Genomic DNA, 129,395 nt, shown 5'->3' on the forward strand with positions numbered 1-129,395 from the left:
GAAAAATGTTGCCTGGTCTGATGAGTCTCGATTTCTGTTGAGACATTCAGATGGTAGAGTCAGAATTTGGCGTAAACAGAATGAGAACATGGATCCATCATGCCTTGTTACCACTGTGCAGGCTGATGGTGGTGGGGTAATGGTGTGGGATGTTTTATTGGCACACTTTAGGCCCCTTAGTGCCAATTGGGCATCGTTTAAATGCCACGGCCTACCTGAACATTGTTTCTGACCATGTCCATCCCTTTATGACCACCATGTACTAGGGGTGTAACGGTACGTGTATTCGTACCGGACCGTTTCGGTACAGGGCTTTCAGTACGGTGCACGTGTGTACCGAATGACTGAATGCAATATTTTGTGTGTGGAACATAGGTACATTTTCGTGTTTCCACACGAACATATTAAGTGGCGGAAGTCTCCGCGTGCAGCGCAAATCCCGCCCTGCAGCTGATTCTAAAGTATTACCCGTCATCACTGTAACCTAAACCAATGAAATCGACTGCAGGGCAAAAAAATAAAAAATCACACACCGCGCACTGTACAACACAACATACACGGCACGCTTTAGCCCAGCCTCTCGCTAGCTAGCGTCATGGCCAATGCAGACAAGCCCATAGACCGAAAATATGGCGATCGGGTTTCATTCTCGCGCAGCTTTCATGAGCGGGGCTTTTCCGCTCCGTGTGCGCCGCCGCACTCTCCGTTCCGGGTGTGTGTGTGTGTGTCGGCGCGCTGCGCTCTCTGCTCAATGTTCAATGTTCGACTCCGTGTTTGCTCTGTCGTTAACGGCCCAAACACTCCAATCATGTACCGATCACGCACTGGAAAAGCAAAGTCCGCTCAAATAAGGTGAAATGTCTCAGTAGTAGACTTCTCTACTACTGAGCTGAGCTGGTATAGTCATGCTGGGCAACAATGGTAAAATTACCTGCTCTGATCACATGCTCTGGTAATAATAGCTTTGTAGGGCTATATTTTATTTTGATAATTAGTACAAAAAATGAAAAAAGAAAAAAAAAATCTTAAATTGATTATGTTGATTGATTATTGAAAAATAATAATACATTGATATATCTATGTTTAATATTATTTTAATATAGGGCTATTTTCTGTTCCTTTTTTTCCCGGTGTTTCATTTAATTAGGTGATTCTAAGTTTAATTACTGATGAAATAAGCTTGGAGGAAATGCAATTAATTACAGCAAATTGTGCAATTAATTAGTTCATTTTTTTTAATCGATTCCCAGCCTTAATTTTTAAATATGAGCAGGCCTACAAGCTGGGATTGGTAATGCTGCACTGTAATCATAGTTATTTATTTATATTTTTCATTATATTTTATTATGTGATATTGGTTTGAGACTGAGAGTATTTTATTTAGTGGAGAACTTTGCAGCAGTATTTTATTTCTTATTCTTTTTTTTATTTTATATATATTTTATTATATTTTATTAAAAAGTGTTTAAAAAAGTGTAAACAAAATGTTAAAAAAAAGTTTATAGTAATAAACAACCTGCAGTTTAATGTTTGCATTTCTTTCCCTTACTGTACCAGAAAATAAACCGAACCGTGACTTTAAAACCGAGGTACGTACCGAACCGTGATTTTTGCGTACCGTTACACCCCTACCATGTACCCATCCTCTGATGGCTACTTCCAGCAGGATAATGCACCATGTCACAAAGCTCGAATCATTTCAAATTGGTTTCTTGAACATGACAATGAGTTCACTGTACTAAAATGGCCCCCACAGTCACCAGATCTCAACCCAATAGAGTATCTTTGGGATGTTGTGGAACGGGAGCTTCATGCCCTGGATGTGCATCCCACAAATCTCCATCAACTGCAAGATGCTATCCTATCAATATGGGTCAACATTTCTAAAGAATGCTTTCAGCACCTTGTTGAATCAATGCCACGTAGAATTAAGGCAGTTCTGAAGGCGAAAGGGGGTCAAACACAGTATTAGGCTGAATCCCAATTCTCTGTCTTACCCCTTCCCCTACCCCTACCCCTTCGTCTTACCCCTAGCCCTTGTCCCTCGAAACTGAGTGGTAAGCGCTAGGGGTGAAAACATACCCCTATGAAATGAGACACCACTTGGTTACGTCATCATACATCATTACTAATATTTTTTATACACACTGCATGGTGTTTTGTATATCTGTTTCAGTTATCACTGTTTTGGATGTCACTGATGTCAACAAAAATCTGTCAAAAAATGTACACATAATGAATGGCGACTGTAGAAAGCAAAAGCCGAATCCCGGACATTTTGGGCTATCTCGAAATCCTGGCCAGACATGTCCGGGGAAAAGAAAATTCACTGCTTATAGTTTAGTTAAAACTGTAGACATGGAGTCCATTCAAGGCTAGTCAGAGAAATGCGGGACTGATTGTGCAAACCAGCAATGTATCGTTAGCATAGCCTAGCGTAGCAGACTAGCGATTTTTAAAAACGTTTAAAAACATTTCAATTAACAACATGGTTGCAAATATATATGTACATGACTGTGTGGAGCACAAAACAAGCCTGTCATAATTTTTCAATCTATCATTTAAGCCGAAAATACTTACATTTATGGGACTCTCTTGATGGCATGTCCGCCATTGTTGCCGGTTGCGCAGTGCATTCTGGGTACCCCTTGGTTTCAAGTAAGCTCGCGAAAATTCTTGGTTTTAAGGGGTATCTACCCCTTCCCCTTAGCCCTACCCCTAGATCAAAATGAGAATTGGGATAGCCCTTACTCTCACGTGAACATGCAAAACTAAGGGGAAGGGGTAAGGGGAAGGGGTAAGACAGAGAATTGGGATTCAGCCTTAGTATGGTGTTCCTAATAATCCTTTAGGTGAGTGTATATATATATCGTTTTCAGAAATTACTTCAATTTTGAATAATTTAGATTTTTGTCTTGTGTTGTATAAATTACTTTTTTTTGCCTTTATAATATGAAAAAGAGCTGCTCTGAGATATTGCAAAACATCTCTTTAAGGGTGTAATGACAGGACATTCATTTTGGGGTAAATGATAGCAAATAAAATATTCCTTTAAATCATTAAATAAAGATAAAGTTATGAAACAGGCATGATGTTAGACATTCAGTGAACCAGTTTGACCTCAGTACACAGAGCACATCGTAAACAGTGAAATACTGCCAACCAGAAACAGCATCTACATCCCTGTCCTTATGCTGTATATCTCTCTATATAACCAGTGATCCCCCACTGGATCTCAATGTGAGGGATTTGCCACAGACCAGTGACAGATGTGCTGTGCACTGTCCTCTCTTCCTCTCACTCTCTTCCCAGAGTCTATTTGTTTAGGTGGATTACATCCCGTCATCTTTGGGGACGGCAGCCGTGGCGCAAAGCGTTTGGCTCTTAAAGGGCTGGCGCCGAGCCGAGGGCCGTCTGAACGGACTCTCACTACGCTTGGCTCCGCGGGACCTCAATTCTCTCCCAGTCAGAGTGTTTCTCAACAGGCCTGAATGGAAAATGGATGTTGATTTGATCTAGAGCATGCAATGACACCTCTGACACAGTCCTTGTGGGCTCTGTGATAAATATTTAAAGAGCGGGAGAAAGAAATGTTTGATTGGAAAGAGAAAGAATTATGTAGAGAAACACTAACACTAAAACGGAGGGGGATCGTGAGTGGGTGTGCGAGGAGGAAAGATGGAAGGCAAATGGCAGTCTACATGCTGCGCTGATTAAATATTCCTTTTGAAGGTAGGTGTGGTGTCAGGTTTGCTTTGAGAGGCTTTTCCACTCTTGATGTTTCTGGGGTAACAAAGACGTGTCGAAGAAGCATTCGCTGATATGAAGATATTGTTATCTGCTTTCCTGTGGCACTTTGCAGGCAGCTGACTGCTAATTTATTGAGCGTTGATGTTTGGCATCTTGTGGGCAGACGTGTTTGACTAACATTATCTGCTGAGGAGGGTTCACGACATCTTTATTTTCACACAACACGTGCACAGGCGCTTTTGATGTGCTGTAAAGACAATAAAAGAATATGTAAGAACAACAACAAACAGAACATACAAATCACTCAAAAGATAAAAATGTTTAAAGAAAACTTTTCTCGAGCTATTTAATTAAAGAAATATTCACAGGAAAATGAAATTTCTTTCATTTTTTCTTACACGCATGCTCTTATTTTTCTGTGATCTATTCGGAGCTCTTTTGCACATAAGGGCACTTCATAGTGAACATGTCTTTCAACTTGTAATAAGGGGGGAAAAACATAATAAAACACCATAAAATACACTATAAATGTTGATACAACTCAAGTCATATGATAGATTTATGTGACGCACAGACCCATTTATTATTATATAGATGTGTCCTGAATGCCAATACCAAAATGCCATTATTCTATTCAAAATGTAGAATGAAATTGACTGATATTTACACCACTATACAAAAGTTTGGGGTTTGTAATATTTGTTTTATTGCTTTTGAATGAAGCCTCTAATGCTCACAAAGGCTGCATTTATTTCATCAAAAAGTAAAGGTAAATATATAGTAAATAGTAAAATTTATTTCTGTGATGTAAAGTTGAATTTTCAGCATCATTACTCCAGTCTTCAGTGTCACATGATCCTTCATAAATCATAATGTGTTGATTTGCTGCGCAATAAACATTTATTATTATTATCAATGTTGAAAACAGGATTTTTTGACGAAAATAAATGTATTTGAAAAAATAAAAGTTGATCTTTTAGATATTTTTTTTAAAGAAATGTGTTTACTCACTTTTGAACAATTGAATCTTTGCAGATTAAGAGTATTACAAAAAAAAAACATTTAAACAGAAGTGCAATGCACGATAATACAGTAAATGAACAAAACAGACAATTTACAGTAATGCACTTACAATGGAGGTTTAAACAACAACATGAGACATGAGTAAATAATGACAGAATAAATTCTGTTGAAGTAATTTTACAGCAAGGAAGTGATTTAGGGATTCCCATCATGGATTTAGTTAATAGTTTTAATTCATTTTTTATTTTAATTACATTTTATGAATTAAACAGCTCGTGAATATACTTTATCACTAGAAACAACTGAAATAACCCATTAAATCTGAAAGTATTATACAATCATTAAAGGCATTTCTCCTTATATATAACTTTTTGGCATAAAGGGTTCTTTAAAATGGAGTCAAGAGCCCCAGGGTTCTATGTAGAACTCAATTGATTTTTTTTTTTTTTTTTTTTTTTTTTTTTTAAGTGTACATAATGTACACCTCTCAATATGTTGAAGCATTACACTCATCTCAGTTTCCAACATATCTGGTCTCCACAAAGTAATTTCCAATAAAATTATTATTGTAGTCCCAATGCTCATGGAATAATTAAATTTACACTGATTGCATTCAATAAAATTAACTTATATTGAATTAGGCCTTTTTAATTGACCAAACTGACCAAGCAGCAAAAATCCATTGTTCCATTCAGTGTGGATAGAAGCATCTTTACACCCCACTCTAACTTCCAGTTTTGTACTTCATTGCTACTATTCAGAAATCGCACCACTGTCTCTCGCTTGGCTTTCGGGGAGAGAACTGACCGCATAACCATCTGCCATGGAGCATTCTGCTGCTTGTTTTGGCCCATCTAGATGCACGATGCTTTGAGACCACAAAGTTTCTCATAATGGACTGCATCTTCATATCCCATAACACCCATAAATTTCCATAATGTGCCTGCAGTTGGAGTCATTTGTGTTCATGCCTACCAATTAGAATGTATGGACATCTATATGTCTTAGAGCCATTTTCTTGATTATTTTTCAGTCTGTGCCAAAACTAAGTTGGGAGTTTTCATGCAAAACTAAATGAGTGAGTAGTAAAATAATAAATAATAATAATATTGAAATTTTGAAATAACAATAACTCATGGCGGCATACAGTAACTTTGCCTGTAAGCAGATTTGGGCTATTTATGTGTCTATCTATGCATTTTATAGTGTGTGTGTGTGTGTGTGTGTGTGTGTGTGTGTGTGTGTGTGTGTGTGTGTGTGTGTGTAAATAGGAATCAATGCTTGGTATGTAAGTACCAGTAATCACTGCGGGTGAATGTAAATGCTTCATATATTTTCCGACTGGGTCACCCGAGGCAGAAGAGAGTAGGTCATGAATGCATCTCTCTCTCTCTCTCTCTCTCTCTCTCTCTCTCTCTCTCTCTCGCTCTCTCTCTCTCTCTCTCACTCTCTCACTCTCTTTCTCTCTCTCTCTCCCTCTCTTTCTCTCTCTCTCTCTCTCAAACCGAAAGGGATATTGTAAATGTCAGTACACTGAGTTGGTAAAAGCCCTAAGCTTTACACAAAATTATTTTTGTTTTGAAATCTTACATAAATAGCCTGTGTGTGAAATCAGTTTATATACAATTATACCAAATTAGCCAGCACCATGACCATTCTGTTCACATTATACAAGTGGCAAAAAAACGTGATATTCTACAGGTGCAGACAGTATGTTAGAGTAGATATCATAAAATGCTGGCTGCAAGCGATTTGCTTCCACAATTGTTTTCTCTTTTCTCATCGTGTCTGAAACAGTTCAATAAAGGATTCTGTCTCTCTAAACCCCTCCTTTCTGAAAGCTTTCTCTGCTCTGATTGGTCAGATGGCCCAGTCTGTTGTGATTGGTCTACCAAATCACACATTAGTATAACTGAATTACAGCTCCAGAGGCTTCCTCAGCACTTGATACACACAGTAATGTTGGCGTTGTTGTTCTTGAGCAGCCAATGAAGAACGTATGCAAACATTATGCAAATATGTTACAAGCCTACTGTTGGTTTGTGCTGGAAATAAGAATGGAATCATTTCAGGCAGTTCAGAATTGGTTCTTTCTTTTGGGAGACAATAACGGCATTTATCGTGCACTTTGATTTTTGAAACTTTACAGACCTTTTACATTCACAAACAGCTATAGTGAACACTACATGAAAGGTAATAACCGAAAAAGCATAAAAGGGCACTTTAAAGATTTGTACTATATTGCATCCCTCAGTTACACACACACACATAATTTAATTGTTCATGCTTATTTTTATAATTAGATCAAATGCCTAAATTCACCAAGCATACTAATACTTTTAGTTTTTAGAGCTTCATTTTTAAGTTTAGACAAAATGTTATAGAATTTTTAACACAAGATATTTATCAGTCATTCAAATCAGCCAGAATTTTTATACCGGTCCATCCATAATATCAGCACATTGGCTTATTATAAAACAGCCCTCATGATCTTTTGGTGCTTTTCCACTACACAGTACCAGCTCGCCTCGAGTCGACTCGGCTCGAGCCCAGTTTACCGCTCTGCACGGACCCTACAGGGCCCTTTTCCTGTTTGCATGTCCATGCATGTATGCATGTTTGTTTCATTCATCCCTGTGAGTCTGCTTCCTTTTAAACCCCATGCATCTCCTTTGTGCATGTCGTCGCTCACGCTAGCTGCTCTCTGAAGCCACAGGAGTTCCCGTAGTTTCCAGGCTTTAATTAGCCTCGGAGGGTCAACACACCTTCAGGTGCTATATAGCACACTCACACGTACACGTGCACACATATGCACTTTTCTTCTCACAGAAATCAGCTTTATATGGAGTCCCAGGCTCTCTATTCCATACTTTAATGAATTAAGTTCAGAGGAATAGTGAATAAAAATAATGATCAAATGTGGCTTTCTCATCTCCACCATGTACATGTGCATCTGGGTTTATTGAAAGCCAGGGTGCTGGCAAAACCGACATTATAATGTGTCTGTTTTTTAATTGTGAGCATGCCCATATTTACTAGTTTTACTTTACTAGTACTAGAAAAGTAGTCGACAAGTCAATGTTTACCGTATATAAATGGCTCACAATACACTGATGCATCTGCTGTCTTTGCTGTTCCTGATAAATCCAATGCCTTGCTGACGGAGAGTGAGCAGGTCGAGAGACTGTCCATGCATCTGGGACGGAAGCGTGCTTATATCCATTATCAGATTCACACTGCCAAAAAATTAATAAATCAAATAAATATTGTATTAAGTTTATGTTTCTCTCCTCATTAGCACTGACAAACCTCATAATCTTGTTAGATATATGCATCAAAAATGTCAGTGGAGTAAGAAAAATAAGCTTACTTCATTCGATGAAATCTTTAATACCTGGAGAAAACTCACGTTAACATGCATCTCAAGGGCAGTTTGAAATCTGCCATTTTTGCTTTTTGCTCATGAACTTTCTGAGCCAATCACCTGGAATTAAGTATGGGGGAAATAAGACTTCATTAAAGCTAAAAAAAAAAAAAAAAAAATCAGGTACTGGTTAAACATACTGTAATGTAATATAGTATATACTGCATATTTAATATAATAAAAATACATGGCTAATTTTGAATCAATGGAGAGAAAAAAAAAGAAGCTTTTAGAACCAAATATGGTGTAGTTACAGCATCTACCAGCAGGGGCTATCATAAAAGTATCATACATGTTGTACATACGTATATAAATTTATGATACTTCTATGATACTTCTATTTGATCTTTTTCTGTCCTTTTTGGATGACATTCTCTGGTCCCTATCCACTTTCATTGTATGGATAAAAGTGCATTCTATAAAACCTCACTTTTAGTGCTTCACAGAAGAAAGATAGACACGATGAATCCTCCCCTAATAACACTCTTTCTGAAACGAATAAATCAACGGCGTCAAAGTATGATTTATGCATTTCTCTTTCCCTGAGCATCTTCCATGCCATCCATCATATTCGCCAAAATCCCAGAGAACACGGGTTAAATCATCTTCACCTCAACTCTCCTTATGCATCTGGACTGTGTTGAGGGGGTGGGACATCTCTGAAGTTGAATAATCTAAATGTCATTAATCATTAGTCCATAGTCCATCTCTTTCTCTGGCTGTCTCTCTCTCTATCTCACACACACACAAAAAGTCTCGAAAGGTGTGCCCTGTCTGTCTGGCGTGGATGTCGCTCTCTGCCATTTCCCAGTACACCCACATGTTTATCGTTGACTGCCTGTGTGTCTCCATTCGTGGCGGGAGCCTTGGTGACTGTGCACATGAGCGCTCTCTTGCACGTCACACGGAAATATCCATCCTTCCCAGGGGCTTCGGCAGCTTGAGAGTTTGACATCGAGATGTATGGGATGTTCATGGTCCACTTGGCCTGCTGTTCCCAAACTGTAGAAGTGAACAGCATGCAAGACGTCAGATGCAAAAGATTCATGTAGATTCAGCTAGATTTATGGCTCAGCTCCGAATTCTCATTGGATGAGACATATTTAAAGCCACTGTAAAAGAACAGATATACATTCAAACCAAAAATGATTCAGACACCAGATATAATTTTTGATATTTTTGTGGGTGCAGGACACCATAGTTCATTTATGTAAGTTAGGAGAACAAAATAAAGTAAACTGTGCCATATTATATGCAAACATTCTTCATACTGTGGACTACCAGTAAAATTTATACAAATTTGATACCAAAAATTATTCTCTTTGACCTGACCATGTTTTGCTTAAGTTATTTTTTTTAATTGCTAATGCGACCCTTTTACACCACAGACTGAACAAAATTAAGCATTGCTTGGTAATTTGTTGACCTAAATTGGTATTATTTAATTGTGTACTTAGGTTTAATAGCTGTCAGCTGTTAAATTTAATTCATTTGTGAGACAGTCTAACAGAATGATGGCCAAAACCAACTATAGCGAATAAACTGTGATAATGTGAGAAATGTTGAAGGTGTCTGAATACATTTTGGTTTGACTGTACGCAACTATGAGCATACAATTAAATTCTGAATGAATGTGGCAAAATATGGAATATATATAATTCATTATTTGAATTGATTAATATATATTATTCACTTATTATTATTCACAATTATTAAAATAAGAATATACGTAATTACCCATTGAAACTTGCCATTGCCCATCCCCAGAGTGTTGTGACTCCTGCCACCCATCAGATTCTCCAGGAAGTGCATTGTGAATATATGAGGTTCATCAGTTCCGAGAAATCCAGCAACCGGTGTGCTTGAGAAAAAAAGTGTGACCTTGATTCTATCAATACTTTTGAAAACAACCTCAGAAGGTTTTAAGCTGGAGTCTTCAGAGAGTCTCTCAGGGTGGCGTTACCTTATGATGACACAGTGCTGTGTGTAGCAGTCATCTAACCCTCTTTTTTTAGTTAGAGAAACCCAGGTGTGTGAAATTTAGCCCCGGTGCTGAACTGCTGCGACTGGGGTGGTGCACAGCATAAAGGAGCTTGCTTAGGGAAACCCAAAACTGCAGGACGCTCATGTTGTTCATATGCAGCATATTTACTGTGATAAGTTTAGATAATGCAACCTTTTGACATGAAGTGTCAAGTGTCAATATTATCCACACTGATAATATGCACATTGCAAAAAAATTGCTGCAACATGAAAAAGAACATAAAAATTAAACAGTGCATTCTTACAATATATATATATATATATATATATATATATATATATATATATATATATACACACACTATATTGCCAAAAGTTTTGGGACGTCTGCCTTTACATGCACATGAACTTTAATGACATCCCATTCTTAATCCGTAGGGTTTAATATGGAGTTGGTCCACCCTTTGCAGCTATAACAGCTTCAACTCTTCTGAGAAGGCTTTCCACAAGGTTTAGGAGTGTGTTGATGGGAATTTTTGACCATTCTTCTAGAAGTGCATTTGTGTGATCAGGCACTGATGTTGGATGAGAAGGCCTGGCTCGCAGTCTCTGCTCTAATTCATCCCAAAGGTGTTCAATCGGGTTAAGGTCAGGACTCTGTGCAGGCCAGTCAAGTTCCTCCACACCAAACTTGCTCATCCATGTCTTTATGGGCCTTGCTTTGTGCACTGGTACGCAGTCAGGAAGGGGCCATCCCCAAACTGTTCCCACAAAGCTGGGAGCATGAAATTGTCCAAAATGTCTTGGTATGCTGAAGCATTAAGAGTTCCTTACACTGGAACTAAGGGGCCAAGCCCAACCCCTGAAAAACACTTTACGCTTGGCACAATGCAGTCAGGCAAGTACCGTTCTCCTGGAAACCACCAAACCCAGACTCGTCCATCTGATTGCCAGACAGAGAAGCGTGATTCGTCACTCCAGAGAACACGTCTCCACTGCTCTAGAGTCCAGTGGCGGTGTGCTTTACATCACTGCATCCCACGCTTTGCATTGCACTTGGTGATGTAAGGCTTGGATGCAGCTGCTCTGCCATGAAAACCCATTCCATGAAGCTCTCTACGCACTGTTCTTTAGCTAATCTGAAGGCCACATGAAGTTTGGAGGTCTGTAGCTATTGACTACCGTATTTTCCGGACTATAAGTCGCTCCGGAGTATAAGTCGCATCAGTCAAAAAATGCGTCATGAAGAGGAAAAAAACATATATAAGTCGCACTGGAGTATAAGTCGCATTTATTTAGAAATTTATTTCACAAAATCCAAGACCAAGAACAGACATTTAATCTGGAAAGGCAAGTTATTTAACTACACAGTAGCACACAGAACAACAGGCTGAGTAGGTGTCCGGTATGTTAACGCAACACATTAACAGTTATTCAGCTACACAATAGCATAAAGAACATATACCTGGGAGGCTGAATAGGCTAAATTAACATAAGCCAGGGAGTCCAACAAGCAAGTTACCAGTAAACAAGTTCACCAAGCTCCTGCGATCTCATTCCACATCACTGAATCCATTGAATGTTCTTCATATGGTGCCGCTTCTGAATAACTCCGCCAACTAGAGTGCCCTCTCGCGGCTGTAGACGGTAATGTTTTCTCTTGGTTCATCTCAGTCTGAATTAATTTTGATATATAAGTCGCACCTGAATATAAGTCGCAGGACCAGCCAAACTATGAAAAAAAGTGTGACTTATAGTCCGGAAAATACGGTATGTAGCTATGTACACACACATCGCACAAGCAATAAACATGAGAAAATGAAATTATATTACTTACCGGTTTCCTCCTGTTTCTGCGCATGACTGTCCGATCACAACCAGGACATATGGTCAATTTCCTGAACCTTAATTTTCTCTGATCCTCTGTGGTGGTAAAATCGTCCGATCATTATCTGATGTGCCGAGACCATAAAAAGACATTTGATGCGTTTAAAACTAGCTACTTTTCATACAGGCAATCTTTATCAAACATATCAAATTTTCTTCAAGTTTTTGCACAATAAAAACATGAGATTTGTGCCACTAAACACTGAAGTATACTGTATTGATGCAACATTCATGCAAATATCAAACTAATCAGATGCTATTCAAGGAAAATGACTCAATCTAATCAATTTCAGACAAAAAAGCATTTTCTCTTCTGCCTACATGTTTTACATTTGCATTACATGTGAACTATAGATTATCATGGGCTCATTCTGACACATGAAGCGCAAACAGTACATGCTAATATTACTGTCAGTGTTTGTTGTTTTCTCACAGTTATATTAGATGATATGACAGAAGATATGACAGGAGATGCACCAAAACATGATTAGAAATATCAAAGGATCTTGTTATACCGTCTTAACATGGGGGAACACAAATAGATTTCTTTTTGGTCCAAAGCATATCGGAACACAATTTCAAATGAAGTGTTGTCACAGCATTTCCTTTGCCAGACAAATTGAACGGGGAGTTTGTGCCAGCACTTTGGGCTTTCACATTTTCACAGGCAGATTATTAGTGGTGTTTGCGAAGGCAAACATCACTAGTACTATTACTCATAACCAAGTAGTTTTGTCATGGTGCCAAATTATCAGCAGCCGATATTCTTGATACCCATTTCAATACCACAACAAAAACTAACTTGCTACCTTACACTTTTTTTTATTATTATTTAAAAAGTGAAAAATTAATGCAAAGTAATTGTGAGTAAAAAAAAATCATGTAGCCTTCAAACATTTTTCAGTTAAGTAAACATACTTGATTTTTAAAAGACAAGTAAACACCATAAAAAGAGCAAAGAAACATTAAGCAACTGAACAAAGACTGCTTGAATTTTTTTAAACTTTGAAAGTCTCTTGCTCACCAAGGCTGCATTTGTTAAATGTGAAATATTAATAATCAGTTTGTTTTTTATATAAATTTTAAAATACGATTCATTCCAGTGAAGCAGATCTGAATTTTCAGCATCATTACTCCAGTCTTCAGTGTCACACGATCTTTTAGATATCATTTTAATATAATGATTTTCTGCTCAAGAAACATTTCTTTTTATCAATATTGAAAACAGTTGTGCTGCTTAATATTTTTGTGGAAAATCATAACTTTAACTAATAACCAATTTTTATGATTCTTTGATGAGTAGAGTTCAAAATAACATCATTTATTTAAAATAAGATATATTTTGCAACATTATAAATGTATTTACTGACACTTTTGATCGGTTGAATGCATCCTTACTGAGTAAAAATAATTTCTTTCACAAAAAAGAAAATCTTAAAGACCCTTTTCAGAGGCAAATACCACTCATCACTGATGTAAAAATACATTGTATTTACATCAATGTGGTCTGTATGGTGGCCCAGTAGTGCACAACACAACGAAATTTAAAAAGCAAACATAAGTTCACAACACGACGAAATGAATCCACAACACAACGGAAATTCTCCCGACCACTAGAGGGCTCTCGGAGCACGAAAAAGTTAGTTTTCCATGCTACTGTTCTATAGAGTCAGCAATCTAAAAAAATATATCAACACCATGATTAGTTTTAACAGTATGTATTGTAACCATTGTATATCGACATTTATTCATTCAGAATCATGCATTATAGCTGCATTTATACAGGGCTGCCAACTCTCACGCAATTGACACTTTTCACACGCTCTCACGCCACACATCCATTTTCTCACGCACAGAAAAATTGCGGAGCAAAGAGGTACTTTTAATATTAAGCTAATTCTCAGCTCTTACATTCCGTCAATTTTATTACGAAATTCAGACAAGAATACGTTTGGCGCTTGTAAATGTGACGTGACAGATCGCTGAGTGCCTCAGTTCAAGTGCACGTGAACCGATCATCTGTTACTTTTTTATTTAAAGATGCAGTACAACTTACCGAAAGTATACATAATATCGACCAATTAGTGTTTTTCAACCACGGAAAGAGGTCAGTATAACAGCAGGAGAACAATTATGTCACATAACGTTACATTTACCTCAAGAAAGCCATTTAATGACCATAGCATGTTAATTGAATAGAAAAAATAGCTAGAGAGGAGATTTTGCTGAGCACTATATTACATATTTATTATATTTTTACTTATGTCATTAATAATAAAATTGTTATTATAACAAAAACTGCATTATATTTAATTTAATTTGTTATTTTTAACCTTTAATAATACCAGCAGATTGGGCCCTCTATGTTTACAGCATTAGGTGAGATTATTTTTTTAAATAAAATTTAAAATAAACATGTATCCAAATTAGTCAATATTGAATCAAAATCGGAATCAAATCACAAGAATGGAATTGAAATCTTGAAATTTTTGTCAAGCAATAATACAAACTGTATCCTACCAGTCATTGTACAATGTAAACATTGTAACATGTTGTCACTAAACTTCATAAAATTATATTTAGTTACCAAATGTTTTGACAATCACAATTACACTTATTGAGATGCAATATTTGTTTTTACATACCTACCCCCCCCACCCCACCCCCCACCCCCCAAAAAAAAATCTCACTCCAAGCTAAACTCAAAAGTTGGCAGCCCTGATTTATACTCTAGAACACTTTGACGCGATACCACAGCGCAAGATCCCTAAGGGAACGTCCGCCAATTCCTTCAAGTTGTTAAAATGTATAATTTGTATTAATTAAAATTACTTTTAACATTCAAAAACAGACATGTTCCAAATCCAAAGCTTGATTGTATTGGTAGTTCTGTTGTACATTTTCCGTTGTGTTGTGGATTCATTTCGTTGTGTTGTGGCTTAATTTTGTTGTGTTGTGAACTTATGTCTGCTTTTTAAATTTTGTTGTGTTGTGAACTACTGGGCCACCGTAGGTCTGGGCTTTTTGTAAATGATGATAGTTGTTTTTTAGCACTGTCAAGTAATGGAAGCATAAAAAGAAAAGTACAGCTAATTCAGCTTTTGTCAAAATACAGCAGTGAGGAAATTAGATTGATGAAAAGGGCATTCATTTTTTTTTTATGATTCGTTTCTGCGTGCAGCATCTGTTCCTCCATCTACTTTCAGTGTGTGCGCATGTGTTTAACACCACCTGATTTTAGCACATGTAAATAAATTCACACTCCAACATTTATTCACATCACTTTTACACCTCCAACTGCTGGTGTGTCCTAACAGAGATAATTTTAGCAATGCAACCATGCAAAACGACAGGAATAGAGGGGAACAAACACCCTGCCAGCGTATGTTTACATATCTCTTTCAAGAATTCAAATGTTTCCAGTTGCCAAATCGCTCTCAACTTCACTGTTGAGCATGCTAACAGATGGAATTATGTGCTCTATTATGCCAGCTGTCTCTCTTTTGTGTGTGTGTGTGTGTGTGTGTGTGTGTGTGTGTGTGTGTGTGTGTGTGTGTGTGTGTGTGTGTGTGTGTGTGTGTGTGTGTGTGTGTGTGTGTGTGTGTGTGTGTGTGTGTGTGTGTGTGTGTGTGTGTGTGTGTGTGTGTGGGGAAGTTTCTTTCAGGAATCAAAAAAAAGGGAGCCCACACATACGATCACATGGCTGAATAACTCTCCTCTGTTTTATAAAGTTTTACTGCCAGCAATCCGAAGCATCTCTCCTCCTCCAGTAAACAGCATGTGTGTGTTCTTACTCCCATCAATAACTTTGAGTTCGTAATCATATTTCACAGCATTGGCAGAGACTTTGTTGACACTCTCAGAGATTTTCTCTAATTCTGTCTGTTCACTCATCGCTCCTCCTGTTCGGAGAGGAAGGGAAGAGAGAGAAACGTCCTGAAACACAAAGTTCCGCCCACCCTCAGGATTCAGGCCCTCAGAAGTGTCTGCACATACTTTGCAAAATGCTTGTGTTTAACAGTAAAACTAAACAGCGTAGGTTTGGGGAACACGGTTTAAGCGCTGCCAAACCGACCACACGGAAGTGCCCACTTATAACACAGAGCCGTCCAAAAACACCCAAATATAAACTGCATATGAGTGAGTGAATGATTGCATGTGCACTTAAAGACCCCTCATGGAGAAAATCAAGTTTTTAATGTTGTTTATATGTCTATGTGGCATTTTTAATATGCTTTAAGACAAACCATGTGCAAATTAATTAGTCAACACCATTGCTGAGTATTTTTTCTTTAAAAGTGCAGTGAAAAAAGACACCGCTTGAAATCGACGGTGTTTCTTACATCACAAATGACCTTGTAACCAATCACGTCAATGTGCCGGCGAGCTTTAGCATATCATTAACTGCTGCGAAGAAGGGGAGTTTCAAGAGAAGCCAGGTTATCCCGGTATATTTTCTGTTGATATGAAAGGTACATCAGGTACATTTAGTAATATAACGGGTGAATTATGTATATGATCAATATTACGATGTTATTGTGAACTATATGCCTTTCTCCACTAACGTTCTATGATGTTCAAAGCGTTTCTAAGGATGCTGAGATGGTGAATATGAACATGGTGTGTGTAACAAAAAGCAACAAAATTTTAGCTGTGTGATAAGGTAGTCAAGCCAAATGCTAATCATAATAATTACAGTTATGTGTCCGACGTTGAAGAGAGTGATAGGCCTACATAAAACGCATTATCTTTATGATGCATCGACTTGTATACGAGCCTGTAATATTCACTCTTCCACTTCTTTGTTCAAACATATATGGCTGAATTAAACCAGTATTTCCACTTGCCATTGTGCAGCGTTTACTACAGTAAAGCTGGCAGAGTGGATCTCTGAGCTGGTGCGAGTGAGTGGAGGCGGGGCTAATTTCAAATTCATGAGTAGGTGTATACTAAATGAAGCAAGGCTGTAGAGTTACATTCAAGCTATTTTAAAGGCCCACTGAAGTGCCCTGGAACACGCAGCTTTGTATGATGCGTTGACGTAATTTCCACTGAAACAGGAAGCTAAGGCGGGACATATTGAATGGCTCCTCCCCCTTTTCAAATAGCCAATAGCGTTTAGTTTACCTTACAGACTGCACATCATACTTGACAGCCCCATGGAAGCGAATCCGAGCGCTGATGATATGTTGGATTCAATAGTAGAGGTGTGAATAAATTCTAGCCATTTCATTCTTAACTAACGTACAGTTGGAAAACGGAATAAGATTACAGCGTTTGAGCAACCGATCTCACATCTCCAACCCATATTGTTCCATGACGTGTCAACGGTCGCTTTGGCCAGGTGGTATTTATAGCATAGGGGGCGGGACGCTTTAGATTCTAGAGAGCATTTGATTGGACAGAAGTTGTGATGAGACGCTGAAGTCCGCGGTGATGTCATAAAAATCTGTGATCCATTTTAGCGGAAGTGAGGGACTGTACGTTTTGAATGCTTAAATCTCCGAAATTTTGTCATTGTTTTGGAACACACCAGCTTATTCATAACCTTAAGGCTAACATATTCATACTAAAGGCTAAAAAAAATGTACATTTTGATTTCAGGAAGCTTTAAGGCATGAATAATTTTTTTTCATGTCATTTTGGTGATCAAAAACGAGTTTTAAGGAATAAAATGATTGACTACAGGGGGACTTTAAGCAAGTCATACAATAATATTGTAAGAGGAACAATGCAATTTGGCGTGAATCCCATAGTCTCATTTACTTGTGTGAAAAGAATAGAGACGCTCCAAATTCCCTGAACTCATTGGTTGACATCATGATAAAAGTAGCAATGTTTTGGTGTCTTGCAGCTGTAAAAAAGAAACATAGATGGCAACAATTTAAAGGTGTCTATACACTAGAGAGAATGCTGCAAATTCAACTTTTTCATAGGGGATTATGCAACCAAAAGGTGAGAAAATGTTGCAACAACGGACTTCTGGAAAACCAAATAGCTACTTTCCTGCTTTATTTCCAACTGACTGCATCTTACACATTCCCATATATCAGAGCTTTATTTAGTGCATAATCACCCTATCCAAATGAATATTAGTACTCTGAAACATGTTGTTCAGCTTCTACTTTTTATGGAAGCGCACTTCTGCATCAGAATTAATAAACAATTAACTTATAACCTAAAAAGTAATTGTAACTTTATTTCTCACAATAGCAAATTTGCTATCTCATAACTCACATTAATTCATATTTTTGTGGAAACCATGATCCAATTTTTCAAGATTCCTTGATAAATAGAATATATATATATATATATATACAGTGCAATGCATAAGTGAATACACCCATGCTAAAGTTGACTAAAAAGAGGAATAAAAAATCATATTTTGGAAATTGAACTTAATGCCTTAATTTAAAAAATTAGGAAAAATCCAACCTTTTAGGACACCAATTTTCTTTGTGAATGAATAATGTATCGTAAATAAATAAATGTTCTTCCTTAAAATACATGGTGCATAAGTGAGTACACCCCTATGTTAAATTCCCATAGAGGCAGGCAGATTTTTTTTTTAAGTATTTTTTTTTTTTTTTTTTTAGGATACTATGCATCCTGATAAAGTTCCCTTGGCCTTTGGAATTAAAATAGCCCCACATCATCACATAGCCTTCACCATACCTAGAGATTGGCATGATTTTATTTCAGTTAGCCTAAAAGCTAGTTTGATTTGCATTGAGAGATGATCTTATGGAAAGTACCCCATGCCAATCTCTAGGTATGGTGAAGGCTATGTGATGATGTGGGGCTATTTTAATTCCAAAGGCCAAGGGAACTTTATCAGGATGCATAGTATCCTAAAAAAAAATACAAAAAAATACTTAAAAATAAAAATCTGCCTGCCTCTATGGGAATTTAACACTTATGCACCATGTATTTTAAGGAAGAACATTTATTTATTTACGATACATTATTCATTCACAAAGTGATTTTTCCTAATTTTTTAAATTAAGGCATTAAGTTCAATTTCCAAAATATGATTTTTTATTCCTCTTTTTAGTCAACTTTAGCATGGGTGTATTCACTTATGCATTGCACTGTATATATATATATATATATATATATATATATATATATATATATATATATATATATATATATATATATAGTAAAAATGTAAAGTATTTACTGCCACTTTTGATCAATTTAATGCATCCTTAACAAACAAGATAAATAGAATATATATATATATATATACTGTATATATATATATATATATATATATATATATATATATACATAGTAACAAATGTAAAGTATTTACTGCCACTTTTGATCATTTTAATGCATCCTTAACAAACAAAAGTATAAATTAAACGGAAAAATTATTTAAGCTTTTAAATTCTGCGTTCTCTCAAGAGTCAAGACTTTAATGATTCTGTTACTCAATCACAGGGTGGCTGGTGGGAATAACTAAATAAGTCAACACACATACCTCCATCTTTCCATCAAAAATATCATGCTATTGACATTAATTGACATGCTCTTGATGGCATGGGGCTGGATCACTACAGTTAGATCTCCTGTGCGACAGTTATTAGCTGCTACTGTACTTTTCCATTTGTCCATCACATATTCTCAGCATTGATCAGCTGTCCACTGTCAGACACCTGAGGCGTTTTTGTCAATTCATCAATGACGTGCTGATCGAAGAGAGGCCATCGCTATTCTGCTGTCCCTGAGCAGTCATCCGACTGGCCTTTTTCTCATGCCGTATTCAGCGGGAGAGGTCACAAAGGGCTTGTGGGATATGTTAAAGAGAGCTTCAACATGGACCGTCTTCAATATTAACACACTCCAGCAGCTCAGACGCTTTTGCCCTGCTTAACTAAAACAGCATGAATTCACATTCATTAATGCTAGTTTGGTGTTGGTCTAGATTGTGGAAGTGTGAACATGCTGTTCACCAGCAAAATCTAGCAAGTAAAGTTGTTTCAACCAGCATTGTCTTGCTGATGAAACTGCTAATGACCAAGGAAGCCTTGCTGGTTATGTTACACAACCAATCTTTGGCTTTTCAGCAGGATAGACATTCTGCCAAACCATCAAAACATCACTCTGCTCACATTCTGGGTAGCATTGGATATCCTTTGACCTTGATTCAGAGAATTCTGTAATTACATAAGCCTTAGTTATCATTGGAAGTCTTCGCCAGCTGAGGCTTTCCACATTATTTGGTTGAAGTTTTCATTAGAAATTCTGTGTATTTAACAAATACACATTATAAATGCATTTCATTGCATGTGATTTCCGTTGCACTTTTTTTCATGCACACGTGCATGTTCAATTATGTCTCTGTTTGCATGCTATATTTGGCCATGCAATGCATGAAAAAATCAGAGAGACATCATACAATACTGTAATGAAAAATATTGTCATATTAACATTTACTTCCATACTCTGGGTCACAAACACGTGATAACTATGGAAAGCATTTTCTGCCAAATTTAAATAAATAAATTAAATGATTAAAATGAAAATTAAAACCAGATTAACGATTTCATTACAGAAAACAGTATGCAAAATATGTGACAAAATTGAGAATGAAATTAAATGATTTCATTTTCACAGCATTATCCCTGTCAAATTGAAAAATAAAATGCAATTGGTGATTTCACATTTCATTTTCACTACAGTCTCGAGGCAAGACTGCCAATATTAAAATGAAAAGCCAAACGTGAAAAAGAAACTGCAAATACAGTTTTTACAATGCTCTTTAGTAACGCTCACGCAATAATAGTGACACAATTCAAATACAAATGTAAATTTTCGTTTTCATTTTAATTCCTCTTTTATTTCACAGTTTTCATTTTCGTTTTCATTTTCAAAGACAACCTGCATGCAAATTCTATGTTAATGAGTGGGTGTGGCTTATTCTAGTAACGGCGCTAGAGACACGCCTTCTGTAAAGCGAAGTTGTCGACGTCCCGGTGTGCATGAGTTGAATGTGTGAAACGAAATTATTTAAATGTGATTATATTGTAATCGAGACGACGAGATATGGCGAAATCTGTTAGTGAGCTTTTGCGGGAAGCTGCCGCAGCATTAGAACATGGAAACAACCAGCCTGACCATGTTAGTTATGATGTTAGACTCAGACTAGACCATAATCGATGATGAGGTTCATTCATGTATTAGGCTGTTTTGGAAATTCAACTATTTGGGTGTACAAAGGTCTTAGTAACACAGTTTCTACAACAATTATAGCCAGACATTAATACCCACTAGCTTTAACCGAGGACCTCGGCCAATGTTTCATATTCGCGTCGTGCCTAACAACGCCCTTCAGCCGTGACTTAATCAGATACAGCACTAGCCTGTATCTGTCCGGTGTTTAACTGTTACGTGTCTTTTGGTTATTTTAAGTTTGTGTACAAAAATAATCACAATGCTGATTTTCATTTCCAGTAACAACTTCTGGATGAGATCGAGAAAGCGAGTGTACCTGCATTTACAGTAGGCTAGATATAGCATTTTCCTTCAGGTCAGTCCTATATTCATAATAAAAAATCCGTTTGAATGTCTGGTGTGATATCTTGTACTTTTAACAGTTAATAGGGGTTGTCCGTGCCTATAGTCATGTCAGTTGCGTCTTTCTTCTCCGTGATCACAAGTTTGAGTCATTTCAAAAGTCTTCTCTACTGACTGACTAGTCTCAGCCTCAGACGTCACGCCCACGGAACGTTGGCTAAACGTCTGATGCATATGGTACACTTAACTGGAAACACTTCAGGAATGTCGAAGTCGTCATCTGATTGGTTGAATTTTATCGGATTTCCGGGGGGCGCGAGTGTCGCGTTTATTTTCGGTCAGCCGGGAAACAAAGCGCAGACGTGTGATTGCGGAAGAAAAACTGTTGTGTTTACATGAGTGACAATGAGCATTTATCAAGATCAGCTAAATGTAGGATTCTCAAAAGTACACGTGCACGAACAGATCAATGACTTACTGCTTGTTTTCTTCTCCTTCTTTGATTTTCTATCCTGACTGACTTGTTGCACGCCGGTCTGTTGTTGTGGGGACATTTCCACGCCCGAAACGTGACGCTGAACGAAACGAACTGTAATTGGTTGTTTGACATGTCGGTCAAACGGCCTTATGGGCGGGCCTTGGCCAAAGAAAGCTGCTATGAATTCCAGACCTTCAGCCGTCAGTCTGAAGGTCTGGCTATGCGAGACTACTGACTGACTGACTCACTCATTAAGACAGTCTTTGTCTCCATCTAATGGAGAAATAATGTAACTTCTTCTGTTGCTTTATGGTCAGGGACTATTTTTTTTCTCCAGTGGAAGGAATTGGCTTTTAGTGATTCATTTTACTTCATGAAAGTTGCATAGATACATATGTTTCGGGATTAATATTTGTATTGCGTGGTAACCGTTTTATAAAAGCAATAAGGTACTCTAGGCTAGTGCTGTATCTGAATAAGTCACGGCTGAAGGGCGTTGTTAGGCACGACGCGAATATGAAACATTGGCCGAGGTCCTCGGTTAAAGCTAGCGGGTATTAATGTCTGGCTATAATTGTTGTAGAAATTGTGTTACTAAGACTTCTGTACACCCAAATAGTTGAATTTCCAAAACAGCCTAATACATGAATGAACCTCATCGTCGATTATGGTCTAGTCTGAGTCTAACATCATAACCTAATTATGATGTTAGACTCAGACTAGACCATAATCGACGATGAGGTTCATTCATGTATTAGGCTGTTTTGGAAATTCAACTATTTGGGTGTACAGAAGTCTTAGTAACACAATTTCTTAGTAACACAATTTCAATCTCTAGCGCCGTTACTAGAATAAGCCACACCCACTCATTAGAATTTGCATGCAGGTTGTCTTTGAAAATGAAAACGAAAATGAAAACTGTGAAATAAAAGAGGAATTAAAATGAAAACGAAAATTTACATTTGTATTTGAATTGTGTCACTATTATTGCGTGAGCGTTACTAAAGAGCATTGTAAAAACTGTATTTGTAGTATCTTTTTCACGTTTGGCTTTTCATTTTAATATTGGCAGTCTTGCCTCGAGACTGTAGTGAAAATGAAATGTGAAATCACCAATTGCATTTTATTTTTCAATTTGACAGGGATAATGCTGTGAAAATGAAATCATTTAATTTCATTCTCAATTTTGTCACATTTTTTGCATACAGTTTTCTGTAATGAAATCGTTAATCTGGTTTTAATTTTCATTTTAATAATTTTTATTTATTTATTTAAATTTGGCAGAAAATGCCTTCCATAGATAACATGCGAAGATATCTTCTGAAATAAGCATCAGTCTGCTGCTGTGGGACATGACTGTCTGGAAATTTAGGCTCAAATCATGTATACAAGTATGTAAACAACAAATTATCTCACAAGCTCGATTTCATGCATCATCATTTCTCAAAATGTAATTCATAATGCAACTCGGAATTAGCATATGTGTCTTCTTCAAAACAACTTCTATGCAGATGAAACAGTTTGTAAACGGTTGAAATGTTTATATTTAGCATCCGAAACACTTACACATTTATTTCAAAAGCAAAGGCATTTGAGGGTAACACTAGTGGACCCTTACCTTGAGTATTGACATTTACAGGCATGTGACCAGTTGTATTTTTTTTTTTTTTCATATAAATACGGGAAAATCACATCCCGGATTTATTAACATAGTACCTCAAGAACACGTTGCATGTACAACAGAACCACACATTTGAAAAGAAACATCTACTCATCTACATTAATGATTAACTAGTTTTATTCAGCTTTTCAAGCGGGCCAATTTGAAAGACAATATACAGCATTACAGCTCTATGATACACCATGAGAGCACAGATTATTAATATTTCAAGTCTCTCCTCTAGTGAACCTATCCGACAAAACAAACCAGCTTGGTTAAACATTTTATTGAACAGTAAGACTAGTTGAAGAGCTACATAAACTGCCTGCAGATTCCTATCCTAAGCTTAGTCGCAGAATGGAAAAGTTGTGTTGTGCAGGCAGACCAGCATTTCATAGCTTAGGGATATATGGTGCACTTCAACCCGAGGTCTGACAACTCAGAGCAGAGACACAGATGAACTTTACCATCAGGACAGCCGAACTAAAGTCCGCAAGTCAGGCATACAAAAGCAGTTCTCTACATCTGCAGAGGAAGACAGAGATGGAGCGAGACAAACAGAGACTAAAATCCATAATTGATCAAATCTGTACAAATTATGGTCACTTTAGATTAGGGTCCAAATTCTCACTAACTAAGACTTTTGCCTCAATAAACTCATAATTACTGTTTATTAAGTTTAGTTATTATAGGATTAAGGGATGTAGAATATGATCATTTAGAATAATCCATTAATATGTGATTTATAAATATTAAACAGCCTATATCCTAGCAACTACTTCATAGTGAGAATTGGACCCTAAACTAAAGTGTTACCCTAATTAATAAATAAACAAAAACTAATAACGGCAAAAGCACATAACAAGATTAAACAAAAATTTAAACTGAAACTATACAAATAAAAGCAAAATCATAATTTTAATAAATACTATAATAGTATATATGTACAGTAATAAAGCACCACAAATTACTGCTATGACTATGCACTTTTTCAGAAACTGTAATAGCATCAAAGTAAGTTCAAAGTTGTATCTGTTAAATTAATAAACTACAGCTGCAGTACTTGTGGTCAGTGAAATGGACTAAAAATATGCCACGCTGCTACATTTAGCAGTAAACTTTAGTTGGCATCACTCTGGCATCTCCGGTGCATTTATGATTCAGCAGGACCGGATCGTGTGTCAGATGACCCATGGCAGAGAACAACAAGTCCCTGGATATGCCAAAGTTCATGGGTTTGGAATCTTAAAATATATTCATGAGTTTTAGATGTGGCCATTACATACTGTATAGATGTGTTATGAAAATGTATTCAGAAATACAAGTGGAACCACCATGAATTCTTTATCTGAATTTAATTAATGTAGTAGATTGTCAAATTGTTACTTAATTGTTAAGTATATTTTCAAAACCATGTTGCTGCTACACGTTCAATACAATGTATATTAACACTTATTCTGGTGCAGTGTCTTGCCCAATAGACTCAGGGGGTGTTTACACAACACTGTTTTTAACATTAACCCTAACCCTATCTCAAAAAGAACGAGCAAAGATGTTTCTAAGCAGGGATCTTTTAAGCCTCTATCAGTCACACCCCTCTTTGGTAAAGTAGCCAATATGAGGTGCGAATTTTGAGCCGGAGAAAGCCCCTTTTGTCTCGCTCCACACCTTTGCATGTTTATGGTGGTCTGGAGAGTTTGTGCAGAATCAAACAAAAGTATGGTAAAAATAATATGATGCAAATTATGGTAACTATACACAGTACTATACACCATTAATTAAGGCATGAGGAGAGGAGAATTTTATACCTGACATGCCTGGGTCGGGACAACATTAAAGCCATGATACATTGCTAAGCCTGGATATAAACATTTAAACTTTCACTAACCTGACTTCATAGGGATAACCAAGTTACTACAACATAGAGATATGCATACAACTCAAGAAAAAAACTGTTGGGACAGTTTAATTGTGAATAAAGTGGAGTCAATGTCCTTTCCTATGTGTATTGTGGGTTCGAAGTGTTCTCTGAGGACCTGTTTACACATGGTATTAAGATGCGTTTCGGTCGATTGAATCACAAGTGGCCGACGCTAAATACAGGTGTAAACAGGGTCTAAAACATTTTGAGTTTGTCCACTTTTGACCTCTTCCAGAGGTATTCAAAAACACATTCAACCAGCTGCTTTCGTAGTGTAAAAGCTCATGTGGTTGAATGTGTTTGAACAGCCATTAAAAAGACCCCTACTCTCCACCTACTAAACTAATGCATAAAACTTATGGGAAGTGCGCTAGCCAGACGGGTTTTAAACTTACCAGGCACAATGTTCTCTCACCATTCCTGATTTCTAACACACACTTACAGCATTCGCCGTGGTCTTGCAGCTGTCAGAGCAGAAACGAAAGCCGCTGCTCTCTGTGTTTTAAATAATGTGAATCATGTGAGCTTATTACGTCCATTTGATCGATAGATCTGAAAAAGCCCATACATTTACCCACCCATAGACCCTCCCCTCGAAGAAATCAGGAAAGAAGTGTTGAAAGTGGACAAAAGAGACAAATTAAAACACCAGTAAATGGGAATTTGTCTCCCTCGTCTACTTGTGATCTGATTGACAAAGACGCATCTTAATAACTGTAAACAGGGCCTTAAGATTCAGGCAGAGAGAGGTATCATATGTGCAGCTGTCACCTGTAAACAACTAAACTCAGCCCACCTGCGTAATACATCTGCATCTGAATTAACACCCTCTTCAAAGGGAGAAAGAAAAAGTGACAGTCTGACAGACGGAAAGAGAGTTAAGGTGAGGTAAATATGCATCACATCATCCTCACAGTGACATTTCTAAAAGTCTAACTATAAGTTCCTGTTATAATCAAGTCAAGTCAAGTCAAGTCATCTTCATTTATATAGCGCTTTTAACAATGTAGATTGTTCCAAAGCAGCTTTACATTGATAATAGGAAATTAAAGTAAAGTGTTTTGGCTTTATAGCAGCTCTAGAATAAAGTTATTGTCCAGCTAAAGTTAGTTTGATTGATTCACTTCCGTCGCAACGATCATTAGTTATTAACTTAGGGGCCGCTAACACGACACCGTTTTAACAGAAAACTCTTAAGTTCTCTCTGCGCAAACTTCAAAAACGCAAACCAGTGAGAACGCTGAGGGCGTGCACATGCATATTACGAGTTCAGTCTATAGGTATGTGCGTTTGAATATTTGTGCGCAGGCGTGTAGTCCTTCCCTACAAATCAACCCTCAACATACTGCTTGTCTGGCCTTAAAATTAATAATACAGAATTTTATCGCTTCCACGTAGCCACGCGAACCGGAATTATCCCGACAACGCTTTATCTGTAGATAGGTAAAGGGAGGGGAGGGAGGCCTTCACAGGGAAGAGCCTAGTTGACATTTCAGGACTGCGCTGTCGTCGCGTCCAGACGCAGGTCCTTTATCAGATCTGGATACAGCCTGGATCCGGCGGACTGCGGTAAACCTCGGGATAAACAGAGAGACTAATATTAGCGTAGACGCCATTCTTCTTGATGTAACGATGATGTAACGAGTACATCAGGATTTATGGGAAGTGTTCCCGGTTCTGGCTGACCTAATCTATGCAGCCTAACATTGAATTATAAAAGTCTATAATGTGTTATGTGTATGCTAGGTCAAAGAGATGTGATTTTAGTCTAGCTTTGAACTGACAGAGTGTGTCTGCTTCCCGGACAATGCTAGGAAGACTGTTCCAAAGTTTTGGTGCTAAATAGGAAAAGGATCTACCACCAGCAGTTGATTTTGATATTCTAGGCATTATCAACTGGCCAGAATTTTGAGATCGCAATAGACGTGAAGGACTATAATGCGTTAAGAGCTTGCTCAAGTACTGCGGAGCTAAACCATTTAGTGCTTTGTAAGTAATCAGCAATATTTTAAAATGTATACAATGTTTAATAGGGAGCCAATGCAGTGTTGACAGAACCGGACTGATATGTTCATACTTCCTGGTTCTGGTAAGAACTCGAGCTGCTGCATTTTGGACCAGCTGTAGTTTGTTTATTAAGCGTGCAGGGCAACCACCCATTATAGCATTACAATAATCTAGCCTTGATGTCATGAACGCATGGACTAATTGTTCTGCATTTGTCAAAGAGAGCATATGACGTAATTTAGATATATTTTTAAGATGGAAAAATGTGGTTTTACAGATACTAGACACGTGACTTTCAAATGAAAGATTGGTATCAAAGAGCACACCCAGGTTCCTAACCGACGACGAAGACTTGACAGAGCAGCCATCAAGTGCTAGACAGTATTCTAGATTATTACGTGAGGAAGTCTTTTGTCCAATAATTAGAATCTCTGTTTTTTCAGAATTAAGTAGTAGGAAATTACTAGTCATCCATTTTTTTTATATTACCTATACATTCCATTAATTTAGTGAATCTGTAAGTTTCGTCAGGGCGTGAAGAAATATAGAGCTGAGTATCATCGGCATAACAGTGAAAACTAATTCCATGCTTCCTAATGATATCTCCCAAGGGTAGCATGTACAGAGTGAAAAGCAACGGTCCTAGTACTGAGCCTTGTGGTACACCATACTGAACTTGTGATCGATAAGACATCTCTTAATTTACTGCTACAAACTGATAACGGTCAGATAAGTATGATTTAAACCATGTTAATGCAATTCCACTAATGCCAACATAATTTTTGAGTCCATTTAAAAGAATGTTGTGGTCAATAGTATCAAATGCAGCACTAAGATCGAGTAACACTAATAAAGAGATACAACCACGATCGGATGATAAGAGCAAATCATTTGTAACTCTAATGAGAGCAGTCTCAGTACTATTGTGGCATTACTCGAGCCGAGTGAAAAGTAAATCACTACTAGTTTTATCCGACTACGCCACCCTGGTGGGGCGCCAGGGAAATAACCCCCAATAAGGACACACAGGTAAGTGTTACCGTTTAGAAGGCAGAGAACTTGAGACGTAAGGGGCAGTACAAAAATACTTTTAATTTATTATAAAATCAATAAAATTCTCTCGCTTTCAGGACTCTCCGGGCATGACAAACTTCTCCCGAGCCAGGCTTAGCAGGAACAGGGCAGGCCGGCTACTACTCCAGGGGTCGTCCAGACCCACCTCAAGTCACATCAAATCAGACACCATGCACCCACACCATAAGGAAGTTTCGTCAGCACACAGTGAAGCGCACACAGCACACGGTGTAGCACACAAATCGAATGAAGCAGCTAGCCTCCCCCGTTCCACACCAAGTCCTCAATGGCTCCTGGAGAAAGAAGAAAGGGACACAACACAAAAGAAATTATTACCAAAAACAAAACGAATGAAACAAGACAATATTGCCAAACAACACAAACAAAAACTAATACAATGTTGGCAAAAACAGAACAAACAACAAAGTTGCCAGAAAGCAAAACAAACAACAAAAAAATATATTGTCAAAAGCAAAACAAACAAAACTAATACAAGAAAAATATTAAAGCAAAACAGCAGCGGCGTCACATATAGCGGTGTCACATGTATCGTCTTCAGTTAGGGCTTAGAGATAAAGATGTTCCATTCCCCATTTACCTTCAACAAAAAGGCACAAGTCAACTAAATGCACCAAACCCCAAATGTAAATGAGGGGGAGACGTACTTACGATTTAGGTAGAACCAAACGCAAAGCTGCGTGGTTACTCACAACAGGTGCTGCGGCTCTGTTTACCGGCCAGCATCCACACGCTCCCGCTAACATGCTGTTACTGCTGAACGTGACATAATAAATACCCAAAACGCAAGCGATCAAGATTTAGATGAAAAAATAGACATACCTGAAGCAACTCCGCCACGACTTGCTACAATGCCATCCCCACCAGCCCCTCTATAAGTAAACTATAAAATGGAGCACATTACTAAGGAAACCCACATCATTACACCGCCAGAGAGAGAGAGTGTCAACATACCTTAAAGAAACAGAGACCCGAAACAAAAAAATGCCCGGAAGGGAAGAACCCTGACTCAAAGGACCCGTACACCCGTCAAAATAAGGGTCCTTAAATATGATGGCCACCTCCACCTCATTGGTCTGTCAAAGCCCCACTTAACCAGAGCCAATAAGAGGGCAACATCACTTATCCTGCCACACTATGGTACGGTCTAAATCCTGACTGAAAATCCTCACAGATATAATTTCTTTCTAAAAAGGAACATAGTTGTGAGGATACCGCCTTTTCATCTTTGACAGAAAAGGTAGATTCGAGATCGGCCTGTAATTGACTAATTCTGTATGATCAAGTTGTGTTTTTTTAACAAGCAGTTTAATCATAGCCAGCTTAAAAGTTTTTGGTACATATCCTAATGACAAAGATGAATTAATGATATTAAGAAGAGGATCTATGACCTTTTATCTCTTTCGGTAGCATAATCACACATTTGCAGTGGAAAAAAGTTTTGTTGATTAGAACCAAAGCATTCTAGTTATTTGCTCACAATGCAGACGGGATGTTACACTGTGTATAGAGCTGTTCAGACGTGACGTCAATTTGTAGGCTGACATGGAAGGTTAGTTGACCATAGGTTCCCTCAGGAACTTCTAATGGGTTTTTAGAGTAGTGGTTTTGGACTTGTGAGTGAAATAAAGTTTGTGGTTAACACAACTTAAGAAGACTTTCCCATTTCGTACTAAAACATCAATTACACACAGACCTCAAGATGTGATTCTCAAAACCACTGTGTGTGCGCTTTAAAAACTGAAGTTCCTATAACAAGTGGCTAGTGCTACCTTACCTTGTGCAGAACAAATATATGAGGTACCGTGCTTGACCAAAGCATTTGTTTCATCTTGTTGTGTTTCAAACACAAGGGTTTTAAAATTCATTTTTGTGGTATGAGTGTAATTTTACAAGATTCACCACAACCTGAAACAATACAACACTCGCTCTCAACCATCAGCACAGCGACTAGCCAAAATGTATGAATTTAATCTAGTTGGAGAAGTGAGAACGTCTCGGATAACGTATGTAACCCTCGTTCCCTGAGTAGGAAACGGAGACGTTATGTCAGTGATGATGAATGGGGTTTCGCTTAGAAAGCCTATCACCTTCGAGAATTAGAAAACGAGCCAATGGCAAGGAAATGCCATGGGTCTGCGGAATTTGCATAGAGTAACTCCACCCGACCTCGTGGGTATATAAGGAAGTACGCTGGCAACATGCAGTTATGTTTTCTCGCTGAGGAGCCGAGACGTACTCAGGCATTCCAGTGGTACAGCGGAAGTGGCAGGGAGACGTAACGTCTCCGTTCCCTACTCAGGGAACGAGGGTTACATACGTAACCGAGACGTTCCCTTTCGTGGTCACTACGAGTTACGTCAGTGACGACGAATGGGATTCCCAGTCTAAACACGTCACCTCGGCTGTCTTCCAGTGCCCTGCGTAAGTCTGAGCTCCATGTCGTGAGACTAGCACGGACGAAGGACTCCTACTTAACCCAGGAATACCAAGGTACACTGGGGAGCATATCTCAGTGGAAATATGCAATTAGTGCCTGCCCGAAGGGGGGGGGGGGGGGGGGGGGTTGGGTACTTACACAATAAACATATGACCCACGAGCGGGCTGCATATGGAGAAACACTAGGGTGTCAAACCCGCAGGGTGGAATGTTTCAATCCCAGGGGGGCAAGGTGGCTTGCCAAGGGAAAGACACATGCTCAGAGAGGCTTACAGTGGAATACGCATGTGGGGGTCGCCCAAGAACCATGCACATGGAGGCACCTAGCCAACGCGAAAGCTGCCGGAGACATCACTCTGGCATCAACGTCAACGGCGCTTGAGGAACTCAAACCTGAGGGGAATATTGCACATATCCAGTCCGAGGAGTGGAATGGCGAGCAATCGAAGACACCTGAGCAGATCCTAGTACCGCCTAGTAACCTGATGACCAGATCGTGCTTCCCCACGGACTTACCTTCAACTGCGTCGTGATGTGCGGCGATAGCGGCAATATACACTTTGAGGGTGGAGGGAGACAGCCTTCGCTCCAACCCATCTTGCAGGAAGGAAAGCACGACACTGATCGGGCATTTTCTGGGGTCTTCTCGGTGAGAAGAGCACCAGGTGACGAAGAGGTTCCACTTCAATACATAGGTTGCCATAGGGTGCCCTGTCTCTGAGAAAGGAGGTCCTTCCTCAGAGGGATTGGCCAGGGAGGTGCTGTCGCGAGGAGTACCAGTTCGGAGAACCAGTTTGGAGAACCAGGTCCGAGGTGATGGGTCCCACAATGAGGCGCAACCAAAATGACCTGCTCCTCGTCCTCCCTGATCTTGCACAGGGTCTGTGCAAGAAGGCTCACTGGGGGAAACTGGCTGTACGCCAGTGCGTCCGTGCTGAGCATGCCCTCGGTCAGGGAGTAAAACAGGCTGCAATGGGAAGAGTCGTGGGAGGCAAACAGATCTACCTGTGCGTCCCCGAACTGTTCCCAAATCAACTGAACCGACTGGGGATGGAGTCTCCATTCTCCAGGAAGAGGCTGAAACTGTGAGAGCTCGTCGGCTGCATGGTTCAGGTCTTCCGGAATATAAATGGCTCGAAGAGACCTCAGATGCTTCTGACTCCATAGGAGGAGGTGGCGGGCGAGTTGTAGTACCACTAGTACGTGGTGGTTTTTGAGCAATGCACAGAAGCAGTGTAGAGCCAGACGTACCGCCAGCAACTCGAGGCAATTGACATGCCAAAGGCCTGGGGTCCTGTCCATTGCACATGGCACCCCAGCCCGTGGTGGAGGTACCTGTTGAGACAACAACATGCCTGGAAACTCGTTCTAAGGGTACCCTGGCGCGTAGAAAGCTGAGGTTCGTCCACGGGTTGAAGGTCTGACGGCAGGTCGGAGTCACTGGTACTCGGAGCGTGCCGTGTTGCCATGCCCACCTAATGCCCCCCAGCATTAAGCCACCAAATCATTTGACAAATAGTCACATATCAGTAACAGGCTAATATAGCATTACATTTCACGTTCCTGGCAACTAATTCATTACAATGACATAAAATAGTGTGATCAAACGTTCAGTTAATACAAAAACTAATTTATTAGCTGATATATAATTTATATGATTTGTGAATTCCACACATCTCTGCATGGTGAAAACGACATCTCCCATTGTTCCACTCTCCTTCATAGCATCATCAAGCTTCGTCTTTGTTATTGGTTTGAAATGCAACCTCTGGCGGTGAAAAAATTACAGATTGTACCTTTAACAAATCTTTAATACATTACCGGTCATCCATGAATATGATTTCTGCCCGAGTCCCTTCGTATTCTCCACCGGCTGAAGAGGTGAAGACAACAACTCCCATGATTTACCGAAATCAAGGCGTCTTCCCCAATGCTGATGATGCCATTGTATAAATGCTCTATTTGTGGTTATCCATTATTAATTTATTCTATGAGTAAACATATCTAATAATAGGAGGATTAGTACAGTGATAAACAGAGTAGCTTTCAGCTGGTAATGTAATCTCAACATGACCGCGACCTGCTCTGTGTCAAATAAAATAGCATTTATAAGGCTACTGATGTGACTGGAGTCAGCACATCAAAAGCCCTATTAATTAATTTACGAATAAAAATGACTGAGTGCACCTTTAAGCCTATGTACTATATAAATATCTGACAGATTTTGTATTTGTTGGGGATCAAGGCTGTCAGCAAAGCGCGTGGGTTAATACGAAGCATGATCCCGCTGACATGTGTCGCAGCTCCAGGTGTTTCTTTGATTCGTGTTAGATGTATCAAACGTGCTGTTTGTTTTTTCAGGCATTCATGATTCAGATTCTGCAGTGGTCTGTAGCGGGTGAAATACAGGAGTGCCCCCTGTTGGGAGCCAGAGGTAGTGCGCTCTGCTGCTGTCACCTTTTCATTGTGTGGAGGTCTGACTGTGTGTGTGTGCGTGTGTGTGTGGGCTCGGCTATATGAATCATTCCCTCAGCCAGTGAGGGGGTGGTGTGTGTGTACTGACAGAGAAAGCAGATGTTCACTGCTTTTGGAAGACACACAAAGTACTCAGATAGAGAGAGAAAGATGGAGAGAGAGAGAGAGAGGGAGACGAATCAATGAAGATGTTATAAAAACAGTAGAGCCGCTTTTATGATGGATTTCCGTTAAGCCGCAAGTGAAAATGAGAAAGTGCACCACTGATACAGTCTCTTTACATCTGCACAGACTCATCACAACCCTGAATGGGAGAAAAACCGAAACAAAAAAAAGAGGGGAAAAAGACAGCCCTCATAGGAAATTCAGCTCAATTTTCATGACCTTTATAAAAAAAACAAGACAGTTATAAAATTATACTGGCTTATCACCTCTCACTAATATATATATATATATATATATATATATATATATATTGGCATTATAAAGCTAAAATATAAAAATGGAAATGTATGGCTCTGGATGTGGTTTCTCAGCTGCCACATGACTTTTCACAACCTTTTCTCATGGGGATTCATTCTAGTCAAGTCAGAATGATCATATTAATGTGCCGAGTGGTTCATGGTTGGCCCATAGGGAAACTTGAAACTTTCTTCAAAGTTGGCATGAAACAGAAGTGATCATCTTTTTTTTCCTATTGTGATGTATAGCCAAGTGAAATGGCTTTTTTGAAAAAATAAAAAAAATAAAAATAAAGTATGGTTTTCTATTGGTGGATCTCACGTGAGTGACAGGTTGTCCCGCCCTCACGCCAGTGAACACATCATCAGAGAAGAGATGTCATTGCAGAGGGGAAGATATTTTGATTAAAGATTATGAGGGCATTACAAGGGATATATTCTATAAAGAATTATGTACATGAATAAATAATTTATAATAAACACAGCAATATTCAATAAAAAAAAACACAAAGAAAACAAGAGATGTCAATTTTGGTTTCATGGTGACTTTAAACCCCAACTTTCTGAATTGGGTGTTTGTCAGTTAAAGAACAGAGGTGAAAACAAATTGGTATTGTTTAGAATAAGATGTTGAATGTGCAACTCAGTTTGTACACATTTTGTGTACTGTTTATGAAAAATAGAGATGCCGTTTGCTTGAAAAGACTACTTGTGTGCAACCAAACTATATTTCACATCATTCTCTTTGGTAGCACAGATACAGATAAGGCATCAATTACTGTACACACAGAATGTGCATACTTTGGTCTTTTTTATGTTGCATTAAGACTAAGAAAGCGTATTAATGTCAAGAATGAAAAACAGAGCGAGAAATATGAAATTATGCAGCGAAACACTTGACACTAGAACTATTAAAAATGTTTTAGTAATTGAAATAAAGGTGAAATAAAATAAAATACAAATATTAGATGAAAAGCTTAAATGAAAATGAGAAAAACTACTAAAACTAAACTAATACTAAAAAAACTAATAAAAATTACAGAAGCACATAAAATTATATTATTACTAAAACTAGAATTAAAGTAAAAACTGACAATATACAAATAGAGGCTAATTCAAAATATTAATAAATACTATAATAGTATAAATAATACTAAAATAACACTGCATCATAATTGAAGTTTACAAACTCGTAATTCATCTCAAGACTTCATGGCCAATAAACTCAGTCGTAAATGTCATGGACTAATCATTCCTGAGCTACAGGAAAATGACATCATGACAACGCTGAAAAAAATGCACTGGCAGAAAGCTGCCAATTAATTAATCTGCCAAATAAAATATTAGGTTACCTGAACACTCTACTGATTTGTCATTGGTTGGTCGAACAGAAAGTCCCACCCAAAACTCCCACAATTGGTTGAAACAGTGTCGCTGTGTCAGGTTGGTTGAGATTTTAAACAAATAGTCACAGTTGAAAAGGTTGCATCTTGTGCTTTATAGCACCCTTGAGCCCTGAGTATGCACAAAATTATTATTTGTTATGTGTTGATTAATTAAAAGAAATCTGATTGGCAAAGATTCGATTTTATCAAACATTTAAAAAATGTTCAATAAATGAAATGATTCTGTATCCAAACAGGTGATCTGCACCTCAGGCATCATGAAGCGACACCATTAGGATGCTTAATAATGGAGTACGTGGTCAGACCATTTATTTTTGGCCTCGGCTGATTCTGAGTGTCTATCCTCTCCAATTAACTCCAAACCTCTGACTGCTGATCAGCAGGAGAAAATCCACGCTGCCTTTTTATGTTCCAGGGCTTCCTCGAAAAACAATGTGGTGCACCCACATTATACAGACTCACCCATAGCGATGCACGTGCGCATGTCCTCTTCCTCACGGTTTCTTGTTATCCTTCTTCATCAGAGAGCTGGATCCATCTCCTTCAAAGTGAAAGAGGGCAGCTATCAAATTATGTTGACGAATGCCCTGTTTGCAATGTATTATACATGCAGAAAGAGAGGAGTGAAAAACAGGCATAGAAAGGAAAGACATACTGTCCTTCATGAAAACACACACCTTTGTTTCAGTATTCCAGAAATCCCTCCATGTACCTGCTGGTGAAATCTAATTAAGAGAAAACGGCAAGGCCCCTGTCAAAGCACAAAAAAGGTAATTAATTCCAGAGTTAAAGCTCAAACACAGTTTCAAACCCCTCTGTCAATGTTACGCCTGCGGCCCACGATAATTGTCACTGGAGTCAGTCACCACCTTCACTCACATCTGCCAGTCAGTGTCAAAAAGCACCTAATTATAGCGACTATGCTAACTTAAAAGGTGAAGAACAACCTAATGAAATTACTGAAAAAAAAGACTTTTTTTAAAAGCACTTTTCCCGTCCGTTATTGGTCGTTTCAACAGATAGTCCCGCCCCAAACACACACTATTGGTTTAGAGAGGTGGTATTAACATTAAGAGACATGGCATCTGACGCACAGAAGCCAATGCCACTATCCACTGGCACATGCCAATGAAGACCAGATGTGCCACCGGTTGTGCCAATACCAAGCGGCAACCTCCCTGTCTCTCTCTTGAAACCAACACGGAAGTGAATTAAACGGCAATTCATCAACTGGCCGCTTGAGGCTGGCTGCAAAAGTGAGTCAAATCTGCATCTCCCCCATGTTGAAATGCCCAACTTTACAGCAGAAAAAACATGTTTACAGCCTGGAGCAAAAAGTGGCTTTGGTCTATACAGCTAACTGTGAGGGGGGTGAATTTGTTTATAACTCATCCGTTTAAATTATATTAAGCCTTAAATTTCTGCATAATTAAGGGTGTCCACTTTTGAGTGACAGGTGGATTCCCGCTGCTGTGGTCATTAGTCATCATTAGCTGTTTGTCTGCTGTCTGTTAGCCGTCACGTTACCTCAGCTAATTGTCTGACTGTAAAAATAAATAAATTTGGGAGTGACGCGCTGCCAAGATGGCGACGGTCGGCTACGCCCACTTTATGCTTCAAAAACGAGATGGTCCTCACTGCAGAACACTAAATCCAGGGGGAGGAGTTGGATCCAGATCCAACTCCTCCCACCTTACATATACCTAAACCTACCCATCTCAACCCCCTGATCCCTAAACCCACCCCTAAACCTACCCATCTCCACCCCTTAGATCTGGATCCAACTCCGCCCCCTGGATCTCGTGTACTGCAGTGAGGTGCTACTGTCAAAAACGGTCTTCAGAAACCTACGGGTGATGTCACGGACACTACGTCCATATTTTTTTACAGTCTATGGCCAATACGCATAGTGACATGTGCCATTGGCTTCTGTGCGTCAAATGCCATGTCACTTAATGTTAATACCGCTACTGGAGAGATGGTACGCCAAAAGAGTAGTATGTCCGATTCATAGTATTCGAAAAACAGGCGAAAATTATCCAGATGACCTACTTGCGTCAAGACTCTGGAAAGCGGATTCGATGGATGTACCTTTTTAACTGTCGAAAAGTAAATGTCAAACCAAATGTAGTACCTACTATACAGTATGCAATTTCGAATAGCTTCTGATAGTGACTTACACTACTCAAGGAAATCATTTGAATGGCTAACTCATAAAAGGTAGCAACAATAGCACTATACTGTAGCATGATGAAATTTCTTGAGCAGTGTTAACATTAGCTAAATTTTTTAGGCAAAACTGCCAATAGTGTGGCAATGTACTCTAAGAAGCACAACACATAAGTGATTTTCAAAACAAGTCACTTTCAACTTGAGCATTGAACTTGAACCTGTCACGAAATCTGTTTGTGGAAAACTTTTCATCCAATTGCCTGCGAAAATTCGATGAACAGCATTAAATGTTACCCCACCTTTATGATAAATGGTTAGCATCTGCAGATAGTACCTGGACAATAACACATCTTGTTTAATGATGCAGACGTCACAAGCGCCCCCTTGAGTTTGGAGGTTGTATATGTGCAGCAGGACTATGGCATGTTGATTAACCAAATGTAAAACCAAAAGAGAGATTGTTTAGCGCTATTTTTTAGGATGTTTTATACGTTGTTTTCGGAGGAAATACGCATTGGATTTGTTTGTTTCGAGGAGGGGATGCACACCTGTGAAAACTTCTGGTAAAAAAAAAAAACACTCTCTCTGTAGTGTTGAAAAGTCCAATTTATTTTAGTACATCGGTTCAAACTTTGGATAAAAGTATATTCTAAATAAATATACATTTATTTGAACTGGTTTAAAGAAATACGCTGAAACATCCTTGAATTATATTTCACAGCATTGTCAACAAACAATCAATATTGTCATATCTGTGATAGCAGCATGGGACGTCTGCACAAAGGATGGAATCAAACCAACATGGGCTCTCTGAATATCACCAATAACACACGCCTCCAGTCCTCGAAATGTGAATAAACAGATTACAAGTGAAGAAATATTGCCTCAGATAGGGTGTACAAAAACCAAACAAGTTTATCTCACTTTCCTTCTTCATAGCGTGTGCATCTGTACACTGTAATCTACATACAAAGTGATCCCCATATTTACGCCTTTGCTTTTTTTCTCTGTGAAATACAGAAAACATGATTTGGCTCATTCTGAATTCAGAAGCTGGCACTTTACTTTTATTGTTTGTGAGTTTATAAATTACAGGGTACTGGACTGTGTTTAAAGGGCCAATATGCATTTTTCCATTTGTTTGCGATGAATAATTCATTGAAATGAAAGGGTTTGATTGCATGCAACTGATTATATATAATGTTACATAACAATACACACTGATGCCATGGGTTAGTCGGGCAAGCTTAAAATTAACCTTATTTTTTAGAGCGTAAGTTAACATCAGTCGTCTTGTCACGTGATAAGACACACATAACCACTGTCAAGCTGGGAATTAAGCTCATGATTCCGCATGACAAATGAAACAGAAATATTACTTGAGGCTCTTTAAAATATAATTCAAGCTTTATTAGAGAGTTCACATGAAGATGCAAACATGTTATTATGATTCCTGAATATTACACTGTTTGAAAGATGTCATATATTATAAAAAAGGTTTATCAAAATATACCCGTAATAGGCATGATGATCACAGCATCTTCAAATCCCAAAACATTTGCATCTCATCTCTGCTGACACTACAGCTTTGTGTGGTCAGCAGTTTTGCGCGTAGTTGCTGCCTGACTATAAACCCTTGTGAATATGAAGTACACTTTAACATGCCTTTAAAAAATATTAAGGAAATAATATACAATATTTTTAAGTGCAAATTTAATGTAATATTTTCAGACACTTAAATGCATGTTATTTACTATTAAATGAAAATGTATTAAAGTTTAAATTTATATTAAATGCAGTTAGTGGAACTTAAGACTGCTTTGACACGCTTAAGCAGGACTTTATGCAATTTCATAATGACTTCTATTGTTTTTGAAATGTGTTAAGCATACCGTCCAATGTACTAACAAGCATTTATGGTAAACTAAAATATATATGTATCTGTATATCTAAAATAATGTATTATGCAATAGCAATTGAGTTCATTTAAAGTTTGTAGTCAATAACTTTGGGGCCTACCATACACCCGGCACAATGCAGCGCCAAGCGAGACGCAAGTGTTTTTTGCTAGTTTCAGCCTGACGCAGTTCTCATTTTCACGTCCTGCGCCATGTTGTTTAAAAAGCAAATGCATTTGCGCCCATCTGTTCACCCACGGGCTGCTGGTCTGAAAACGAGGTGTGTTCAGGCGCATTGTTGGAGCGTTTCTATTTTGAGGCAACTGAAATCGACTAAGCCATTGACCAACTGAAACCATTATCTAAAGTCAATGGTGCAGTATTTTTTTTGTTATTTAAAGAGCGCGTTAATTATGCGCCTATAGACGGGTCCACAACGCGCGTACACTCTGCTTATTACACACAAAGGGACGCGCAGCAGCACACAAACATGCCAAATATTACAAACAAAAGGATTACAATGTAAAAGATTATTATTGTGCACATAAAGATATGGTGGAATCTGGCTTGTCCGGTAGATGGTCTGCTTGCGCGCTTTAACCTCACGCACAAACAGATCCGTTTCCTCACTAGAGAAGTTTTTCCGCTTGCAAATTCCACCATGTAAATAGCGAATCCGCCATGGTGCGAGTGCAACTGGCTTTTAAAGGGAATGGGAGATGAGACACTGATTGGTTTATTGCCCAAAACACACCCATTCCTCATTAAGAGAATAGGGACAACACTTTTAGACCATGCGCCGGGTGCGCCGACCATTTTTCCCATCGTTAACCTAGCAAAAGTGGATTCAGACATGTCCTAAGTGCACTTGCGCCGTGCGCTTTAGACCATGTGCTTAGATTGTTAAAATAGGGCTCTTTATCCTTTAAAACTCATCTTTGGTCACCAAAATTACATCCCTACTATATCTTATCTTAACTAAAAATGAAAGCTTATTGAACTTGGATCCACAAGTAAAAACAGTATTAGTTTTAAGTTTATAGAATTTATTATGTTTGCTGAAAGCACAGACCAACTTTAATTAAGTTGATAGATTTTTCCCCCATAAGCAGAGTGATTTGGGATGCACTAATACTAATTTTGCACTCTAACATGCAAATTAGGATCTAGCCATAGCCCCAACAACACTGGGATGTGGAGTGCTTTATGATCTGTCCTGTTGTTTTTGAGAGCAAAAGACCCAAAGGGTTGTTAATTCATCATGGATTTAAAACGGGATATAAATGGATGAGGAATCGTGCCATTTACTTAAGAGCAATTGTCTAGAAATCATTAACTTCAGCTCAATTAATTTAAGCTTTTTATTCATCTTCCCCAAATGCTCCACAGAGGGAAAGAAAATATTAAAAGAGCGAGAGAAACCGTTGGTTAAGCATAAAAGGCTTCATCACACAGATAATAAAAGAGCAGATTTAATTCTCGCTCTGTATATTCAAAACACCAGATTCATTAAACTGAAAACTGAACTTAAAATAATTTCATCAGAACTTTTAAACTTCACTGAGCACACAAGGGATATCATGAAAAAATTAAGTTCAGCTCTTTCCTTAAAAATAATTTTATATTATTATATATTATTACATTTCAAATACTGTATAATCTGTTTACAGGTTTATGGAAATCTTGACAATGGGTTGTTGCCCGCACTTCAACTTTTGCTTTCGTTAACAAAACCTTTACAATTCCTCTTTCCATCATTACTAGAACGTGATACTTATGTATTTGTTTATTACTGTTTAAATGCTTATATTTTCATTGTTGGTGTTCCACTCTCGGAATAAAGGTGGGGTATAAAACAGTCGTGCACACTCAGGCATCTGACATTTTAGGGAGCCCTTTCAGAGTCATAAAGGTGCCGGAGAGATGGATGAGAGAAGAGAGTGCGAAGCCAGACCATCAGTGGAATAAAGAAAAAAGGAGCAGGGGAAACGTGAATTAGATTATACGGAAAGGGAAGAGTATAACCTCTCTTTCTTGACCCTTAAAAAATGCACCCCCAGTTTCTGCTAAAATACCATTAACTTACTAGAGTTTTTTTGCGACTGGTTATTTGGTATTTGCCTCCAGATACAAGATTTCTGAAAGGTTATTTTCCTAGTTGAAGATGATCTTTCTTCTTTATAGTATTATGGCTTTCAAGTGATTTTTAGAGCCTTTACAATTTTTGTGTTGTGACCTTATTGTCAAGACAGTTAAGCACATATACCTTTAATTTACCTTTTTATGCACAATACCTATATCTGCTTTCATATTACAGAAATTAGAATTTTTGTAAAAACATGCTTGTCAAAATGAACCAACAAAAAAAAAGCATAAAAAATATAAATCTTTAGTAACGCTTTACAATAAGGTACAGTAACAATATGAAAAAAAGAAGATTGTTTTGGTTTTGCTTCGCCTCTGCGTAACTGTGCGGAAGAATATTGTTCTTTCTACAACTAAAATCAAATCTACTGCTCATAAAACACTACTAGACTTAAGAACTGGCATAAAGTTGGTTTGACGTTGGGCGTTCGATATTCGCAAATTTAGGTTCACCTGGGTGTCAGCTATGATGCACACCTTTTACATTTTTTATATTTATTACAATTAACTGTCAAATCATATTTATCATAATACTTGATAAATATGTCTGACCAGCTCTAGATGCTACGTTTTCATAGTTACCAAAAATAAAACATTCAGACACATTATAGTAATGAGAATTTTGAGGCAAAATGTGCTTAATTGTCATGTAGCAATGCAAAGACTTGATTTGGAAAAAAATAGAAAAGATTCTAAAAAAAGGCTTCATTTTTGTATGCAAAATACATCATTTCTTATTTTGTATTTGTGATTTGTGTTTTGTGAGATTCACCCAAGTATTTTTTTTTTTAAAATAAAGGATCCTATGTGTGCTATATCATAAAGAACAGCCTCAGTGAGAGTGGGAAAAAAGATTTATGAATGGATGGGTGAACAAACAAAAAACAAAGGTAAGGAGTCTCTGGTGAGAAGTAGAGTGTGTTTTATAACGCAGGTGTGTAGAAGACTTCTCCAGTGGCCAGTCGGCGCATGAGCTCTTTCCATAGGAGGTCTCTTTCCATCTGCACTCCTTTCATAAAGCCACGGTTCTCCTGAGCCCGGCGGGACAGATAGGGAATCACCTCGTTCACCGGACCATATGGAACGTACTTGTACACTGGGAATCCTGCCTGAGCTAGAGATATGAACAGATAAGAAAAGAATACCAATTTATCAGGGGTTTGTTGTTTTTTTATATCCCTTTCATTGACATACATTTTATAACTGTACTTTTGATAACACTTATATTGTATACTTTCATTAAAAGTACATATTAAATGCATGCCAATCAATGATTTAATGTTAATAAAAATCATATAGACAATAAATATATAGCTTAACATAACATATAAAAATATTATATATATATTATATACTTTCAACTTTTTATATACTTTTTTCTAAATTAATAGAAAAAATTATTCCTTCCTATATATATATATATATATATATATATATATATATATATATATATTTTTTTTTTTTAAAGGGGTTTATTTTGAGATAAAGGAAAGATGAAGAAACATGAAACAAGTACAACTATGAAAGAAATTATACTAAATTACATAAATTATACTACATTATTTTAATCCAGAATACTTTTATTTTTTATATTCTTTTTTTTTAACTTAAATTAAAATAAGCGTTAACTGAAATAAAATATATAAAAAATAACAACAATACTTATTTTCATTTTGATGTTCAAACATAACTAAACAAACTGAAATAAAAATGAATAAAAACTACATAGACAAATTTAAAAACAAATGACAAAAAAATACTAAAACTTCAACTAAAATAAAAATGAATAAAGAGATAAAAACAATTAAAATATTACAACAATTTAATAGCATCTCAATTACAATAAAATAACACTGGTTTAAAATGAACAAGCGTTATTGTAAAGTTTTGCTGTGATTTCACTAACGTGATCACTTTAGAAGTGAATTTAGAAACTCTGTGTGTGTGTGTGTGTGTGTGTGTGTGTGTGTGTGTGTGTGTGTGTGTGTGTGTGTGTGTGTGTGTGTGTGTGTGTGTGTGTGTGTGTGTGTGTGTGGTTCACCTAACGGAAAGCTGATTTGGTCACACATTCCCAGGAGCTGGCCGAAGTACACCTTCTTATCTGTGGGTGCCAGACCCATTTCATTCATCCTGTTAGACCATAAACACACAGAACGCCGTCACAGAAAGTGAAAAATGAGAGACGCCCCTTCGGCAAGGTCATTTAATACAGGATACATTCCGGTGATTGCTCACTCAAAGTTCCACACTGTCTTATCGGTTACAGCCATTACACGCAGGAACAAGACACATTCTGAGACACTTAGGCTGATATTAAGTGTGAATGATGTAAGAGGAGGATAACTAGTGTGTACTTCCATACGAATCATTCCCTGGCGACACTCTTTGACATTGTGACAGAGAATGTTAATGACATCTGTCATTGGGACACCTTTGTCAAATAAGGTTACACCCCTAAGGAGTGATTACATAAAATTAATGATTGAACATTACATTATTAATTTACACAAATTAATTTACTCCCAGTGGGATCTAAATGTACTTGGAACCATATATCAAAGAACAGAACCTAAACTACACTATAAATGTGAGTTTTTCTGTGCTTAAAGCTTAACAACTTGATGTCCAGATGTTGATCTAACAAATATCAACATGCAGTCACTTAATTTTGTGACTTTTCAATGTATACATTTTAATGCACTATCATTCAAAGGTTTGGGGTTCAGTATGATTTTTTTAAATACTTTTATTCAGCAAAAATGCATTAAATTGATCAAAAGTGACAGTAAAGACTGTTTCCATTTCAAATAAATGCTTTTATTTTGAACTTTTTATTCATTAAAGAATCCAGAAACAAATGTATCATGGCTTCCAGAAAAATATGAAGCAGTACAACTGTTTTCAACATTGATAATAATAAGAAATGTTTCTTGAGCAGTAAATCAGCATATATTAGAATGATTTCTGAAGGATCATGTGACACTGAAGACTGGAGTAATGATGCTGAAAATTCAGCTTTCCATCACAGAAATAAATTATACTAATTATCAAATGGAAAACAGTTATTTTAAATTGCAATAATATTTCACAAATTAATGTTTTTACTGTATTTTGGATCAAATAAATTCAGTCTTGGTGAACATAAGAAAAAATCTTACCGACCTCAAAATTGATGAAATATGACAGATTTCACACACACACACACACACACACACACACACACACACACACACACACACACACACACACACACACACACACACACACACACACACACACACACACACACACACACACACACACACACACACACACACACACACACACACACACAGGCGCACACATCTTTGTGGGGACTCTCCATAGACGTAATGGTTTTTATACCGTACAAACTGTATATTCTATCTCCTTACACTAAACCTACCCATCACAGAAAACTTTCTGCATTTTTACATTTTCAAAAAAATATAATTTAGTATGTTTATTAACCCATTTCCCTCATGGGGACCGCTGGCTGGTCCCCACAATGGAGGTGATCTCAGGTTTTACTATCCTTGTGGGGACATTTGGTTCCCACAATGTAATATAAACCAAAACACACACACACACACACACACACACACACACACACACACACACACACAGTCCGGTTCGCTATCTTTGTGGGGACTCTCCAAAGATGTAATGGTTTTTATTCTGCACAAACTGTATATTCTGTCCCTTTACACTAACCCGACCCCTAAACCTACCCATCACACAACACTTTATGCATTTGTACATTAAAAAAAACCTCATTCTGTATGATTTATAAGCTTTTGTACCCATGGGGTCCCCACAATGTAATATAAACCTGTGCGCGCACACACACACATACACACACACAAAATGTACCGTATATGTAAAATCTCTCATATTTTATGCATTTCAAGTACACTAACTTTTATGTACACAAATGTATATAAATCGTTATATAAAAAGAAAAATCCAGATAAATATCACCTAACTTTTATTGTCATTTCCAATCAAGCTGTAATTTTTTTGAAATTGTGCAAAAAAAAAATAATAATTATGTGAAAAAAATTCTAGCTAAGAAAATAGCCTTAAAGGAATAGTTCACCCAAAAATGAAAATTTGCTGTTAATTTACTGACTCTCAGGCCATCGAAGATGTAGGTGACTTTTTTTTACTCAGTAGAACAGTAAAGAAGATTTATAGTTGAAACCGTGGTCCTTGGTGATTCATATAATGAAGGTCAATGGCTACTATTTAATTTGAGAGTCACAAAAACATATACAGGCAAAACAAAAGTAATACCCATGGCTCCCGACAATACATTGAGGTCTTAAGAAGCGAAACGATTTATCATTATTTACAACCTATAATCCACAAAATAGTGCTTACTTGTGCTTATCCTGGATGTTGTAACATATCTGAAAAATTAAGATAACGTTCGCTTATAATAAGGTAACGTGTCATTATGCGACAGGAAGCTCGCGGTCCAGACTGCCATGAACGCGCTCACGACCGTTTGCCGAGGCTGTGGATTACAGGTAATAACGTTGTAAATTATGTTCAGTTTCTTGCACAGACCAATCCGTTTGGCTTCATAAGACCTCAATGTATCATCAGGAGCCACAGGTATTAATTTTGTTTTGCCTGTATGTTTTTTTGACTCTCAAAGTAACAGTAGCCATTGACTTGCATTATTTGAATCACAAAAGACCATGGTTTCAGTTATAAATACTGTTCTACTGAAGAAAAAAAGTCACCTACATATTGGATGGTCTGAGGGCGAGTAAATTAAGAGAAAATTTTCATTTTTGGGTGATCTATCCCTTTAACAAGATAAAGGAGTCAGCCATTGCGTTCTAAAATATTTAAAATGTCATTTCAACCACCATCATTTCCACCACAAAATGAATGGATATTTGAGCTGTGGTGGAAATGACATCTGTTCATGATGGGTCATACAGTATATAATTGAAAGTATAAAAAAAAAAAGTGTCCTACCTTCTGAGTGTATGCTTAACAGTGTCTAGATTGTGTGATGCCACCATGACATTTGCTTTCTTATTCTGTTCGATCTCCTCCAGCACGTAATCCAGACACCTGAAAGACACCAGCTGCTCATAAATCATCCTGGTTTTGGTCTGCACTTTCAGACAACATTTTAAGTTGACTGTTGACCGCCAAACACAAAATCTTTTGAAAAGATCTGATTTATTTTGAAAGCTGTCAGAATGTACCTTAATCATAAGAGGCTTACCTATGGTGAGATAAGCCAAGAGTATAGATAAATCTTTCCTGCCTTTGAAACATTCTGTCAGCACATAGACCGTCTGAATGAAGCACAGTTCAGGGTAAGTATGATGTTCAGATTAGGACCTTTATTTTACAAGTATTTTAGGACTGTTGATCTGGACTCAGAAACTACTTGGCCATGTCATCTCGCTCCTTAAAGAGAGGCAAAGTGGCAAAGTGAAAGTGAATCATTACTTTCTCATTAAATTAAGAATTTTGCCATAATTCTCTGTTCCAAAACAGAAAGTTGCCCACCTAGACAGCATTTTATGCATTAAATGCCAGTGGTTCTCAACCAGGGGGCCGGGGCTCTCTATAGCAGTGTTTCCCAACCCTATTCTTGGAGGCACACCAACACTACACATTTCCCAACTCTTCCTAATCAAACACACCTGATTCAACTCATTAGCTTGTTAGCAGAGAATCCAAGAACAGAAATATCAAAGCCAGTGGATGACAAGACTGCAACCTGTAGCCAAAAAAGCGTAACGGCTAATGCTAACGCTTGAATCGCGAGAAGAGGCTGAGGCTACACTGAATAAACCGCTTTTGTGAGGAAATAGCTTATAATTTAATGAATCGACTGCCTGTCCACTAATCTTCACCATGTTTTACGCTACACAATACTTTTTTTGGGAATGATATGTAGATTTTACTATGATAAAAATGTTATTTAATAAGAGAAGGCAGAGAAGGGTATGTCGTGACATGACTCATTTACGGCATTACCATAGGGTTTTTTTTTTTCTGTGTGGGAGTCAAGAGTACATTACAGAGTTAAAGGAAAAAATGGATACATTCAGTCCAGCTGACATCCTACAAATTTTTCAATAGATTCGTAATATTTACAGAACCTAGATTATTCACAACACACACACAGAAAAAGGGTGAGAACAAACAAAATAATATACAGGGTGGGCCATTTATATGGATACACCGTAATAACATGGGAATGGTTGGTGATATTAAAGTCCTGTTTGTGGCACATTAGTATATATTAGTACACACCACCCATCTTGAGGAGTTTGCCCCCTCACATATACTAATGTGCCACAAACAGGACTTTAATATCACCAACCATTCCCATGTTATTACGGTGTATCCATATAAATGGCCCACCCTGTATATATATATATATATATATATATATATATATATATATATATATATATATATATATATATATATATATATATATATATCCTGTATAATAGTAAAACAGAAGAAAAAAATGAAAAAAATGGGGTACAGTGCATTCTAGTGACAACTTTGCATCATTAGCGTTTTATTTCCAATAATAGATATGATTACATCTGTTATATAGTTACTCAATTTCCTACATATTTCATCCATCTCTTCCACAACAGAGCCCCTTTTTGCATTTTTAATCTTAAAGAAAAGGTAAAGATTTCCATCCTATATATTTCACTTACAATTGCTTTCCAGTCTTCTATAGTGGGTGAGGTTGAAGCCATTTACGAGTAAGAGCCTTTTTAGCTGCTACCAGGAATATTCTCCATAAGTTTATATAATTGGTATCATGCAGATCCAGATTTCCCAGATAGAGGGTATACCACTGGAATGGAATTTTGATCTTTAATATAGCCTCTACAGTCCTGTGGACATCTTTCCAAAATATGTGAATGACTGGGCATGCCCAGAATAAATGGTGGTGATTTGCTACTTCTGAATTACAGTGTCTCCAACACCCTGATCCTATTTCACAATGGCTCTTTTGAGCAGGTGAAATAAAAAATCGAATTATATTTTTCCAGGCGAATAGCCTACATTGTTGAGAGCCTGTAGTTTTCCATCTACATGTTTCTAACCAAGCCTCTTCTGTTATATTGATGTTTACATCTTTCTCCCATTTAATTCTGATATAAGAGGTGGATTCTGGCCAGTGGTTTTGAAGACAATGATAAAGTTTAGAAATAACCTTACTAATTGTGGTAGCCTTAAATGCAGACAAGAGTATCTTTACAAAATCATTTTGTTTCCAATTCCCTTTCTTATTTACTGTTGTGTTGAAATGGTGTCTTATTTGAAAGTATCTGTACATTACCATAGTATTTAATGAGTGATATTGTATATTGTCTAAAAAAAGTAAAAAAAATACAGACTACAACTGCATCTATGCATATGACGCTGATTTGCATTTTATTGAATTACCGAAAATGAGTGTTTTAATTATAAATATTTTGTTATATTGTATGTTGTTTAATGAAAATTGTATTGTGTGCCTAATGATGATGATATAACGCTTTTTAATGAATGATGGTAAAAAAAAGACATAATTTTAATGAATTAAATATGTATTAAATTACAATTAAGTTTTTTAATGTGGTTTTATGCAACCAGCAATGACTAGTACTTAGAGCTAATAGAGATATTCACGCTTTTTTCTGCAGTAAAGCACATTCCACAAACAATGCATTCCTACCGTACCTTTACTAGCGATATAATACCGAATATAGAACATTTATTCACAAGACCAACGCGCTAATAATCCACAAGAAACTAATTAACGTAAACTGTAACTCACTGTCATAAAACTTTAAACGATTTGAAATGACGTCACGGCCATTACATGATAGGCTGAGGTGCCTCACGTGATCCACGTTAGCCGTTACGCTTTCTCCAATGGCAAGAGATACAGACCCTCTCATCTCCCTATAATAAGACAATCTCTGGAAATATATGGGTCAGATAAGGGAGACATCCAAAATGTGCACTGTTGGTGTGGCTCCAGGAACAAGGTTGGGAAACGCTGCTCTAGAAGGCCTCAGTAGACTTTCAGGGGGTCACAAAATGATGCAAAACTTATTTAAAATAAGGTCAAACAACTTTAAAATAGCCAATCAGCTTAAAAAAAATAATAAAAAATCAAGATGACTGACATAATAAAATGATATAAATCCCCTTTCATTTGTCTTCTTCAAAAATTTTCATTTTTATTGAAGAACCAGGGTTCTCATAGTCTTGGAAAACCTTGAACTTTAGACCAGGCTTAAGACTAGTCCCAGACTAAAATGCATGTTTGAGCTGTTTTAACTGAAAGCAACTTGTACTGACATATCTTAAAATGTCAGTGCCATTGTTTTGTCTCAAGATGCACACCAGTATTTTTTTTTTCTAGAGCACATTTATAAAAGCTACTCAAATGCCCTAATTGAACTAAGGACTAATCCTGGCTTAATCTAAGCCCTGTCTGTGAAACCGGGCCATCCAGAAATCAAGTCTATAGATATCAAACAAATGTAATGTTATAGTACAATTAGAAATCAAGCGTATAATATCATTCAAACTATCAAAAAACTAAGCATATGACTAATCGCAGCTTGCATTTGAAATTTGGCTTTAATGTGAGCTAAGAGATGACAGAGATGTGGGCTGAAAGTGGGAGTCCATGGCCACCCTGTTCCAGCGGCCCTGCATCAGACTATTGGTATCAGCTGTGTGTTAGTTGAGTCTCTTGTGTGTTTTTTGCGAGTAGCTCTATTTGTTTTCCATGGGTGAGTGACCGTTAATGGAGCTGCTGACCAAGAAGAGCTTTTAGATGAGTCACTTAAGAGGGTCCATTTCAGTTCAGATGCTGCCGTAGAAAGTACACAACAAGGCAGCTCACTAGTTTTCAGGAACAGACTTCAAATGTGAAATTCTCAAGGAAGAATTTGGAACATTTCTTGCCTGTGGTACATTCTGTTAGTACATTCGTAGTCGGGGTTGATGGGGTCTTCGTATCCAATCTCCGCTGCTCGGCTTCTCTCCTGGTACATGTAAGCCCCCCTTACCAACTTGGCACCGAAACACCAGCCCTCCCTTCTCGATAGCTCAACGTCCATGGACACATTATCAAATGCCTCCTGAGCACAGAGAATTCATTACGTTGCAACAGATAACCTTATTGTAAAGGCAACATTTCAGGAAATTAAAGAGATAGTTCACCCAAAAAATAAAAATTCTGTCATCAATCACTCACCCTCATGTCATTCCAAACCCGTAAGACTTTCGCTCATGTTCAGAACACAAATTAAGATGTTTTTAATGAAGAAATGTTTCAGATTTCTGATGCCCCGAATGGTTTAATCCAAATTAAATCTATTCATCATATAAAGCGATCGTGTCAGAAGACTTGGATTAAACCTCTCGATTCTCTTTATGCACGTTTTGAACCATCAGAGTTTTGGGTAAATAGACCTTTAATGGAGGGACAGAAATCACTCAGATTTCATTAAAAAAATATCTTCATTTGCATTTCGTAAATGAATGAAAGTCTTATGGGTTTGAAATGAGGGTAAGTAATTGATGACAGAATTTTCATTTATGGGTAAACCATCCTTTTATTCACTTCCTTTCTCTTCTAAATTTAATATAACTTGTAAACGTGTTTAATTGTCACCATCATCATTTATTTCCTTTCAGGATTAATTTCAATGCAAAGATAGATTGCAAGCACCAGTGTTAAATATCAGTTTTGATTTTGCTTTGTCTAAATGTGATCCTGTTATTACAGCATGTTTTCTGCACAGCATCTAACCATCTCACTGTAGGTAAAGCACAGAATATCATCATCTGATCCACATTAACACCATTCATATGTGCCAGACGTGCGTGTGTGTGCGTAAGGCTCACTTTGAGGTAGCACTGATAGGTGTTGAAAACGACAGCTTTGTCTGTGTTGAAGATTCTCTTCATCTCCACAGTAAGTCTGCTGATGGCAGGCTGGAAATATGTCTGTTCAGCGTCCACCATCAGCCTGACGCCATTTTCCACCGCATGCTGTTCAGAACATTAGAAGCAGGCAGTGTAACAGTGAGGTAAAAACACATTCATCAGCTGACAAAAAAAAAGAGGAGATATTGCCACAGACAGCATCATTTTAATTGATGTTGCACCCATCTGTCCTGCCATAACCAAGGATTTGTCAACAAATAATGATGCTATAAACCTCAGCAATAATAATGTTGATGATACAGTGGTGCTAAACAATATTCAGACACTTAATGTGGCATTTATTTTAAAGAAAGATTGCACATGCACGCTTTTCAAACAAACATTTCATATTCAAAGTAGTTTGATAGATTTAAATGCTAAAACACGTTCATAATTAATGTGATGTTCAAAAGTTTGGGGCTGGTAAGATTTCTTAATGTTTTTAAAAGAAGTCTCTTATGCTCACCAAGGCTGCATTTATTTTATGAAAAATACAGTAAATACTAGCCTGGAAATCCAGACCTAAATCTGAAAGATTAATGGTCTAGCATCGACTAATGAATATCGGCCAGCTCGAGGGGCGGTACCAAGCATGCATTTGAAAATCTCACTGCACGCAATTGGATAACACTACGACCAATCACAACAAGCCCCATACGCTTAGCTACCAGCGGAGCTAACTGGTAGATTAGACTCTAAAACAGCAAAAACATCCTTCTTGCAAAGGAACGATTCGAGCGCCGTCTTCTGTTCCTCTTTTAGATAAAAAGCCAAGTCTAACTCGTTCATTGTAGCGGCCAAAGCCGTTTCAAACAACTGGAGTTCATCCATAGCCATCTTGCAATGTTTACTAATGACTTTGACGTCACAGCGCTGTCTTCATCTGTTTATCTCGCCTCTGGCCCGCCTATATCAGATAACCCGATGTGATTGGTGCAGCTTGGATACAAGGGCATATTTAATGAGCATCTTTACTCGACGCCAGAGTAACTCGCTGAGCAAAAGTGTAACAAGATCCTTCAGAAATCATTCTAATATGCTGATTTGCTGCTCAAGAAACATTTCTTATTATTAATATCCAATTTATAAACTGTTGTGCTGCTTAGTATTTTTGTGGAAATTGCGACATTTTTCTTCAGGATTCTTATACAACGTTCTAAAGAACAGCATTTATTTTAAATATAAATATTTTGTAACATTATAATGGCTTTGTAAATGTATTAAAACACGTTTGATGTTATATGAATAAAAGGATTTCTTTTTTTTCCTTTTTTTTCCTGACCCCAAACTTTTGAACCGTAGTGTCCATCTACCAGTAACATGAACTATTGCAGCAAGCCTACCGGGCGCCACAGCAAAATGGGTGCCCACTGCTCAGGGTGTGTCCATGGTTTGCAGTGTGTGTGTTCACTAATCACTACTCCTAATGTGTGTGTGCACTAACCTGGATAGGTTAAATGCAGAGGACAAATTCAGAGTATGGGTTACCTTCACGTCACTTTCACTTAAAGAAAAAAACTTTTATGAAATCTCAAAACTTTGTTTGATTTGGTACTTCCAGGCTGAAAAACAGGAAGCACTGAGCCTACTGCGAGTATCACAGCTTGTACTGCTTGTACCAGAGGCCTTTCACAGTGCGACATAAACCCGATACATGTTCCTCACATCAAGTCGACGGGGCGGAACAGCTCTCTAACCTCCGCACTCTGCTGAAGGCTTTCTCAAAATCAATCTCTGTTACATTCTTCATCCATGACTGTCTGGTAGACCATGACCTTCTGACACTCCGCATGAATACCACAGGAGAAACATAAGAGGAACAACAGCCAATGAACACACCTTCGCCAACACATCCAGACGCTGAAGCATCCTTTTCATCTGCCTTTCCTCTTCCTCCGTGAATTTGGACAGAAGAGGCTCCAACTGGCCAGTCTGTTCAAAATAAATTTATAAATAAATAAATATATAAAAAAAGAAAGAAATTCTGAATTTGAACACATATGGGTGCATTTTTATTTTTTTATTTAAGTGAATCTTAGTAATAATACTCATTTTTTTTCATTCTCATTGTTTTTTGGTTTTTTCCTGAACAGATGGTTTCGAATTATTGGTAAAGGGTATATTTTTTTAAATCAAAATATGTTCTCGTATTTCAGTTTACTTTTCCATTGTTTTTAAATGTGAACATGAGCTAGACAGACATCACATCTTGTGTTTTTTGCAGCATCTCGTGCATGACATGGCATGGCATTCAAACAACACGGAGCTGAAGTTAAAAGAAGTTTAACTTTTACTAGTTTGTCTCTAGACTTTGCTCTTTTTTCTCTTCTACTGGTCTGCGTCTCATGTGAACAGGCCCTAACATGCCTAATTTCCGCTCAACAAATGCCCAATTTCGGAGAGGAACAACCTGTCTGATTTTTGGAAACCTGTTCAGAAACAATATTTATTAGTGGTGCTTGCTAATTGTTATTGCTCATACTTTTTCTTTTTTTCTTCATACTTTTTTTTTTCTTTTTCTTTAACTTTAGTTAAATTTTTTGTAATTTTGTTATGTGCTTGTCATTTTCAATATTTAAAAAAAAAAAGTAAAAAAAAAATATAAAAAAATAATTATATATATATATATATTTTATCAGAATATTAATTAAAATATTAATATTATTTAATATTTAAAATGTTTAATTATTATAAATAATACATATATTTAGATTTAATTTATTTTTATTTCAGTTTTAGTTTATTTTTCAGTTAGTAGTTTTAGGGCTTCAACTTAAACATTTCATTTAGTTGCCAAGACAGCATTTCTAATTTTTCATTTAATGTAGTTTTTTTTATTATTATTTTATATTTATATTTCATTTTATTTTAGCTTTATTTCAATTAACAATTTGTTTGTTTATAGTTTTAGTTGATACTTATAACACCGATATAAAACAAACAATAACTCAAATCATTCATTAGCAACCACATAGAAAAGCACCAGTAACATTTTGTTCCAATTTCTTTTTTTTTAAGTATTATTTTTAAGCTGAAACATTCACTTTAACATTATACAACAAATAAATGAAGACTATCTTCTGTGCTTGTGATGGAAGCCTCTTGTTTCTCTTGCAGGCAAAACTCCATACATGTCTTCATAATCAAATTACCTGGGAAAACTGTGAAGGGGCTTTTGCAGTGTTTATAGAACCAATTAGACCATGAGAAATCCATAACCCTCTTAATTTATGCTGTGGTAAAGGTATCTGTTTCTTGCTGTCTGCCTACCTGCAGGTTTGGGACAACTAGAAGATTGGATATCTTTGTTCTCTCGTCGATAAGACTGTTCCAGTCCAGCATGTCCACCATGCTTCGGGAAACAAATACAATATATCATTTATATTTAAGCAGATGATGTTCTGAACATCAAATGACTGGCATGCATCATTACAGAACTGGTCGATTCAGTGGAGCAAATTGCTCTTATATGAGGTACAAAGGGGTTTAGTTGACTCAAGGGGGTCTAGCGGGGCAGTGTAATGGAGCACCCGTGGAATAGTCCTTGAGTAGCTCTCCTCAGTTCATAAGATAACTTCATTGTCTGCCATTGATTGAAAAGATTTACAAGTCTGAGTGTTAGAACAGCTACGGGAAACTGGTGTTTCTCACCCTGATGAGTGCAGTCGTCCATCAGAGAAGCAGCTCTGAATGTTGCCTTGAGCTCCCAGCCTGGCTAGACATATCTGCAAAGAAAACACACTTTTTATACATCAGACAAAACACTCCAAAAAGACTGTGATTAAAGGAAAAATTCATCCGAAATGAACCCACCGAAGGTTTAGAGTTCCATGGAACACAAAATGATACATTTTGAAGAATGTTACAGTTCTTAAGGCCTGTTCACACCAACTATAACGATAACTATTATAGCGTTCACACTAGGGGTTGCACAGACTAGTCGACTTTAATGCACTGCCATGATGCTTTAACCTTGACGTCGACTAGTCGCTGTTCATTAACTATACAGGGCGCAACAGGATAAGAAATCTTTGAAGTCCACTTTTACGTTTTGTTTCCAAAAGTTCAAATGACAAATAAATACACACTCCAAGAGCACTCCAAAAGATATTTTTGATTATGCCATCTGGATACTCGATATTGATCGGGTGAATGCACATGCAAGCAAAACTCTACAAAAAGTTAAAAAAAAAAAGAAAAAAAAAGCACCATTCCATTTAACATTCCAAGTTAAATGACTGCTTTGCATGTGAGGAAAATATTTTCAAAATTCAAGCTGAATAAAAAACTAGCTCTCATATATTATATGCACATCTTCACATCTTGGGGGTGTTTTGAGCCAATAACAACTTATATATCAGTGCTTTCAGCACACAAAGCTAATATATGGGGAATTTTATGGGGTTTTTATGGTGCTTTCTTTGTCCTTTTTGGAGTTTCACATCGCACAGTATAATTTTAATGTATGCAAAATAACAGGGTGGAACTTCTTCTTTTGAAAGAATTTCTCCTTTGTGTTCCACAAAAGTAAGAAGCTGATGACAGAATTTTCTGAATTGGTGCACTAATATAATGCACTTATGAGATAGTATAGCATATAATGCAATTATGTGGTAGTTTAGTGCTAAAAAATCGGAGCTATTAAAGTTCAAACCTCACGTGACAATTCATGTAGTATCACAATTGTACCCTTGAGCAAAACATTAGGTTTCTCTAGTGGAAATGATCTTGTATAAATGTCCCATGTAAGTTGCTTTAGAAACAAGTGTCTGCTAAAAGACTACTTAATTATTTATTGTCATGTTAATTACATTTTGCCATTAAAATGAATGCAGCTCGTACAGTCTAGTCATTGCTATACAGCCTGAGCCTCCAGTTGCTTGCTGCATGTCACATTTGTTACAGATGCCTTACAGTCCTTTTGCAGTATTAAACACGCTTAAGTGTCAGTTGATATGTGTGTTTGGCCGCGGTTTGAACCCAAAGCATACCTGCAATTGCTCTAGATCCAGTTTCTGCTCCAGCACCTCCACGCCGTCTTTCCCCTGCGTGGCAGCAAGGAAACTGAAAAAACGTCTCCACTTCACCAGCACCTCGGAGAACTGGAGCTACAGACGCCCGAGGGAAGGATGAAGAGCCCGTTTAGTTCACCAAGGTGACGGATTTTAACCTGTGTTTTCTGATGAATGAACCCTGCCTGAACCTCAATCTTACCAGGAACTGTGGGCGCCCCAGGGCAGTCATCTTAATAGCCGAGAAGCCATCTTCAGAACTTCCACCTGAGCAGGCAGGTGATTTTCTTTTAGAGTTATTTTAGAGGTAGGCTAACTGCAGCAATGAAAGTGAAACTGCCTTTTTAAGAGCAATTTTCCAGGAACACTGAATAATTCTATGCAGTTATACATAGTGTTGCCGGTGCATTTCAATGGGTGTTTCTCCAAAACTTCTGGCATAATGGAAAACAAATATAAACGCTTTCAAAAGTTGGTCAGCTCCATGCTTTCTTGGCACTCTTAAAAATATGCTAAAATACATACAACAATCATTAAAATTCACAAAAAAGATTTAAAGAAATAACAGGATAGAAGTTTGCACCACTTTCCATGAATAAAGAACATTTTGATGTCCCATTACTTTTTAAAAGAGTCTCAAATCTTAAGGTCTTACAAACTGAAAATCGGCTTGAAGGAAGCCTGAAAACGTTGTTTCAGAAAAATCTACTGGTTGCAAGACTGTTTACATGAGAGTAGAAGTGTTTTAAAACTTGCTCTGTGTGAAAATGCACACACTCACACCCCAAACTGTAAGTTTGAAAAGGTACGTTCTTGAAAAGACATAACTGCTTAAAAATTCATGTTTTCGTTGCCTAAAGTCTATCAAGAGCAACATTCTTTAAAAGTTGGATTTTCTGATGTTATCAAGGACTTTTCAGCTAGAAAAACAAGGAAGAAAAGTGTCTAAAGTTGTCATTTAAAATAATTCACACATGAGCACAAAATAGAATGGACTTCATTTTTAAGTTTTAGGCCCTTCTTACAGTAGTACCTGTTTGTGCAAAGTGCCCTACTTTGTGTGTTACGGTCACTGCATTTGTAGCTTCTGGCATTTGTTTTGCTTGTAAACTGAGTCCAATTCCAAAGTTAACAACTGGTCAGCTTTTACAGATGGTCTGTTACCTGAGGCTTTGATGCATTTCAGGAAAGTCTCCATGTGCTGGTCGCATTTCACCTCATCGGCATAGAAATACGTACGAGCGCTCGTCACGCCTTCACGGCGATCGCCGAACTTACGATGGGCTGTGAACTTCTTCTCCCGATGGTCAGCTCCTTAATGTCGAAAAGGGAAATTTTGACCTTTTGCTTCAATATTACAAAAGAATTGAAATATTAAAAATGTGCAGATACTCACCAGGGCTTTCTTTCTCTGATGTAGACATGCAAGATCTATCAGAAAAGAGAGATAAATTGACATTTTTAATAAAACAGGGGACTAATGAAACCAACTACTTGTTCTTTAGGTCTTTTTAGAGACCTTTAGCCAACAAAATGAAGAAACAGCATTTTCTGTAGAGAGGAATCAATAAAAACTGCAGAGGCTGCTATGAAGTCACTTTACTGTGGTGCACTTCTGCTATTTGTTTCCCTTCTATATTTCAGGGTCAGCACTTAGAGTCACACACTGACTCCCGCCTGATGTCTATGCTTATACCCATGCATCTCAACTCTCTGCTGTTCTACACTGAAGCTCAGGCCGGGCATTCAAACCAACTCAAAGGTTAGACAGCCACATGGGGCAGTGATTTGTTTAAATTGAGTTCCTGTGATCTCCAGATCCTTCGAACGGTCTCTGCACTTCCCCATCCACCCACACCGCCGCGTTTACTCTGCATGGGGCGGCTCAGTGGAGACAATGTTTTGACGTCTGTAATGTTCCAACAGGAAGGAATGTTGAGATGTTGATGGGGTCATTAGCGGACAGACTTGAGCCCTTCCAGGCTTAAAGTGCTCTTCTAAACAAAACAGAGTTATACAGGCAACATATGACAAAGAAAGTCGTCAGGTTTTGACCAGGATCTTACTCATTTTAAAATGTACCAGAGAGAGTGAGATCATCACTGTCAACTGAATTACTGTCAACATGAAGTAACTGAATATGAATGCAAAAGAAGAGAAATGAATGTTCAATGTGAAACTTCTTGTTTTACCTCAAAATCACAAGAGAAACAAAATGCATAAAAACATGTGAAAAGGTAATGTATTGAAATAATAGTATTTGCTGTAATTAAATCAAATCCTGTATATATTATTAGGAATTTATTCAATTAATAATGATTGGATGGATGGATGGATGGATGGATGGATGGATGGATGGATGGATGGATGGATGGATGGATGGATGGATGGATGGATGGATGGATGGATGGATGGATGGATGGATGGATGGATGGATGGATGGATGGATGGATGGAAATTATAATAAATTAAGTTGCCATTTTTTATAAATATTTACAGTATGCTCTCTCTCTCTCACACACACACACACACACACACACACACACACACACACACACACACGTATGTATATTTATATATGTGTGTGTGAAGAAACAGCAGTTTCTGTAGACTATATACACATACACACACACACACACACACACACACACATACATACACACACATACACACACACACATACATACATACATACATATATATACATAGTATTAACTCTAACGCCAATAAATGTCACTGTGAAATTGAAAAAAATAGAAATCATGATGAAAATAATATATTTAAGATATTTATTATTTATTTTTTCAAGCAAAGAGATTTTGTGGAATTGTCTTGGGCCGACATCAGCTGAATGTTACATAGCAGATAATTCCTAAATCAATACACGCAAGTCAATTACAGTTGACCAATGGTTGTTATTATAATAATGGCAGTCTGCACCAAACCAAGACATACCAATAACAGCTTATTCCTCGAAAATGATACAAGGCAGGAATGGCATCTGAAACTCATGGAATGATCAGCCTGGGTTCCTGCATATTAGATGGCAACCTACTCAAATGCCACATCCTCCAGCGTTCTCCCTCTATCACACCCTTGATAATGCAGAAAAGCCAAGCTGAGCACTCTATTCTGTATAACAGCATTACAGGATCCATTGGGGTGGATGTTAATGCAATATTGATAGGGGCAGAGGCTCTAAAACACACATCACGAACATAAATTAGCTTTTATTAGCCAGTGACCAGCCAGGGTCCTCTGTGGTTGTAAAGAGCATTTCCAATAAACGCTCCATTTCAGCTCATTTGTTCAGCGAGGTGAGTGATCGTGGAGATTCAGCGCCCCTTACAGGCAATGAGGAGAACTACACTTCTCTCTCCAGAGTAATCTGAGGAGGGACGCCTATAAAATTACTCAGACCTCTGACAGCGACTTTCAGAAGTGAAAGCAGTGATGTGGAGGAGAAGTCCATTTATTGGATCTCACTCTGTATCACTGGCTTTTCCTCATAATCCAAATGGCATATCATCTATATCTCCGTCTCTCTCTTCCTCTCAGTTCTCAGGCAATACAATTTCATTTATATTTCCAGCAGGAGACCCTCGGGTATGGCACTGACACTCTGTAATTTACAAAAGGTCATTGACAAGAACAAATGAAGACATTTTTTAATCAAATGTCATAACGTTGACACAGCTGTTGAAATGTAGGTGATGCTAATGGTTAAGGACCTGAGCTGGTAATAGAAAGGTCACAGGTTCAGTTCCAGCTTGAATGACAAAGAGGTACCCTTCAGAATTATTAAGAGCAAACCTCCAAGTAGAGATACAATCAGTAGACTGCATTTCTAACCAGACGGCACCTGCAATTAGTATTCAACAAATTGCATAAGTTGAAAACTGTCTGCTGTTTGCCAAATAATGCGTATGTCCAAGTAATGCAAACAAACAGGAAAATAAAGGATATACTTCTCCTTTTATAATTCAAATATAACTCATTTGAGAGAATATTTTTAAAAAGTTAAATATATATATTCTGTGTGGTTGCTAGGGCTTTATAGTTATATTATAGTTTTATTATCGCTCACTTGTGCCGTCAAACTGTTGTATAAACGCAATATCACATGAGTTGTGCGATATGGCTGTATATCAGCAGACTGTGATTACCTACGGCCGAATCACAGCCGTATCACACTGCTAATCGTGTGATATTGCTCATAGTTATTATTATTTTATTTTTGTCATTAAAAGTAAGAAAAATAAGCAAATTACAAACAATAGGGCCAATACAATTTAACAAAAATGAATTAAACAAATTACGTTTTTCCAGCACCGTAGTTTCAGGCACCGCATTCCCCCGATAATTCACTTCCTGGACAGGGATTTGTTCAAATCCCTAACCCTAAATATGAGCAACAGAAATAGTGATGAATCAGGTCTGAAGCATAAATAAACCTACTGTTGTCTCAATACAGAATACACTACTAAAAACATGTTCTCTAGTAGCAATAGAGAGCAGCTCTCTGTTTGCATGTGTACCATGAGACCAAATAACTAAACAGTGAGTGTTGATAGCTTGAATATAAGCCAATCAGAAACAATGGGCCTCGACCAAAACAACCAATAGGATCTGGGCACTTTGTTTACATCTGTGACAGCAGATCAAATCTCAGGCTATTTCTGTGAGCTCTCCGCGTGAGCACAAAACACAGCATGGCCATTAACCTCTAGGCCCTCTACCGAAAAGTAGTTAGTTTTATGCAAAGCAGGTCTTAAAGACCAATTCAGACCAATAGATTTCGGATGCACACTGCCATGCAAACTAGGAGGGCCAAGAAGGGAGAAAGTTTTCACTAAACTAACTGCAGGTTGATATCAGAAGAGCAAAAATTCTTAATGAGCCGCTTTAAATTAAGCACTATAGCTCTCTATGGAGCAAAATATAATTGCATTCATTTATATTCTGTTCTTAATACTGGTGTGATCTATATCACTGGTTTATTTATCTGGCTCTTAATTGGTCAGGTCTGGATCATGTAAATGCTTGCAGTTCTGCTGAACATCTTGAGTAACATTCTCCTATCTAGACGATAGACACTGTATTTTGCTCACAAATCTTTCCAGTCACCCTTGGTACCTACGATCGACGGAAGCAGCTTAAACATGGTAGTTTGTGGATGTAGGGTCTAGAACTACAAGAGACCACTTACTCCATCTCTTTCCTCTCAGCTTCTTCCTGTGAGAGATCCTCTTCTACACTGTAATCCAGCACAGCTCCCACTCCATACGCTTGGTTCTTCTGCACTACAGGCCTGATGGACTGATGGTCCTCGCCTGCCACAAACTGACCGTAGAACGTCATCTTCATAAACTGCTCAAACATCTTCTGTCCTAACAACTTTCTGCTGAGATCTATTATCTGTAGGAGACAGAAATGCACATTTTATAGTATGATCTGATTTCATTTTTAGAAATATTTAAATGGATAGTTCACCGAAAAATTTAAATTCTGTCATCATTTACATAACCTCAAGTTGTTCTTTGTTCTGCTGAACACAAATATATATATATATATATATATATATATATATATATATATATATATATATATATATATATATATATATATATATATATATATTAAAGAATGTTGGTAGCCAGACAGTTAATAGCCATTGACTTCCAATGTATTTTTCCTACTATGGAAGTCAATGGGGTCTATCAATTGTTTGATTACCAACTTTCTTTAAAATATCTTCTTTTGTGTTCAGCAGAAGAAAGAAACTCATAGGTTTGAAACAACGTGAGGGTAACACCCAACATTTTGGGGTGAATTATCCCTTTAAGAGGTGTCCTTACAGTTTGGGGGCACTAATGGCGCAAATACTAATAAATTGATGAGCGCAAATCATAGTAAATCACCTTGCATGATTCATTTAAAATCTCCCTTCACATACATTTTGCATCTGAAAGGGAAACTCCTACAAAAGCAAATGCAACGTGGTCAGCTACAAAAATAACCATGTCCGCACCTTTTCAGCGCTAATTTTTCACTGCGTGTCTTTAGTAAATCCTGACAGTAGTTTAACTCCAAAAGAGGGTTTGTGCTTGCGCAAGCTGTTAGTAAATCTGGCCTTTAATATGTTAACACCAAGGGTTTTTACCAGGGGTCTGTAAAAAATGTAAAGAACTATTTTCTATTTAAATATATTTCAAAATGTAATTTATTACTGTGATGGTCAAGCTGATTTTTCAGCATCATTACTCCAGTCTTCGGTGTCACATTTACTCCAGTCTTCGGTGTCACATGATCCTTCATTCTAATATACATAGAATGTATATATATATATATATATATATATATATATATATATATATATATATATAAATATATAATTTAATTTAATTTTTAATCTGAAGCTTCTTAATTTTTTTAAGGCTGAAACCCTGTGTAAACAATATATTCGGTGTGTTTCCACTTCCAATTTGCCTAAAGGTTAAAAAGACTTGCATTTGTCTCTGAGGTTCATTCTATCCTTGCCAGTTGACTCTAGTAACTCTACACACTAACCACATGACTTCTTCCCTGGCAAGGTGCCATTCCTGTCAATCATCCAGGACAATGACACAAGAGTAATTCCATTGAGAATTCCTCCAATACAGGAATTCATGGAAGTCTGTCACATGCAGTACATGAAAGACCAGGATGGTACTCTTTATGAATGCATTCTATAAGCATTAAATACATTACATACCTCTTTATTCTTATCAACCAGGATGTCATAGGTGCACAGTTTGAAAACTACCAAGCTTCTCAGTAACTCAAGAGTGTCTTTGCTCTTGTAGGCTTCTTTGGTCTGTTCAAAATCAATGGAGATGTTGTTACTGAAGGACACATGCTCCTCTTGTGTGTTTGTTTTGGTTGAATGTAACGCTTGCACACTCCGTTGATAACCATGATGAGTGGAGATCACAAAACTCCTGTCACGAGTCGCGAGCGCAAAAGCTGGAAGAGTTTTCCGGAGAGACATCAGTTCAAGACTTCTGTACTGACATTGTGCATAAAACAGACAAAGATCGCCTGCTGCTTTTTGGAAAGCACTCTGTCCTTGACGCTACCTGTGGGGTCCCGCCCCATATTCAAATCTGGGCTGACTGATTGGAACAAATCCCGTAACGTGCTTGTTTACTGATGTAACACACGCATGGAATGCCATAAAAGGAATACTGCTGCATAAACGTTACGTAAAAGAAACATCCCAGTTTTATAATTCTGAGGTGTAAATGAATATACATATTAATTTAACTAACACAGAGGGTTAGACTACACATATAATATAGACTATGTGATGATGTCAATACACCGAGGACAAAAAGGAATACACTGCGGACTGTTTATTAAATCTTGCTTTTTGTCGTTAGTTTTGATCTTGCTGTTTTGCTTGTTGACGAACGTGACGTGACATTTGTTGTGCACGTTCCATGAAGTTAACAGCGGGGGGAGCCGTTGCATTGTTGAAGTAGGCCTATTTCACTTTTACAAGACTGAGGGTAAACGATTTAGCCAATCTGACAAAACTTCTGGACACATTCGAAACTTATTCATAAAAAAATAATAATAGCGATTTTTATTTATTTATTCAAAATAATTATTTATTTATTTGTGTGTGTGTGTGTGTGTGTGTGTGTGTGTGTGTGTGTGAGAGAGAGAGAGAGAGAGAGAGAGAGCACAGCTGCATAGCTGTAAGATCTATTTTAGCCATTCACAATGTCAGACATGATTATTAATTTATTTAGATGGAGAGAGACTTTTTAATTTTAAAACTCTTTATTTAAACATGTACTAAACCACTAACATACAATATATAATACCCATGCTATGCTATGTGCATCTGCAAGATAAATCTTAACATCATTAAAAAAAATGACCATCAGACATCAGACACCAGAACACTATTCCCATCCTCTCACATTGACAATAAAGCACCACCATTAACTCACCATTTTAACTAACATTCATTATTTGTGATTTGATAACATTTGTGTTCTATTCTGATTCTCGATTCAACCAATGCAAACATTTGCATTGCACTTATATGTTTTTCCCCTTAGCATTCTACAGGTCTTCCAAATAGGCTAGCTAATTTAGCTTGTCCAACTATAATATTCGCCAAGGTACAATGTTCTCAATGTGTGTTTGAGAGATATTGGTTTAAATAAAACTATTCGATGTATTGGTTTGGTTGTGTTTACCAGATATAGCCATTTATACGTAGGCTATAAAATGTATCATCCACGACCACTGTTGTACCCTCACTAGTAGGCGAGACGGACAGCGCGTGCATGCGCTCATGCGCGGGCATGTTGACGGAGGTTAGTAAGGGGGGCTGGAGGGATGCATGGTTAAGTCCTAAACATATACTAAAGTCACACCCACTCGCTGAGGAGCTGCTCCTGGTGGTTTCGGTTAGAATTGGGAAACCGCTAAACGCCAAAGAGAGCAGGCGCACCGAATTCCCAAGAGCCAGAGCCAGAGATAGGATCACTAATTAGGAATTTTCCTTCTGAAAAGAGAACAACGACCGTTTTAAAGTCCCCGTGTCTTTTCCAAAATGGACGCACATATAGTTTTGCAGACTTTTTTTCTTTTCTTGACATGCTTTGAAGCAGCATATCCTCTCTGAAAATCTACATTTTGGAAACAACGGCGGGAATTGTGTCAGAAATTTCCAGCTATGCAGCAGTTACATCCAGCAGTGTTTGGAGCGCTTAATAAAAGCAGAAGTTCTCCTCAGGAACTGGGGCTGGACGGAGGGAATAACTGTTTGGTTTTATAACTTCTGTGCGCCCTCTCCTCCTCTTTTCTCTCCTCTGCCTCAGCCTTTGGAGTCTGAAAGAGAGTGGATAAACGATTTATGCGGATAAAGTAACTTACAAACGCTTGCAGTCGAAGGTTTTGAGACTTCGGAGATACAAAATATCCCGTCAGAACTTCTAGAGTTTGTAAAAGAAAGGAATGCTGGGCAGAAGAGGCGCATGGAGAGATGCTGTTTCTTCTACCATGGATCTAAAGGGCACTTTAGCGGTTTTAGTGCTTTTGCTTCTATGCTTGTGTCCCGTTTTCAGTCAAGAACTCAGTCCAAAGGGTAGGAACGTGTGCAAAGTTCCAGGGTAAGTTGGATGAATAACTTTTAGGGGGGCAGGAAATAAACGAAAGCATGAATGTATTCTGCTAGATATTAAGCAAACAAGTAGCCTATTAAGTGCAGCAAATAAACATTTTGTTCCGCGAACTTCAAGAAAACAGTAATGAAAATGAAAAAGAAGGCCTACATTAGCCTAAATTAAGGTAAAAATGGTAAAGTATTTTATATGAATCTTTGCTTTAAAGTTAAAAAATATGGCCAAGTTGTTTGTCATTTCTGATTGTTGTTTTTGTGGTTATACAACTAATGAATTATAGCCTAATATGAAAGTGCAAAGAAAATAATGATTCAACTTTTAAAACTGTAGTTAAGTTTTTTTTTTTTTTTTTAAATAGCAAATTATTTGAATCTGATGTGTGTCAGTCACCCTGTTTCACATCTGGGTCACTGACACACATTGAGAGATAGAGGGCGACACCAATTACTCAAGCACTGAAGCATTGAAGTCGTGGCATAGTTTAGATAATGCATAAAAGCCTACGTAAAAAAAAAAAACAATAATTAAATTAATTGGTATTAAAATACTTCTAAAAGCCCATGAAAATGCATATAAACTAAAAAAAACATGCATCATTTGATATTAAAGAACTCTTCTTTAATATCAGAGAGTTTGAAACTGTAAGAGAATGATCTGTACAGTTCCAAAGTCGTTACATATTCTAAACTCTCCTTTAACCTAAACACAGAGATCATCAAGGGTGTGACATTTAGTCACAACATACTAGCTATATCCATGACCTACATTTCATTCCAAGTATAATGTAGAAGGCTAATCACATGTTGATGTCCAAATGAATCTATCACATCACAGAGGCACACATTTACAAATACTGTATCACAGGCAATCAGGGATATCAAAACTAGTGATTAACCTTTGAATGGATAACGGCAATGCCTAAATCTAATGAGCAGGATGGATGATTGCTTATGTAATAATGATATCAGAAGCATTTCAACATTGAATTTCAATGACCACTTGGTAATATTCTTTTCTATTGTCATGTCTTACCTCACCCTGGGCAGCAAGTGAGTCAAGACTAAAAGTGTTGCCCCTTCAAAGAAATGACCTAAATATACACTTCTATTCGAAAGTTGGGTTTGTATTTAAAATAAGTCTCTTACAGTATATGCTCATCAAGGCTGCATTTATTTAATCAAAAATACAGTCAAATATGTGATATTGTCCTAAATGTCCTTACTGTCACTTTTGATCAATTTAATGCTTCGTTGACGGATACAAGTATTAAAGAGATAGTTCACCCAAAATTAAAATTCTGTCATTTACTCACCCTTAAGCTGTTCCAAACCTGTATGAAATTCTTTCTTCTGCTGAACACAAAAGAAGATACTTTGAATAATATGGGTAACCAAACAGTTGATGGGTCCCATTGACTTCCATATTATGGAGAAAAAAATATATACTATGGAATATATCATTAACTGTTTGGTTACCGACATTCTTCAAAATATCTTCTTGTGTGTTCAGCAGAAGAAAGTAATTCATACAGGTTTGGAACAACTTGAGGGTGAGTAAATGATGACAGAATTTTCATTTTTAAGTTAAAGTTTTAAATTAAGTTTCTTAAAAAAAACACACAAAAAAACACATTAACTGACCCAAAACTTTTTGAATGGTAGTTGATGCCAAATACAAAATTCACAAAAAATGAATTGGTCAATGTGAACCTGCAGATCATCTCAAAATGCTTTCCCAAAAGTATCGTTAGCCAACTATGGGTACAATTTCCGTCGTTATCAGCATATAGTTGATAGCATATAGTATAACGAGTCGGTGTTTCCCGAAATCATAGTTCTACTGATCATTCACAAACAGCATCGCAAAGTTGTGTGGTTGGAACGACATGTCTCCACCTGTGGTTGGAAGCATAGTTTCTTGTTTGCATGGCATGTGGACTTAATAAATCCTTATCTTGTGCAAAATTATCAAGTTGACATGCAGTACAATCTATAGCTTTCATTTCGAATATATACAACAAATGTCATTTACGTCTTTAAGTTTGTCAAGATATTTACAGCGCTGTTTTTAAAGAGTGCACATGTGCGGACGTGATCTAGTATGTAAGAACGAGTCTGTGATTTAATCTGGAAATAAAGCAAAAAAACGGAGAAAAAGGAGAATTAGTCCTCAAATGTCCGCAATTTATAATTCTATATAAATTATAAAGAATTAATTTGATCTCAAATGGATTTATTAAAAAAAGTTATTACTCCACCACCTGTGTGACATCATAAACCAACATGGTTGACCGTCAAATTTGCAACATTACGTAATGAAGCAGCGAGTTAGGGAAAACACACCCCTGGCCGATAACCAGGGTAAATGTTCACTGTTCAAATAATCTTAGAAAATGACTTCATGAGGAGCATTATTTTAATTCATGTTTCAAAAAAGCTAAATTTAGATGTATGAATATAGTCAAAATCTCAAAATCATGTTGCATTTAAGCACAGCAGGCATTTTAGGGGAATTCTACTAGCACTGTTTAGCGATGAATGGTTTACGCGGTTGTTTAAAAGTGTGTTTACATTGCGATTACTGGCTCCAGATGGCTATCACTGTACTTTAGATCAAAATGGAAACCACCAGATACAATCTAATGTGTATTCTCACAAACAGAGATTCTCAGCAACCACAGACGTTGACAGGAAGTTCACGTTCTTTTAACAAAATTGCTCAAAATTTCCACACAGGACTTTATTGTTGCTGAGTCAAGTTTGGCCCCCTAGCTGTTGACTGATGCTCAATTTCCATTTGTTTAAGCTTTCATCCGCGGCGCTAGCTTCACGTTCTCGCTGTGGTGTGCATGTCGGGTTTGACACAGTGCAGAGAAGTCAGGGCTGTGGTGTAGATCATGTCTGGGTAAGACACACACACATAGGCTAAACAAACTCTGACTGAATGCAGAGAGCGGACCCCACGCTTCAGAGGAAGCCAAAGTGTGGACAAGGCCTCGCAGAGGTCACATGTGGCGGAATATGAGGGGCGGCATATGTCTTATATCTAACAAGCACTTAGAGAGTATTCAGTTTTAACGGGAAGCCACTTGAAGTAGAGATAGCAGAGATAATTTGAAATGTTTACCATTCACAACCAATCAAAAGTTTGGAATTGGTAAGATTTTTTTAATGTTTTTGATTTTGATTAAAAAAATATTTTTTAAAGTCTCTGTTCACCAAGGCTGGATTTATTTGATCAAAAATACAGAAAACCAATAGTAACATTGTGTTCTGTTTTCTATTAGACAGTCTTCAGTGTCACATGATCCTTCAGAAATAATTCTAATATGCAGATTTGCTGCTCAAGAAACCCAATTTCTTACTACTGCTACTTAATATTGTTCTGAAAACCATAATGCATTTTTTCAGGATTCTTTGAGAAAAAGTTAGTCTATATAAAATATAGAAACCTTTTGTGACATTTCAAATGTCTTTACTGTCACTTTTGACCAATTCAATGCTTCATTGCTGAATAAAAGTATTGATTTCTTTATATATATATATATATATATATATATATATATATATATATATATATATATATATTACTGACCCCAAACTTTTCTGTCTACAAACATGTTGAAACCTTAAACACATTGTGCTGTGGTGCTCATATGGGAGACACAGGTTTGAATCAGGTCCTCATTGTGTCCCAAATCCATTCCTCCCTCTTCCTCCCATCATTTTCTGTCAAAAGAAAGGCATGCAACTATAAGTTTCTGCAGCAGGCCTGTTGTGTGATGCTTTGAATGAAACATCCACCGCAGACACATGCAAAATTCCACCGGGATCATATGTGTTGGATTAAAAGAGTAATTCACACACACACACACACAAAAAATCTGTCATTGTTTACTCACTCATGTCATTCCAAACCCGTATGACTTACTTTCTTCTGTAGAACACAAAGGAGATGTTATGACTCACACACATCTACATTCGTCTGAAGCAGTATGATAGCTATGTGAGGAATTAACCAAATTTAAGTCATTAATCACTGAAAATTTATATTTAAAACAGATGCATACAAAGAACTGCAAATGACATAAGAGAGCTACAAATTCAGGGATTTTCAGTGAAACAAATTTCAATTCAGTTCCACACAAAAAGCTATATTGTGGTTTCTGAAGAATGTGTTTAAATAAGTTCACCTGAATATTCCAAGCATTTTCAAAGCTTTCTTGTTCATTCTGGAGTCCAGCCTGTTTATTAGACTGACTTACTGGCCTAATGCAGGACATTTGCATTACTAATCAAATCAGGCTGTGGCCTTATTTTGGATTCAGCCACTCATTGTTTTTCCACATCTGACGATGCAATGAAGTTATCGCTTCAAACGGGATGTCTGGTTCGCATGACTCCTGTCGGTGAGAGGGTGGAGAATGGAATGAATGCTTACGCTTGTGTTTGTGAGAGTGGATGCGTGTTCGCTATCTGAAACATCTGCGCTTGTGAAGCTCAGAAGAAGATACAGATGGCACCCAGACATTTGCAATATTCCACATGCTTAAACCTCTCACGGACAGTTGAAACTTTGTTCAGGGCATTTGCAAACTATGCTGACTCGAACATTTAACGATCAGCTGTCCTTCTAGATGTCAGCTAAATGTTGTATAGATTGAATATTCAAGCCAATGCACTTTATCTTGATTTATCTTGATCACTTCATCATGATTTGTCATCTTATCATTAGGTCATCAGAGATTACGTGTTGCAGCGGATGGGCGCAGCAAGGTGAAGAGTGTTTAACACGTAAGTGTCATTTCCTGTATGTTAGATCACTTCCTGAGTGTCATGTTACTTGATTTATATCTTGACCATGTCCTTGTCCCCTCAGCTCTCTGTGAAGGCAACTTCACTTGTAATGAGAACGAGGTGTGTGTCCGACCGAACGAATGCCGCTGTCGTCATGGATATTTTGGGGCAAGTTGTGACACAAGTGAGTTGCTTTTTGTCTTTTTCAGATTAAAGTAACTGATTTTAATAATTAAAACCGTATGCCCTTTAATTAGCCTAATGCACTCCTAAGAACTGAGAAAATAAACGTTTAACAGATATATACCAAGTTCTGTCATGAAACTCTAGATTGCGCTGGCTGATAAGGTCCTTAACGCAAACTGGTGTCAATTACACTTTTAACTACACCGCTCAAGCTGATTGGTTCCTGTTGCATCTGCAGCCAATGAGCTTGCTGCTCAACATTTAAATAGTTAGTGTTTGCTGTAGCAGTTTGCGGCACGCCTCCACCTTCCCCAGCTCCACCTGTATAGATCTGCTACGAGTAATTTCATATATGCTATTTGTACAGCAGCTGCATGTCTTACATGCGCACAGCAGTGTGTCTGTGTATGTAATAGCAGTAGAAATGCTCTGCACTTGCTCTGCAGCAGCAATAATCAACAGCAGTAGCGTAGCAGATCTATTCCGCCAAGACCAAATACATTAAATGTATTGTATAGTCATGATAGAAATGCATTTAAAATCTTTCTTTTCCAGATAAAGTGTGTAAAAAGTGTGTAAAGTGTATCTTGTCTGCAGGGGTGTATTTCAAGGAATAGTTCACCCAAAAACTTTAATTATCCCATAATTTTCTCATGACTTTCTTCTTTCAGCCAAACACAATATGAGTTATATTAAACAATATCCTGGCTCTTCCCAGCTTTGTAATGGCATTGAAAAGAGCCAGAGTTAATGAAGCTCCAAATATGCATCCATCCATCCATCCATCCATCGAATGGTTTTCAAACCTCCAGTGGTTTAATAAATGCTTTCTGAAGCTAAGCAATGGGTTTTTGTAAGAAATTTAATGGGTTTTTGTATTTAAAACTTTATAAACTATAATCACTGACTACGGCATGGCTGTATGCACGTTCACAAGAGAGTTACATGGTTTTCGCGAGAGGCGTCTATTCTCACCTAAGCTTTTGCTATGCCTATGTCATACGTCGGGTCAGAGGTCACCCTTCCGCCGGAACTCGACTCTCTCGTGAATGTGCGTACGGCCGTTTGCCGGAAGCCACTGATTATGGTTTATAAAGTTTTAAATATGGATATCGTGGGAAGGCTGAAAGAAGAAAGTCATAAACACCTGGCTTGAGGGCAAGTAAATTATAGGATCATTTTTATTTTTGGGTGACTTATTCTTTTAAATTTGTGTCATGCTCTTAAATGTCCCCTTCTGATTAGCAAAAGCAAATAGAAAATCCTCAAGTCAAATCCTTCAATATGTCCCACTCCAAATTCAGCATATGCTTCAATATAACAAAGAAAATTGTCTGAAAAATTTAAAGTGCTGCTAGTTTAAAAAAATATATATTCGGCACAATCGGAAGACTTAAAGACAACATGACATCATAATTGAACTTACTTTCTTTAAATATGTCCATTATTGTAAAAAGAATAAATCTCATAATTGTTCATAATCATATAGTTCCTTCACCTCTCAAATGACTTTTCATTCCTAAAGACGTAACCAAGGCCAATTACTGTACCTATATATATACACAAATGCCTTTCAAAAGTGTGAGATCAATAATTTTTTATTCGGCAAGGATGCATTAAACTGATCCAAAAATAAAATTAAGCAGCACAACTGTTTACAATGATAATAATAAATAAAAACAAAATAAAAAAAAACAAAACAGACAAACAGGCTAAAAACAAATCAGCCTATTAGAATGAATTCTGAAGGATCATGTGACACTGAAGACCGGAGTAATGATGCTGAAAATCAGCTTTTTCATCACATGAATTAAAATATATTAAAATAGAAATCAGTTCAGATCAAATAAATGCAGCCTTGGTGAGCATAAGAGACTACTTTCTTAAATAATGTACTGCCCCCAAACTTTTGAACAGTACTCTCTATATATATCACATTAATTTATTTACAAAATAGACATTTTATGCACTAGTGAAAGAACATTTAACCAAGCAATCTGAATTTTGGCCAAATAAACTTTAATAATGACACCTGAAATCATTCCTTCAGCTTCCCAGTTGCACAGTAAACGTTTCCTTTTCTGACCCTGTAAACTACAACCTGCGCATCTTTTTGACTCCCCTAGAGTGTCCCGCTCAGTTCTGGGGTCCGGACTGCAAGGGCATGTGCACGTGCCACCCTAACGGTAAATGTGACGACGTGACCGGGAAGTGCACGTGCTACCCCAACCGCTGGGGTGAAAACTGCGAGAAGTCCTGCAACTGTCAGAAAGGCAAATGTGACCAGGAGACGGGCAAATGCACCTGCCATGCCGGTTACTGGGGACCGCAGTGCAACAATAACTGCTACTGCAGCATCAACTCTGTGTGCGATCAGACGGGCCGCTGCATCTGCAACCCTGGCTGGTACGGCCGAAATTGCGGTGCTCAATGTCTGTGTAATAACTCACCTTGTGAGCAGTTTACAGGCCGATGTCAGTGTAGGGAGAGGCTTTGGGGTCAGCGCTGTGAGCGGTACTGTCAGTGCGTACACGGGAAGTGTAACCCGGCAGATGGATCGTGCACCTGTAAACCCGGATACAGAGGAAAGCTATGCCGGGAGCCGTGTCCAGCTGGGCTCTACGGACAGAACTGCAAAAACAGGTGAGGCAAAGTTACATACACTACCAGCATAAAGTTTGTTTTTGAAAGTAGCCTCTTATGTTCACTAACACTGCATTTATTTGATCTAAAATACTGTAAAAAAAAAAAAAAAAAAAAACTATTGTGAAATATTAAAATAACAGTTTTCTATTTTAATATATTTTAAAATGTAATTTTTCCTGTGATGGCAGAGCTGAATTTTCAGCATCATTACTCCAGTCTTCAGTGTCACATGATCCTTCAGAAATCATCCTAATATGCTGATTTGCTGAAAACAGAAAAAACTATTTTTTTTGTGGAAACCATGATACACTATCATTCATAATTTTGGGGTAGGACATTTTTCTAAAGAAATTAATACTTTTTTTTAATTTATTTTTTTATTCTGCTAGCATACGTCAATTGATTAAAAGTGACAGTAGAGACAAAATGTAACGAAATATTTCTACTTCAAATAAATTATGTTTTTTTTTTTTACTTTCGATTCGTCAAATAAAAATGTTTTTTATCAGTTTCCCACAAAAATAAGCAGCAAAAACTGTTTTCAAAATTGATTATAAGAAATTAATGATTTCTGAAGGATCGTTTGACTAAAATCTACTAACTATAAGTAACTTTGCAACTACATGCCGTACTTATTTTACTTACCCTAACCAAATAGTCTACTTCTCTAATGAGAGTTTGTGACATGTAGTTGCAAGTTATTGAGAGTTAGTAGAATGTCTGACTATCGAAATAAAGTGTAACTGAAAATCTTAATGATTCCAAACTTTTGACTTATTCAGAGCTTTATATCTTCTTGATTTTATAGCCATAACTTCTTCTCTTCTTTTTTTGACTGACCACACCTGGACGATCCCGGGATTTCCTTTTTGCCGTTGATTCAGGTGTGGCCACTGTAAAGGCCAGCAGCCCTGTAAGGTGACAGACGGTCGTTGTGTGACGTGTGAGAGCGGCTGGAACGGGACAAGATGTGACCAGGCGTGTGTGGAGGGTTTCTTCGGAGAAAACTGTAAGGATCAGTGTCCACCGTGCAAAGACGGTCACTTCTGCAACCGCATCGATGGGAAGTGCTCTCACTGCAATCCCGGCTGGATTGGAGATCGGTATGAATCTTTGGCTGATAGTGAACTCTATTGTAGCTGACAGTTATAAAAGAATTACTGTTAATGAAACCAAAAAATATATATTTTTTTTTTTTCATCACTTGGTATTAGACAACTGAGAGGGAATTCACTAAGAAAGTGTAATTTACACACACACACACACACACTATATGATTGAAATTATAATAATAATAAACATAAATAGAAGCACATAAAATCTAAACAAAACATTTATACATCAAAACACTACTGTTTTAAAAGTTTGTGGTTGTGAAGATTTGTAAAGGTTTAAAGGAAATGTTTAAAGAAGTCTCTTATTCTCACCAAGGCTGTGTTTACTTGATCAAAAATACAATAAAACAGTAATGTTGTGAAATATTATTACAATTTAAAACGTTTTCTACTGTAATATATTTTAATTTAATTGTAATTTATGTAATTTGTACATTTACTCCTGTGATGCAAAACTGAATTTTCAGCATCATTACTCCAGTCTTCAGTGTCACATGATCCTTCAGAAATCATTCTTATATACTGATTTGTTGCTTAACAAACTTTTTTTTTATTATTATCAACGTTGAGAACAGCTGCGCTGCTTAATATTTTTGTGGAAACCTTCTTCTGGATATTTCATTATTTAATGAATAGAAAGTTTATAAGATCACCTCTCAGATTCTTTCTATGCTGCTCCTCAAAGATTATTTCGATGAAAACTTTGAATTGACCACTGATCCTCAGTCTGTTTGTATTTTTGTCTTTGTGTAGCTGTGAGGTGCGCTGTCCCAACGGCACATATGGAGACAACTGTGAAAAAGACTGCAGCCACTGTTTTAATGGAGACTGCCATTTTGCCACAGGAGAGTGTCTCTGTGACCCTGGCTTCAATGGGACATAGTAAGTCAAATCTCTGAGTCACGCACATATTTAGGTCATCTTGTTATCAAGGCCTGTTTTCACTAACGGATGAATCACAAAATCAACAAAGAGTCATTCTAAATGGTTTAAAGATGAGTAACTTTAAACAAATTGCAGTGTGCTAAACAGGACTCCCTAAATGGTTAAATTAGAATTAGTTCTTTGTCAAACACACATTTTTATTCAACACATAAATATTTTGTGAGGAAAAGCATTTCTTTGCCCTTGTAACAAAAAAGAAGGCATTTTTGAAACTCTGTAGTCTATAATTAAAGTGACTGAAAGAGAATAATATTGGTGAGCGTGAATCACTTAAATGTCCAGACTGCACTCATACTTTGTACGGAAGAAAATGTCAGGCTTATGGTGTCTATTTATTTATTTTATTAGCTTGTTTTTCTTTTTTTATTAATAAATTGTTCCTGTGATCCTTTAGAAATCATTCTAATATGCTGATTTGCTGCTCAAAAAACGTATTATTATTATCAATGTTGAGAACAGTCGTGTTGCTTAATATGTTTTGAAACTGATGAATAGAAAGTTCAAAAGATCAGAATTTATTTTAAATAGAAATCTTTTGTAAAATGATACATATGTTTACTGACACTTTTGATGTCCTTGCTGAATAAAAGTATTAATTACATTTAAATAAATAAAAAAATAAAAAAAATCCCACTGACCCCAAACTATTGAACGGTATAGTGAAACATTAAATAAATAAATTGTTAGATTATTCAACATTCAAAATCTTAAATTACATCCTTGTAATATTTGCATATTAAACTGCAATTGGTTTCTTTAGGAAATGCCAAATTAGTTTATTTCACTTAGTTGAATATTTATCTAAATATTGACCACAAACTGCACTTTAATCATATCATACCTTTATCTTCAATTGATGAAACTTCACTTTAAACACATACACATAAAATTTATTTTTATGCAATACTTCCTTTTTCTCTGCAAGACATTTAACATATTTTCTCGGTTTCAGTTCAGTGACGTCAATAAGAACGTCTGTGCTTGTTTCATTTATTATACAGTAATTGTTCATTCCTCTTTTCTGTTCTTGGATTTGCATTGCCAACATCTACATAATTGCCCACAATTCCCCAAACTGCCGTGTTCATTTTCACTGGAAACTCCTGTTGCTTTGTACACAATGATTGTATTGACTCTCTTTCTCAGTGCTCTTTGCATTTCTTTTCATTTTAGCTGCAACCTGACCTGTGAGTTCGGTCAGTTCGGAGTGAACTGTGCCCAGACCTGTCCATGTCACGACAAGAACTGCAACCCAGTGTCAGGGGCCTGCAACCTATGTATGAAACCCTTCCTGTCTCTCTTTGGAATAATTACATTTTTCATTTCTCAAGCTATGTTATGTCATTTGCTATGGAGACACAAAAGAACCCCTAAGATGTTGAGATATAGTTATGGGATCCAACATCAGTCATATTTTCCATTACGTAAAGGGAGAGAGGAATAGCTGCCTAGTTGACGCTGAGGTCAAGATTCAACCTTTTGACTCGAAGTGGATTTGTTTTTAAATCATGTCATGATCATTACTCGCATTATGCGGTGTATTACAACCATCCTGGCAGATGTTTGATATTACCTAGCTACGCTGTTTTCATCATTGCTATATTTAAAGGGATTTACACTATTGTTCAATGTTTGGGGTCAGTAAACTTTTGTTTGTTTGTTTTGTTTTTTTAGAAGGAAATGAATACTTTTATTCAGCAGGGATGCATTTGATCAAAAAGGGACAGTAAATACATTTATAATGTTACAAAATATTTCTATTTCAAATAAATGCTCATTTTAACTTTCTATTCATCAAAGAATCCTGAAACATGCATTACAGTTTCCACAAAATATTAGGAATATTAGGAAGCAACACAACTGTTTTCAACAAGAAAATGTTTCTTGAGCAGCAAATCAGCATATTAGAGTGATTTCTGTAGGTTCATGTGACACTGAAGACTGTAGTAATGATGCTGATAATTAACATAATAAATTACATTTTTAATATATTCAAACAGAAAACAGTTATTCTAAATTGTAATAATATTTCACAATATTACTGTATTTTTGATCAAATAAATGCAGCCTTGGTGAGGACAAGACATAAAAAAAATACACCAACCCTAATATTTTTTTCCATTAAAAATATCTAAACATCCTAATTATTTTGAATGAAATGTATTTTTTTCTTACCCCACTGACAACATCTTTTTGTCATAAGCAAATTTGTTTGTCAAGTTTATATTTAAAACAATAAAAACAAATGCCAATGCAGTAAGAAAAAAATATTTATTTTCAAGAGATACAGTATATGTTCAGTCTTATAATCTTATAAATGTACCTTTGTCTTTACATTTATCTTAACTCTTTCCCCGCCAGCATTTAAAAAAAATAAAAAAAATTGCCAGCCACAACATTTTATTGAAACTTAATGAATTATTTTTTTATCAATGCTTAAATGTGGGTAAGTTTCATAAAAAAGCAACATTTTGAGCAAAAACCTGAGAAAAAGAATTTTTAGTCAAAGACTACATCCAGATAGGCAGTTTTTGATTTATATGCTGTTTAATGCTAATGAATGCGTTATTTTACATATGCATCTGCTTACATATGATATCGCTTGTTTCTGCATCTTCTTCACCTGTGTTTTGATCCGGAGATTCTGTACTCTTTCAGAAGATCCCTAATACAGTAGATCCATCTACCGTATACCATTCCGTCAATGGCGGGGAAAGAGTTTACATTGTTAATGAGAAACAAGACAAAAATGTGCCGTTTTCCAAAACATTTGAATAATCAAGAAAAATAACATTTCCCTAACATTCCCTGAACATAAAATTTGGATGCAGAGAAATATAATTTTTTTTACTGCACACATGATTTGTGCGCTTTATTCAAAGTTGTCAAAGCCATTTGATTGCTTTGTGTGAGATACAGATCTGGAATTTAAGTCATTGCTCACTATTGTTATCTCTTTCATTAATTTTTATGCAGCATAACCTTCAATATCACTGAATTAAATAGACGAAAAGAGAAAAAGATCATTAATTTCTCTTTAAAAATCAATGAGAAACTTGTTGTGCAAGCAAAAGAAACACACAGTTGCTATTTGTAACATGCCTGCGTAGTCTTCACTATGTAGGTCACTGCCGTAGACAGCAGCAGTTTAACATGGCGGCCTTGATGGTGTTTCCAGAGCAGTGTCTTATTTTTACGGCTGTGTTTTTTGGCTCTTTTCCTGCCTGCTCGCAGACTTACTGAGAGCCGGGGTTGTTTCACACAGCTGAGAGAAATACTACAGGAAGAGAGACAGAGTGATGAGGAAAGGTGTGGGTCAGGAGAGTTTTCACAGGGACTTGAGTGAAGGCAGAAATGATGTCATTGTGCCCGACCTTTGTGAGGCCTTCCTCGAACGCAGCTGTGCTTTCAGGACATGTGTTGATGTCCCCACACCACACACTACACCCGGACTGAGCTCGACACCTCTGTGAGCATAGAGCACAAATCAAAGAGTCAAATAGTCATCAGTTGTTATGCTTTAACTGTTTTCAGTTGGTTTTTCAGTAGCAAAAGTTTGCACAAGAAATATTATGAAAGGAGCATTTGGGTTCAGCTGAAATTAATTTCGACTTCTTTTTGTAACCTCTGTTTGACAAAATTGCTGCAGAGATTTCAAGTGCGCTTAAATAAGGGGCTTTCGCCCAGGGTAGTTCTAGGAACTAGCCACCAGGGTGGTTCCCCGAGAACGAATGGTTCCTAACATTTTCCTGTTTGCTTTCACACCGCCAGTAGGAACTCTGAAGTGACGTAAGCCACGCTTGTTGTTGTGACTTTTATTTTGATGGCGCGGCGGACCTTTATTTTGACGGCGCTGACAACGCCAGCCAGAGCCTGAGCACACAGTGCTGCTCGCATTCTTTGTGTTTATTAGTTTACGATCTGTCTAACAGTCCTGTCTAATACGTTATTATATAGAACTGTTACACAAAGAAAGTAGACAGTATTTGAAAAGGTATTAGCGTTTGCCGTGTGGTTGATGTCCAGTGTTGCTAGCTCAGCAGAAATACATAATCATGTTTCTCTTGGTCCCCTCAAAGTTGCGTTGGATTTTCTCCTTAGCGTAAAGGTTGAGAGGTCCATCTATCACTGTTTTCCATGTTCGTAGAGTTACTTACTGGAGTAAATATATAGGCTATAAACTGTGTGTACACGGCTGCTGATCTTTTGCGTGCGTTCGGCCAATCAGTGTACACTTACATCACTGGTAGTTCCTATAGTGCTGGTTTAGACCCTACTCTGAAGTAGAAGCTAAATTAGTTCCTCCAAAAGGAGTTCCTAGAACTAAAATTGTTCCTAGTTCCTGAAGGAAAAAAGGGTACTTCCGCCAATAGTTCTAGGAGCTATGAAAAGGTTCCTCCGGTGTGAAAGCCCCTATAAACTTTGCACTCAAAGCGATTTACCAATCACAACACACTGTTCCAGTCGACCAATCAGAGCATATTGTGCTTTTTTTTTCAGAAGGAGGGGCTTCATAAAGACAGGAACTAAACAGTGTTACTGACAGACTGGGAAGAGAGGAGCTGCAACAATGTCAAATATGAGAAAAATAATGTGTTTTTTTTCACCCAGAAAAACACATTCTAGTTGACCCCAAAAACAAAATCAAGACTTTGGAAAAGGACATATAATGGCCTCATTCATACACAGTTTATTATAAACATTTCTTCATGACCTGCTGGTTGTGTTTGTCTGGGTTTAAGTTGTTGCTTATGTTGCGTAAATATTAATAATGACATAACATATGCATATTGAACTAATAATTGGCCTTGGATGATCCAGATGAAAAATATGGTGCATCCAACAGCAGAAATTCTTCATTGTCAGCAGTGCCAAGTTAAGCATCCCATCACTGTCTTTGTTTATGAACGGAAGAGCCAAATGGCCACACATTATGCTCCAGTGATAATGCCTGTTGGCAACAGATTCAAAGAAGCCACGGGCAGACTTCCTGCATCTCACAGGACACAACTGCTAGCTCTTAAACTCCTGAACTGGTGTGGGAATTTCAAATACATTTAGTTTAATTTAGGTACAATGTTGTTCTTTAGCATGGAAAAACTCAAGATAATGTAAAAGCTGTTTTATGGGAAATGCCATTTGCAATGATGCAACATCAAATTATTCTTAGTATGAATTTTAAAATATGTGAAATATTACGCAGCTCTCAGGAAGACTTTATTCTGATTACAGGATTCTGCCGGTTACTCATGAAGGTCATTAAACTTTATGCTGAGTAAACTTCAATAGCACTGCAGTAAATAAAATAAAAAAGTAAAATAAAATAAAACATTCATTTAAAAAAAATCTATGTGGTTTGTTCAGGCAAAAAAAAAAAAAACTTTTTGAGTCACTGAATTGGTTAATTTCTGTACAATGTTCTTTGGCAGGCAACATTTTATGAACATTTAAACTGTTTAATGTGAAATTCCATGTGCAATAATGTAACATGATTCTACAATTATTACATTTGCATTTACTGTATTACAGTCTGGTCAAATTTGGCATTCTGCAGTGTATTTATAAAGTTCATTAACTTTTATAGTGTGTAATCTTCAATATCACTATAATTTGTGACCACTAAATTGTATAATTGCCCCTCAATATGTCCAATATTTCATGTCAATTTATTGATTTATTTACTAAGTGGTCATAGTCCTCAACCTGCCAAGAGTTTATTTTGTGATAGAGGTCCAACTGACTGCATTATCCCCTGTTTCGGATTCAAAGATGAAATACTGCTTTTAGGAATTCTATATTTTGAATTACTTATTAAACTTTGAGCATTTAGAAGAAGGTCTCTCTTACCTGTTGTTCTGCTCACCTCAATTGTACTTTGGTCTCCTACTGCAGCCATGTTTTCACTGAACACCCTACAGTACATCTGTCCTGAAAAATGTGTTAAATTAAACAATTGAATGAATACACACATATGTTAGTGCCATTTGTTCTAAATTGCAAGTTTTACACTCTCCGTCTGTCTCTCTCAGATCCTAATCAGCGGATGGGAGTAATAGCTGCTGGAACGCTGGTAACATTCCTGCTGGTGGTTCTTCTGTCTCTGCTGTGCTGCTGCTTCCTCTGTAGCAACAAAGACAACCGCAAGTGAGTGCAAATCAACACTAGTTTCTCAATCCAGTTCTCAGTCAGTCCCAGCCTGCTGAATTAAAAGTTAAAACACTTTCTCCAGTTACAGTTTATTGTGCTGAGACAATCACAAGTAAGTTCTTTTGTAGATTTTATGAAGGGTTTAACCATTGGACCTCATTCATGAAACTTTTGAAAATATGAGTAAATTTGTGCATAAAATGGACTTTCCCTGAATACTTTCCTCTTGACTCACAAATGTTTTGTAAACCTCGTATTTGATAGTTAAACGTGTTAATGAATTCTAATTATTTCACTGTTTCAGTGGTTTATCATGTCTTAGACACTTGGCATGTTTGGTTCGATTAAAACGTACCCTGGTGCGATTGCTCTGTTATTGTGGTTATTTGTAAGTGTGAACACTGTCATCCGAACCCTGATGCACACCAAACAAGCGGACTGGGTCTTGGTCTGCTTCCAAACGAACTCTGGTGCGGTTCGAATGAAATATGAACGCAACACGGACCAAAGACATGTAAACGAACCAAAAACAGGACATGATGTCACAAGATGCAACCGTAAAAAGGACAGAATACTCAAGCATACCTGTTTTTTCTCGTCATAGTCGCGATGTTGTCCATCACAGTTCGGTACAGGCATCAGAACCGCGTCTCCTCGCAGCAGATCTTCATTTGTGTGTGGCGGAGGGATTCCTGCTGCTGTTTTGACTCCTTTACACATTTATAAGCTCTTCACGAGTTCTCAGCTGGTCAAAATGCCATCATATGTAGCTACGCACATACAACAAGCACATTTATACCAGAACACAGCATTGGTTTGGATGTTCAATAAGTTTCGACGCAAACAATAATAATACAATAGTAATATAGTAATAACATTTTTTGGGTCTGGACCAAACGAGCCAAGTGAACCAAACTACAAATGTAAACACCCAAAGTTTGGTTAGTAAATGCAAGTACTTTTTAAAATTAGTATTCTAAGTAAACAAAAGGTATTGAGTGTGCCAGATATACCCCTACCCCAATTAAATAATAATAATAATAAAAAAAAAAAATTAATTCATTATACATTAATTATTTGACGTTAGAACCTGGAAGTTCTAGAAGAATTCGCAGCTGGTTCCTTCGAGATTTTCCTATGAGGTTTTATAATTTTTTTAATGTATGATCCTGTAGTAAACATAACTTGACGATACTTTGACGTTTTGTTCTAAAACGTACACCGCACACACTCACATCCCAAGCTGTCTTATCTAGTTACTTATTAAAAATGTCTGATTTCAAAAATGCTTCAGAAAAATCCTTCAAAATTTGCGTTTTCACTATGGGTGTTTGTAAAACGTCAAAGAATGTTTACCACAGGCTTTTTTTCACACATAAATTGAAAAACCCCATAGGACAATCTCGAAGGAATCAGCGGCGAATTAGTCTTCCGGGTTCTGACGTATTCCCTGCACCACTCTATAATATGCCAAGTTGCTGCTCAAGGAACCTTTCTTTTTATGAATAGAAAGTTCAAAAGAACTGCATTTATTTGAAATAGAAATCTATTGTAAACATAACTTCTTTACTGTCACATTCAATCAATGCATCTTTGCTGAATAAAACTATACAAAATATATATACATATGTATATAAATGCCAAATAAGTTTCATCATAATTAATACAAGACTAATTTAATAGGCATGAGTTTATCTAACAAATCTGAATTAACCAACAACAGCTTGAGTGGTACTGCTCACATAAACTGTGTGTGAACGTAACCAGATGTAGTGCTGTAAAACTGGACTGACAGCGGCGGTGTGAACGTGGCCATTGCGTCTATCTCAAACTCAGCCCTGGCAAAGAACTTCTTTTAACAAAGCCTGTCATCAGAATTGTTCACAGTTCGCTGAAGTGAAAGCCTCCTCTGTTCTCTGCAGTCAATCGGGTAAACTCAAGACTCTCGTGTTCTAGAAATCACAGTCGGCTGTTTTCTTAAACTTTCCACCTTTTCTAAATGGCTGGAAAACTACAGAACGTAAGACCAACTGAGCCTAGATTTCCTCAGTTTGCCAGTGAGGCAGATGAATCCCTACATTTCTCCTTCATTTGAACAGTAAATCTATAATCTCTATGGTTTGATGGTGTATACCGTATGCAGTTAATGCTAGAAGACTAACACTGTACAATAACACACACCAACCAATGTAGAATCCATTTCTGGGCAGTGTAATGTTGGTCTAACGTCACCCTTCCTCTTTCAGCCCTGACCAGGAAAACTCCACCAACAGCAAGAAGGCCAAAATAATCCTCTGTGGTGGATTCAGCCGAATCAGCACCAAACTCCCCAGAATCCCTCTGAGGAGACAGAAACTACCCAAAGTTGTTGGTATGTCCTCATTTTCCACCATCTAAAATTACATATGGTTCAGTGTGCCATGAGTAAACTGAACCACACAACAGATATGCACTTAATATGATGTGCCTGATGTTAAGTCTTCAATGGTTTAACAAAAACAGCATGTTTAGCAAGTATATTAGTGACATCCTTTTTCGTGATAGGGCATGTTTGAATGCAAATCCCCTTTAGCTGTCTTTTTTAATATTGGCAACCTAAACATTAATTTAAAGGTGCAGTGTTGTTTTTTCTATGTAAATCTTTTCAAACCTAGTGCAGAAAGAACTACAAGATGCATTCTAGTTCAGCTAGATGGAGCGTAACTGAAGGACGCAAGTCTTAAGTGACATTTTTAAAAGTTTAACACGTTTTTACTACGATATATCTTAAAAAATAGTTCAGGGTGCTGATAAAACCAGCAAGCCATCATGCAACATCCATCTGCGGACACAATATATACATCGTTCCAAACCGTATGACTTTCTCTTTCTTCTGCGTAACATAAAAAAAGATATTTTGAAGAATGTTGAGAACCAAACAACATTGGACTACATTGTATTGTAGGGACATAAAAACACTAGGACATTTTGCAAAATATCTTCTTTTATGTTCCATGACATGAGATTGTTAAACAACATGATGATGTTAACAATTAAAATGTAATTTAATCATCCTCACATCGTTCCAAACCTGTGTGACTTTCTTCTGCGTGACATAAAAGAAAATATTTTGAAGAACCAAACATCACTGGACCCCACTGACTTGTGAACTTTCCCTTTAGGTAAAGCATTTGTTGGTTGACTTACCTATTTGGCACTTTCAAATCATTGCTGTGTTGAGTTGTTTGTGTTTGTTATATCAAAATCTGCCTCAACCAATGGCGTGAGTTTGGGGCGGGGCTCTCTGTTTGCCTGACCAATGGCAGATGGGGCAGTGGTTGGGAACCTGTTTGAAAGCAATAATAATTTTTGCAATTCTGTTTGGTGCCTCTACTGGCTAAAAGCCTCAGTCAGAATGAAAAGCACTCTGCGCTGACCCAAACAAAGTCTTTAGGGTTTCATCTGAATGGAATGCTCTGGGTGCACGTCTTATTTCCCTTGGCTCCATGTAAAGCTTCAAGTCCTTATTAATCTGTACCCAAACAGACATTCGTTTTCTTTTTCCCTGCATTTCTCCCCTCATTTCCCTATTTCTTATTAAAACAGACGGCTGGGAGCTGAATGTTCCCCCAATCAAAGACTGCTCTGTTTTTGCCAGGATGGAACCCCTGTGTGGAGTTCTTGTGGTTGAGGAACTGTATGAGCTGCTGCTGCCAGGAGCCGGTTTTAGAGACAATATTAAAGTGGCCATGCAAACATATTATACTTTTTTAAGGAAGTTTGTTTGGAATATTCATTTTGGACTTGGATTCAGAGACCAAATCGTAAAAGGCACGGCATATTAAGTTAGCACCGCCGAACACTAAATTAAGTGAATTGGACTTTTTAAATATAGAAAAACGTGGGTTCGTTTTGCAGCGTTTTTTCTTTAGCATGCACAAAAACAAGAGGTCAAATGGTAACACTACAATAATTCTCATTTGTTAACATTAGTTAATGCATTAACTAACATGAACTAACAATGAGCAATTTATTTTCACAGCATTTATTAACCTTTGTTATTGATAAATGAAAAATGTTCATGTTACTTCAAAGGGTGAGTTCACCCAAAAATTTTAAATCTGTCTTTAAAGGTAGGGTAGGCAATTTCAGAGCAGCTAGCAATAGCAAGCTAGCTCTGAAAGCATTTCTTAAAACACATGAACACACAGCAGTGTCTACACAGTGTCATGAGACATAGCGTGAACGCAGCATAAGCTTGTTGTTTTGGTCCAGGAGGAACTTAAAAATGCGGCTGCAGTTTGTTTGTGGCGCTCGGTGACTGTCTACAACTCTGCATAGCCTTACTGAACACGTTGATGACGTGTGATATCTGTGCGAGCAGGGTTCGTGGAGGAATGGAAATACATATCTTGACAGGCAGGTAGGGCATCGAATGCAAGGATTGGACGAACATTTTTTAGTCCTGTGACTTCCACAGAACATATTCGCGCTTTAATATTTAGACCACTTCTACTATTGACTGCTATACGGATGTGAAGAGTTTCAACCAGTATAACAAAAAGTGTTTTTAAAAAAACATTACCTATTCTACCTTTAATTACTCACCATAAGCCTTTCATTCATATTCGGAACACAAATGAAGATCTTTTTTAATGAAATCTGAGAGCTTTCTGTCCCTCCATTGACAGCCTACGCAACTACCACTTGCAAGGACCAGAAAAGTTTTACATGATAAAACCATAGATGTTCCATTTAAAATGAAAGGTTTTTAGATATGTTCATGCATGGAAAATGTTCATATTTAATGTGATGTTCTCCTCAGTTTCCCACAACTGTGGGAAATTGAGGAGAACTGACTTCTTACTGTACATCCACTAAAAATCATCAAAACACCAGTTGATTTAAAGTCATGGGTCATCTCCAAATCACAAGCAAAAATTTCCAATCAAGGAAACAAGAGCTGGATTCTTCTTTTACAAAGAATATAGATGGCACAGCTTTAATTAAAACAAACAATACCCTAGTGTATGGGTAACAGGCGGTCACGGGTGAGCAGCATTTAGTTATTTAGTGACAGAGAGCCCGAGAGAAAGCCCAGAGCCATACTGTCCTCGAGAGACATGTGCTTCCACACTAATTTACCACATTACATAAGTTAAAGAGTCACTGCCATCAGACCCGGGTAAAGAAAAATCCTGTCTAAAACAATAATGTCACTGTTGGTTAGGGTTGAGTATGGTCTGCAGATTGTTTCAATAAAACCCCTCAAGCTGTAAAACCCTGGATAGACAACAAAGAACAAGCAAGTAGAAAAATCCAATAAGAAGATGGCACTTTAGCAGAAGAGATATGACCAGCGTTCGGCTCTCAAACATAAACTGGCCCTTTCATCCACGGACTTTATGAGAAAATTGATGGAGAATGCGTGTCTTTCATCTGACACATCAAAGAGTGTTAAATAACTGGAGACAACCAAAATCAACACCAAACAATGTTGCTTTTCACGCTCACTCTTGATTAGTTAAAAAAAATGAGTTTCGCGATAGCATATGAGAGGGACAACTGAAAGCAAACGCAGATGTAGCGTCTACCCCGTTCCCTTCCCCACCCCCTCGAACTTCTCACTTCAGGGGAGGAGCTGGATGAAAATATCATTCTCTCTTTCCCTCTTTTTTCCTCTTCCTCCTTTTCCTGTTGTGGTTCTGCTATCCTCATTGGCTGACTGCAGCAGTGAGGTCTGCTATTTTTCCCATATCTTTTCTTCCCCCGACTTTTTTTTTTTTTTTTGGAAACTCTACCCTCACAGGAGAGCAAATGGGGGGCTGGGGGTCTTTAGACAGGAAGTGACTAAATTTACCTCAGTGTGTTTCAGAGCCCTTTTTACTCCAACTAAAGCTGGTAATGACAGATTTAAGACAAAGGGGACAAAAAAAGAATGAGAATGTTTATTCCCTCATCTCCTCTGGACCCACATTCTGTTTATCACCATAATTTAGATTTAGGAGAAACACATTTCTACACCAGTGAAGTTAATCTGTCTTGAAATGAACAGTCATATCCGGATGATGTTTCACCCCTAAACCAAAAGAATGAGACAAGAAATTATATTTTACTCGAAATATATATATATATATATATATATATATATATATATATATATATACTTCACATACTTTAACATTATTTTTTTATTTAAATCAGTATTTATAGTTATATAGTTGCATATAGTTGCACACTTTAACATTTTTTTTTTTTAAATCAGTATTTCATCAAATTCAGTTTGTGTGTATATATATATACAAAATTATTTTAATTTAACTGACACTAGAGTCAGGGGTGCACATAACTGGTGCGCATGCATGGTAAATATAAACGATGCGCAGCAAAAAACGTGGAGGGAGCGCTTTTGAGTACTGGCATTCTTGGGGACAGGGCCACGTTTACTATACCATCTCTGGTAAGATCGCCATCATGATGATAAGTGTGTTCATTAATTATTAGGGGTGCAACAGATCGCAGTTGATCTGTGATCCGTACGGACCAGGCCCCGCGGTTCGGCACGCATGTGATTTGCGGATTAACTGCCAAGTTTAACCATCATAGATTGAAGGTTTATCATTTGGACGCGTTTTGTCTTGCCAATTTAAACATTCAAACGATTTTAAACGCGGAAGAAGAGGCATAAATCGGGACTCACGCGTTGTTATCCGCACGCACAGCCGCACACACCCGAAACGCGTGCACACAGAGAGGGATAGAGAGACGTGATTCAGACTGTTCTCCAACACCAAATTGATTCCTCTTTCACGTTACTCTGACACTGACACGTACACACAAAATTATGTCAAAATACTCATCTTGGCAAGTATTTTCTCAGTTATGTCATAAGTGAACAGTTGAGAAAGAAACCAGATGTGTGACAGTATATTCAGTCCATGCATTCTGTCTTAAAGTGACAGCAGCCTAATATTCCTGCTGTTGTCGGTGTCATTAATGTTAATAAAATAAGAAAAATACAGCTTTAACAAAGATGAACCTATATTTAATTTCTACAGTGAACAAAGCTTGTAGGATACGTGTGCGGCGTAAAGTGTGAGTACCAAGCAGCATTTCCATGTGCTTCCCTGACAACCAGACCAAAAAAAGTTTTGTGCACCTCTGACTTTAGTATTATGGTACACTGTAGAGTTGTATCTTTCTGATCAATAAATCACCATTAGCTTTGTTTCCACCCATCTATTTTATGTGCATTTTGAGATTTTGAGGGGAAAAAAGCTGGATGGAAAGACAAGATGTGCATAAATTCTAAAATTGCTCATAAAAAACTTCAATTGAGGCAGATACATTTTTATCCGATAAGACATGTCCATAAACTACGATGCAAACACATTTACTGAATAAATCCCTCGTTGTGCAACAAAACAAAAAAAACTCACGTGACTTTGCCTCAACAGTGGATGTGATTGGATAACCGGACTAACCAGCGGATCACTTTCATCACACAGCATCTCAAATGTTGGTTTGGTCATTCTGAAATGCCTGAGCTAAAGTCTGTCACCAAAATTATTTTTTTATTCCCCTCCCAGAAGCGTCTCACATGATTGCGTTCCCAAACACAAGGCATCCGAACACAAGATAACTTGACAGCGTTTATAGCATTTCGTCTGCATGATCTGAGACACAAGTCATTTATGATGTAGGAAAAAAGAGTCACAGTGGCTTCCAATTTTGTTACGATATTTTGAACCAGTTCCCAGAAAGTGACGATTTTGTTCTCTTGAGTATAAGGAATGGAAATGCCGCTTTATTCTCAAATGTTTTATGCAGTATTCCAATTTTGCGCATAAGTAAAATTTACAACTTTGGAGGGAAACATAGCTATTGACAATAATCGGAATTACAAAAAAAATAAAAGTTAAATATCTGGATGCATTACATATTGGGAGGGCGGAGGGGGGTTGCTTAAATTTCATGAAAATAATGTCAATGCAAAAAATTCTTAATAGTTATTTTTCCTTTTGATTTTGAGGTGACGCGCAAATTCGGCATGTTTTGTGAGATTTGCCCATTTACTTTTTACTTCTATGTAATTTAATCCTAATTTATTTCCATGTTCTCAGATATTTAACTACAAACAACGAAACACGTTAAGAACGAGCATTGAACAATGTTCCTTGCAAGCTCTTGATCTAAATGTCTCTTAGTCCAAGTCTATAAACATGTTTCTGGACAGGCGTCAGAGAGACAGGCCACCTGTTGCCCTGCACCAGAGTACTTTCTGCAGCTGTGGGGACTAATGCAGCTGGGATGTTCCAGTAATGTACTTTTGTTCAAGGCCCATATAGCAGAGGGTGAGGCTGCCAGACCGGTCTAAGTCTCTGTCTCTGACAAGACAGCAGTTGTCCGATGTCAGAAAATGGCTTAGTAACAGCACTATGTCTGTTTGCATGCATCTCCATCATACATGTCATGCCATTTCATGGTGCGGTGAGTCCCACAGGGGACTCGTGAATCTGCATGATGAGAATGCTGGTGACATGAGCAGCAGTGAACAGAGAAGATATTCCTGTAACATTGCGGGAAACTTCTTCCAGCATCTTCAGCTGCTTGGAAAAAGGATAAAGTATGGAATGTAAATTGTTTCATTGAAGGCAAAACTCCAAAAATGCAGTTTTGTATCTCTGTGGTTTTTACTGCTATGTGCTGTTGAAATGTTTATTTTTGTAAATTTACTTTCAAAGCTTTTTTTTCCACACTGGGAGAATGTTAGAATAAACCCTTTGCTAGCCGATTGCAAAAGCTTGAGTGTTTCTGAGTGAAGCGCACATGCTAAAACTCAACATGAAAGTTCACTTTTTTCCAGTTCTCGAGTGTTATTTACTTTAAGGGTGAGTGTTGAAACAAACTAAACTACATGTAAAACTACCAGCAACAAGAAGCAAAGGCTGTGACTGAATGACGAATATAGACTGTTGATATAGACAGTTGCACGCAGGTGCAGAATGCACATGCTAGTTGACAGTCGCCTCTAGTCCTTTTGGTGTGTTCAAGCGCAGCTTTTTGGCCCAGACACAGCCGACGCGAGGAGACAACAGTCGGCCGCTGGTTTTGTTGCCGCTTGTTCTTTGACGTTATGGCCTTAAAGGGTTAGTTCACCCAAAAATAAAAATTATGTAATTAAATACTCACCCTCATGTTGTTCCAAACCTGTAAGACTTTCGTTCATCTTCAAAACACAAATCAAGATCTTTTTAATGAAATCTGAGAGCTTTCTGACCCTCCATTGACAGCCTACGCAACTACCACTTTCAAGCCCCAGAAAGGTAGTAAAGACATCATTAAAGTAATCCTTTTGACTCCAGTGGTTTAAGCTCAATTTTATGAAGTGATGCCAATTTGGTAACAAATTACCATGTTATTTTTAAAATATTAATCTCCAACACACACGCACGTTTACGAGAGCACCATGACGCATGCGTGTTGTATTGACGCGGAGCGCTTGTTGGAGTGATGATGCATTTCATAGTGAAACTGGACATTAAATGTGGATGAACATGTTTTTATCCATCAGGAGTTGATTAGATTGTGGAAAGTGGCCGTTACATACCAGATTTTTGGAGGGGAGGGGCTAAAAAATAAGTGGGCTTGGTGATGTCACCTGAAAAGGAAAGTTGTTTCAGAGACACAGCAAGTTATTATATTATTGAAAAATCATGCTAATGCATATAAAGTGCATATAAAAAAATATGTAGCCTATAAAAAGTAAATGAAGTTGATTTTGAATACATGTTAACTTGAAAGAGATCTTGAAAGAGATCTGATCTTGCCTAGAAGGTCTTGCACGGCCAAATAGCCAAAAGAGCAGTGTGAGAGAGGCGTAACCAGGCCAAGAGAATGTGGTTAGCATCTACTCTAGTTCCTCCTGGCTGAGAGGAGATGTGAGCAGCAAGCCACAGGAATCCCGAGCTGACCATCTTTTTCGAAGTCAGCATGAATGCATCATCACATAAAAGTGGGCGGAAGGAAGCGGCCTCTTGAAAACCACCGTGACCTTCATTAGGACCACAGTCACATGCAGGAGAACTGGGCAAAAAGTTACCACTGTATATTTGCAAACTTTTGTTTGCTAGTTAAGACAGCATTTTCAGTTCCATACAAGCTATGGTTAAAAAGAATCCAACACAAGCATCTGTTAAAAAGATAAACATTAAAAAGAACTCAATTTAAAACTACATACTATTTGTACTGAATTTACAGTTTTGTTAATCGATCCAAAAACACTTTATTCTTTGACAATAATGGAAATAAGCTTTTTGAAAAACGCTTATGTTTTTTTGAGTGCTGGGCAACGATTAATCGCATCCAAAATAAAAGTTTGTGTTTACATAATATATGTTTGTGTACGGTGTATAATTATTTTGTATATATAAATACACACATATGCATATATACATTTAAGACATATTTGCATATATATATATATATATATATATATATATATATATATATATATATATATATATACACACATATATACATATATACATACATAATTTGTATTATATATAAATAACACATTTTTCTTAAATATATACATGCCTGTGTGTGTATTTATATATTCAAAATAATTATACACAGTACACACACATATATTATGTGTAAACATCTGAAGGTGTTAAATATTAATAATTTGGGGGGAAGTGTGCCTTCATTTTAAGGAAATAAGGTCACAAATGTTAGAACCAGTTAAAACCACATAAACCATGTTGACCAGTAAGATCATGTTTGATTATTTGCTGCTAAAAAAACATGGCTATGTTGGTCCACCAGCACCAAACTACCTCTAAATAGCAGTACTAACCCTAACCGTAATACAAAATACCAGTGTAAATTCTTAGGACCTCAGTAGCTCGCAGATCATTCCACTAGCATGCTTTGAAGTGTAGTGTTTCACTCATGTGCTGTCAATGCTGGCTTTCATGCAGATTATCCACACTCCACTATTTGCCCTTGTCGGTCACTAATGCAGACTGTAGAGCCTAACATCATCACATATGTAGTCAAAGAGCCTTTGTGTGTTGTGGAACCCAGGGAGCCTTCTTCCACTGATTTGACCTGACCTCTATGTTTGTTTTCCCCTTGTCCAAACCCTTAGTCACCCACCACGATCCCGAAAACACCTTCAACAGCATTATCGAGCCGCCCTCCGTAGTGGACCAGCCTTCTCCATCATGGTCTTCCCAGGAGTCCTTCTCTTCCTTTGAGACGAGTGAAGACGGGCCCGTTTACTGCATACCCCACGAAGGTGAGCGGGAACTAGCGCAGATAAGCCATCTGTTTGTGCAACATGGAAAACAGATGAGGGAGTTAAGAAATCTCCTGACAATTTTATTAAATGACCTCAATTTGTGGTAAACGCTTGGCCTCTGGGTGCATATATCACGTGCGTTGAGTGAATACAAACAGAAAACGCTATAAATGGCCATGTCAGCAGATGCAAAGCTTTCAGGATGTGACTCAGGACTTTCTGCATAAACCGTGGTGTGGGAGATTGCTGGAAAACTGATATAAAAGCATTTTAAAGAAAAAACCTAGGCATTTTTCCATGGTGATATGGCGTTTTGGTGTTTCTAACTGGTCATAGACCTATAATAATCTTTAGGTGTGCTCATTATTTTATTTAAAACATTTTTTTTAATAAGCTGTGCTCGGTTAGTTGAAATATATTTCAGTATAGCCAAAGTTGATGTTCGGAATTAAATACTAGCTTAATACTTACTCAGTAGTGCACACTATACACTGTATAGTGTCTGTTAAGAAATTACCAGGAAATTAGGGTTGAAATGCCAGCAAAACTGTGTTAACTAAAAAAATAAAATAAAAACATTTTAAATAGTTAAACAGTTTTTGTTAAATAAAATAATGAATTAAAATAATAATAAAATATGAAATACATAAACTTTAAAAAATGTAAATGAAAATTAGAAATATTACCTTGGCAAAAAACTGAAATAAAATGTGTTTAAGTTCTAAAATTACTAAATCTAAAACTGAAATGGAAAAAAGAATGCTAAACAGAAATATTGAAGTCAAAATTAGGCAACAAAATTATATAATAAAATATAATAATAATTCAAAATATTAACAAATACCATAATAATATAAAAATAATACTAAACTAACACAGCAACAAAAGTGACAAATACCCCTGAAATTTAAAATATGAGGGCAAATATTGCCCACAAAAAAATATTTGTATATATTAATTTTACAGCCAAAAGAAGGATAATTTATTTAAATGAACTGATTATTTTATGTTGGACTGAAATTTAGAACAAAACTACAGTTTTAGTTTTAGAATCCAATTGTATATAGAATTTTGTAATATTTTGCAGACAGATCAAACAATGACAAATGTCAACACAGAGGTGTTAAAAATTGTAGCTGATATAACTTCCAGTTCATTAATCACACAGGAACCGGCCAGTCAGTTTTTCTTTTAATTTTACTTTACTACAGTCATAGAGATATATTTCTCTACCACTTAACCCTTACATTTACCTTTTTCAGAGACTATGAACGAGAGCTGTGAGAAGAAAAGTTCTAGCGCTGCTCAAGAACTATCATCATCACCCAATGATGAGGACGCAGGAGAGTACACGTCCCTCAAAGACACAAGAGAAACAACAAAACAGTACATTAGCGACGGAAGTGAGCAGCCTCTCCTGAAATCTTCAGACAGCGAGGGCTCCACCAGCGGTTCTGAGTCAACCATAGGAGCCGTTTACGCCCACGTTGCACGCCTTTCCAAACACTCCAAAGAGGAGGAGGACACGGCCTCACCGGAGAAGACGAAAGAGAAGACGAAACCTCGTCCTCCAGACCCGTCCACCAAACCGAAGGTGTCCTGGATCCACGGAACATCTGGAACCAACCCAACAGAGCAAAGTCAGACTCCATCACCACAAAAAGAGAAGAAGAACAATTCAGAAGGCTCTGGAAAGGCTGATGAGAAGCTGCGGTTTAAGGAGAAGTCGAGCAAGAACAGAGAAAAGCATCAGGACGGGAAGAAGGCAGATGGACCCGAATCCCCAAGCAAAAGCAAATCTCACAAAGCATCAGATACCATAGAGCACCTCAACGGAACATTCCAGAATGCCCTGAAGAAGATTGGAAACTTCCACTCGGACAAGAAAACAAACGACACCAACAAAGAGCCGCCCAAGAGCCCAAAGATCATGCATCCGCACATGAACTCTGAGGCCGCCACGCTACTCGCGGCTCAGCTGAAGGAGAAGACCCAAAGCCTCAATCGAAACGAGGGGCTCACGGTGGGCGTCAAACCCAACGGCGTTTCAACGCCTCAAGCCCACCGAGAGAAACCCACCCCTCCTCAAAAGACCAAGCGCTCTGCAACTGGGACCAACAAGCCCCTTCTACCCACCTCCGGCAACCTCCAGAAGATGGTGGCTCCTATTTCAGACTCTTCTCCTGAACCTAAAAGCCCAGAAAAACAAGGGCTTAATGGGACCAGAGTTGAAGGAGATGCCACACCAAAGAAAACACCCATCAAAAAACCACCGAGGAAGAAAGGAAAGGAGGGAACGATGGAGACGGAAGGCAAAACCACTCCAAAGACGGCCATCATGCCACCTCAGACTGTCAAATAGATCCGCTTTGATCACATTGGTGCGTCTGTTTTTTTGAGAACATAAACGTACAGTTTTTTGTAACTTTCATCAAACATGATATAGGAATGGGATGGATTGTTCTTTAAATGGACGAGCTGCTTATAGGTTTTAATATTTGGAAGGATTGTGGTTCTCGTTAACTCTTTGAAGTCCTGGAATCGGAAACGACGTTGTGGCTTGTGTACAGTATTAAAAAGGAAGAGTAAATGAATTTAATGTAATAAGCTCTTGTTGTATGCTCTCAGTTTTATATATGCATTACTCAACGTCCATTGTTTTGAATTTGCCAATGCTATCGTAATTGTCTGATCAGCAGGTTTGTGTCTGAAATTTGTATTTAGCACTGTATTCATTGGTGTAAAGAATGAACCAAAGGTACTTCAAAAGGTACAGGAAGAATGATGCCATTATTAATTTTCACTCAGGCCATACAGTATATGTATATTCAATACCTTGTTAATGATGTCATGAAGGAAATTGTCTGCTTGGTTTCTAGGACATGCGCATTCATCAGTTCTTAGTACCTAGCATCATGCTTTTTAAGCTAAAAACGCCAGTAATAGTCGTAGTCCTTGCTAATCCACAGTGATATCTATCCTTGCTGCTGAATCTAAACACTAGTTTTTCCCTTCTTCCGTAAAGTACCCACAATCGGTAATGCATTTTTTTCATGACAGATAAATACTCCATAAAATTTAAATTTATTGTTTCTTTCTTTGTTTTTTTTGTCTTTTAGTCCATGTATGCTGACATTCAGACCTTCTATATACTACTATAGTCCTAAAAGTAAAATAAATGCTAATATACAACCTTTCTCCTCTGGGATCTTGTACGATGGGGAGTCTTTCCCGAACTTCTGGTTAAAATAGGAAACCAACAGCAACATTTAAAAAAAAAACATGAAACATTTATAAATATCAGTTTTGATCATATTTTCATTAAAAATAAGCACTTAAATTATTGTTTTTCCAGTAAAAATCAGTAATGCTTTTTATGCCTTGCTAATAATCACATGCTTTTCTCTTCATGACTGAAAGTTTATGCAGCACAATAATAACTACGGAATTAATATAGTGTGCATTGCCATTTTATGAAAATGTTAATTTATAAATAATTATTTGTCCTGCCAAAGAAACAATCATAACGCCTGAAAGATGCCAGTATAACCTACAAGTCAGATGAAATTAATTATTAATTCTTCAGAGTTTGACTATACGGTTGCAGGAAGTTCATTGCATCAACATTTTATTATAATGGCTCATGACTACAGCTTATGTTTATTTTGTAAGTTTACAATCAGAAACACCCCATAGCACTTGCAAATATTTTTAAGATGACACCAACAGAATGCAAAAAAGAGTTCATGAAAAACTGAATGGTTATATTTGAACAAAAAACAGGTTAAAAGTTCGATCTGGGCCTGCAGCATTTTTGAGTTTGTAAGCAACTTCACTAAAAGCAGATTTTCCATTGTGGTGTACAGTAACTGCTATTCCCTTGTATGGTACCTTATATATTTTTCTACATTTCAAGATATTTTGTAATAATATTTTTACCTTCATTTGTAAGCTGTGCTTATACAACTTATATCTTTGCTTTTTTATATTTGTGTGTGTGTGTCAAATGAACTGGTTTTCAAATTTGATTACATTTTATTTCTTTTTTTAATGCAAGCATCAGGTACATTTGATTGTAATGTTTAAATATCTTTCCTTTTACTCTCAAAATAACTTTTTCACATTTCTCTGTGGATGTTATTGTTTTTATGAACGATAAACTGCATGATGCAGAGGTCAGTGAGAGATATCTATGCATGTTACCCCATGTTCTGTTTGTACCGCCTTTCTTTATGGACCTTTGACAAAAAACAACTTTTCATGTTTTTGCACGATTCCAGAACATTTCCAACTGCAGTATATGATTTTATGGGCGTTTTCTACTCTGACTTTGGCGTAAGAGCAAGCTTTGAATGAAGCTCAGCCTTTAAACACGGAGCATTATCAGTAACATGCATTATGTTCATTCATTTTGTCCTGATTTTTTGCATTTTTATGTTGTTGATAAGTGGTTGTTCAGTTACCGTATTTGAAATAAAAGCAAACCTGTAGCTCATGAATTGAAAGGGTACATATATCAAATGGCTCTTTCTTCATCAGATCTATCGATAGAGTGACTTAAATATATTAAATACTATTAATGTCTAAAGTCTTAATGTGCTTATGTATTTTCCCTTAAAACATTGAATTATTTAAAAAAAAAGAAAATGGTTTTGCCAATTAGATTCAATACGTTTAAAGTAAAATACAGTTTAAAAAAAGCCTGTTTTCCACTAAATGAACAATATATTATAATTAAGAAATTAAATTTAATAAATGTATATACATGCACAAATATAAGAATGGAATATATACATTTACAAAATATTTTAAAGCATGTCAAATATGCAGGGACTTCCTAAATATCTGAATCAGTGTTTTGAACTGATTCACTGAATCTGACAGTTCAATAGCACTGATTTGGTCAAATGATTGGGTTAATCTATGAGTCAAACTCAGTATTATTTTCATTTTCAAGCAGGTGCTAACCTGGCCAACTGCTTCTGAAACTTGGACAAATCATGTAAAAAATAAAAAGCACATTACAATCATCTTGATATTCAATTTCGACCTACATTTTATGTGGCCAACAAAACAACAATGAATAATCTTCAATATATTGCCCATAAAAGAAAATAATTATCATTTAGAGATAATAAAGATCTAATGCACTACAAGTGCGAGGATGATTCATTTTGTCTATAAATGACACTCTACTCTCCATTTTTTCCTCTCTCTCTCCTCTCCATTTTCCCGTTCTTACAGTAAGTGATATTTTACGGTTTCCGCTGACTCCTGGCTGCCTCTGTGCTCTGAGCAGGGGATCATGGGGAGGTATTTTCGTCGCGGTAGCAGTTGCAACGGTGGTCATATGCTCATCAAACTCTAAAGGGCCCAGAGGACTGAACTGGCGAGCTCCTCTACTGGCACAACAGCCGCTTTCATACAGGAACAGTTGGAAGTCTGTGCACGGGGGCCCTGGAGTTAAAGCATCATGTGCTGCGTATTTGCTCTCCATTTTCTCAATCTTTTTTTTTTTTAAAAGAGAGAAGAGATGAGTGCTTGAAGAAAGCAGCCAAGATTTTGTCGGCAAAAGGCAACACAGACGAGGAATATCATGTGATCTGTAATTGAAACCAGAGATGTCAAAGCATCCAGACACGCATACACGCGCGCACATTTCCCAAGTCATGCCACTCCTGACATAAAGTAAGTTTGTATTAGGTGAAACTCTGCTTAAAATAAACTGAAGACCATCAAGCATTTTCTCCAAGAAAATTAAAGGAATGTAATATTACATTAAAAGTGAGAAATAATAGATTTTAAAAATAAGAATTAATAACTTCTCATTGCTGTACAATATAGCTTACATGAATAACCCGTAGCAGATCTATACAGGTGGAGCCGGGGAAGGTGGAGGGTTTCTGAAAGCGCGCTGCACTGCTAAGGCAAATGCTACCCAAATATTTGAAGGTTGAGCAGCGAGCTTATTGGCTACTGATACGACAAGAACCAATCAGCTGCACCCTGTAGATAACGATGTGGTTATGAACAGGTGAGTTAAAGGACCTATTTGCCCGCGCCATCTTGAGTTTCATGCCAGAACTTTGTATTTTGCGTAAATAAAAATTCCCCCTTAAATTATCATAATGCATCCACATGTTTTACTTCAGAGAAGGTTTTCTCATTATTAAGTGTCTATATTATTTATTCATAATTTTAACTATTCTCAGTAGTGATTCTGATTAGATTCTCCAAAAATAAATAAATACTGAAATGCATTTTTATATTTAAAATCAGCACTGAATTAAAAAGAAGCCTTAAAATACTGCCATCATATATTCATATTTAACCATTTCAGTAATATATAATTATTTTTTCTACATTACAGTAATGAGAATACACACATAATTTTCCCTGTAAAATCAATAACAGTATGAGTCCTCACACTGCAACTGAAACAAAACTCCAGCCCTGGAAAAGTCATTTATTTAAAAGTCATTTACATCTCTTCCAGGAAACAAAGTGTATTCCTGAAAGTATTCACAAAACAAGCATTTCAGAAGCTACTGTAGCTACTGCTTACAAATAACTCCAAAGCTACGGTGTTATGACCGTAATCTGTGACCAGAGAGACAAATGAGATTTCGGAGAAGGCGTTATGACAAATCAAGTGCGGGTCTAAACATACCTCTCGAAAAAAAGTGGCAGGTCCTTAGAAACACCAGGACCTTCAGAGCCACTGAACATCAGCCAATGGACCCACAGCTGCACGCCTGTTCAGAACTCAGCCGTTGTCATGGCAACAGGGACAGATTGCATCCACATCTGGTAGCGATTTCAGCTCGTGAAAAAAAAAAAACGGGGGGAGAGAAATTTATGAGTTAAGGCGGAAAAAGACAAATATTTTCTGCAATGCAAAGCAGAAAAAAGCAGAGGGTTGAGTTACACATGAAAGAGGCTGAGAAATGCGTTTTGTTTGTTTGTTTCCCCCCCCCCAATCTTTCATACTTCTGTAAGTTTTGAGAATTCAATGGAGTCATGCTGGTACTCTGGAAAGCTGCTCTGCCGGTTTAAGCAGCTTTCCGTAGGAAGCAGACCATTCGACGGGCGACAGACTCCAGAGTAAATGATTCTATAATAAGGGCTGACAACAACATAACTTTGACAAATCAAACACTTATATTCTAGCAAGCTTTCTTTCTGTGTCATGGATTCTCAAAACGGGTTGCGCACGTTTGTTGTTGCTTCTAAACAATTCTAAATGTCTGTTACAAAAGTAGTGTGACAGTATTAGCCTAGATGGTAATGCAAAGCTTTGATTACCATATTCATATACCATCACATGTACACATTACTCAAGGGTAATTCAAACAAGAACATGGTTTTATGCTCATATAAGCCGCTTTTCCAAAAGATTCAAAAGAACGGTAAGGAACGGTGCCAGTTATATTTCCACTAAAGCTTGGTTTGGCACGGTTTGGTATTATTGCCGAACCAAGCTCAAGTATTTTGTGTTATATTCTAAAGAGCTCCGTTATCAGCCCCACAGTGGAAACTGAAATCATATCCGTACCGGCTGGGACAGATCGGAAATAGAGTGGTTAAGCAACAAGAACAGTTTGGCCCGATGGTGGCCAAGTTGCTATAGTGTTCAAAAAGTATTAGGGCACCTTAGCCGTGCTTACAAACATCTCAATGTCAATGCATTAGATAACAGGAGAATTACTTGGCAAGAAACACAACCACGCACACATTGATGTTAAACAACAACAATGCAAGACAACAAACAGACAGAAACTGAGGTAAATGAGGGCAAACAAAGGAGCTGATGAGCTGAACAGGACACACCTGAACAGAATACTCAAATCAATCAGAAACCATAGAAACAAACAGGCAGAGAATGGAGGAGGACTGAACTAATTAACAACCTAAAAGACTGACCATGAAACTTAAACAGAAAACAAGACATGAAAGCTGAGCAAAAGCAAACTCTAAATGTAAATAGCACCCTCATGTCATTCCAAACCCATAAGATATTTATTTCGTTCATCTTCGGGACACAAATGAAGATCTTTTTGATGAAATCTGAGAGCTTTCTGTCCCTCCATTGACAGCTAGGCAACTACCATTTGAAGCTTCAAGAAGTTCATAAAGAGATCGTAAAACTAATCCATATGAATCGTGCGGTTTAGTCACAATTTTCTGGAGACTCGATCGCTTTATATGTTGAACAGATTTAATTTAGGCTTTTATTCACATATAAACATTCATCAGCGAACATAAACAGAAGCTCAACTGAACCTGCTTGATGCACGAGAACAAACATTTTGCTGAAGCTCAAACATCCTGCGTAACAAGAATGAACCTCATTGGATCTTGCTGAAGCTCAAACGTGCTGCGTAACACGGGAATGAACCTCAATGGTTCTTGAGGAAGCTCAAATGTGCTGCGTAACACGGGAATGAACCTCATTGGTTCTTGAGGAAGCTCAAACGTGCTGCGTAACACGGGAATGAACCTCATTGGTTCTTGAGGAAGCTCAAATGTGCTGCGTAACACGGGAATGAACCTCATTGGTTCTTGAGGAAGCTCAAACATGATGCGTAACACGAGAATGAACTACATTGGTTCTTGAGGAAGCTCAAACGTGCTGCGTAACACGACAATGAACCTCATTGGTTCTTGCTGAAGCTCAAACGTGATGCGTAACACGAGAATGAACCTCACTGGTTCTTGCTGAAGCTCAAACGTGCTGCGTAACACGAGAATGAACCTCAATGGTTCTTGAGGAAGCTCAAACGTGCTGCATAACACGAGAATGAACCTCATTGGTTCTTGCTGAAGCTCAAACGTGATGCGTAACACGAGAATGAACCTCATTGGTTCTTGCTGAAGCTCAAACGTGATGCGTAACACGAGAATGAACCTCATTGGTTCTTGCAGAAGCTCAAACGTGCTGCGTAACACGAGAATGAACCTCAATGGTTCTTGAGGAAGCTCAAACGTGCTGCGTAACACGAGAATGAACCTCATTGGTTCTTGCTGAAGCTCAAACATAATGCGTAACACGAGAATGAACCTCATTGGTTCTTGCAGAAGCTCAAACGTGCTGCGTAACACGAGAATGAACCTCATTGGTTCTTGCTGAAGCTCAAACGTGATGCGTAACACGAGAATGAACCTCATTGGTTCTTGCAGAAGCTCAAACGTGCTGCGTAACACGAGAATGAACCTCAATGGTTCTTGAGGAAGCTCAAACGTGCTGCGTAACACGAGAATGAACCTCATTGGTTTTTGCTGAAGCTCAAATTTGATGCGTAACACGAGAATGAACTACATTGGTTCTTGAGGAAGCTCAAACGTGCTGCGTAACACGACAATGAACCTCATTGGTTCTTGCTGAAGCTTAAACGTGATGCGTAACTCAAGAATGAACCTCATTGGTTCTTGCTGAAGCTCAAACGTGCTGCGTAACACGACAATGAACCTCATTGGTTCTTGCTGAAGCTCAAACGTGATGCGTAACACGAGAATGAACCTCATCGGTTCTTGCAGAAGCTCAAACGTGCTGCGTAACACGAGAATGAACCTCAATGGTTCTTGCAGAAGCTCAAACGTGCTGCGTAACACGACAATGAACCTCATTGGTTCTTGCTGAAGCTCAAACGTGCTGCGTAACACGACAATGAACCTCATTGGTTCTTGCTGAAGCTCAAACGTGCTGCGTAACACGACAATGAACCTCATTGGTTCTTGCTGAAGCTCAAACGTGCTGCGTAACACGAGAATGAACCTCATTGGTTCTTGCAGAAGCTCAAATGTGCTGCGTAACACGAGAATGAACCTCATTGGTTCTTGCAGAAGCTCAAACGTGCTGCGTAACACGAGAATGAACCACATTGGTTCTTGCAGAAGCTCAAACATGCTGCGTAACTCAAGAATGAACCTCATTGGTTCTTGCTGAAGCTCAAACGTGATGCGTAACACGAGAATGAACCTCACTGGTTCTTGCTGAAGCTCAAACGTGCTGCGTAACACGAGAATGAACCTCATTGGTTCTTGCAGAAGCTCAAATGTGCTGCGTAACACGAGAATGAACCTCATTGGTTCTTGCAGAAGCTCAAACGTGATGCGTAACACGAGAATGAACCTCATTGGTTCTTGCAGAAGCTCAAACGTGCTGCGTAACACGAGAATGAACCTCATTGGTTTTTGCTGAAGCTCAAATGTGCTGCGTAACTCAAGAATGAACCTCATTGGTTCTTGCACGTCAAGTGAACATGCTTGAGCTTCCGTTAACCAGATCTGATTTGCGAGTTGATGAAGCCTAAATTCAATCTGTTCATCATATAAAGTGATTGTGAATAGTGAATGTTTTATGTTTTGTATTCAATGCAATGACATTCAGTTTTATTTCTGCCCAAATACATTTTTGTGGTCACTGTATGTCTCTGATCTCTATGAAAGACTCTAGCATCAGCTTTTGCCATTGTGTTTTTGTACGTTTTGCATTATAAGAGGTCCATGAATCCCAGCTTACGTGTCCGTGCCATGTGTGGGTTATTACTGGAAAGACGCTTGGCGCGTGTCACTGCTCCTAACCGCTGGATGCTGAGCTCAGCTCTTCACCAGTGAGCTGCAGCGCTGAGATCATGTGTGTGTATAATATATTATTACAGGCTAAATCTGCTGGGCTCACACTGTGATATAAGTCTGACTGATGTGAGGTGATAACAGGGCAGTTCATCATGTAGTTAATGAGACATAGGGCTAAAAATAAATGATTTACTGCACTCGATTTATTCACTGCTCACCAGTTAGTTGATGATCAGTGAATTCTAATTCATTGTGCTCAAACACATGTTCCAAAACAACAACAACAAAAAAATCGTAGTATTTATTATGTGCTGTTGTAGAGAGGTGTGCTATTACTTTTTTATATAAACAACCAAATACCTGGAGAACGGGTGAAGCTGGGTAAAAAAAACATCACATGGACTTGGAGAGAATGGAGAGACCTGTGTCATATCTAGAATCAGAATATCCAATGCTATCTCACGACGAATTCGTATGAGTGATTAAAAGGTGTCGAATTCGGACGAATTCGTGCGACCTCATTTGTAAGAATTTGTACGATTTGTCTAAACCCACGTGATGGGTAGGTTTAGGGTCGTATGAATTTGTACGAATTAGCCACCTCGTATATCACAGGCCCTACACCTGTCATCATAGGGATCGTTCACCCAAAAATGAAAATTCTGTCATCATTTAATCACCCTCAAGTTGTTCTAAACCTGTATGAGTTTCTTTCTTCTGTTGAACACAAAAGAAGATATTTTGAAGAATGTCGGTTACCAGAAAGTTGATGGACACCATTGACTTCTATAGTCAACGGGGACCATCATTACCAACATTCTTCAAAATATCTTCTTTTGTGTTTCACAAAATTTATTTCCATCAAGAGGTGAATCCATTTTTGGTCATGATCTTGTATTGACAATGCAAGAGTCCAGCACTCTGTAAAGTGTCCTCCAGCACATCCCAAAGACTTTCAATGAATTTAAGGTCTGGACTCAGAAGTGCTGATTTTGTGTGTGTGAGACTAAAATCTTTTTTAAAGCATAATTATAGTTGTTGTTGTTGTTGTTTTGTTTGTTTTTTAAATGTAGATGTTTCTCTTTTAACACTACAAAACATAAGAATATTTTACATAAGTGTCTGAGTTACTCTATTATGTTTTGACTTGGTCCTCATTAGGACCGGAGGCAATAGTGTAAAATTTCAGTAATATTATCCAACTACTTTTACATATTTAGAGGGTTGCTAGATATTGTTTACTAGCCTTTAAGTCAAAGTAGACCCAATTATATTCATGCCTCTAGAAATGTATTTTTTTCACCTCTAAAAATTCAAAGAAAGGATACTGTTAGCAATGAAAGACGTGTGTTCCATTTAAATTTAAACTTGTTTTTAAAGCGTTGGCTCTCTCATCTTCATGCTTGGCTGTTTTGAAAAAAGGCAAAGCCCCTCTGAAGAAATTAAAGTCTCCCATTAGTAAGATATACAGGGTCAGCAAACCGTTGTCTTCACTTCTCTTTTTTCCTCTTTGTCAGCATATTTGTGTGTCAAGTTTATTTGAGGATCTGCCTCTAACGCAAAACTTTTCTCCTTTTTTCCCCTTTTCTCTCTCTCCCTCCACACATCCCTCCCCCTTTCCCTTCCTTCTGTCACTCTCCCCCTCTTTTCCCTCTCCGTTTCTCTGAGAGGAGGAAGTAGTATGGTTTATTCAGGGCTCAGGTTTCAGAGCAGTGTGTGTGTGTGTGTGTGTGTGTGTGTGTGTGTGTGTGTGTGTGTGTGTGTGTGTGTGTGTGTGTGTGTGTGTGTTTTTTTTACTGGCTCTCAAGAAGAGAAGGAGAGAGCTGCTTCTGTAAACGTCATTGCAGTGATGAAGATTAGACCAAAATGGAAAACAGTCCATCTGCTCATTTCCTCTTTTGTAACGCCAGTGCCTAGCAAAGACGTAACTCGTTTGTGAAAGACCAAATTGATCTGCTTGTGGAGAGATGTGCTTTTACTTTAAGCACTTCACCATACAGTAAACTGACCAGTACCTTGTTAGTCCAGGAATAAAAATGATTACACAAATACATAAAAAAAACAATGTATAAAGAACAGTATTTTTTTTTTGTTTATTACAATTTAAAAGATAATTGCAACTTTTTATCTCACAATTCTGACTTATTTGTGAGATATAAAGTTGCAATTGCGAGATATGAACTTGCCATTCGGATTTTTTCTCACAATGGCAAGTTTATATCCCGCAAATCTGACTTTTTTTTGTGTGTTTTTTTCACACAAATCTGATTTCTTTTCTCAGAATTGTGAGATAAAGTTAGTAAAGTCCAATTCTGAGGTAAAAAATACTTTTTATTTCAGAATTGCGCATTTTTATCTCACAATTCTGACTTTATAACTCCAAATTGCACGTTTATATCACACAATTCTAAGAAAGAAAGAATTGCGGGATGTAAACTTGCAATTTTTTTTATTCAATGGTGGAAACAAGCGTCCATAGATTTTCATATACATACTGAGCAAAAAATAAAATAAATAAAAATAATAAGAATAAAATTATTTAGATTATTTTATATACCATTTAGGGCTTAAATACAAAAAATATGTACCTTGTTTTGGTCTTTAAAAAATGGTACCATTCACTCCCATTATAAAGCTTGGAAGAGTCAGGATATCTTTTTTTTAATATAACTGTGTTTGGCTGAAAGAAGAAAGTCATAGACACTTAGGATGGCTTGAGGGTGAATAAATTCTGGGATAGTTTTCATTTCTGGGCGAACTAACCCTTTAAATAGTGCATATCACTCGTTTTTCTTAAAGTGACACTGTCTGACTGTCACTTTCTCTTGCCTCCCCTGAGCTCTTTGAGTTTTAACAGACGATAAATCTCGCATCTTGTTTTCATGCGTGTCCACAAATCGGTCTGAATAAACAAAATGATGGTGTTTAATGGGAAGACTAATTAAAAAGTAATAAACAACTCACCCACTTAGATATCACTGCTTTATGTCACGTCAAAATCAAACTTAAAATGGCCTGAAAAAATGACTGGGGGTTTTTTAGTGAGAGATCAGAATCAGCTTGATGAAATGAAAGGTACATCTCTGAGTCTGTGACAGTGTTTACCGAGCTTGATGACTGATGATCCAAAAATAAGTTGAATATTAAAAATAACATCTGAACATTAGTTGATAAATAAAATGTATTGTTTAAATTGTTACTGGCTTTAGTTATTATTTTGGAATATACGTACAAATTGCTTAAAACATGAGATTTTTTTTGATTGGTTTTAATAAATAGAACATTAATTACAATATTAATGTATAAAATGCAAAATAATGCATTTGGTTGCTTTTTTTATGCAATGTAAAGTAATATTTAACCAGGAAAATGTGAAGTGTAACTGGGACATGAATTTAAATTTGATTTAAAAAAAAACATTACAAAACTGTGATGTCTCATTTCAGAACACCACTGCACGTATAGAAATGTATACACAGTTATGAAAATATATAAAGAAAAGTGTTTTTGTACTTTTGTTGTAAACAAGTCATTTTAAATATTTTTCAAATGGATAGAAAAAGAATGAAAAAAAAGAATGAAAAAAGCCCCTTTTAGATCAAATATACCCAAAGCAGTTTCTCCTAGTGGTGGACCTGTGATCTCTCTGCGCTTCCAGTATCTCATATAGCCACAGTCTGGATTCATTAAAAAGTGTCAGTATCTTTAAAGCTCCGTCTACATCCTGTTCCTCTTTCACACCCCCTCTTTCTCTCCCTCTCACTCTCTCTCTCCCTCTCAGCTTCAACCATTTCACGGAGCATGTGGTTTTCATTAGGAGAGTTGGATTAGAGCACAAGGGCAGATCTGCAATGGTGGCAATCCACACTCCTCTCCTTCTCTGCCTTCCCTCCATTATCTCATAATACGATCAGCTTCGGCCATTCACTGCGCGTATGACCGTCCAGCCTGATGATGTCACCACAGCCGCTGCTGCGAATCTACCCTCAACATCTAAATATATAAACCTGATCTGAACTTCCCATAATCCTCTACTCTGGAGGTTAGAACTTCTAATCATAGATCTGACTACAAGAGAAGCCTAAAATCATGGTTTAACTGAGTCTGTGTTGCCAGAAATAAGTAATCGGCATCATTTTTTGGTGATGAAAGTTGAAACAAAATGTAAGCGTGCGCGTGCGTGTGTGTGTGTCTATGCCCTGAGGATCCAGACGTCCAGGATCAAACAGTGCTTGTTTTGGAAACAGGGGGAAGCACTACCTAAATGCTGAGTTTGGAGAAAAACAACGGAGAGGGAGGGGAAAAAGAGAAGAGAAAAAAAGAGGAGAGGATGAGAGCCCGAAGGATCCGGTGGAGGAAATGGCTCCTGCTCATTATGTGTGCTGCTGGAGAACAGCATGCTGGGAAACGGACGGCAGTAATGCATGTGTGTGTGTTGACGTGTGTACAGGGATAGTGGCGTTCTCGTTTAGGAGAGAAAGAGCGGAAGAGCTCATAAAAAGTGTTTTTGATGTTTAGTCAGAAGCGTGTGACTGATACTCATGTGTGTCTGAGTCTCAAGACAAAACTGATGACAAATGAACTTTATGAACAATATGAATATATGGTTTAAAAAACAGGATTTTGCATGATTTAACCCTATAAAGCCTAATGTATCATATTTGGCCTTTAAATTTTCAATAATTCAACTCCCATTGCAAATCAAGTTTATTGGCTAAATTTACAGACTTGAATGAACAAATCAAACAAAAGTAATTGAAATAGCCCAACGCAACAAATGTTTCAAGTGGTTTCCCCAAATTCAACTGAAATGCAACTTTTAATGACTTCTGCATTCTCAAAATTATTCAACCCACTGAAAGACTCCCTAGAGTGACTGCAAAAGACCTACAGCAAGACCTGGTGGCAACAGACACTGAGGTTTCAGCTTGCACAGTAAGGTGCGTATTAAACGCATGTGGTTTCCATGCAAGAACTCCAAGACGTACACATACTGACCCAAAAGCACAAGAAAAGTCGGCTCCAATTTGATCAAAATCATATATAAATAAGCCACAGAGGTTTGGGATTCTGTTCTGTGGAGCGATAAACAAAACTGGAACTTTTTGGCCCTGTGGATCAGCGGTATGTCTGGAGGAAGAAGAATGAAGCACATGCTGAAAAGAACACTCTGTCTACAGTTAAGCATGATGGGGCTCTGTGATGCTCTGCGGCTGCTTTACATCCTCTGGCACTGGAAACCTGCAGCGTGTAGAAGGCAAGATGGATTCACTGTAGTATCAGGAAATCCTAGGAGAAAACGTCATGCCATCGGTGAGGAAGCTGAAGCTTGGACCTTCCAACAGGACAATGATCCCAAGCATACCTCAAATTCCACCAAGGCTTGGTTGCAGAAGTCGTCCTGGAACAGTCTACAGTGGCCATCAGTCACCTAACTTGAACCCCATAGAAAATCTCTGGTGGGATTTGAACAAGGCGGTTACAGCACACAAACCCAAGAACATTTCTGAACTGGAGGCCAATGCTCATGAGAAATGGGCTAAGATTCCTCAGAAACGCTGCCAGAAGCTGGTGTCTGGTTAAACATCTCGTTTGCAGCAGGTCATAACAGCAAAAGGATGTTCTACTAAGTACTAAAAATGCTTGCCATGAAGGGGTTGTATAATTTTGAGACAGCAGAAGTCATTAAAAGTTATTTTCAGTTGAAACATTTGTTGTTTTGTCCATATAAATATAATATATCAGCAACTGCACTAAATTTCACTTTGCTCAGTTTGGCCCTATGAATAAAGTAGTAAGTAAATAGTTATCAACAATCAACTATATAAAATTGCATCATGGTAAGATATGACAACATTTTATTTCTATCATTAGATATTTCAGTAAGTTGAAACCCAGCACTTATGTTTAAAAGTGCAATTTGGCAATTTCTCTAAAAAAAATCCTGTCGTAACTGGCGCGCAATGAATTCTGGAGTAGGCAAGGCTGTTTTATCCTTCACTGCACGGGAAACGAAGGCCCCATTTGAAAGAGCCTTTAAATCGGGACAATGAAATGCGCCCTTCAAAGAATGCAGCTTCTGAATTGGGACGCAGCTGTTGTCTAAAACTGGAGATAAACGCACCCCTATTCTCCTGCAATCAAAAATGGCAGCACAGCTGACAGGCTTGTTTGAGCTGCGCCCTCTACTGTGCAAGCGTGAAAATATACATTTTCTTCTTTCTTTTTTTTTGCAAGCCCAGTCCAGATGAGGACACAAAAGTAACGTGAAGCATTGCTCTCCATAAAAAGTAATTATCAATGCAATTAGTTACTTTTTAATGGTGTAACACAATATTGTAATGCATTACTTTTAGAAGTAACTTTCCTCAACACTGCTGATGACCAGCTATGATGGATTTTCTGCAGGGAAACCAAGTCACATTTCTCATAAATTATCTGAGTTGTGCTCACATTATTTGTATAGCTCAACAATCATCCAACTTGTGTCTATTTTTGTTTCTCCTAAGGTATTTTAGGAACAAAATCTGAGAAAATCATGATAATTGAATAAAACATGTCTAAAAAGTCCATTAAGTTTCCTGAACAAGTTTCAAGCAACACAACGATCCTCTAGGACAACAGTCATGCTGAAACTCAAGTCTCAAACCAATCGCTTAGTCACATCTTCGCAGAATTACACTGCGCTGAGTGTCTCGCCTGCAGATATTTTGATTTTCAGGTGCAGGGAGGAAATCTGGGTCTTTTTAGAGGGAGACGACTGTGTCATCTGACACATCAGTGTCTGACCACAGCTGTAGAGACAGACAGACAGTCCGGGCCCCAGCTCTCCCTGTGGATGATAGACCATGATGGTTTCACTGCTGCATTCCTATGGAGAATGGTTTATTTTCATTGGAAACATAATTGTCTGTGGCAAGAGTTTTGGAAGCGCTTTTACCCAAAACACTACCAAAAGTCCATCCTGTACCATTGTCGCCCTCTATAGGTGACCTAAAATCAGCACACCCCTCCCTTTAATGAATCGTATTATACAAGTGCAGTGAAACAGAATGTTCCCGTACAGAAGTCATTCAACAGAGTATGTACAGAATATAGTTTGCTACTGTACATAAATACACAGAAAAAGGAGCTTATACCAGATGTGGGCAGAGTTGACATTACAGGTTACATGCACTGCCTTGACCCTGGGTTATGTACATCAACATCTCATATATAAAAAATAATACAATAAATAATTATTATGATGATAGTGCTAATTGAGATGTATTTGATTATTTCTTTCATGATTGGTATTATAAATAATTTTAAAATGTTAAAATATCAAAAGTAATTAATATCAAAATAATATTTATGAATTAATATTTAAGTATATTAACAAGATTAAAAAAAATACAAATACCAATTTAAATCTCGCAGGACTTTTTTCAGGTCAAAACAACAGAAAAAAAAGTATTGTTTGCTCATTAAATTGTAATTGTTTACAAATAATCAAAACAATATATTGTATTACATAATTATTTAATATCCAAAGGTTCAATGTATGAGGTGTTACTCAAAAGATACATCCACATCTCATATATAAAAAATAATACAATAAATAATTATTATGATGATAGTGCTGATGATTGGTATTATAAATAATTTTAAAATGTTAAAATATCAAAAGTAATTAATATCAAAATAATATTTATGAATTAATATTTAAGTATATTAACAAGATAAAAAAATACAAATGCCAATTTAAATCTCGCAGGACTTTTTTCATTATAATTATGTCTTTGTTGTTACCACCTGTTGCTCTAAAACCACATACTTCTGGTGTAATAATTAAAAATCATATTACAACACAGCCACATATAACTTTTTCCACTTGGTGTGTAATAAGAATCATTTCTCATTAACTCAGTGTCTCTACAGAATGTGTAACCTCAAAAAGATCAAAGTTAATAATAATACAAAATAATAATAATGCAGAATGTAAGGACTAACTTTTAACACTGCTTCATCAGTGTTACTGAAACAGCAGCAGGTGTTGTGTTCGGACTTCTCTGGTTATTCATCAGCAGACGGTGGGAGAATCCGACACAGATGCAGCTGTCCCGTGGCCTCAACCCCTTCATATTGAGAGAAGAAGAAAAAAAAAGAAAAAAATTGTAAATACAACAAATTTGACAATACATTTGACTTTATCAAACAAATAACAGCTTTAAGTTCTTTAGGTATGAATTAGTTGACTTTAAATAAATCAATCATTTCCCCATACTAAGATTTTATTTCATTCACCTGAACCAAAATCCAACAGATCAACCAATCAGGCTTTGCCACATGGTGGGGGACACCTATCAGAGAACCCATATCTGCTCTTACTGACCCTCGTTTCTCCAAAAGACAGCAATCTTTTCGGATACAGTGAGTTCTCCCATCCCGAGCGCAGTATGTGGCTCACACTGGCGGCCCTTCTGACTCTGTGTGCCACAGGGAGAAGTGCTGAAAACAGTTCAGAAAGCAGTGCTGTGGAGGAAAAGCTTCTTATAGCCAGAGGAAAACTTATGGTGAGTGTTCAACGGCTGAAATGCAAGGAGTTTTGCTCTAAAAAGTCACTTTCATGGTCCAATGATGTGGCACAGACTGCGTAAATCTACGTTAGCATAGAAGCTAATGTTAAAATACATTTCATTATTATAATTCTGGGCAATACAAACACATACACTACTTTTCAAAAGTTTGGGCTCTGTGAGACTTTTAATGTGTTTGAAAGAAGTCTATTCTGCTCACCAAGGCTGCATTTATTTAATCAAAAAATACAGTAAAAACTGTAATATTGTGAAATATTATTACAATTTAAAAGAACTGTTTTCTACTTGAATATATTTAAAAAATGTAACTTATTCCGGTTATGCAAAGCTGAATTTTCAGCATCATTACTCCAGTCTTCAGTGTCACATGATCCTTCAGAAATCATTCTAATATGCTGATTTGATACTCAAGAAACATCTCTTATTATTATTATTATCAATGCTGAAAACAGCTGCGCTGTTTAATACTTTTGAGGAAACTGTGCAGCTTTTTTTTTTTTTTTCAGGATTTTTTGCTGAATAGAAAGTTCAAGAAACATGATTTATTTGAAATAGAAATCTTTTCTAACATTATAAATGTCTTCACAGTCACTTTGATCAATTTAATGCTTCCTTGCTGAACAGAAGTATTCATTTCTTTCCTTCAAGAAAAAAAATCTTACTGACACCAAACTTTTGAGCAGTAGAGTGGATTGTTAAATTACATACTGTTATTTATTGAAATAACTCTCGACACATAGGTAATGTATAATATGTCAGTAAATTAAATGCTGTACAAGCTATAATGTCAAAGAACAGTTGATGACAAAGAATGAGTAAAAACACTTGTTTTCACCTTTTAGCCATTTAGCTGTAAATCCCTCTTTAATCCCCTCCCAGGCTCCCAGTGTAGTGGGATGATCCATAAAGAAGATGCCAGAGCTCTACAATTTCCTGATGGAGCGATGGGCACTGTAGTATCCTGACATTATAACTCTCATTTTCTTGTAATTCCTTTTTTCAGTTTAGCATGTGTAGGTGTCTAAAATTTCTTCCAAATGACTTTGGCTAGACAGTATTTGACAGGGACGTGAATGTTAATGAAATCTTTACAGGCCCTCTGTGCTGCCATATGTTTAAACACTTGCACTTCATGGCCTCAGAGGTCATTTTCCTGGTGCCGTTAACCTTAACCTGCTGTTTAAAGTCATAACCTGGAGTATGATTCAGGAGAGGAAAAAAACCCACGGCTGATCTTCTACAACGATAAGGATGAGGAAGTGAAGGTAGGGACAGCCTTATTATTTTACGTGTAAATGCAAGTTTTTGTCATTTTTTCCACTGAACACATGCAGGTACGGAAGCCCTGAACCGCAACGTAAAAAAAAAAAATTCTAGCATTTCGAGATTGAAGTCGAAACATTTTGATATTAAAGTTGAAACATTACGAGAATAAAGTCGTATTATTTTGACAATAAAGTCAAAATTACCAGAATAGAGTCTTCTGTAGAAGTTCTTTGTGTGCGTGTAAAGAAATGCGTTTGTGAAGTCGAACTGCCTCGGACATGGATTTAAACAAAATAGTAGCTTTTTTTACTTTAATCTCGAAATGTTTCGACTTTAATCTCGAAATGTTTCGACTTTAATCTCGAAATGTTTCGACTTTAATCTCGAAATGTTTCGACTTTAATCTCGAAATGTTTCGACTTTAATCTCGAAATGTTTCGACTTTAATCTCGAAATGTTTCGACTTTAATCTCGAAATGTTTCGACTTTAATCTCGAAATGTTTCGACTTTAATCTCGTAAATTTAGATTATTATTTTTTTACAGATTTTTTTTTACAGACATTTTACTTAGGGGCTGTTTACACGACACCGTTTTCAAAACGGTAAAACATTTTATGCATTTGGCCGTTCATTTACACGACAACAGCGTTTTGGGTGCCTGAAAACACAAACTTTTGAAAACGGGTTTCAAAGAGAAAGTCTCTGTGTAAACCACAAGAATGTGAATCTCTGAACATGATGATGTCATGCACATGCGTATTAAGTGTTCAGTCTATAGTGTTTTATCGCCATCTAATGGCCTGGCAGCAGAATACAGCGTTTTTAGTCGTTAATCCATGTGAATGGGGACATACCATATCTGTATGCAGAAAACTCAAAGGAAAAAGTTCTCCGCTTTAAAGTCCGCGTGAACCGGAAGTTGCAAACGACTTTTCTCCAGTGTTGTGACGTATTTCCCAGTGAAAAGGAATATTGAACAGAGGGCAGGGTTTTACTCTAGCGCTCCTCCTCTCCATCTCTCGCTCATAACAGACTAACGGTTTGAGGGGAGTGGTTAAGCGTTTCCCAACCCAAGTCCTCAAACCTACGTCATCAGGGAAGGTCCTCCAATGCAAAGGGGAGGGGCATTTTCAGATTTTGATTAAAGATTACGAAGCCAAAACATTTTTTTGTGTGGATTGACTTGCATGGATGAATTGTTCACCACAAAACGATCAATTTAGGAAAACAAATTAAATATGGTCAATTTTGATTTCATGTGGACTTTAAACACATCGCTGTCGTGTAAACGTACCCTTAGTTTATACGGAGATGATAAGGATGTCGTTTTCAAAAACTAGCACTTTGAAACCTGTTTTCAAAAGTTTGGGTCACTAAAATGCCATTGTCGTGTAAATGAAAGGTCAAAACTCATAAAAAGTGTTACATTTTTACCATTTTATAACACATTATACTTTTTAAAGGTGTAGTCATGTTATGTTTTTAAATGTATTATAAATGATTGTTGTCGCACATGCGTCATCGTTTTCAAATACCTCAGTTTTCACAGCACACTAAAAAGCCAAAACGGAGAGGAAAAAGATGCGCTCAAACGAAAACATATTAGTGCAAACAAGGCCTAGAAATTGAAGTTTAAAAACTCCGGAGTAGTGTAGACGACCAGGCCTAACCGTAGCAAAAGTGATGTGTTTTAAAACAAAAATGCACTAGTGTAAACGTAGCCTGAGATGCACCACGCACACTTAGGACCGCACATGTACATTGGCTGCATGGTCCAGCCTGGAAAATGCATTTTTTTTAATGATTTTAACATTTAGAAACAAAATTTGTGAGACAGTTGTTGTCAGATTTCATTGGTGATTTCAAATATGAAATTTGATCATAAGCTTGCTGAGCAGCTTTGGAGAATTTGATGTTTCCCCATTCAAAGAGATAGGATCTGTACTTGCATGACTGAAATAGCTGCCCAAGAGGCGTTTCAAAGATGGCCGCCGTGAAATGACTTACCAGGAACTTTGGTATCTTTCACTCCCCTGACAGCAATTTTTGCCTACCTCAGGTTGTTCCAGTTAAGAAGATGAAGGCAGACGAGATCAGCAGCTTGCTGGATTCTCTGGGTTTCTATAAGAGGTCACAGAAAGGCGAGGAAGTCCCTGAGGAGTTCAAACATTTCCCTTTAAATGCGCCTCGGGACGAACTGTGACACCCGCTGGTCAGCGCCGGTACTGCAGCCTGCCGTAAATGACGTCCAGGGTCTCAAAGTTCAGAAACAGAAACAGACTCTGGACCGACACACACATGGCTGGTGGCAGTTTGGCGCACCACTGTCCTAATCATAGAGATCTTACAATAAACTTTTTACTTTGGCTTGTGTATCATTGTTTTGTTCTATTCTCATTAAAATTCATGAGCCTACTTGATTTCCACAAAGGAACACAATTAGCCTACAGAACAAACACACTGAAATATGGCCATTAAAGAAAATAGGTGGCAAGTCGCTGAAGCTGTCAGAATAAATGAGAAGCCTAATTTTTGAATTGTAGGAGTTTATTTTAAAACAAAGTCTCTTTTCAGACTGAGCTGTTAAAGAATAAACTCATTAATTATAATTGTATTATTCAAATTGTGGACTGAACAAAACAGCTCGCCTCTTACAAACATTCATAATATTAACCAGAGTTCCTTCCGAAATAAAACCACAACAAATTAATATGTGATAAAAAAAAAAAATGCATTTAGTTTTCTGCTGACAGTGGTGGCTATAAGACTAGGAAGCTTTTTTTCATTAAATGTATTCCCCTGACAAATTTATTTCTTGTTTTGAGCATAACCCTCATTATATTTGTTAGAATTAAGAACAAGTGTCTTGTTTCAAAACAAGACACTGCAATTTGCCAAGAGGATATTAAAATATTATGTGAAAACAAGTCTTAATATTTTATGTTGATCTACTAGAACTAGATATTTTTCCTGGAAAACAAGTGAAATAGTGCATATGGAAATTATATATATTTTTTATTTCATTTTGATCTGCGGTGTAGTAACAGTAACTGTACTAACTATGGTTACCATGGTGAGGGGGACATCTTAATCTGCTGTCAGACTCCATCTGTTTCCTCGGATTTAATCTGGTTAGCTCTTGAAAGACTCCAATTAATCTCAAACCACACACACCGAAGTGGAGAAGCGTGCAGGACTGAGTGGATGAGCGTTTCGTGTCGTCTCCACCATGCCTGTGTTTTACACGCCGATCCCTCAGAACCTGAGAGTGGGTCTGGCTAATGTCAGCGGGTCAGTGTTTATAAATAACAGGACGCGAGACAGTGGAGACTTCAGGGACCCGTATCAGGATAATGAAGGTGAGAGGACTACAGCCTGTCTAGATTAGATATTGCACATTGCACAAGTGGATATCAAGAAATATAAACTAAGAATTCACCATTACTGGCGTTTTAACAGGAACTTTCTGTGCTTAAAAGTTTGTCATAATTAAGATTTCTTTAATGTTTTTGAAAGAAGTCTCTCATGCTAAAAGGCAACAAAGATACAGTACAAACATTTCTCAATGATCATGTGACACTGAAGACTGAAATAATTTAAAACAGAAAAAAAAAAGAAATCTTTTTTTGGTCAAATAAATGCAGCCTTAGTGAGCATAAGAGATTTCTTTTGAAATCATTAAAAAATCTTAATTATTTAAGTTTTTTTTTTTTTTTTATAAATTTGAATTTATTCATTTATCTTTCCATAAAGTCTTTCCATTAAGATTTATACAAAATGCTTTATCAAACTCTAGGGGTTTTTAAAAAAAAAAAATTTGCTTTTAAAATGTAAAAGCATTTTGTCTAAATCTTAATGGAACAGGGGAATGGACCATTTAGTTTATGTGATTTGTATTCATAAATATAAGAACAACTATATATATATATATATATATATATATATTTTATATATATATATATTAAATATATATATATCTAAGGGTAAGATGATTTGTCTTTTCACCATGCTATAGAAAAGAAACAACATTTTCCTTTAAATTAAACAATAATTCATTATATTGTCATTGTTAAAGATGGGACAAACCAAAATGACTTTTTTTAACAGGGTGATGAGGGGCATTTGATGACAAGTCGGTAGTTTTAATCTTATGTTAAGGTAATATATTATGATAAATACATTGAATAATCTCACTACAAAAAAAAATAATTTCATTCATGCTAATTATATAAAAGTAACACAATGTTTATAATAGTCTATCTCAATAGAAGTGTTAAAAGTTACCCCAGGTGGTAAAGAAAATGATAATGAACGATTTAAAAAGTTTGATTAAACATCATCACTTGAATACCTTCTGGTTTTCTGTCTAGTGTTTGCTGAGGTCTGGTCTCATCTCCCGCTGCAGATGCTGCTGTACTTCAACATGTTCTTCTTCCCCTTCTGGTGGATCTCTGAGGTGATGATGCTGCATTTAAAGGTGAGTTCAATATATGCTGTAATCATAAGGCTATTGTCCCCCATCAATAGTCAAATACTTACTTCATAATGCAACTGCAAGTACTGTATTATCTATGTTATATTTAACATTGTTATCTCATACTTCACTTTTAATAGTCTATTTACTGTATAAAGACATTCTATCTTTAACCAGAAGTACTGTTACATTCACGAGCGACATAAAAATCAGCATTCAATCTGCGTCACTCACGATACTTTTAAATATGAAACTACAACCACCAGAAGGTGGCAACGGATCACTGTCTTCACGAGTGAATCATTGAATCATTCGATCGAACGTTTCATTCAAAATGGGTGTACTACATTCGCCATGTTGTCATTAATATGCGACTTACCAGCGTCAGTTGCGTCGATTCACTGCATAAATTCATAAATCATAAATCATAAATCCTCTCCTGTGGCCTCATGGGATAGTAAAGTGTCCATCGTATGCACATACGATCATCCGGGTACTTTTTGCCTACTCTTTTATGAGTACTGTGAATTTGGACATACTTCTTTTATCACATACTGTTTTTATAGTAGGGAAGTATTTTATAAGTGATTATTAAAATGAATGCATGAACATCACTTCCATAATAGCTGGCAGGCCATTAGCAGCAATGCCAGATAAAAGTGTGTTTAAACATAATAATTATGGCTCCTGTATCCATGGTGATGGCCTGCCTTTATGAATTGCACATTGAAGTTCAAGTGCTACTGTTATATATTTTACCTTTAATAGCTCGGGTAAATCATGGCAATTCAAGGAGATGCTGCTGCAATTATCATTTCTAATGTCAAGACATGAAAGACCTTTAAAACACTGCAAACCTACTCATAATAATATTTGAATAAGCAATTTGTTTAGGTCAAACTAGGGTTGCAGATATTTTTAAGGTCATATTTAGGAATGAGGAATATAATTTCTTTCTTTATTTCCATAGTTTTGTTATCTGCCAACATATTACCAGTGTCTGCTGGTGACAGGGATGGTCCTGATTAGCATATTTGAGGTATTGCGGGTGTATCTCGGTTACGTTGGGAATCTCAAAGAGAAGGTAATTCACACGAAATGTTATAAGTCATTCATCTGAACACTGCTCCTGCCTAACAGATTCTGTATGTGTGTGAGAGAAATAGATTAATCAGAGAAAGTGAGAAAATCGTGAGATACTCGCACTTTGCTACTGATATTCATATCTGGCAGGTGAACTAAAAAAAAAGGATAAAGTAAGATTTAAAAAAAAATGTTACAGTTGCAATTCATTTGTACAAAATTTGTTAATGCTCTTAATTAAAGTTATTTGATTGTATTCATTAATATCATTAAATGTATAATTAAATATTATACATTAAATATTTGTATAATATTTAACATTTATTTAACATTTAACATAAAATGTAATGTTTGTATAATATAATATCATTAAATGTATAATTAAATATTTAAAAAATGTAAGAGTTAACCAACAGTTAACTATTAAGGTTAACTAATATTTACCTTTAGATGTTTCAAAACATCAAAGTATTTGATTAAGTTTTATAAATAAAAATAACATTACAAATGAAATAAATAAACATGAAAGTAGAGATCACCGCCGATAAAACAGATGAATTAAATAACTGAAATGTAAATAAATAAATAAATAATAAACATACGTGAAAGTAGTGACCACAACTGATAAAACAAATAAATTAAATAAAGATGCATATAAATAAATAAATAACCATAAAAGTAGTGACCATAGGTGATAGAACAAATTAATTATATAAAAATGCAAAATAAATGAAAAACCATGAAAGTAGTGACCACAGGTGATAGAAAAAATGATGTAAATAAAAATGCAAAATAAATAAATAAATAAATAAATAACCATGAAAGTAGTGACCACAGGTGATAGAAAAATTATTTAGATAAAAATGCTAAATAAATGAATAACCAGCTGGTAAAAGTAATTAATCAAACAAAATAAAAATGCAATATAAATAAATAAATAACCATGAAAGTAGCAACCACAGCTGATAAATCAATTTAATTAAATGAAAAAAAAAAAAAAAAGAAAAAAAAACGGTGTCCATGGCTAAATAAATAAATAAATAAATAAAAGTTGTAATCTAAAAGAAATGCTAATGGTTATATTAAAATGTTACCTATGTTTCTTTCTTCATTCTTCTCTTTAGGTTCCAGAGTTAGCTGGATTTTGGCTGATCTCCTTCCTCTTCCAGCTGCCTATCCTCCTCTTCTTCATCACCGATCAGGACATCATCATTCTTCCTCTGGAGCGGGCCGTTCACTCTCTCTATCTGGCCTTCCTCCTGGGCGAGCTGTTGGCCTCGTTTCTCGCCCTGCGCGTCATGACTCGTAAACTCGCCCAGCAGTTTCACATGAGGCAGTTCGGGCCCGTCCAGGGTCTCCACACAGCAGAAGCCCTGCCTATGTTTGGACTTCCGCACGGGGCCAGGAGTGTGCTTCCTGTGAGGGACATACAGCCTCACTGAGAGATGACGGAAAACTGCTGGTTAAAGATCTGGCAGGACACCCAACTGTTGGTATGGTCTTCCACCAAAGTGACCTTCAGCAATAAGTGCACTTCTTGTAATAAGAGTTTCGTGGTAAATCTACAAAACCATGAAACAATTACACATTGTCTGTAGTTCAGAACTGCCATAAATTGAATCAACATAATGAAGTCAGATTTTTAACTTGAAAATTAGAAAATTCTTTAATGAAAGAATCCCATTTTGACAACTTACCCCATAAATGATGGCAACATGCACCATTATTGGCAATAACAGTGAAAATGTTCTGTTTTTGTAGTTATACCTTTAAAATACATTGTTATACAATATTGACTTTCAAAAATAAACCCACTCTGAGAAATATTCACTGGAATAAAATGTATATTTATGAAGGATACTATAATTTTTATTGAATATTTCTATTTCAAATAAATGCTGTTCTTTTGAACTTTCCATTCATCAAATAATCATGAACAAAAAATTATCACAATTTCCACAAGAACATTATTCAGCAGATATTAAGCAGCTGAACTGTTTTCAACATTGATAATAATAATAAATGTTTACGAGCAGCAAATCAGCATATCAGAATGATTTCTGAAGGATCATGTAACACTGAAGACTGGAGTAATGATAATTGTTTAAAATGTCATAATATTTAACAATATTACCATGTTTTTTTATTTTTTATTTTTTTTATCATCAAATATGTGCAGTCTTGGTGAGCATAAGAGACTTCTTTTAAAAACATTAAAAATCTTACCGATCCCAAACTTTTGAATGGCAGTGTATTGATTATGAATTTAATCAGAAATCATAGGGCATGCAAACAAATGTGATGTATAATCTAGACACATGGTGGCGCTCTGAGACTGTTTCTCTCACTATCCACACACTGCTGCAGAACACAGAATGACTCATCAGCCGAAACTCCCATCAGGAGGACACACACATAAGACTTACTCACACTCCCATTTCTGTTACATGAAGCTGGCTGTGTTTCAATGAACATTTGTAAAAATGAAGTATGATGTAATAACAGTAAAATATATCCAACTATTATAGCAAATTCTGATAACAAAGTCTGTATAAAATGCATTGAAATTAGGATTACTTTTTAAAAGGTACCTTTAAATATAGATTAAAAATAAAGATTTTGACTTTGCAAAACTACTTGCAATCATTTATAATGCATTTAAAAATATTACTACACCTTTAAAAAGTATAATGCATTATAACATGGTCAAGCAGAAAACTAACAGGGTTAATGTTGCAAAATGGATATGAGAATAAATCGACACATGGAAGTAGTTTATAGTTTTTGAAGGTGGCAACCATAAAATGTTACATTACAATTCACAATAACATGACTTTTAATGTAATGCATTACATATAGACGTATCATATAGGCCTAGATGTTATCCAAATGTATTATTCATTAATACAGATCATTAGCCACATTATGTGTTTATGTGAACAGTCTCTGCCGGATGGGAGGTTCAACACACAGACACACACACAGACACAGACACAGACACAGACACACACACACACACACACACACACACACACACACACACACACACACACACACACACACACACACACACACACACACACACACACACACACACACACACACACACACACACACACACCTCCCTGGAGATTTGAGGGGCTTTTCATGAGCAAGAAGATAAAAGTAACTTGTGCACCATATTGACTTGCGTCTTATATTTGAGCTGTAATTTGGCAGTTCCTAGAGAGACAGAGAGTCTCTGTCAATGTGCAGAACGCTGAAACACAATTAATTATTACTATAACAGATGGGAGACCTGTCAGCATTTGCTGGAACAACATTATACTGCTAACGAAAACACTGGCGAGATTAGACGTTCGCCTCTGATTTCATTTCTAATGATTTCTCTCAGCACTTCTGTTTATTCACCGTAATGGATGATATTTCAGATAGTTTCTTACAGATTTTTTTTATTTTTTCATAAATATCTATCTTTCCTGTGTTCAGAACCACAGACAGTCTGGCAGGCACTTGCTCCAGGTGTTGTTTTTCATTTGCATTAAACAGAGTCTGAATCTGCAACTCAGTCAATTAAGAAGATAGAGTCTTGCAGTCGAGCTTACAGTGTTTTTTGAGAACTGCTCTCACAGCATAATTGTATTTTCCTCCATCCTTGTTTACACTTTAAAATGCTGCAGTGCTTCAAACATGGGGATGTTTTTAGATCACGAACCAAATCGTCAAATTAAGAGGGTTTTATTCTGCAGAGGTGCAAGTTCTCTTATCATCTCATAAATAAACGTTCATTTCCTTTTGAGCTCACCGGTTCACGTGTGACCACATCAGTGAGTCTCCATTAAAAGCTTTTAATCGTTCTTTATTCATAGTTGGCTGGTTGTTGACTTCTATTACAAAAGGAATAATTAATGAGGGGGTGGTTGAATAATTAGAAAATAATGCACAGCCGAGGCTTTTGCCAGGTTTTTGTCCTTAAAGAATTTCTCATCACACGCGAATACCAAAACGTCATTTTAGAGCTAGTTACGGAGGCTTGAGACATTGATAGACAAATACAGTTATGAGAGAGAGAGAGAGAGAGAGAGAGAGAGAGAGAGAGATATTAAGCGTGTGAATATCCCGTGTCTGTGCCTCTCTCAACAGTGTTCGACAGCAGCGTCTCTACTAAGAGTGAAACTGCAAGTTTATCCGCTTCAAGAACAGCGCCGTAATTACATCGCTAGTGAGCAATGTCATGTTGCTTTTAAGTTGCTAAACTACTTTACTGATAAAACCATGACAGCAGCGCTGACAACACGTTTCTGTGTGAGTGTGTGTCTGTCCTGTATGAGTGGGAGAGAGAGCAGGAGAAAGAGAGTATGTGCTTTCCGTACATCATAAAATGGAATTTTGTGGCATAAAAACATGGAAATAATTGGTCATTTTTATCCTGTTTTTTACTATAAGTATCTGCTTGGTCAGTGTTGTTGTGGGTTTTGTTTTTTTTGCTGCTGTGTAAGGTGTAAGGACCTTTGAAATAACTGAAATTGTTTTTGACCGTGCGTTTCCCTGAAAATAACTGCACACGTTTGTCAACCAATTAGATTCGAGCATTACACAGCCCCGTTGTATAATTATGAATAAATAATAATTGCACAAAATGCTAGGGCTGCACGATATTTGAAAAATCTGACATTGCGATGCTTTGTTTTTCTGCTATATATATTGCGAAAACAATTGAACCAAATGACTTGAACAGCTCTATTTGGAAAGAATGATTCATTATAGAATGATTGGGGTGATTATAGGGGAGTGCAAATAACTGCATGGAGAGCAAATAATGAACAATTTACAAGCATAGATAAATGCAACAGAACAAAGATACAAATGAAATAAACACTGCTTTATGTTTTTCAGGTAAGTGTGTTAAAAAAAAAAAGGATTAAACACACTCGCTATAGACACACGCCTTGAAAAGTGTGCAGTGAATGAAAACTTCAGTGTTTTGAGTAGATTCGGACTAATTTAAACACCTCTGATTGGCCATTGCATTCAAGATATGTCTGTGATTGGCTACAATGATCAACACTTCAAAAACACATTGTAAATAGAAACCGTTGACGCTCTTCACAGAGACTTACACAGATACACACGAGAGAATGAAACTAGCCACCTATCAGTGTGTATCAAATACACCCGGTACTCATACTAACGGTAGAGCAGAAATGCTGTTATCATTAAACAAACAAAATTCAGTACCCACTTAATACCAAAGTACCAGTTCATTCGACAACCCTACTCACAACTATGGTGGAGTGACATGCTGATAACCAAGATGCAGGCAGTTTGGACCAATCACTGTTGAATTATATGTGGAATTGTTCAATTGATTCACAAAAGTAAACTAATCAAGATACAAACATCCTGAATTGTATGTCAATAAAAACACAAAGAAACCAAGAAATCTCCTTTTGTTTCTTTTCTCATGTCTTTCGTTTTATTTAGTCTTTTCTCAAATCGAATCGTATAGTGCTCTTCACAATACACATTGTTCCAAAGCGGCTTAACAAACAGTAGCGGCTCACAAAGCGCTCTATAAGCAGCCACAGGCGACAGAGTCAGGGAAAACTCCCCGAGAAGATGTTGAACGAGATGAGGAAGAAACCTCAGGATGACACTCTGCGGGAGAAAACCTCCTCCCATTCATACTTAAATTCTTATCTCTTCTGTTCTCTAATCTCTTCTTGTCTCCTCTCTCCTGCAGTAGAGGTCATACTCTATATACTGTATGTACATGACTCTTAAAGGGACAGTTCACCTAAAGATGAAAATGCTGACGTCATTTACTCATACTCATGTTGTTCCAAACCTGTATGACTATCATTCTTCTGTCAACACACACACAAAAACAGACTTTGAAAGTCAATGGGATCCAAACAAAATTGACTTTCATTTGTACGGAAAGAAAGAAAGAAAGAAAGAAAGAAAGAAAGAAAGAAAGAAAGAAAGAAAGAAAGAAAGAAAGAAAGAAAGAAAGAAAGAAAGAGACGTTCTTCAAAATACCTTCTTTGTTTCTTTCAGAAATTCTGAGTTGTCATTTTTATTTTTTCTGTTTTATGTGATTTATGATTTAATACAATTATATTGTATTACATTGATACAAAAACAGTGGTAATCAAATAAATGCATAAAACTTTAACAATTTAATTTATCTTTAAAATGTAATCACAAGAAAAGCAATTAGCAATACTTTATAAATAATGTCTAAATGCTTTTTTTCATGTATTAATATATATTGTCTAAGCGATTATTTAAAGGCCCACTGAAGTGCCTTGGAACGCAGGTTTGTATGATGCGTTGACATAATTTCCACTGAAACAGGAAGCTAAGGCGGAACATATTGAATGGCTCCTCCCCCTTTTCAAATAGCCAATAGCGTTTAGTTTACCTCACAGACTGCACGTCGTACTTGACAGCCCCATGGAAGCGAATCCGAGCGCTGATGATACATTGGATTCAATGGTAGAGGTGTGAATAAAACCAATGTACAGTTGGGAATAAAAAATGGAATAAAACTTGAGCAACCGAACACACATCTCCAACCAGTAGCGTAGTTTTGTTTTAAAAAGTGGGTGGGACAGGTGTGTGGGGGGGAGGAGGTTGCTATAGAATGCTAAGATTTGCATTAATGAGATCTAACGTACTAATATTGTTAGTGCCGAGAATTTTCACGCGCATAAATCCATAGATCCGCAAATGTAGTTTGTGTGCCTTCATGGTCTAGTGGTTGAACTTTTGCCAAGCGTGTCAGAGGTTCTGAGTTCTAATCCGCACTTGTATAGTGCGTTTGTGTCCACGAGAATGTTTGCGGCACCGAGCTCAGCAACTTGATTTAAAAAACAACACATTTCAAAAAGTGGTCGGGACAATATCGACCCTGGTAAAAACTCATATTGCTCCACGACGCGCCAAGTTACGATGGATGGTCGCTTCGGCCAGGTGGTATTTATAGCATGGGGGCGGGACGCTTTAGATTCTAGAGAGCATTCGATTGGACAGAAGATGTGATGAGAAGCTGAAGTCCGCGGTGATGTCATAAAAATCAGTGATCCATTTTAGCGGGACTGTACGTTTTGAATGCTTGTATCACCTAAATGCGAATTTTGTCATTGGTTTGGAACAAACCAGCTTATTCATAACCTTAAGCCTAACATATTCATACTAAAAGCTAAAAACGAAAATTTTGGTTTTCGGGGGGCCTGTAAGTGACGCTCCTAATTCCCCAAATGAACAATGACACGCTTCACCTTAAATTATAGTTATGAATTGGATGCACCTTTTTTTCATTGTATTCTGATGTAAAATACTACATAAAATACAAGGCTATACTTTGTCAAAGCAGAGCAAATTCTTCAACAGCATTACCAATCTAAACTGTTTTTTTTTTTAAAGCTTAAAGAAACTCTGATTAAGCGGCTGATTCAAGTGACCACTACATTATTACCAATATCAGTATTGTAGAAAATTTCTATTTTGAACAACATTCTTTCCAACTAACCCTTTATCTACACCTAAAATATGTTCTCCTAGCTGCAGACTACAAACATTTTTGTTTGAACATCTCAACTAAATCAATAAAGCAACATGTAGCTCTGTTTGGCTGACCAATGGCAGAAAGCGGTTCAAAACAATCATTAGTTTTGCATTGTGGTCAAATTGTCTTGCATTTACAACTGGAAATTTGCTTGTACCTGAGAAAGCTCATTAGCAAGCATGCGTATCCCACAAAAAGGCCTTTGAGAGGTAATTCAGTTATACGCACAGTCAGTATAGAGGCAGTTTTCATATTATAAATATATATTCTGTGCAGAAGTGTGGTATTAATAGTATAGAGCAGTGGCTTCGCTTCCCGTGAGTCCTTTTGTATTATTCTGCAGCGTTTGAGGCTGGTAGATACACCGCCTCACGAAGGATAGTTTCTGTATCAGCCTGCAGGGAAAAGATAAAGAGGAAAATCTCTGGTGAATTTTTTAAGGAGATCCATCTCAACTCCTTTTCGCAGGAGGTGACCTGCCAAAAATGCTACTAATTAGAGATTAATCTCTTACATTTAATCTAAAGATGAACATTTACAGCCACGTGACAAAAGTCATTATATCCATCCTTTAGCATTCCTGGGAGTGCATGGGGCGGGATGCAATGGCTGATGTTGAATGAGAAACTCAATAGGGAATTCTGTTGATTCTATTTAGCCGCTGTTCAGGGAATGCTGCACATTTTCCCCGTCTATGGCTGCATGACGCGTGTAAAATAAAAGCAATAATAGGAAAGTGATGGATGCCATTGGGTGGATGGCTTCATTACATGTTGACACTTCCCTGATAGAATGTCCTTTGAGAACTGCATTCGGACTGTTCTGCACATGATTGATAGGTTTTATTTACAGATGTAGAAATATCATTTCTGAATCTGTTTCTAGAGCGGCACATATCAGAAGAAGAGTGAACCAGACAATACTGTAATTTTGTACGATTTTCATTATAGTTCTATATGCGCAGAATAGCCAGATGACACTACATTTGAAAAATGTGCAAATACACATTTTATAAAACAGAGCCCTGAAATAGTAAATCCCATAAAGCAAAGCATTTGATTCAGTGTTTCATTTCTTACAATTTACAAATAAACAAATAAAATCAAACAAAATGTATTTCTATTTTTTTTATCAGACTGACAAAAATTAGATGCAAAATATATGCAAAACAACAGTACTTATAAAACATATCTGGAATACTTAATTTTGAATGGTTAGTCATGGAATTCTGTGGTCAAATCTTTTTTTGTATAATGACACTAAATTGCATAATTTACATAATCTTACCAAGCAATTGGTTTTCTACATACTGTATGTGCTAGTGCTGTTTTGTGTATGACTTTGGTTACCTTCTCATATAATAATATAACTTAAAGTTCAATTCAGTCGATTCAACAATAAATGTTTCCATTTAAAAGTCAGTTTTTGTTTTTTTAATTATTATTTATTTGCCAGTATAATCAGCCAGTCTATCTAATAATAATAATATTACTTGACTAGCTGAAGAAATATGTGGGATTAACCCTCAAAATAATATCGTTAACTACCAATAAAAGCATTTTGGTTAATTGAAATAAAGCTTAAATAATAAAAAATAAATAAATATATAAAAAATAAATATAATAATAAAATAGTGAAATGTTGCCTTGGCAATAAACTGAAATAAGTTTAAGTTGAAGCACTAAAATTGCTTTAAGCACAAAAAAATGAAAATAAATAAGAACTAAAAATGAAATGAAAAAAATTAAACCTAAATAGAAATAGTAAAAAAATAAATAATTATAATTATATATATATATATACATTTTTTTTTTTTTTTTTTAATAAAATGAACATGAAAAAAATTAAACCTAAATAGAAATAGTAATATATATATATATATATTTTTTTATATATATATATATATATATATATATATATATATTATTTTTTTTTTTTTTTTTTTTTTTTATATAAAATGAACATGTAACAAATAAATTTCAATAAATAAAGGCTAAAAAAAATATGAAAAATATTAAAACTATAATAAAACTAAAATAAAAAACTAAAATAGCACTGATGTGGCATAGTGAGGTCATGTGATAACAATGCAGCAAACTATGAAATGCACTAGTATTGCATTCCTGGGATCACCGCAAGATGCATTGTTTCAAGCATTGTTACTTGAACTGTGGCCCTTCACAGTGAGCGGAGCTCATCTCTGGAATGAGAATTGGGTTTCATTTAGCTAGCTGCATCCACACAGCCTCTCTTCCCAGACACCAATTGAGAAAATCACATTTTCAATTTGTCTGGCCATTTGTGTCAGAGGCAATTCTGAAATAACCGAGCCCTACAGGTGGTGCAGGCTGTTCAGGACGTTGATGAATTTGGCTAAGTGCAGGTTTGTGTTTAATCTCAGGGTTCTGTGACAGCCATGAGCGCTGGGCCTGTTAAGAACTTGCACCGTGGTTAATGACTTCAGCCTCAGAGTTGACGAGCTGCTGAATAAAACACTACATATGACGTTCACTACAGGATGAGAAATGTTCCGGAGCATTCAGGTGTCACTCAGTAGAGCACCATGCTGACAGTGAGAGACAGAAGACGCAATGTATGAATTATTTACAGTACAAAAAAGTGGCCTCTGTTGGAAAGTTTTCTTTCATCGAAGCAGAGACCAGGAGACAGTTGGGATCGCGTTCCAACGGAAGTTATTCTTTATTGAAAACTCCGCTGTACGTTGCTGTAGTACTTCCAACATGATCTGACTGAGGGA

The 129,395-nt window shown here is 37.0% G+C and overlaps 4 protein-coding genes across 5 annotated transcripts; 3 read left to right on the plus strand and 1 right to left on the minus strand.

Moving 5' to 3' along the window:
• Nucleotides 1-42,494: 42,494 nt before the first annotated feature.
• On the minus strand, nt 42,495-63,904 carry prodhb (proline dehydrogenase (oxidase) 1b). The gene is made up of 14 exons (XM_084115080.1): nt 63,531-63,904; nt 61,986-62,194; nt 58,173-58,207; nt 57,941-58,090; nt 56,979-57,043; nt 56,756-56,872; nt 55,416-55,489; nt 55,035-55,116; nt 53,604-53,696; nt 51,684-51,830; nt 50,739-50,914; nt 46,758-46,856; nt 43,789-43,877; nt 42,495-42,861 (listed from the first exon to the last, which is right to left on the minus strand). The coding sequence occupies exons 1-14, from the start codon at nt 63,804-63,806 to the stop codon at nt 42,671-42,673; spliced, it is 1,803 nt and encodes a 600-aa protein (XP_083971206.1). The 5' UTR covers nt 63,807-63,904; the 3' UTR covers nt 42,495-42,670.
• A 1,232-nt stretch (nt 63,905-65,136) lies between these two features.
• scarf2 (scavenger receptor class F, member 2) lies at nt 65,137-97,588 on the plus strand. Its single transcript, XM_084115957.1, has 11 exons — nt 65,137-65,946; nt 70,693-70,751; nt 70,837-70,938; nt 73,067-73,583; nt 74,471-74,689; nt 75,455-75,583; nt 76,820-76,923; nt 81,676-81,790; nt 84,040-84,164; nt 92,931-93,080; nt 94,346-97,588. Exons 1-11 carry the CDS (start codon nt 65,792-65,794, stop codon nt 95,443-95,445), a joined length of 2,775 nt encoding a protein of 924 aa, XP_083972083.1. The 5' UTR covers nt 65,137-65,791; the 3' UTR covers nt 95,446-97,588.
• Nucleotides 97,589-112,029: 14,441 nt separating this feature from the next.
• selenoe (selenoprotein e) lies at nt 112,030-115,880 on the plus strand. Its single transcript, XM_084115186.1, has 4 exons — nt 112,030-112,216; nt 113,120-113,196; nt 113,427-113,505; nt 115,567-115,880. The coding sequence occupies exons 1-4, from the start codon at nt 112,100-112,102 to the stop codon at nt 115,708-115,710; spliced, it is 417 nt and encodes a 138-aa protein (XP_083971312.1). The 5' UTR covers nt 112,030-112,099; the 3' UTR covers nt 115,711-115,880.
• Nucleotides 115,881-116,660: 780 nt separating this feature from the next.
• LOC311083924 (transmembrane protein 17A) lies at nt 116,661-121,297 on the plus strand. 2 transcript variants are annotated; one of them, XM_084115700.1, is made up of 4 exons: nt 116,661-116,866; nt 117,878-117,984; nt 118,952-119,065; nt 120,189-121,297. In XM_084115700.1, exons 1-4 carry the CDS (start codon nt 116,737-116,739, stop codon nt 120,504-120,506), a joined length of 669 nt encoding a protein of 222 aa, XP_083971826.1. In that variant the 5' UTR covers nt 116,661-116,736; the 3' UTR covers nt 120,507-121,297. The 2 variants fall into 2 exon arrangements, with proteins under 2 accessions (XP_083971826.1, XP_083971827.1); XM_084115701.1 differs by lacking the exon at nt 118,952-119,065.
• The last annotated feature ends 8,098 nt before the right edge of the window (nt 121,298-129,395 follow it).

Source organism: Abramis brama, assembly GCF_963993115.1.
Source record: "Abramis brama genome assembly, chromosome: 5".
Lineage (NCBI taxonomy): Eukaryota > Metazoa > Chordata > Actinopteri > Cypriniformes > Leuciscidae > Abramis > Abramis brama.

Excerpts from the sequence above, each read along its gene's own strand:
- prodhb (XM_084115080.1), bottom strand. The coding sequence starts at position 63,806 with ATGTCTCTCCGGAAAACTCTTCCAGCTTTTGCGCTCGCGACTCGTGAC. Across the intron at positions 58,208-61,985 it reads GCTGAGAGGAAAGAGATGGA|ATCTTGCATGTCTACATCAG; the intron begins GTAAGTGGTCTC and ends CTTTTCTGATAG. Across the intron at positions 53,697-55,034 it reads TAGTTGTCCCAAACCTGCAG|ACTGGCCAGTTGGAGCCTCT; the intron begins GTAGGCAGACAG and ends TATTTTGAACAG.
- scarf2 (XM_084115957.1), top strand. The coding sequence starts at position 65,792 with ATGCTGGGCAGAAGAGGCGCATGGAGAGATGCTGTTTCTTCTACCATG. Across the intron at positions 70,752-70,836 it reads AGGTGAAGAGTGTTTAACAC|CTCTCTGTGAAGGCAACTTC; the intron begins GTAAGTGTCATT and ends TTGTCCCCTCAG. Across the intron at positions 74,690-75,454 it reads CCCGGCTGGATTGGAGATCG|CTGTGAGGTGCGCTGTCCCA; the intron begins GTATGAATCTTT and ends GTCTTTGTGTAG.
- LOC311083924 (XM_084115700.1), top strand. The coding sequence starts at position 116,737 with ATGCCTGTGTTTTACACGCCGATCCCTCAGAACCTGAGAGTGGGTCTG. Across the intron at positions 116,867-117,877 it reads CCCGTATCAGGATAATGAAG|TGTTTGCTGAGGTCTGGTCT; the intron begins GTGAGAGGACTA and ends TTTTCTGTCTAG. Across the intron at positions 117,985-118,951 it reads TGATGATGCTGCATTTAAAG|TTTTGTTATCTGCCAACATA; the intron begins GTGAGTTCAATA and ends TTATTTCCATAG.